The 109,605-nt window shown below is 38.9% G+C and overlaps 6 protein-coding genes across 6 annotated transcripts; 2 read left to right on the top strand and 4 right to left on the bottom strand.

Moving 5' to 3' along the window:
- Positions 1-40,416: 40,416 nt before the first annotated feature.
- On the top strand, positions 40,417-51,978 carry LOC129765319 (ecto-NOX disulfide-thiol exchanger 2). The gene is made up of 5 exons (XM_055765496.1): positions 40,417-40,577; positions 40,672-41,847; positions 42,995-43,101; positions 51,079-51,180; positions 51,243-51,978. The coding sequence occupies exons 1-5, from the start codon at positions 40,529-40,531 to the stop codon at positions 51,882-51,884; spliced, it is 2,076 nt and encodes a 691-aa protein (XP_055621471.1). The 5' UTR covers positions 40,417-40,528; the 3' UTR covers positions 51,885-51,978.
- LOC129765320 (dynein intermediate chain 3, ciliary-like) lies at positions 51,908-64,231 on the bottom strand. Its single transcript, XM_055765497.1, has 4 exons — positions 63,567-64,231; positions 53,362-53,611; positions 52,527-53,269; positions 51,908-52,467 (listed from the first exon to the last, which is right to left on the bottom strand). The coding sequence occupies exons 1-4, from the start codon at positions 63,948-63,950 to the stop codon at positions 52,024-52,026; spliced, it is 1,821 nt and encodes a 606-aa protein (XP_055621472.1). The 5' UTR covers positions 63,951-64,231; the 3' UTR covers positions 51,908-52,023.
- An 11,724-nt stretch (positions 64,232-75,955) lies between these two features.
- On the bottom strand, positions 75,956-78,514 carry LOC129770134 (dynein intermediate chain 3, ciliary-like). Its single transcript, XM_055772778.1, has 5 exons — positions 77,015-78,514; positions 76,543-76,956; positions 76,350-76,479; positions 76,195-76,278; positions 75,956-76,134 (listed from the first exon to the last, which is right to left on the bottom strand). The coding sequence occupies exons 1-5, from the start codon at positions 78,086-78,088 to the stop codon at positions 76,067-76,069; spliced, it is 1,770 nt and encodes a 589-aa protein (XP_055628753.1). The 5' UTR covers positions 78,089-78,514; the 3' UTR covers positions 75,956-76,066.
- Positions 78,515-81,061: 2,547 nt separating this feature from the next.
- LOC129766138 (uncharacterized) lies at positions 81,062-81,892 on the bottom strand. Its single transcript, XM_055766604.1, has one exon. The coding sequence runs from the start codon at positions 81,812-81,814 to the stop codon at positions 81,062-81,064; it is 753 nt and encodes a 250-aa protein (XP_055622579.1). The 5' UTR covers positions 81,815-81,892.
- Positions 81,893-100,117: 18,225 nt separating this feature from the next.
- LOC129770137 (protein hold'em) lies at positions 100,118-101,916 on the bottom strand. Its single transcript, XM_055772786.1, has 3 exons — positions 100,963-101,916; positions 100,750-100,903; positions 100,118-100,693 (listed from the first exon to the last, which is right to left on the bottom strand). The coding sequence occupies exons 1-3, from the start codon at positions 101,843-101,845 to the stop codon at positions 100,324-100,326; spliced, it is 1,407 nt and encodes a 468-aa protein (XP_055628761.1). The 5' UTR covers positions 101,846-101,916; the 3' UTR covers positions 100,118-100,323.
- A 4,061-nt stretch (positions 101,917-105,977) lies between these two features.
- LOC129770138 (2-(3-amino-3-carboxypropyl)histidine synthase subunit 1) lies at positions 105,978-108,952 on the top strand. The gene is made up of 3 exons (XM_055772787.1): positions 105,978-107,709; positions 107,764-108,542; positions 108,604-108,952. The coding sequence occupies exons 1-3, from the start codon at positions 107,469-107,471 to the stop codon at positions 108,931-108,933; spliced, it is 1,350 nt and encodes a 449-aa protein (XP_055628762.1). The 5' UTR covers positions 105,978-107,468; the 3' UTR covers positions 108,934-108,952.
- The last annotated feature ends 653 nt before the right edge of the window (positions 108,953-109,605 follow it).

The following is a 109,605-nucleotide window of genomic DNA, read 5'->3' as shown; positions in this document are numbered from 1 at the left end:
GGAGAGATCGGCATTGCAAATACATGAAAGTCGGGGGTATTTTTGTTCCGACTGAAATGTGTTTCCCTAACACAGATTTCAAATACATAGAGTGTGGGGAAATTGGCATTCCAAATACATGTAAGTCGGGGGCTTTTTTGTTCCGACTGAAATGTGTTTCCCTAACACAGACTTCAAATCCATGGAGCGTGGGGAAATCGGCATTGCAAATACATGAAAGTTGGGGGTATTTTTGTTCCGACTGAAATGTGTTTTACCAACACAGATTTTAGAACCAAGGTGTCTGAGGAAATTGACATTGCAAATTCATGCGAGTCGGGGGCATTTTTGTTCCGACTAAAATGTGTTTGCCTAACACAGACTTCAAAACCAAGATGTCTGGGGAAATCGGCTCTGCAAATAAATGCAAACTGCGAGTACTTTTGTACTCGCTTGTCTTTGTCCAAACAAGAATATGTTTCCTTAACAAGGTCTTTCGGAGGTACTTCTGCACTCGCATGTTTTTTGCACTCCGAAAAGTGTTTTCCTAACACGGATTACAAAAGCGGGTACGAACACCACGCTTTGGCTCGGTTATTCAAGATTGTATTGAAGGATATGCATTCATATCTTCTGCTCACTGAATTCCTAGGCATACCATTCGATGATTAGGCAAGATGTTGATAACCAATTGCTGCGATGACGCCTATTGATTAAACAATATGCGTTCGACGTATATGTCAAAATCGAAACTGAGTGCCTGAAGTTCATCAAATCAAGCAAATTCGCGGTTCGAGAAGTAAGTACACTTGAAAGATGCAAACTTCAGAAGGAAACGTTCGAGAAGTACGTACACTTGAGAGATGCAAACTTCAGAGGGAAACGTAAAATGAAATAATCGCTTGATAATTCTTCCGTTCACATATTTTGGCCTAATCATCATACCAAACGTAAAAGGATTGTCATTAAATTTACTCGTAACGAAGAACATAATCTATCACAATGGATGAATTGACCTTACATGGAGTTATACAATCTTTTTACTCATAAAGCAAATATATTGAATTCAATTGAATTCGAGAATTGTTTCATTCAATCAAAAATTCAATCAATACAAACAAATGATTAGTACGATAAGGTAGTCCCACGTGAACCTAGCGGTTATATCATAGACATAATCAGGGTTGCCAACTATAATTTTAAAAAATCAGGGAGAATGAAAATAAAAATCAGGATAAATCAGAATAGCTCGTATTGGGTTGTATGAAAAGTTAATGTCGATTTTTGGGAAAACAAAAACATAATTTTCAATCAAAATAATTTAATTTTGTATCCATAGTTCTGTTTCACAATCTTCCACCATCTTTCACACAGCTTGAATATTCTATCCTCTCAGAACATGTTTGCTTCCTCGTCGAATACTGCTGCGAGCCATGCATTTGAGGAACAGGTTGCTTGGTAGTAGCTGATTAGACAGAATCCATTCCAAATCTCACCAGAAACAGAGTATATCTGCCTTCGGGCGAAGACCGGGTATGTAAAAAAAAAAATAATAAGCCTGGTATAAATCCTCGCATAAGCGGAAATGCTAGTGTTTCACCTGACTTTTTGATCGTTTATATTTTTTCCGAAAAACCTACAGCATCACTACAGTGCATAGTTGCAGAGAAATCAATATTCAAATTTTCATTGAATTCATCATCCATGCTTTGGAATGAATCATTACTCGACAAATGAGAAAAGCATATCAGTGGAAGCGTAGCAGTGGAAGACTTGTTGAATTCTTCCTAATTTTTATGATATTTAGTACTGTTATAGATATATTTACAATAGTCCCATCATTAAAGTTGATTCTGCTGTGAAACAGATTAACAAATTATATATAAAATCTTTTTATATTGACTATGGATTCAAAAATTGTCTCTTGAGTAATTTAGGAAAACCACGAAACAATTGAGGGTAGATATAAAAAAGTTAAGTACAGATTTGCGTCTAGAGAATTTAACTTAATGTATGATATATACAAGTGCGATCCGAAGAACTATCATGAAAGAAAACTTTGACATGGAAACCAGTATATTTATTACGAATAATGTTAAGAGTACAAAAATCAGGAAAAATCAGGATCATTTCAGAAAAATCAGGATAAAATGAGTGTTCGTCAGGATATCAGGGAGCGTGCTAAAAAGTCTGGGATATCCTGAAAAATCAGGAAGGTTGGCATCTCTGGATATAACTCACCCATTTTATTTTAAACTAATCGTTTTTAAATAATCGTTTATAAAAAAAAAATATTCCAAATTGGTTTTGATATTATGTCGAACTTTTCTTCGAATACCACTTATCATTTTTTGGACACTCTGTTAGCTAACCTAAGTGGCTTTATCTCTATCGCATCCCGAGTCACCTTTTCACTTTCTTCAACTTCTGTTTGACAATTGTGTCGCCTAGTTGCAAAACCGGTCAAATCCACAAGTTTGAGAAATTCGTTTTTTGGGTTTTTTTAGACCTTGAATACATTTTCCACTTATTGGTAGTGAGAAACAGCACCAATATCAATAAATTCCCTATAAAACACGCGTTTGAAAATCATGATGTGTTGCAAACAGATGGCATGATGCTACAGAAAATCGTCTTTCCTGTTTAATTTTTATTTTTGGAGTTGGCCGGTTTTGCAACTAGGCGACACAATTGCCCAATATTTCTCAATTGGGCGGAATTGCAGGCAGTTGTGTAAACTGAGGTCCTTTTCGAAGAAATCCATCTCGTTGTCTCGATTCTACTGTAGTAGTTCTCCGCTGTAGTTGCAGCTTACCAAATCAGGCCATAACTTTACAGGTCCACTGTGAGCATACTGGTACGGAAGAAAACGTTCTTAAGACACTCCTGCCTGTACATTTTGGAATCCTTAGTCTTGTTTGTAACGGAACCATAGCTGCAAATACCTTGCCAGATCATAAGCTTCCTTGTTAATTTATCGGTGGAAATGAATCGTTCATCTTCATCTTCATGAATCTTCATGGGGTAGAGGAAGTGGGGGTAATACGGACATGTTAAGAAAATCTTCAATTATATCTTTGGAAACTCATGTTCCCCAAAACTTAAACGCAGTTTCGTGCAATTCAATATACCGTTTTTTTCGAATTAATCCGCCAAATGTTTTACAGAAAAATGTTTTTCAATGTTTTTTTTACTGAAATTAAAACAGACTGAAAAGTAGAACATTTTTTGTCAATGCGGGTATAATGGACATATAGTGGGGGGGAATATAGACAGGTTTGTAATACACGAAGCGTAAAGGATTGTCGCTCGCAAAGGAATAATTTCGCTCTCTCTTTGATCGTTTGTTCGTCCAGCAACAATATAGAACAAACAGAGAAAGCGAGCAAACAAAGAGTTGAAAACTCTTTCCATCATGTATTGGATGTGATATCAACACATCACTGTCCATTTCGCACCACCTACACATTTTTTTTAAATTTTCCACTCACAAATGATTTTACTGTGCCGTACATGTTTAATACCGCTTCTCTGATAACTCACAAACTGAAATCTAATCATCAGTAAATTGAATTTTGATATTAAACCACTCAAAATACTTAATTTCGAAGCAGATAAAATTACATCCACACGCGGAATCATGTTTGATTTTCAGTTTTTGTTTACCTTTTCAACTTTTGATCAGTATTCATTGTCTTAAGGTGGTTCAAATATTATAAGATAACATGTAGAACGGATTCTTGTTAACATAAATTTCAAATTCAAAATGTAACTATACAAACCAACCACCTGTCCATATTACCCCCACTGTCCGTATTACCCGCAGTACATATGAGGTGGAGTAATAGGCAAAATATATTCGGATTGGTGAACAGAATATGGCGTTGTCATTATTTGCATTCAATATAAAGTGAATATGGAAGAAAGAAAGCAATGTTAAAAATACTCACGGTTTCATGATGTTATGAGCAAAATTGCTCATAAAATCTTGCAATTGATTCTTTTTTGAAGGATGACAATTTTATTGTGACTTATTTCCATCATTGAAGCGGTAGGAAGGACCAAAGAATAGTCGTATTCGTAACATCTGATGATGAGACCACTTTTGCGGCGTCAATCATAGTAACCCACGAGATTTCAAACAAATTTAGAGAGTGCTATCAGTTGAACTTCTGAAGTTATGGCAACTGCGCTCCATGGTTTGTGCATACTGAGAACCAGTGTTGCCACATTTTAATCTGTACCAGATGGGTTAAAAATCTTTCTCATCTGTACGTTTTTTGCCAAAAATCTGTATCATCGAGAATATTCGTTATAGAGAACAAACCAATAAATAGCGTTCATCGTATCGTTGCTGAGCCGATTTCGAAGCTTATTTTCATTCTGATCATATTCAGAAAAAAATCGCTCGACAGTCGAGGAGTGAAGAATAGTGAGAACGTTACATACACGACATCGAAGCGCCAAAATGCGAACGGACCGTCAATTCTTTTTAGCCATCCAATTTTTGTCCACCAACCCTGCACAAACTCGTTTTCTGAAACTGTGATTATATTACGGAGTAATTTTATCTTTGGATTACGGAATATTTTGGCGAAGCAGCTTATTTATGTCCTACACAAAGGTTGCTAAGTTGCTAAGTTGTGTTAATTTCAACATAAGAAGACGGAACCTACGAAATCACGACTTTCTTCGCCTTCCAACTGCGCGCACCAATTATGCCCATCATGAGTCTGTGTCTAGCATGGTTCGGATATTCAATCGTTATTTTGAAAACATAGATATCAATCAAAAGTCGTTTCAGTTGTAATTCAGGTTAAGGCAACTAGTTAATATCATTCAGTATAATCGTGCCCCGTCGAAAATTTCTGGACAAACCTGAAGCGGAAGGTCTACTTCAACAATTCATGGCGAAAACATAAGAAGAATTAGTAAATTAAACTAAGAAGGAACTGAAAAACATGCCAACAAGTGTGTTTTCGACAGCCATGACCAGAGATGCCAACCTTCCTGATTTTTCAGGATTTCCCAGACTTTTTGGCACGCTCCCTGATATCCTGACAAACACTCAATTTTCCCTGATTTTTATAAAATGATCCTGATTTTCCCTGATTTTTTTCTTTTTGCTTTTTGCATTTTTTACTTTTTATTTTTTGGTCAGAAAAAAAAATCCATATAAATATACTGGGAGTTTTGCTGGTTGTATATGAAAACTGTCATAATAGTCTACATAAAAAAGCTCTACGATCCGCGCTTATATAATTTTTACTTTTTCTTTCGATTATACTTTTCGCATTTTCGAAGGTACAATGTCGACATTTTTTGAATTTTGAAGTTAACGTGAAAGAAATATAATCTATAAGAATCATATGCCCGAAGGTTCTTGCAATTCAATCTCAATAAAACGAAGATTAGAAACAGAATTGGAACGAAAACGATGAAAGGAATATTAGCGACCAAAAATTATGTACAGTTAAATAAAAACGATACAGGTTTCATTACATGTTCGCAGCAAATAACATCCAATTTACAAGAATTTTAGAAGTAAGAATGTGTAAGCATCTTTTTTATTAAACTGTAATTATTATTAAAAAGTGTTTTATTTCTTGAAGAAAATATATTAAATTGTTTGTAAAGCAAGAAGTTGTAAGAATGATCCGTGAGACACGACAAATGAATTAGCAGGTACACTACATATGTTTAAAATCTCCGTTCATGTGCATCAGTTGAAACATGGTTACGTAAATCGTTACGACTTGTGCGTTTCATCTATGCATCGATTTTTTTTAAGCAAATCGTGGCGGGTGATGAAAACAGGTCATTTTAAATAATCAGACTGACCCGGTCTTCACCTGAAAAACAATTATGATCTGGTTCAGGTGGTATTGAAGAGGAATTCTGTATTGTGAGTTTCTACCAAGCAACCAGTCGATACATTCCCACAAATACTGCTCCCAACTGAACAAATTAGCTTCCATAATTAAATAATGTTTAGAATTGTTAGGCTACCTGAAAGATTTCAGCACTTCCTGAATTGTTTGCAAAACAACACTGTGCATATAAAATTCAAAAAATAATACTTTTGTTTTCTCAAAAATGGGTACGAACTTTCCGGACAACCCAATATGAGCTATCCTGATTTTCCCTGATTTTTTTTTTCATTCTCCCTGATTTTTCAAAAAAATAGTTGGCAACCCTGGCCATGACGAAAGTTCCGGCCCTCTGCCGGAAGGCCACCCGACAGGGCGTCGAAAAATTTTCCAAAAAAAAAAAATTAAAATAACAAATATTACGGTATTTTCAACATTGTTACAACTATACAAGAGCTCACTTCGGTTTTGGTTATTCCGGGACTACAGTGATTTCATTTTATTAATCAATATATCAATATCTAGTAAATAGATAACAAACCAAGATTAGGTAAATTTTTCGATTTCGAAAAGTTTCTAAGTCACACTTTTTTGATTTAAAATTTCATAATTTTTTATACGCCATGTGAAACATGGTCAATAAAATTATGTTTAATGGGAAATTTGTCCCATTAAATTATCTTTTTTTTTAGTTTTTTTTTGAGGTCACTCGAAAATTTTCCATTTTTAAAGCGTTATTAAAATAAGCTTTTGAAGAAGTCATTATCAAAAAGAATTGAATCACTCTAAAAATATTGTATTCACATATGGAAAAATTATGGATTTTTGTCTAATATTTCGTATCCGGCTGGATAGTGAGTAACCATACGGTATTCTACCAGATAGCAAATATTGGCCTGATAGGCCGAATAACGAATAGTTACCGGATATTCGGTTCACAAGTTTGATTGATTGCACTATGCGACATAGCTTAGATTACACTTATCGTATGACAGTAAACGGTTGAAAACAGCTGCAAGAACTAAAATCATATCTTTGGTTCGACAACGATAATAACAATAAATCTTTATTACTCGCCATTGGAGCTGTTACAAATAGCGGTCCGAATGCAATTGATTTTTTTTTTCATTTTTAAATTGGTCATCTGTGACTCATTTCTGTCAGAAATAATGTTCACTTGTTGCAATCGTCGTGCGCGTACTCTTTAACTCGAGCTCCTTTATTTCCGAAATTCCAAATAATTTCTTTCGTTTTATTGTTTACCGAAAACGAACCGATAAAAATTTATTAGGCAAAATTACACTCTTAATTCGATCGTTTTATACTTGTGCTACCTCTCTGGATGTTAAACAAGTAAATTGACGTGGATCTTCTTCTGTTCCCTTCTTTCTCCGAAGGACTGGGTGGAATCAATGGCACACCAATCGAAACAGGAGTGATCGGCAATCGAATCTTGGCAATTAATTTTTGGGACTTATTGGAATAAATAGCATCCTGGGCTACAGGTTTTGGTTTTCAATTTTGGGTTTTCTCAGTTTAGTGACATTTTCTACGATGTAGTACATTTTAAGATAATCGTGAAGCACAAAACCATGAATTTAATTAATAAATTGCATTTATGTGCTTGATGTTTCAATAAGAAATTGAGAATAAACAATTTCCGCCGTTTTCTTGAAAGCATGAAAGGTTGTCGCATTTGGCTCTCACGAACATTCATAGGGACGATTTCTGTAACTCATGGAATCAATTACATACTGTTGATCAGGCAATTTATTGTCACACAAACATTTACCGGTGTTACCAACTAAAATGCTAAACTACACACGGCTGCGAATTGAGAAAATGGATTGGAATATTTTTAAATAAATTCTAGGAGATGTCTTCAGCACACTCGTTAAGCACCATAAATATATTACCTGATGTTTAATAATTTATTAAATCGAGTGGCGAAAACGATTGAGTTCTTCGCACTCTCCGCACTACATGAACCTGGGAGCCAGACTTGGAATGCGATGATGGAAATGCAATTGATGAGGCATACCAGCTGACTAATCGGTCGTCTGGATCGAAACCATCTCAACACCGAGATTACCAAACAACACATCAGTCAACATCATCGGCGTCATGAACAGAGCTTTCGGCGGTTTGATAATCAGCATACGCTGCATTTCTTTCATTGAGCTTTCTGGCAGGCGAACTAATATATTTCAATAATTTCTCTTTATTTTTCATTAATATGTTATATTATTAAGAAAAGTATCTATATACAGCCATTCCATGCCAAACCGATATAGTGGTTCTCAGATTTCCGTGAAAATTTATACTTTTGTTCTTTATTGCAAAACATTTGACCCGTATTTTTTTGTTTTTTCATTAGGGTGACCATTTTCATTTTAGGGTTGTCCGAAAAATCAAGTTTTTCCTCTTTTTTTTCAAAAATGCCTTTTTTCAAAAATTCATAACTTTTGAACTAATAGACTGATTCAGATGATCGACATATCAAATTAAAGCCAATTGCCTTTTCTGAAAAAATACTATACCTGCAGAAAATTCGAAATCTGTTCTCGTTATTATTGATTGTATTCGTTTTTTATTGTTTTCATAGTCTCAAAACCAATAGCGCTATATTTTTCTCTGGAAATCTGAGGATTTTTCACATAACTTGTCGAAGCCAGAGAGTCGTATCAATTAATTGACCCATCCTTCTTTTTTCGAGCAGGCCGAATTTATTTCCGTTGTTAAATGACAGATGGCATTTCGTCCCCTTCATAAAGCTTTCATCCCACACATGTGCAAGTAACCTCAATTCGCATCGCCGGCGAGCTGGAAACTTTTTGGATGAACACAATTAATTATTGAAATCATTCTAATCACATCATTACTCATCATTACTTATTTTTGATCAATATTTTTGAACATGTGGTTGAAGGAGACGAAACAAACAATAGCGTGCGCTAGATGGATTCTTATATGCGTTGTTTGATGATTCGATTCGGTCAGGACAGCTTCATTCTATGATGTCTTGTGCTGTACCAACAATCCTACATATACGCAAAGGTAGAGAGCGAACGACTGCGATTTCTATGACACAAACAACAGAAGCGGTTTTATGAAGAATACATTCACTTGCCCGACGCTATCATGAGTAATGAGCAACACCGACACAGCCTTTGTTGTTGCCAGTCTAAAAAATGACATTGGCATGACAGCACGTGTGTTCGAACAAAAGAAATGAAGTAATGATTTTCATTCAAATTTTGGCAATTTAACATTGCTTTTGGGTTTGCTAATCGGATAGAGAGTAATTTGATTCACGATCCACGAAATCCACAGATAAATCATTTTGATGTTTATTTTGCGTCAAGGCAAATCTTTTATCACTTTTCATGGCAGATGAACAAAGTACAAAGCGTTTTTCATAAAGATTAATGACACGATCAAAAACGTAGGGTGATATCCAATATATCAACGATGAAAATCTGATAATGGTGGATGATCATTCAAAAATATTAACGCAGACATTGACATTCCAAACCGTTTAGTGGTACCATATCCGCCTCAGCCGAGCAAACATTCAATGCTCATATTAATGTTAAGCTCTGCAGTTCGATGAAGAGCAATAAATACATTTGCAAGTCTGTGAAAAATGTGTTTTCATCTATGCATCGATTTTTTTTAAGCAAATCGTGGCGGGTGATGAAAACAGGTCATTTTAAATAATCAGACTGACCCGGTCTTCACCTGAAAAACAATTATGATCTGGTTCAGGTGGTATTGAAGAGGAATTCTGTATTGTGAGTTTCTACCAAGCAACCAGTCGATACATTCCCACAAATACTGCTCCCAACTGAACAAATTAGCTTCCATAATTAAATAATGTTTAGAATTGTTAGGCTACCTGAAAGATTTCAGCACTTCCTGAATTGTTTGCAAAACAACACTGTGCATATAAAATTCAAAAAATAATACTTTTGTTTTCTCAAAAATGGGTACGAACTTTCCGGACAACCCAATATGAGCTATCCTGATTTTCCCTGATTTTTTTTTTCATTCTCCCTGATTTTTCAAAAAAATAGTTGGCAACCCTGGCCATGACGAAAGTTCCGGCCCTCTGCCGGAAGGCCACCCGACAGGGCGTCGAAAAATTTTCCAAAAAAAAAAAATTAAAATAACAAATATTACGGTATTTTCAACATTGTTACAACTATACAAGAGCTCACTTCGGTTTTGGTTATTCCGGGACTACAGTGATTTCATTTTATTAATCAATATATCAATATCTAGTAAATAGATAACAAACCAAGATTAGGTAAATTTTTCGATTTCGAAAAGTTTCTAAGTCACACTTTTTTGATTTAAAATTTCATAATTTTTTATACGCCATGTGAAACATGGTCAATAAAATTATGTTTAATGGGAAATTTGTCCCATTAAATTATCTTTTTTTTTAGTTTTTTTTTGAGGTCACTCGAAAATTTTCCATTTTTAAAGCGTTATTAAAATAAGCTTTTGAAGAAGTCATTATCAAAAAGAATTGAATCACTCTAAAAATATTGTATTCACATATGGAAAAATTATGGATTTTTGTCTAATATTTCGTATCCGGCTGGATAGTGAGTAACCATACGGTATTCTACCAGATAGCAAATATTGGCCTGATAGGCCGAATAACGAATAGTTACCGGATATTCGGTTCACAAGTTTGATTGATTGCACTATGCGACATAGCTTAGATTACACTTATCGTATGACAGTAAACGGTTGAAAACAGCTGCAAGAACTAAAATCATATCTTTGGTTCGACAACGATAATAACAATAAATCTTTATTACTCGCCATTGGAGCTGTTACAAATAGCGGTCCGAATGCAATTGATTTTTTTTTTCATTTTTAAATTGGTCATCTGTGACTCATTTCTGTCAGAAATAATGTTCACTTGTTGCAATCGTCGTGCGCGTACTCTTTAACTCGAGCTCCTTTATTTCCGAAATTCCAAATAATTTCTTTCGTTTTATTGTTTACCGAAAACGAACCGATAAAAATTTATTAGGCAAAATTACACTCTTAATTCGATCGTTTTATACTTGTGCTACCTCTCTGGATGTTAAACAAGTAAATTGACGTGGATCTTCTTCTGTTCCCTTCTTTCTCCGAAGGACTGGGTGGAATCAATGGCACACCAATCGAAACAGGAGTGATCGGCAATCGAATCTTGGCAATTAATTTTTGGGACTTATTGGAATAAATAGCATCCTGGGCTACAGGTTTTGGTTTTCAATTTTGGGTTTTCTCAGTTTAGTGACATTTTCTACGATGTAGTACATTTTAAGATAATCGTGAAGCACAAAACCATGAATTTAATTAATAAATTGCATTTATGTGCTTGATGTTTCAATAAGAAATTGAGAATAAACAATTTCCGCCGTTTTCTTGAAAGCATGAAAGGTTGTCGCATTTGGCTCTCACGAACATTCATAGGGACGATTTCTGTAACTCATGGAATCAATTACATACTGTTGATCAGGCAATTTATTGTCACACAAACATTTACCGGTGTTACCAACTAAAATGCTAAACTACACACGGCTGCGAATTGAGAAAATGGATTGGAATATTTTTAAATAAATTCTAGGAGATGTCTTCAGCACACTCGTTAAGCACCATAAATATATTACCTGATGTTTAATAATTTATTAAATCGAGTGGCGAAAACGATTGAGTTCTTCGCACTCTCCGCACTACATGAACCTGGGAGCCAGACTTGGAATGCGATGATGGAAATGCAATTGATGAGGCATACCAGCTGACTAATCGGTCGTCTGGATCGAAACCATCTCAACACCGAGATTACCAAACAACACATCAGTCAACATCATCGGCGTCATGAACAGAGCTTTCGGCGGTTTGATAATCAGCATACGCTGCATTTCTTTCATTGAGCTTTCTGGCAGGCGAACTAATATATTTCAATAATTTCTCTTTATTTTTCATTAATATGTTATATTATTAAGAAAAGTATCTATATACAGCCATTCCATGCCAAACCGATATAGTGGTTCTCAGATTTCCGTGAAAATTTATACTTTTGTTCTTTATTGCAAAACATTTGACCCGTATTTTTTTGTTTTTTCATTAGGGTGACCATTTTCATTTTAGGGTTGTCCGAAAAATCAAGTTTTTCCTCTTTTTTTTCAAAAATGCCTTTTTTCAAAAATTCATAACTTTTGAACTAATAGACTGATTCAGATGATCGACATATCAAATTAAAGCCAATTGCCTTTTCTGAAAAAATACTATACCTGCAGAAAATTCGAAATCTGTTCTCGTTATTATTGATTGTATTCGTTTTTTATTGTTTTCATAGTCTCAAAACCAATAGCGCTATATTTTTCTCTGGAAATCTGAGGATTTTTCACATAACTTGTCGAAGCCAGAGAGTCGTATCAATTAATTGACCCATCCTTCTTTTTTCGAGCAGGCCGAATTTATTTCCGTTGTTAAATGACAGATGGCATTTCGTCCCCTTCATAAAGCTTTCATCCCACACATGTGCAAGTAACCTCAATTCGCATCGCCGGCGAGCTGGAAACTTTTTGGATGAACACAATTAATTATTGAAATCATTCTAATCACATCATTACTCATCATTACTTATTTTTGATCAATATTTTTGAACATGTGGTTGAAGGAGACGAAACAAACAATAGCGTGCGCTAGATGGATTCTTATATGCGTTGTTTGATGATTCGATTCGGTCAGGACAGCTTCATTCTATGATGTCTTGTGCTGTACCAACAATCCTACATATACGCAAAGGTAGAGAGCGAACGACTGCGATTTCTATGACACAAACAACAGAAGCGGTTTTATGAAGAATACATTCACTTGCCCGACGCTATCATGAGTAATGAGCAACACCGACACAGCCTTTGTTGTTGCCAGTCTAAAAAATGACATTGGCATGACAGCACGTGTGTTCGAACAAAAGAAATGAAGTAATGATTTTCATTCAAATTTTGGCAATTTAACATTGCTTTTGGGTTTGCTAATCGGATAGAGAGTAATTTGATTCACGATCCACGAAATCCACAGATAAATCATTTTGATGTTTATTTTGCGTCAAGGCAAATCTTTTATCACTTTTCATGGCAGATGAACAAAGTACAAAGCGTTTTTCATAAAGATTAATGACACGATCAAAAACGTAGGGTGATATCCAATATATCAACGATGAAAATCTGATAATGGTGGATGATCATTCAAAAATATTAACGCAGACATTGACATTCCAAACCGTTTAGTGGTACCATATCCGCCTCAGCCGAGCAAACATTCAATGCTCATATTAATGTTAAGCTCTGCAGTTCGATGAAGAGCAATAAATACATTTGCAAGTCTGTGAAAAAAGGAAGTAATATGGATGTGTTTCGAATTCAGAATATTGATGTGAATACGAGGAATGGCTATTAAATAACGAGACTGGTTACGGAAAAGGGCTATATTTTAAAAATTACGGTACAATATACTCCCCTCGGCTGCTCACACACCTTTCCATACATTTTTTCCATTGTTCGAAGCAGTGCTGAAACTCTTCTTTTGTGATGGCGTTCAAAAGCCGCGTCGCTTTTTCCTTCGCCTCTTCTACGGGCTGAAATCGGGTACCTTTCAACACGGATTTGATCTTGGGGAATAGAAAAAAGTCGCATCTGGCGAGTACGGGGCATGTTCGAGCACTGGAATGCCATTATCGGCTAAAAATTGCTTCACCGACAGCGCGTTATGGGCAGGTGCGTTGTTGTTCGTGTTTTTCGTCACACATGATTTCCGACGCGCACTATAAACCATGTTCCATTCAAACCACTGCTGCTCGCAAACTACTATAGTGACAAAAACGTGTTTTCGTAAGCTTAGAGCAGACACTTCAAGCTACCGAACGCACTATTCGTTTTCCCCCCACCCCTTTAGAGCACCCTCCAGGCACGCAGTCTCGTTATTTAATAGCCATACCTCGTACTCCTCGATTGAATCACAACGATGAAATAATGAGCTACCAAATTAACAAGTTCATCAGCTCCATTGAATTGTCTGGCGTATTCTTGGTTTCCAATTCATGAAGGGGCCATAACACTGATAAATTAAGCCGTCCATATTAAAAACGACTACATTTTTTTTGGATAGCGGTTCAATAAAATTAATGCTGATTTTATTAATTTCATTTTTCCATTTCATGACAAAAATATACTACTTTTTTCGCTTTACATTTGACATTAAATAGATTAAGCATGTCAGTTAAGATAATAAAATATATTGAACTAAAACAAATGTGTTCTTGTATAATTTTAGTCTAAAGCGCTCCATTTCTCGATATATAATAGATTCCGTCTCCACATATCCGTTTGATCTTCATCGAACTTCATCATCGTGATCAATGAACCGTCATCACACTCGAGTTCGGGAAGATCATTTTTCCACGGTCCAGTGCAATACACGGTTGAACCTTCACGTATCTGCCCGATATCCACGTGAAATCTATCCGTCATCGATCAAACTCGATTAATTTTATAGACAGTTCAAAAAGGTGGAGGCGATCTGGCGTAGTAGTAACATCCGTACCTCTCAGGTCACGAGCTCCCGACATTCTTCCAAAAAATGGAAGTAACGTGACGAACCAGCCAAAAGTGTCGAAAGTACTATAATACAGAAAAAAGATCGTTAGAACATTCAAACACACTTACAATACATAAGCGATGTTATTCAACACCCAAATTATTCACTAGAAATAATTTATATCGCAGAACGGCGTTTGCCGGGTCAGCTAGTTTTTTTCAATATTTTTTTCTGGAAAGTTGAGTTTTTTTTACACATTATTTCCGAAAATCAGATATGTGTTATTTTTTTATTTTTGAGTTATTATTTTGCAAATTTAACATATTTTAAGTCTTCGTTCAATATTCCTATGTGACTAGACTAGATCCAATGTACTGGAAAAAAGGTTATGAAAATGGTAGAGTTAGTTTCGAGCGGCATATCATGCGCTGCCATAACTATTTCTCAAATAGTGACGTCAGTCGTTGTGTTTATCTTTGATTGCCCACCGCATCCTTATGAAAATGCTATTTTCAGGATACACAAGAACATCTTGTTGGATTGATGGACTTGCTATCAAAGAATGAGAAGAATTTTCAGCCCAGAAATTGATGGACAGTGAAGCAGCATCGACATTATATCAAAATTCAGCTTCATCTAATTTTAGTGATAATGTGATGACATGAATATTGAATTCGACTATGAGTACACCGTCGATGAAGCGAAAACTTTCCTCTAAAGAACAGAACAAAATTCGTAGCTCTTTACATCATCAAAATAAGTCAGCGGGAAAGAACATGTCAGCCGTGTAATAATTGGTAGTCAGCAAAACACAACCTGGATGGTATCAACCATCTCTTTTTTCATATTTACGAGCTAGAGCTAACAACTCTGCCATCTAACGAAGCTAAATTGACAAATGAGTGTTTTGCCGTTCACTTTACTCCATTCTGAAAAAACACATACATAAACTTGTTTATAATTCCTTCACATTTGTTTTAAACTAAATATCGTAATATTCATTAAATTCACCATTTCTTATTTCAATACAAATCCAACGCTATTTATTTTTATTGGCAACATTGAAAAAATCGGCTTTGTTTACAAAATTTATCGAAATCAGCCAATCAGAAATCAGAACGACTGACATAAATTTGGTCCGTATCTGACAGAAATTTGATCCGTAAAAGATCCCCTGTTGTCTGATCTTATCTTAGATAAAACCAAACATTTGAATGATTTCATGAGAATTTTGGCTCAAATTATCATGCAACCGTGAGTACTTTAAACATTGTTTTGTTTCTTCCATATACAGGTCGGACTCGATTATATATAGACTCGATTATATACAGACTCGATTATTTTTGATTCGATTATATACAATTTTGGACTCGATTATATACAGTTTGGAAAAAAACATTTTTTTATATTTCAAATATGACTTATTCCAAGAAGAAATGTAACCTTTCAACGTTAAGGTTAAGTTTAAGTGGCTATAACATGTACAGCGGGGTAAAAATCGTGAATTTTGAAGATTTTGCTTGAATTTTCACTAGGAATTGTATACATCGATATTGCAGCCAAATTAAGAAAGATAGAAGTTAGGTATCAAAGAACAAATTGTAGAGCGGTCAAAGAGCTTCAATTTAATTGATAAAAACAACGTAGTTTGAAATAAATTTTTAGGATAAAATTAATAATAACACATTAAAAATAATTAACTTTCAAGTTTTTCATTTCCAAAATGTTCTTAAAATCCACTAATTTAGTTGTTCCACTACTATATCTTATACTAAATTTTCTCACCTTTCAAATGAAAGCATCAGAATCGTCTTCCGTAGCCTACTTTTTAATGTAGAGCCAGTTTGAGCCAACAGAGTCCAAAACAAAAAAAAAGTTCTATAACTCTGTCATTCATAAGATACCCTGAACAATCTGTTCACGTGGGCCCTCAAGCTGGGTATTGAATTCTCTACGGAGAAAACTGAAATGGTCGTTTTTTCTAGGAAGCACGAACCCGCCCAATTCCAGCTTCACCTATCCGGCAAAACGATCCAACACTCTATGTTTTTCAAATAAAGGGTGTGTCACATCAAATTGCATCACGGAAAAAACGCTGTAGAAATTTATTTTTTAGGAATTATATCTTCAGCTTTCGCTTATAATCAGATAAGAGTGTATAGATCACGTTGGCCATGCTTCACTGTCAATTTTTCGTAAATTTGGAAAAATGTCGTCGAACGAAAAAGAGCGTCGTGAATTAATCCTGTGCACTCATTTCGAGAATCCGGAGTTGTCACATCGGGACATCGGTAAGATGCTGGGAATCGTCCAATCCACGGTCAGCAGAGTACTAAAACGATACTTCGAGAACCTAACCATCGACCGGAAGGTGAAGAACGGCAAAAATGGATGCTCCGTCAGTGAAAAAGATCACAAGCGCGTAGTTAAGCAGTTTAGACGTGATCCGAGAAGTTCGGTCCGGGATGCCGCCAATAAGCTGAATTTGTCAAGTTCATCCGTCCAGTGGACCAATCAGCGGGAGGGCCTGCGTACATACAAGGTTCAGAAGGCTCCTAACCGCGACGAAAGGCAAAACACGCGAGCCCGGAAGCTGTACACCGAAATGCTGACGAAGCCGCATTGCCTGGTAATGGACGACGAAACCTACGTCAAAGCGGACTTTCGTCAGCTGCCGGGCCTGTTGTTCTTCTCCGCAGAGGACAAATTCAGCGTTCCGGAGGAGATTCGCAAGCAGAAACTATCCAAGTTTGCCAAAAAGTACATGGTGTGGCAAGCGATCTGCTCATGCGGAAAGCGGAGCGCTCCCTTCGTGATGACCGGCACGGTAAACGGGCAGGTTTACCTTAAGGAGTGCCTACAGAAGCGCTTACTACCACTATTTAAGCAGCACGAGGGCCCGACCATCTTCTAGCCGGATCTCGCTTCGTGCCACTATTCAAAGGACGTGTTGGAGTGGTACGAAGCCAACGGGGTCACCTTCGTGCCAAAGGAAATGAACCCGCCCAACGCGTCGAAAATATTGGACGAATATGAAGCAGGCCCTCCGGAAGAACCCAAAAGTTATCAAATCGGAGGCGGACTTCAAGAGAAAATGGATTTCTGTTCAAAAAAAACTACAACATGACGTTGTACAGAACCTTATGGACGAGTTTTTATTTTACTGTCTAAAATTTTCAAAAGGATCGGTCTACTGGGCGAATTTCTACAGCGTTTTTTCCGTGATGCAATTTGATGTGACACACCCTTTATTTTGATTCTAAGTGTACCTGGGGGAGACACATTGCGTATTTGAAACAGAAATGCCAGCAAAGAATCAATTTTCTCCAAACAATTACCGGAACATGGTGGGGTGCCCATCCAGGAGACCTCATTCAGTTGTACAAAACAACGATATTATCAGTGTTAGAGTATGGCAGTTTTTGCTTCCGATCAGCTGCCAGGATTCATATTCTCAAGCTGGAGAGAATACAATATCGTTGCTTGCGTATAGCCATGGGGTGTTTGCATTCGTCACATGCGATGAGTCTCGAAGTTTTGGCAGGAGTACCCCCGCTTACTCTTCGGTTCACAAAATTATCCTACAGATTTCTCATCCGTTGCAAGATCATGAATCCATTGGTGATTGATAACTTCGAAAATCTACTCCAACTGACTCCTCAGTCAAGTTTTATGTCTTTATACCATGAGTACCTTACCCACGACGTGCACCCTTCACCAGGCATCTCCAACCAAGTTTGCTTCCCATACTTTTGCAATTCTTCTGTCATTTTGTATCTGTCCATGCGACAAAAAATCCATGGAATCCCAGATCATCTACGCTCCGAATCTATTCCGCCGATATTTTTGGCAGAATATGGGAAAGTTAGATCTGATAAAATGTTCTTTACTGACGGTTCATGCATAAACGGGTCCACTGGCTTCGGCATCTTCAATGAAGATTCCAGTGCCTCTTTCAAACTCAAAGATCCTTGTTCCGTGTATGTCGCTGAACTGGGTGCGATATACTACGCACTATGGATCATTGAAACATTGCCCATCGACCATTATTTTATTTTTTCAGAAAGTCTCAGCTCAATAGAGGCAATCCGCTCAATGAAAGTTGATAAACGCTCATCTTATTTCCTAACAAAAATAAGACATCTATTGAGTGTTTTGGTCGAAAAATTATTCAAGATTACCTTAGCATGGGTTCCCTCTCATTGCTCGATTTCGGGGAATGAGAAGGCGGACTCGCTAGCTAAGGTGGGTGCTTCAGAAGGCACACTTTTTGAAAGGCAAATTGCTTATAATGAATTTTTCCACATTCCTCGTCAGTATACGCTCGTACGTTGGCAGCGCATGTGGAGTGGTGATGAGTTCGGTCGTTGGTTACACACGATTATCCCTAAGGTCTCGACGAGTGCATGGTTCAAGGGAATGAATGTAGGTCGTGATTTCATTCGCGTGATATCTCGGCTTATGTCCAATCACTACAACCTAAACGCGCATCTCTATCGCATTGGGCTCGCAGCAAACAATCTTTGTGATTGTGGCGATGGCTACCACGACATCGAGCATGTTGTCTGGTCGTGTATCCGGTTCCATGCTGCTCGCTCTCAGCTCTCTAGAGCACTGAGAGCACAAGGCAGACAATCGGATATCCCCGTCCGGGATATCTTAGGTTGCCGTGATACTGATCTTCTGCTTCATCTATACCTGTTCCTCAGAAACGCTGATGTCAACGTTTAATGATGTTTCCTTCGTTATGTCCCCGTTTCATATCCCTCCTATCCAAACGATAAAATTTTACTTAGTCGCGGCAATACATACACACACTCTTTACAGATACACGGGCCAAAGGTTGTGCAGTCCACTGATCATTCAACAAGAGCCAAAGGTTGTACCGCTCATGACAACTCTACACGAGCTGATGATTGCGCCGGCTAGTGACCATTCTATCCTGGATTCCTCGAGTCGAGAAGACGCACCACGCTAGATATGGGGTACAGACTAGGGGGGCGTTGCTGATTAATGGTCAGCTGCATCCCAATAGGAAGTATCCCGTGTCGGGCACACGTACAGAGCATCGAAGACTGCAACATACCAATTATGAGAACACTTGTAATACTAACCTCGAGCCAACCGCGAGTAATCGGTTACATATTACTAACATAGTTGTAAGCAAACATTGTCGAAATATTGAACTCCCGGCCCCGTTAGGCTGACGCCATATGAGCCTTAATAAAAATATATATTTTGGATAAAAAAAAACTCTGACATTGTTGAAATTCGAACATATGTGTAGAAGGATTTTTTCATCAAATATGATCGTCTATCACTTTCTGAGAGAATTTGGATAAATTTATTTTTTTTCATGTGAGAAAGGAGTTTTCTGACTTTAAGGGTATGAATCAAAAATCAAATTCCTCTTTTTTTTAAAAAAAAAAAAGAAAAATAATGCAAAAAAAACAATAAAGGTTCTCAAATGGGGATCAACATAGGGTAGGAGCCTGCCTGTTGGTCTCAAATGTTCCTATCTCACGCCTCCACGAAGATCATATGACGACATTTTTAGATCGGGCGTGAACTGGAAACACACACCTGGTCTTGGCTCCGAGAACGGGTGTCGAAAGTGGCTAAGTGAGGGGGTGCGAGCGAGTCAGAGCGCTATATCTCTCCCGGGGAAGGCCTCCCGGGTCATGGAGGCCTTGCCAACCCGCTGTCTCCCGGGCAAAGGAGATACACCCAGAAAATGGAGCTACGTTCACGAAGAATACTTAGAATGCGATCGCCCGAGGAGGGTCCCCGAACTGGAGCTGGTCCTGGAACGGGAGTAAGAGCGAGCGGCCAGCGGCTGGAGGGCGAGGTGCAAGAGCGGGCCACCAGCCGGGTTCAACCCGAAGAGCTACCGCCACACGGAAACAGCAGCCATCGACATCACCAACGAAACGCTGCGCCTACGAGGCGTGTTGCGACTGTCAGACGACAGTCGTCCACACTGGTGGGTACTACTAGGCGACGGATCATGTGGACACACGAAATGAACGAATTCGTGATCCGCGCCTATTACATCTGCACTGCTTTGGAGACGGACATGAGCGGTCGCCCTCGAATACTAACAATGTTCGAGGAAGCGTATCCAGAGTTCGTCGGGAGGCTTGACCAAAACGCGATGAACGCGAGGCGTAGAGCGATTGTACGCAACAATATGCTCTCCCAAACGCAAGTCGACGACCAGTGGAGGCCACAGTACAACAACCCCCTGAGCCGGAAGACCCACAGCCAGATCAACAACTACTACGCGATCTGGTCTTCCATTACGACGAGGCGATCTCACAGTTCCGCGACACGGACCCTTTGTCGCGCCCCAGGATCCCGAAGTTGCAGCATTCCCGCAGGCTGACAAGTGCAGTAAAGCTCATGAACGAGCACGTTCTTCCGCTGCACTTGGTTGATGCTGAGAACATGGAGGAGCTGCAACTGAAAGTTTACTGTGCTGCTGTGGCGACCGCCAAAAGTTTAGGATACCGTATTAGGCCAAGAGGCAGACTGCTCCAACATCTCCGTGAAAGGCGTGAGCTTCCATGGCGAAGGAGATTGGAGCAACGGATCCTAAACAAGCGCGCCGCAATTGGAAGACTGATGGCGTACAAAAGAGGCAGCAGATCGGCGAAATTATGTCGCCAAGTTGCTGTGATCGTGCGACCTACTGAACTTCGCCAGCTGGGAGCTCACCAGCTGACGGAAAAACTCGACACACTGGTACAGCAATTGAGCGTCCTTACAAAACGGCTGAAACGTTACTCTGACTCTGCAAAGCGCCAGGAACAAAATCGGATGTTCAGAGATAACGAGAAAGCGTTCTACGACCACATTAGCGACGAGAAGCCCGACTACCGCGAAGGTTTGCCAGATATTAGCGATGTGACGAACTTCTGGGCTGGTATCTGGGAGACCCCAGTAGAACATCGCGACGGGCAAATGTGGTTAAGACGGGAGGAGGAGAGTTGTGGTGAAATTGGAGAGATGCCAGCTATCATCGTCGGAGAGAACGATGTCCGCGAAGCCTCGCGGTACCTGAGGAACTGGGCAGCACCGGGCCCCGATGGTGTTCAGAACTTCTGGCACAAGAAGCTGACCGTCGCACATCCAAAGATAGCTGAGTGCTTCAACAAGGTGCTACGTGACCCACACAACCTTCCTGAATTCGCCACCCGTGGCGTCACCTTCCTCCTCCCGAAAGACAGCAACACATTGAACCCATCAAAGTACAGACCGATAACGTGCCTATCGAGTCTGTACAAAATACTGAGCAGCATAATTACCGCCAAAGTTTCTGCTCACTGCGAACAGCATCACATCATCGCAGAAGAGCAGAAAGGATGCAGGAAAAATACGCATGGCTGCAAAGACCAGGCCATCATCGACGCAGCCATAGTCGGCCAGGCGGTTTATAACCAGCGGAACCTAAGCATGGCCTATATCGATTACAGGAAGGCTTATGACTCCATACCTCACTCGTTTCTCGTCCGGGTATTGGAGCTCTACAAAATTGATCCCGTCGTCGTTAGGTTCCTGCAGCATGCGATGAAGCAGTGGAGTTCGTCTCTGCACCTCAGTGATGGGGAAAATGTGTTGCAGTCTAGAACGCTGCAGATAAAGAGGGGGATATTCCAAGGCGACTCTTTCAGCCCGCTTTGGTTTTGTCTGGCACTGAACCCCCTCAGTAGGACGCTCAATAGAAACGGTCATGGCTATAAAATAAGGTATGGCGACGGCGCCCACGAAGAAGTGACCCATACCTTCTACATGGATGATCTCAAGGTCTACGCTGATTCACGTCAGCGTCTAGGTGTAGCTATCCGGGTTGTCGAAGACATAAGCAGGGACATCTGCATGGAGTTCGGCCTCGACAAGTGCCGCTGTGTCCATCTGCTGAAAGGGCAGCTTACCGAATCCGGAGGTTACGAGGTCTATGACGGCGAGTTCATAAGAGACATGGTTCGTGGCGAATCCTATAAATATCTTGGATTCCGACAGCTCACCGGGATTCGCCACTCCGACATCAAGACGGAGCTGCGAGACAAGTTCTTGAGTCGAGTGAACTGTGTCCTGAGGACTTTCCTCAACGCGGGGAACAAGGTACGCGCGATCAACACATTCGCGGTTCCCCTGCTGACCTTCAGTTTTGGTGTAGTCAAATGGAGCAAAACTGACCTAGAGGACCTTGAGAGGAGGATGAGGAAAGCATTTAAAGAGGCCGGAATGCACCATCCTCAATCGGCACTGGAGAGAGTTTCACTGCCACGCAAAGAAGGGGGACTTGGAATAGTCGACATATCTGCACTGTGTGTTGCCCAGGTACGACAACTGCGCGAGTACTTCGCAGAACGCGCCAACCAAAACGCGCTATACCGGGCTGTCTGCGCCGCCGACAGAGGATACAGCGCTCTGCACTTGGCGCAAGCGGAGTACCAACTCAACTGCAATCTGCAGACAGTGGAGGAGAAGATTGCAGCTTGGAAGCAGAAGGCAGTGCATGGTGCCCACCCCCATCAACTGGACCGGCCACACGTCGACAAGGCCGCATCTAATCTGTGGCTAACGCGTGGTGAACTCTCTTCAGTAGTAGAAGCCGACATGATAGCCATCCAGGACAGGATAATGCCGACGAGAAACTGCAGGCGGTACGTCTGGCATCAAGACGTTGATGACATTTGCCGGATGTGCCATCAACCAGGTGAAAACATAGAGCACATTATGGGAGGCTGTCCCGTTTTGGCCAACGCAGCCTACACCGAGCGCCACAACAACGTGGCCCGTATTGTTCATCGACAACTGGCGCTCCAATGTGCTCTACTGGAAGACAACGTACCAAACTACCGGTACCTGCCTGCACCTGTCCTGGAAAATGACCGTTTCAAGCTGTACTGGGATCGCACTGTTCTGACCGACCTCTCGATCCACCACAACCGGCCAGATATAATGGTTTACGACAAGAGCGACCGCAAAGTCACCATCATCGATGTCGCTATTCCACTGAACCAGAATCTGGAGGAGACCCACGGTCGCAAAATCTGCAAGTACCGACCATTGGCCGTGGAGCTCAAGGAACTGTGGGGGCTAAGGGAGGTCCCAAGAATTGTTCCAGTCGTTCTCTCTGGAACTGGAATTGTCCCGAAGACACTTCTGGAAGCGCTAAAGGTGTTGAATATGGAGAAGGAATTGGCCGGCATCCAAAAGTCGGTCATCCTTAGCACCTGCGCGATTGTCCGACAATTTCTCGGTCAGGACTGAAACAGCACGAGCATGCAGATACGTGCATTCCGCAGAGCCTAGTCCCCCTTTGGCATTCAGAAGCCCGGGGGCAGGTGAAAATTCTGGCTAGGTTCGCCTAGTTAAGAAGTGAGATAAGTCTGCCAATAAAAAAATTTTTTTGACTCGATCATATACAGGATTCGATTATATACAGTGAAAAGAATTCAGAAACTGTATATAATCGAGTCTGCCCTGTACATTCCATATTGAGTGCAAATAATTACGCACGATATTTTGCTTACCAATACAGATATACTTCGCCTACTGCTCCACCTCGATATGTATCTCATTGGACTAGACCTATGTGACTAGAATGCAACCTTCCCCGAAGTGTGATATTTTTACAAAGAAGGTTAGCTTATTGGCTTCAATGTAATATACCGGTCATCTAAATCAGTTCAGTAGTTCAAATGTTATGATTTTTTGCAATAAGTTATTATTGGACAAAAGAAGAAAGATGATTTTTCGGACTACCGGTTAACTTTGAAAAATCATATCTCAAAAACGAAAACAATAATAACGAAAATAAAATCCATTTTCTTTTGCGAGTTCAATATTTTTGAATCAAAGATTTATGAAATGCAAACTATGAAAATGGCGCCCCAAATAGTACTTTTTTCCGATTTTTTCACTTGTTTTGGGATTGTGAATGGATGAAAATTCTTTTGCGAGTTCAATATTTTTTAATCAAAAATTTATGAAATGCAAACTATGGAAATGGCGCCTTAAAAAGTACTTTTTTTCGATTTTTGAGATTGTGATATTTCGTGAACATTACTCACTTATACCAATGTTCACTTTGAGCGGTTGAGTCCACTTTAGAAGGCTGGAAATGTCATTATACAAGCTTCGCTTGTTCTCTAGTCAAATATTTGTCTTGCGTGCGTTAGCTGGAAGCGTCAGTAAAATTCGGCGAACGGCGGACCACCAATACAATATGTTTTTTAAGTGACCCATAATAGGTAGTAGTTTGATTTTAAGTAGCGAGAATAATGATTTCTTCTCAAAAACTAATTATTTATGTTAACAATAGGCTCTTTTATTTTTTTAAAAAATTTTATAATTTTAAACATATTTTATCCTGAATGTTTGTTTTGTATCTGATAAAGCGCTGAACACATTATGTTGTATATTTTCGTAATGTTTTTCATAGTTTTGTCCAAATATACTCAAATTTATTTGCAAACAAGCTGCCAAATAGTAATCTGTCAAAAGAGAGCGATCTTTTGTTTCGATTGTATTCATAGTAGAAAATATTGTTTTAGGGTATATAAGAATATCCGAAAAGCAAACTAGATTCCAACAAGTTCAGTGAATATATCTTTGAAATTGGAATGCTTTCGAAAACAAAAGCTTCATCTCAGATTTCATTTTCAATCAATGCTTTTTAATATAATAGATATTTCTTCTATAATGATTGCATCATTGAATTATGTCGTCTATTTTTGAAATATCTTCAAATATTCTGTCGAACTCATTTAGTGACGAAGAAATTTAATCTGCATAACGATCATATTCATGTGTTTTAATCTGTTGATTTTGTCGCAATATTTTCGAATTTCCTTGAATTTCGTCTCCTAAATTGTGCTTCTAAAAGTGTTTTCATTTTTTTTTCCTTGATGTTTCAATTTTAATTCATTCTGCTCCGTTTGGATGACACAACGAAAAATGAGATCATGCACCTACTTATAATCATTTATTGAGGATGTGATTTCGTGGCAGTTGCTATTAATTCTTTTTTAAAAAAACTTGGCACCTTAGGGTGTACTAATAATAAAAATAATTGATTCACAATTCTCTTGTCATGAATTTGCGTTTCTGCAAATTGATTTCTATACGTAGTTAACTATTTGAACTAACTACATTAACTATTTTGAGTGACAAATTCCTCACATCATCGGATTTCTATATTTTTGCGCGCAGTATTTGCTGATGGATACAATAGTAATTGAAAATAATTTGGAATATTATCATCAATTTTGCAATGATTCATAAATCCATTATGATTTCCAACCGGGTAAGGAGCTCCATCAGTCGTAATCGATACCAATTTTTTCTTGGAAATAATGTTTTAGTGATGAAGGACTTGAACGAGTTGTAAGCTTCATATATATATACAACTCGTTCAAGCCCTTCATCACTGAAACATGATTTCCAAGGAAAAATTGGTATCGATTACGACTGATGGAGCTCCTTACCCGGTTGGAAATCATGTCGTTTGTCCATCCATTGATAAAAAATTGTTAAAAGCACTTCTTTATTAGACATGTCCTGCAAACACATCCTTATGGATAAACATAAATGTGCGGTATCAGTTCATTCATCGAGTTGTAACTTTAGCTTCTGTTCTATTATAATTGTGTTTCTTGGCAGCGACTTTTTTTAATCAAAGTAATTATTTCAGATTTATTGTTAAAATTTTCAAACAATAATTCACTTGCTGAAACAAATCTCCTTCCACCGTCTTCTTATGCTATAATAAAATTTCATGTAAAGGGTGTGTCACATCAAATTGCATCACGGAAAAAACGCTGTAGAAATTTAATTTTCAGGAATTATATCTTCAGCTTTCGCTTATAATCAGATAAGAGTGTATGGATCACGTTGGCCATGCTTCACTGTCAATTTTTCGTAAATTTGGAAAAATGTCGTCGAACGAAAAAGAGCGTCGTGAATTAATCCTGTGCACTCATTTCGAGAATCCGGAGTTGTCGCATCGGGACATCGGTAAGATGCTGGGAATCGTCCAATCCACGGTCAGCAGAGTACTAAAACGATACTTCGAGAACCTAACCATCGACCGGAAGGTGAAGAACGGCAAAAATGGATGCTCAGTCAGTGAAAAAGATCACAAGCGCGTAGTTAAGCAGTTTAGACGTGATCCGAGAAGTTCGGTCCGGGATGTCGCCAATAAACTGAATTTGTCAAGTTCATTCGTCTAGCGGACCAAGCAGCGGGAGGGCCTGCGTACATACAAGGTTCAGAAGGCTCCTAACCGCGACGAAAGGCAAAACATGGTGGGGAAGACGCGAGCCCGGAAGCTGTACACCGAAATACTGACGAAGCCGCATTGCCTGGTAATGGACGACGAAACCTACGTCAAAGCGGACTTTCGTCAGCTGCCGGGCCTGTTGTTCTTCTCCGCAGAGGACAAATTCAGCGTTACGGAGGAGATTCACAAGCAGAAACTATCCAAGTTTGCCAAAAAGTACATGGTGTGGCAAGCGATCTGCTCTTGCGGAAAGCGGAGCGCCCCCTTCGTAATGACCGGCACGGTAAACGGGCAGATTTACCTTAAGGAGTGCCTACAGAAGCGCTTACTACCACTATTGAAGCAGCACGAGGGCCCGACCATCTTCTGGCCGGATCTCGCTTCGTGCCACTATTCAAAGGACGTGTTGGAGTGGTACGAAGCCAACGGGGTCACCTTCGTGCCAAAGGAAATGAACGCACCGGAGCTTCGCCCAATAGAGAAATATTGGGCGATTATTAAGCAGGCCCTCCGGAAGAACCCAAAAGTTGTCAAATCGGAGGCGGACTTCAAAAGAAAATGGATTTCTGTTCAAAAAAAACTACAACCTGACGTTGTACAGAACCTTATGGACGGGGTAAAGAGGAAGGTGCGAGCATACGGGCTTGGGCTCGAAGTATGAATAAAAAGAAAATGCCAAAAGTTGTTTAATAGTTTTTATTTTACTGTCTAAAATTTTCAAAAGGATCGGTCTACTGGGCGAATTTCTACAGCGATTTTTCCGTGATACAATTTGATGTGACACACCCTTTATTTCAAATAATGCAATTTGTGGCTGTTTTCGACTTCGAATTCGATCTCGAGAAAGCTCGAGAAATCAAACTCTGCAAAACATTCCTTTCGAGTCAACGATTCCCTCTTTTTTATTTTAATACTAGCTGACCCGGCGAACTTCGTCCCACCAAATATTTTGTTTTTGATATGAATTATCCGTTACATGGAATACATTTTGATACAGAAAAGTAAATATTCATTCATTATTTTTTTATTTTTCACCTGATAATAATTAAGAGGATTTTTCGATGTTTGATTTCCAGCCGATTTCCATTTCATGAAAAATCGCTGTTTAGAAGCTCATAAGAAATCGAAAAAATGAGATATCAAAATAACGACTATGTAACGCTTTGGATAATTCATTTTTACGCGCTGATAAAAAAATCAGCCAAATCGGTTGAGTAGATCCTGAAATATCGATACCACCGGTTTAAAAACATGGTTTCGAGAAAAACACGTTCAAAAATTCGTACAGCAATACTATATCCTTTGAGGAGACCTCATACTATTGGCTGCAACTTATGAACTAAATCAAATACCGATACTGAAAAATCCTTTTAGGACAACATTTCTGGGGGCATAAGCTTACGAAAAATGCAAAAACAAAAAATCCAGTTTTGCGGCTTTCCAGACCGGGGTCCCCCCTTAAACAATAACTGTGAAACAACGCATAGCATGGAGGGGCGCCAAGGCAAGCGTGGCGAAAAATTAAAGGGGTATTGGTGTAATGTCATGTAATGTAATGTAAAATCATAACTTTTGAACTACTGGACTGATTTAGACGATCAATAATTAAAATTGAAGCCCCTTCCTAAAAATGATTTTGTTTTCGTAATTATTCATTGTATTTGTTTTTATGGTTTACATGGTCTCGGGATATTTTTCCTTTGAAGCTTTTTTACATTACATATCCAAAAATTAGAGAGGCGTTGTTTCTGTTCTTGAGTCTTGTTTAAAAACTCTTGTTTGAAAAAATATCAAACATGGAAAGAAAATGGATTTTGTTTTCGTAATAATTGATTATAATGAAAAGAAACACAACTTTCTGAATAACTCGAGAAATCTAGCAAATCGAACCAAACTTGGCAAGTGAAGTTTTCAGGGGGCAAGAAATGTCCCTATGGTGATTTGACACTTCTCCCCCAAAATTGGAATGTGAGGAATTCAGAGCACAAGAAATCTTTCTCTGATGATTTGACACCCCTCCCTCCTTTGGAAGGGGGAGGGCCGTCCAATAAAATATCACACATATTTCAACCAAACATGGAAATGGAAAAATTCCGGAAAACTCTGAAGGAAAATGGGAAAATACCGAAAATTAAATTTACATATGCTCTACAATTACATCATGATAAGCGCTGTTAGTCCATTTGATGTTTGCGATAACTAAACTGATCTTTGTTAGAAAGTGGAAATGTATTTTCAGGTAAAAACCGCACTCCTATATCTTCTATCTATATAAATAAAAATGGAATCGTAAAATGTGTTGGCAAGCGCAAAATTTGAGAAAGGAATCGTTCGATTCGAGCTGTCTTTATTTTATTATATTTTCTGTATCAAACATGTATTCCATGTAACGGAGAAACATGTTATTTGTGATTGAAGAATCTTGAAGGAGAATTGTTTATTTTTTACTAAGCTCATTTTAGCAATTCAGCTGTAACAGAGCCGAATTTATCGTGTACATTTTTTCTCATGTTGCATAAATTACGAGAATAACGAGAACTGTGTCAGAAAATAATTTCATATTACAATCACGAGTTTTGGTAGAACTAGGGAGTTTATAGTAAAAGGAAATTTGAAAAGGGGTGAATTAGAAGATCAATAAACGAAGAGCTCTGCGAGTAGATCCAGAAACGTTCGCTTAGTAAGAAATCGTGAATGTTTAAAAAAAATCAAAACAGAAAAATCATTTTGGGCGGGACGAAGTTTGCCCCGTTAGCTAGTAATACATATATTTGATACATCGACAAATTTGATAGCAAAGGGTTGATACTTTATAAGGTCGGTGGAAACTAGGCAACGAATCGACCCCAACTTCAAAGAACATAATCCTTACATGAGGAATAACACATATTTACCTTTGCAAAATTTTTAACTATAGAAACAGTTGAAATATTTGGTGGCAATATAGTTTAACCCTTTAACGGGTACTAGCAACTATATCAACAACAACAAATATTCTTTTCGCTGCACTTGGAATGTTATTTCAATATTTTACTTAGCCAAAATATTCTAAAGGTATCTGGCAATACTCCAATTTTTTTTGAGCTGCTAAAAATGTACGTCTTTAATTTGGGAGTCATTTTTATGTATCAAAACCTTGATTTAAGAGCGCCGGCAGAAAATTCTGTTTAAATTCGTTGAAAATGCAGCAAGTTAAATTTTTTTCAATGTAAACGTACTATTTAAGATCTATTGTGTATGTTTTTGTAGTTTTTCCAATAATATTAAATAAAACAGGTTTTTTCGCTGCACTAGAAATATTGTAAATCGCTAAAATAATCGTTATACTGCACTAGAAATATTATTTTGATTTTTGCATAACTAAAGGCACAATGAAGTGAAGTATTTTTGGGGTTAACGGGCCGTGGCAACTATATTGCCACCAATTTTTCCAACTGTTTCAATAGTTAATTTTTTTTCAAATGTAAATGTTTGTTATCCCTCATGTAAGGAGTATGTTTTCTGAAGTTGGAGTTGATTCGTTGCCTAGTTTGCACGGCCCGTTAAAGGGTTAACCCCAAAAAGCGACAAACAGTTTGCCGCTGCCGTGGAAATTCACTTTATTGCGTCTTTGGTTATGCAAATATGAAAACAATATTTCTAGTGCAGCGAAAAAACTGTTTTTTTCTATATAGAGTTTCAAAGCAAAAAAATTAAGTTTGAATTTTTCATCAAATACACAATTCATTTTATCAAAAAAAAAAATGCATGATTTTACACAGTAAATCCTAAATAGTACGTTTATAGCAAAAACTTATCAACTTGTTGCATTTTCAACGAATTTAAACTGAATTTTCTGCCGGCACCTTAAACCTCAACTATCGATTTTTATAGTGAATTTAAATTGGAGCATTTTTGCAGCAGAGTTAATAACGACAGAAAAAGTTGATGAAGAGAGAATCGATCTTCACTTACATCCCTTTCCATCTGAGCCCCTGAGCAATAAGCGTTTGAAGTTGGACAATTTTCGCAATGCGATCGATTTTCGACTTTCTATCTTCTTCTTGGATGGCACTAACGTTCCAGTGGAACTTTTGCCTTCTCAACGTAGCATTACTTGCGTCATTTTTATTAGTAATACTTGGTTGAGATTTCTATGCCGAATAACACGCCTTAAATGCACTCTGGAGTGGCAAGCTCTGGAATACGCGTGATCACAGTGCAACCCGGAAGAATTTTCTTTGATGAAAAATCCCCCGGCCAGAACGGGAATCCTCGGCATGATAGTGTGGGACGCTAACCACTCGGCCACGGGAGCACATTCGACTTTCTATTTGCATCCCCAATATGTTCCCGAAGACGTAATCCTACGTCAAAAATTGAAATAAAACAACAATTTAAAAAGCGTGCACTCGGATTCGAGTTGACGACATTGTACTTCGAAATTGGAAGGCGACATTGACAGTAATGGATTTTGATAATGGAATGATCACACTTTACAATAGAAATTATGAATGAAAACTAACTTACAATCAAATTAGTTCAGTAATTTTCTACCGGAGGGGAGAATTGTCCAAGGGAATATTGCACATTTACTTCGCTTTGAAGATGACAATGATTAGCAAAAATTGCCACAGAAACTTTTTTGGATACTCCAAAATTTCAAAAACTTTCGTTAGTAGACGAAACAGTACAGGAAATTGTATAGCATTTTTCAAGACTTTCTACAACAAGTTAAACTTGAAACATATTTTCTTTATATCAAAGAACTAGATTTGGACATGGTTTGAAATCCCTTCAATTTCAGAACAAGCTCATCGATCTACCAATGCTCGTTTCTTATCCTGATATGCGGAATAAGCATTGCGAGTTTTGTTGTCTTTGCGTAGTATTTATGTGAATCTGGATTTCCTACAATTCTGCGGATGGAAACAAAATACCGTAACAGAGTGAATATCGAAGGTGACATGAGGTGTGCTTTTCGTCAACGCGTTCAAGAACTACGATTTTGACGGAAATCGTTCAGGCGCAGGTGCCATTCTGACTTGACAGATTTTATATACCTTTTTTGTAATCAGATACAAGTATAAAATCAAATTTGTTGTGAATATAACTTGCAGTCCGTTTGTATTCTATCATTATTTTACTGATATGCTACAGGCTTTCTTACAAAAGACTGATAGGGGGGAAGGACTAGGATTAATTTGGGGGGAATGGAGCAAAAAATAGGTTGAAAACCACTGAATTAGGGACTGTCCACATAGCACGTGGACAACTTTGTGGAGGGAGGGGGTGGTTGGTGTTACGAAAATTGACAACCACGACGAGAGGGGAGAGGGTATAGATAATGTCCACGTCCATGTCCAGGTTAAAAAAATATTTTGAAAAAAAACAGCATTTATATCTGCATTCAACAATACATGAAAACTATTTTGCATTTGAGAAATATTTATACGCATTTATCAATAAAAGTGTTGAGTTGTCTGATAGTGCTGCCTAGCCGAACTTCCATATTTTTCCATGTCGTTGAACTTATTAACCCTTTAACGGGTACTAGCAACTATATCAACAACAACAAATATTCTTTTCGCTGCACTTGGAATGTTATTTCAATATTTTACTTAGCCAAAATATTCTAAAGGTATCTGGCAATACTCCAATTTTTTTTGAGCTGCTAAAAATGTACGTCTTTAATTTGGGAGTCATTTTTATGTATCAAAACCTTGATTTAAGAGCGCCGGCAGAAAATTCTGTTTAAATTCGTTGAAAATGCAGCAAGTTAAATTTTTTTCACTGTAAACGTACTATTTAAGATCTATTGTGTATGTTTTTGTAGTTTTTCCAATAATATTAAATAAAACAGGTTTTTTCGCTGCACTAGAAATATTGTAAATCGCTAAAATAATCGTTATACTGCACTAGAAATATTATTTTGATTTTTGCATAACTAAAGGCACAATGAAGTGAAGTATTTTTGGGGTTAACGGGCCGTGGCAACTATATTGCCACCAATTTTTCCAACTGTTTCAATAGTTAATTTTTTTTCAAATGTAAATGTTTGTTATCCCTCATGTAAGGAGTATGTTTTCTGAAGTTGGAGTTGATTCGTTGCCTAGTTTGCACGGCCCGTTAAAGGGTTAACCCCAAAAAGCGGCAAACAGTTTGCCGCTGCCGTGGAAATTCACTTTATTGCGTCTTTGGTTATGCAAATATGAAAACAATATTTCTAGTACAGCGAAAAAACTGTTTTTTTCTATATAGAGTTTCAAAGCAAAAAAATTAAGTTTGAATTTTTCATCAAATACACAATTCATTTTATCAAAAAAAAAAATGCATGATTTTACACAGTAAATCCTAAATAGTACGTTTATAGCAAAAACTTATCAACTTGTTGCATTTTCAACGAATTTAAACTGAATTTTCTGCCGGCACCTTAAACCTCAACTATCGATTTTTATAGTGAATTTAAATTGGAGCATTTTTGCAGCAGAGTTAATAACGACAGAAAAAGTTGATGAAGAGAGAATCGATCTTCACTTACATCCCTTTCCATCTGAGCCCCTGAGCAATAAGCGTTTGAAGTTGGACAATTTTCGCAATGCGATCGATTTTCGACTTTCTATCTTCTTCTTGGATGGCACTAACGTTCCAGTGGAACTTTTGCCTTCTCAACGTAGCATTACTTGCGTCATTTTTATTAGTAATACTTGGTTGAGATTTCTATGCCGAATAACACGCCTTAAATGCACTCTGGAGTGGCAAGCTCTGGAATACGCGTGATCACAGTGCAACCCGGAAGAATTTTCTTTGATGAAAAATCCCCCGGCCAGAACGGGAATCCTCGGCATGATAGTGTGGGACGCTAACCACTCGGCCACGGGAGCACATTCGACTTTCTATTTGCATCCCCAATATGTTCCCGAAGACGTAATCCTACGTCAAAAATTGAAATAAAACAACAATTTAAAAAGCGTGCACTCGGATTCGAGTTGACGACATTGTACTTCGAAATTGGAAGGCGACATTGACAGTAATGGATTTTGATAATGGAATGATCACACTTTACAATAGAAATTATGAATGAAAACTAACTTACAATCAAATTAGTTCAGTAATTTTCTACCGGAGGGGAGAATTGTCCAAGGGAATATTGCACATTTACTTCGCTTTGAAGATGACAATGATTAGCAAAAATTGCCACAGAAACTTTTTTGGATACTCCAAAATTTCAAAAACTTTCGTTAGTAGACGAAACAGTACAGGAAATTGTATAGCATTTTTCAAGACTTTCTACAACAAGTTAAACTTGAAACATATTTTCTTTATATCAAAGAACTAGATTTGGACATGGTTTGAAATCCCTTCAATTTCAGAACAAGCTCATCGATCTACCAATGCTCGTTTCTTATCCTGATATGCGGAATAAGCATTGCGAGTTTTGTTGTCTTTGCGTAGTATTTATGTGAATCTGGATTTCCTACAATTCTGCGGATGGAAACAAAATACCGTAACAGAGTGAATATCGAAGGTGACATGAGGTGTGCTTTTCGTCAACGCGTTCAAGAACTACGATTTTGACGGAAATCGTTCAGGCGCAGGTGCCATTCTGACTTGACAGATTTTATATACCTTTTTTGTAATCAGATACAAGTATAAAATCAAATTTGTTGTGAATATAACTTGCAGTCCGTTTGTATTCTATCATTATTTTACTGATATGCTACAGGCTTTCTTACAAAAGACTGATAGGGGGGAAGGACTAGGATTAATTTGGGGGGAATGGAGCAAAAAATAGGTTGAAAACCACTGAATTAGGGACTGTCCACATAGCACGTGGACAACTTTGTGGAGGGAGGGGGTGGTTGGTGTTACGAAAATTGACAACCACGACGAGAGGGGAGAGGGTATAGATAATGTCCACGTCCATGTCCAGGTTAAAAAAATATTTTGAAAAAAAACAGCATTTATATCTGCATTCAACAATACATGAAAACTATTTTGTATTTGAGAAATATTTATACGCATTTATCAATAAAAGTGTTGAGTTGTCTGATAGTGCTGCCTAGCCGAACTTCCATATTTTTCCATGTCGTTGAACTTATTTTTTGAATGAGTAAGTAAATTGGAAAAAACTTTTTATTAGGTAGGTTAAAAAATACAAACATGATGCCGATTTTGCCAAAAATCATTCACTGTTTGCGCATCATAAAATTTGTTCAAAAAATTGTTACTAATCATGAAAAAATCGGTAGAAATTGTTCGTTTGAAGGCAACGTAACTTTAATGTAACTTTCAAAATAATGACATCATAATCTTTTTTGATTACAAGAAATAAATATTCGCTCGAGAAATCGAATACTAAAAGATAATTTAGTGCGCTACACATACAGCGTCACCATCACCGTCCCGTCAACTATTCATTTAATTCCTTTACGGTGACGGAACGTTGTATGTGTAGCGCACTTTATTCGAATGAATCGAGTATTCAAAAATGGTCCCACGATTATTCGATAATCGAATAAACGAAAAATTTAGACATCTCTAGCTGTGCGCCGCAAAGTTCTGGATTATGATGCCAGATACATGGAAAAGAGACGAAATGGCTGGAAAATATTGCCTAATTTCCAGGAACGGAATTCGATTAAAAATTATAATGATTATGAATTATGAATTCGACTATTATATGATAGACATGTCGTATACAGGACAAAAAAATTCGAGAATCAGAGTGCGCAGTCGGAAATTTTGTGATTTTTCACATGCTGTAACTTCGTGAAAAATCAACGCATATCGATTAAATGTACATCATTTTGAAGCTACAACTTTCAGGTATTAGAATATTTTACGCACGTATTTTTATCGGATGGTGTAGTGGGCAACAATATCGGGAAGAAATGAAAAATCGATTTTGCTTTGTTTTTTTTCAAGAACATTCTGGACTAACACAGATTTTTCCCAACCAACTCAACAGCAAATCCAATCAGCCTTGTCAATGAGCTTTCATTTGGTTCCAAGGACGTTCCTGTAGGACCCTCCTACACATAGAATTTCAGTTTGAATGAAAAACAACCAACGCACCGCAAATCGCAAATCGGCAGTTTTGAAAACTCCAATGAATTCTGCACAAGGATAATTTGTTACTTCGACGAAAAAAAAATTATTAAAATTTTTTGCATCGATTTCAAAAAAGTGCCAAAAACAGGATTTTTATAGTGCTTTACAAGATCCACTGTAATTCTGCAAATATCGCAGAAAGTTCTAATGTTTGCCTGAACATTTTTAGCCTAGTGTATTCCCTAAACATCTGTGAACGTTTCGTATTGATACGTTCAGCCTTTTTTTCTACCCGATTTCTCAAAGTTTTGAGTAAATTAGAGGAGCATTTCATCGCAAATCGTACCAGAAGTACAAATTCCTACGCGACTCTTAGAACGAACGATTCGTAGCTTTCGTTTTCATGCGTTTGTAGGTACAAATATGGTAAGGAATGATGATTCTCACACATATTCATACGCATATCCACACATACACGCACTCTTCACCCACAAACTCAAAGCAATACTGTAGAAAAGTTTACATATTTTTGGTTTTTATTAGGTGTTTTTATGTGTTATTTTATGCACTTTTCGCACATAGTTGCTTTAAAATGAATTCATTACCCAAAAAAGTTATACACAATTGAATGAAACTGGTCGTGCTAGCTAATAAACCAAGCTATCATTTGATGCCAAAATAGTACCATATGATTGCGACATGTTTATATTCAAAACAACGGAAAGATATCCATATCAATTTTATATAGCCCTGCTGTCTTGTTTCGGGATTTAACTTTTCTTCGATGGTTCCCAAAAACAGAATTCCACTAAAACCCTTGATTTGATTGATTGAATTTCTTGAAAATTTGAACAGCTCAGCTTGCTTTAGTCGGTTTATGATAGAAAATTCCGAGATTATATTCACAAGTGATGTTTTTATTTGATGGAAATGTAACGTAAGAGTAATTCCAAATGAAATCGACAAATGACAAAACATGAGTATTTTTGATTCGTATGAAAGTGTGTATTCCGTTTGGGTTAGAGGAAATATGAGTTTTCCACAGCAATTGGGAATTTTTTGACTCAAGCGTAACTTTTGAAAAGGGCGTATCGATTTTAGTAAGGGAAATCTTTGATGATTTATATCTCAAAAACTATGAGTCGTACCGAAATAGTGTCTTAGAAAGAGTTATAGAGTATTGATGGTTGAATATGAAAAAAATGTACACTGAGAAAAAAAAATTAGTACTCTTTTTTCTATTTACAAAATAAAAATTCAATTTGCAATATCCAAAATACATATTTTTTTTTTTTTTTTAATTTTATTTAAAAAATGGGCAAAAGATGATAAACCTATTTTTGACGAACTTTGTGGAACATCGAATTTTTAGGAATTTTCGAAACTTCGAATTTTTGTTAACAATCATTTTTAGCCACAACAACAAAAAACAATAAAGGTTATTATGTACCTCTTTCTGAATGCAGCCATTCTCGAAATATTTTTTAAAAAATTTCTAATTTATTGTCTTTTTTATAGTAAATAATCCCTTTTAACATGTTTGCCGTGTTATACCGTCATGTTCATGAAATTTTATGAATTTGCTTAAAATTTCCTACACCTTTTCCAAATACATCATCATGGTTCATTTTTTGACTCAAGCGTAACTTTTGAAAAGGGCGTATCGATTTGAGTAAGAGAAATCTTTGATAATTTGTATCTCAAAAAATATGAGTCGTACCGAAATAGTGTGCTAGAAAGAGTTATAGAGTATTTTGGCTTAATTTGAAAAAAATATACACTGAGAAGAAAAATTAGTACTCTTTTTTTATTTACAAAATAAAATTTTAATTTGCGATATCAAAAAATATGTATTTTTTTATATTTTTTCAATTTTTCATACAAAATTGAAGTCATGTAGAAAATTTAAAAAATGGGCCCAAGATGGTAAAACTATTTTTGACGAAATTTGTGGAACATCGAATTTTTAGGAATTTTCGGAACTTCGAATTTTTGTATGTTAGCAATCATTCTTAGCCACAAATTATGAATTCTGATGTGATTTAAAACAAAAAAGGTTATTATCAATCTCCTTCTAAATGTAACCATTCTCGAGATATGTAAAAAAATATTTCTAATTTATAATCTTTTTTATAGTAAATAATCTCTTTTAATATGTTTGTCGTGTTATATCGTCATGTTCATGAAATTTTATGAATTTTCTTATAATTTCCAACAATTTTTTGATTGATTGAAGTTTGTATTAAGATAAAAAAGATTTTTTAGTTTCGCTACGTTTTGTATTAACCCACATGTCTTCGAATTTTTCGTAACGTAACTCCTAAACATATGTCTTTACCATAACGATAAACTTGGAAAAGTTGTTGGAAATTATAAGCGAATTCATAAAATCTCATGAACATGATGATATAACACGTCAAACATATTTAAAGGGCCTATTTATCATAAAAAATACAATAAATTAGAAATATTTTTTTTTAAATATCTCGAGAATAGCTGCATTTAGAATGAGATTGATAAAGATCTTTTTTGTTTTAAATCATATCAGTATTCATAATTTGTGGCTAAAAATTATTGTTAACATACAAAAGTTCGAAGTTTCGAAAATTCATAAAAATTCGATGTTCCACAAAGTTCGTCAAAAATAGTTTTACCCACTTGAGCCCATTTTTTAAATTTTCTACATGACTTCTATTTTATATGAAAAAATTGAAAAAAATATAAAAAAATACATATTTTTTGATATCGCAAATTAAAATTTTATTTTGTAAATAAAAAAAAGAGTACTAATTTTTCTTCTCAGTGTATACCTTTTTTTGAATTAAGGCAACAATACTCTATAACTCTTTCTAACACACTATTTCGGTACAACTCATATTTTTTGATATATAAATTATGAAAGATTTCTCTAACTCAAATCGATACGCCATTTTCAAAAGTTACGCTTGAGTCAAAAAATTCCCAATTGCTGTGAAAAACTTATATTTCCTCCAACCCAAGCGGAATACACACTTTCATTGGAATCAAAAATACAAGTTTTCGAAATCTGCATTTTCAGGACGATTTCATTTGGAATTGCTGGTAATATAACGTGATAAGTTAAAAAGAATTTCGAAAAAAAACAGACAGCAATACCGCATCTTCACAGATTGGGGTACAAATCAAAGAATTGGGAACAATTATTCTGCTACTATATTGCTAATATTAATGAAACTAACATTTTCCTCAACATTGAAACAAAGGATAGAAACAAAGTTAAATTAGAATTGAGGTGCAACTCATCAATTTTCTCGATTTTTTCCCAAAAAATGAAGAAATGTCCATAAAGACAACAGGGGAAGGGGTATGAAAAATATCCACGCTAGTCCACGGTGGGGTGGGGGGGACAATCTAAAATCGTGCTTTTTCTATCCGTGAGGTATGTGGACAGCCGCTTAGCAGTGAAAAAATTTCATACGGAAATTAAGTCTGAAGAAAAAATCTTCATAATGATAAGTTTTGGTGGAGAGGACGGAAAATAAAAACAACAGGTTAAGTTAGAATTAGGACTACGTGTCCAAAATAATAAAATAATGTGAAGTAAAATTTGTAAACAAAACACTACGCTAGTGTCGAAGCTCGCTCGTGATCAGTCTGTCTCTTTCACGCTACAAGCAAATAATTCCCCTTCTGCTTTCTTCCGAACTGTTTTCATATACCGCTCCCCTACCAACTTAGTGACGAAACGGCCTCACCTAGTACCCTAGACCCGTCTTGGTCGCACCAGACGTCAACACCAAGATGGTGGAGTTAACAGGTGGCTCGTAATTTACACTATTTAGAAAATACGTATGAGGAATGGCACGACGAAAAGTTTGGATTTGTTTATGTTATTACTTACGTTGATATGGTTACATTTGATTTCGTCGAAGGTATTTGAAGCAGTATAATAAATAAACAGTTGTCGTTGAAAATACTAACCTAGTTACCTTTATGAATATGCTTCCGCCAGCAGGCTCGGCTAATGTGATATGATTCATTCAGGGAATGCTTTGATCGTGGTACCGCCACTGGCGCATAATTTGCAGCTTTATTTGTTGTGCTGGTTCATAACGGCAATCAACCGTGCCGGCGAAACTGTAGTCAATGTTTAATGTTGTTTGGATACCATCTATGTAAATAAATTCAAACTTACGGGATACGTCCGAACGCCAATTCTGACATTACGTTTTACCTTCCACTTCACTTTCCTTGGTCAACACCAAGATAATTATACGCCAGTGACGGTACCACGATCAAAGCATTCCTTGAATCACATAAGCCGAGCCAGCTGGCGGAAGCATATGCATAAAGGTTACTAGGTTACAATTTTCAACGACAACTGTTTATTTATTATACTGCTTCAAATACCTTCGACGAAATCAAATGTAACCATATCAACGTAAGTAATAATATAAACAAATCCAAACTTTTCGTCTTGCCATTCCTCATACGTCTTTTCTAAATAGTGTAAATTACGAGCCACCTGTTAACTCCACAATCTTGGTCAACACTATGCATTTGTCATCGCGAATGGATGTCAAAATAAACAACATTTGTTTGATATCCTACCCCTCATTTAGCCCGGACACAAACCGTGCTGAACGCCCTGGAATCGCTGAATTCATCAAAAGTGAAAATTTTCACGGTGCTGTGTTTACGTAAAATCGAGTGCAGAAAGTGTTTTGTGTTTTTAGCAGATTGAACATAATTTTTGCATTTAAAAGTAATGTCATTCGCATTGAATTCTCTATCCGGCAATACAATAGCCACAATGCGTGAGTAAACTGCGTCCAGATTCGCAGATAAAATCTTCCGAAGTTCATTGAGCGTGAATCGATTTTTCATTGCTATTTTTGTTTTTCATTGCAGATCCTATAATGGGGAGTATTGCTAATGGAAACTTCATCGCGCAGTCCATCGCTTCATCGACGGGTGGACCGTCTTCACTAATGAATAACAGCACACTGGAATATGGACGCAAGCAATGCCAGTCTCTGTCTGGTGCTGCTCCGATGGATTTGGAATCCGCTTCCGAACGAGATTCTTCTAAGGAAGGGAATTCTGGCGAGAAGAAAGATAATATGTTACAGAAGAGTGGCCAAATGGGAATGGATAATGGAGGACAAATCCTATTCAATCAATTGATTCCACAACCCCAGGGTTTTATGATGATGACCCCAGGTATGGTCAACATGATGGATGGATCATCTCTGATTGGGATGCAGACATTTCCCATGATGGCGGCTCAGCAGATTGGGGCCAGTGTGGATATGTCCCAACAAGCGTTAGGAATGGTTAGATCGGACGAAGGAAACAAAGAAATAATTTACTGCAAATCGTGCACTATGTTTCCACCCAACCCAACCGCTCAGCCGCCGAAAACAATCGATCGTCCACCGGGATGCAGGACGGTGTTTGTTGGTGGTTTACCCAATTCCATAACGGAAGAAATCATAAGAGAAATATTCGAGCGATGCGGGGAGATTACAACACTTCGTTACTCGAAGAAGAATTTTTGTCACATACGTTTTGTATACGAAGCATCGGTTGATTCCGCTATTTATTTATCTGGTTACCGTGTGAAATTAAATAATGGGGGGTTCAATTATCCCACGCCGGAACAGAAAGATCCGGCCACGCTGGGTACACTACACGTAGATTTCGCGCACGCTCGCGATGATCAGTATGATTACGAATGCCGACAGCGTAAACTGCAACGTGAAAGACGTCATCGGGAGCGGGTTGATGAGGATCGCCTTCGGCCGTTATCTCCCCAACCGGTCATACACTATACTGATCACGAAGCTACATCGGTTGCGGAGAAATTGAAAACCGATGAAACTTTCACTAAAGCCGTTCTAACATTGATTACTTGGCTTGAACGAGGTGATTGTAGTAAGAAGAATGCAAACACCTTTTACACCATGATTCAGAGCACCAATTCGCACGTTCGCCGGCTGCTTAACGAGAAAGGAATCAATGATGAGGAGCTGTGCCGAGCGAAAGAGTTCTACCGCAAGCAGATGCAGAGTATGCTAGGACAATGTAAGTTAATGGTTCTTTCTTGCATATTTACTGTAGAGTTTACGTGTTAGAAATAGCCGCAGCATTGGCCAGGGACAAAATTCTCCTTTTTTCTTCCCACACAAGAACTGTTTACATCATATTCACGAGTAAGTTGGTTAAATTGATTTAGTATCCTACATGAAAACAATTTGTGGCAATCTGGGCAAGGCATGTCAAGTGATTTTCCTGCTGTGTATATTGAACAAAAAGTTGAATCATGTTTCCAGTGGAATGGACTTAAACCTGAAATTTCTCTTTACAATGTAAATGTAGTTGAATCCTTTAAAATTCACGTCTGAGTTCTCTTTCATATTCACCCTCAATTCGAAAAGACTTTTGGAAGATCACTTGACTAATTTCAATCATCCCACTCATTCAATCCTGTCCCTTCCATATCATCAGGGTACCTAGTTATGGGCCAACGGTACTGGCAGGAAATATTTCAAAATGTTGAACGTGGGTATAGTTGTTAGTGGAAATGAAAACCTCGCATTCCTAGTAATTTTGGAAGGTATTGTATTTTCAAAATTAATTTCTTTCTCACACCAATGTAACTAGTGACTATCCGGAATGAGGGTGATTTTGAAGCACTTAAATTTGAGATCAATTTTGTAATCTCCGAAGGTATGTAGTTGATTTTATGGTACTGGGGAAGTAGCTCAAATCTGGAGGAAATGTGTCTATTTCTGATGACTGCAAGAGATGAGCGCCTGTGCGTGCAGTGGTAAGATACCCGGTAATGAATGTGTAAAAATCTGTTCTTCACTATTCTACATTCATCTTCTGTCAACCTCAAAAATGTTGACTTTACATCCCTAAAACATAAACTCCTCTCAAACATTGGTATATCCTCGCGAAAGGGAAATTTAATTACGGCTAAGAGGTATATATTCTACGGTGGCTTACATCATAATTGGTACTGTATATATAAACGCGTTGCTACATTTAGCTTTTGTATGATTATCTGTTTGAAGAAAAAAAAAGACTGCGTACCATGAACTAGATTAAAACACGATATGGATAATCTCCCCCTCCTTTCCTATAGAACCAAGAAACATACAGCAATACTGGAAGATGCTCTATCATTATTATTACTGTTATTATTTTCCACTTCACTCCAATTCAGTCAATCAGATTGAAAAAGTATTCAATGCGGCCAGTCACAAGAAGGTTTGGGATCATTTTTCTAAAGCCCAAAGAAAGAACATCGATGCCTGGAAGAAGCAATCGCTGGTATGTATGCAAAATCCTTACCTACATTTCCGCCATCCAGTCGCGCTAGTCTTTGCTTCTGGTTCGTCATTATTTTTTTGGTTTTGTTTTGTTGATCGTATTTTCGTATTTGATGTTAGAGCTTGTTCTTTGCCAAAAAAACCGCACGAAACTAACAGCTTCCATCATTAGGTTACTTTTTCTACAATGTTTGCCTACTGATATATCTGCAAAAATGAGAGTCAGATTTTCGAGTTCATTTCACATGTTGGTGTGATATAAAAATAAAGTCAGATTTCATATTAACTAGAAATTTTATGCTTTTATTATATCGTTGAAAACTCGTCGTGAGCCTACAGTCGGATTTCACCAAGAACCTACTGATCCCCTCATTGGAGCTATCAGTCTATTCTCTGTGTTGGCACTGTTGTTCGCAAATCCGCCTCAGTCTTATTCCACCTCAAAATAGTTTCTCTGCTAACTCATTGAATGCTACCGTTATCTTCCGATTCTTTTTTTTTATTTGAATGTGTTGCCAGATGTTATGAAACCTAATAGGGTCAATATTTCTATTTTGAATTTTAACAGCACTTCCATCCGACCTCATCGGACGGTCGTAATTTCATATTGAACGTTTCATTATTCGAATACGATTTGTGTTGTTTCACAACCGCTTAGAAATTGTGTCTTACCGAAGAATATGATTCGGACATTGCCTGAGAAGGAAAACCTGTACAATTAATTGGACCGGCCATATATTCTAATATCGATCACTCCATTTTCATTCGAAATCCAATAGCGACGGCGGAGAACTATCTTTCAGAAATCAGAGAAAATAAACGATAAAACTTCTCTAAAATCATGCGGATCGGTGATTTATTTTGTTATTCACTCCGCGTACTCTGTATCGAACTTCAATCGTCGGAGAGTTATCTTCATTCTATTAGCTTCATGATCATTCGCAGACGAAATTCCCAAATCAACACATTCGTGGAAGTCGCAAAACTCTTCAGGCAGGTGCTGCCATACAAATGAAACACAAATTTCTGCATAACTCGAAAACTAATCAAGCAAATGGAGCCGAATTCGGCATGTAAAGGTTCTAGGGGCACGAAACATTCCTATGGTAAATAGACACTCCTCCCCTCTCTCTGAAGGAGAGGGGGCTGATAGTGTGATAAAACGCACTCCTATATATTCTTCTATCAATATAAATAAAAATGGATCACCGAATGTGTTGATAAGAGCAAAACTCGAGAAAGGAATTGCCCGATTTAGGGCTGTCTTTATTCTATCTATTATTTGCAAGTGGTTGAAAAATCTTGAACGAGAATTGTGTCTGAAAATAATCTGATATTATAATAACGAGTTTTGGTAGAAGTACTAAGAATTTTATAGTCAAAGGTAATTTTAAAGGGTAGATTAGTAAATCAATCAATGAACAGTTCTGCGATTGGACCCATGAACGTGCGCTTAGTAAAAAAACGTGAATGTGATAACGCAAAATAAATTTTCGGCGGGACGATGTTTGCCGGGCCAGCTAGTGATATATAAAAAAAAGTTAATTTACTAGTTTGACTCTTTGTAGGTATTTCAGACCTACCGACTGTCAACTGAGCCAATAGTATGGAGTTTCGGCAATTCTAATTTTTTTTTATAAAAAATGATTTCTAATAGGAGTACCGGTAAGTTTTTTGTTTTTTTTTTCAAAAATTAATGCTTTATTTTGCAAAAATGGTTACGAATTTATTATTCAAAGTATTGCCCATCGCTAGTTACAACAATAATCGGCCGGTTTGTCGGCTAACCACGAATCGATCCAATTTTTGACTTCATCAAAACGGGATAAGTGCTGGTCAACCAGGCCATGTTGCATCGATCGAAAAAGGTAGTAATCGGACGGAGTAATGTCTGGAGAATACGGTTGGTGGGATAAGAGATTTTAGCGTTTCCCAGTATGTTTTGACCGGTTTCGCGACATGCGACCGAGCATTGTCGTACTACAATGTATAACAATGTATAACAATGTATAACAATTGTATAACTTTATCGTGTCTTTGCTCTATTGTGGCCGTTTTTCGTCATATGAATCAAAGTTAATAGAACGGCCACGGGAGCAGATTGCAAGATAAAGCATTTCGTTAAAATCGTAACAGTTTCATGAAATTGATACGAATTAGAATGAAAAAAATTATAGGAGGTTGTGTCCAAGATACGACCGCATTGTTAACGTAGAACTACGCTGTTATTTTATATAAGTCGCTTGTTTATACCTTCGGATATTATTCTATAATGCTGTGAAATTTTAGAAACAACTGCTTAGTAGAATAATCTCTGAAATGAGTTTTTCATTGTAGAATCAGTTGATAATTGATTGATGATTCATTCTTGCCCTCGCAAAACAATACACTAGCTGATCGTATGTCGCAATTTATTTCATGTCAATGCATTGAAAATTTACCTCGAAGCCTTTTTCGAAATTGACATAGACTCGGCTACAGTCGATTATATACATGTTGCACCAGCACCATTATTTCATATCTCATAACCAAGGATGCAAAATTTCGAAAAAACATGTTGAAATCGAAAAGCAATTTTTATCAGTGCAAAATATCTCCACCGACATTCTTCACTTCTTTCTATCGCGGTGCCGCTGTGCCTATGACCGCTGGCTCACCATCTCGTTTGTTTTGATATAGTTTTCGTTCCATCAACAGAAATATCAGTTCATTCTCGATGTCAGTGAATGCTCAAGCCGAAAATATCACCTTTCATTGCGTCCTGGTGAAATTTTCGTTGGTCATACACCCATAAACTCAGCACTCAAATGTGCCGTTGCCCATCGATGTGTGTGCAATAAGCGGCACAAAAATGGGACCGGGGCTAGAAACATACTAGGAAAACACACACGAACACGCGTTTAAAAGTCTGACGCGGTGTCAGTGAGATGATATTTCCTGGAATTTTGTTCCCTTCCACTGTTAGCTGATCGAAGATGCGTATGAAAATTTCGGGCGTAAATTCTCAGTGAGACAGTGGAACGAATGAGTGTGGGGAATAATGCAAAAACCAAATGTTCCACGTGACGGAGTGTCGGTTGCATGGAATTAAGTTTAGTTCATTTGTCATGAACTGCAGGGGAATTGGTGGTTGATTTTGATGTTGTCTCAATATCTTGCGCTGTCAGTAAAGTGAGTGTGAGATTTTGCAACTCTGCTCATAACTACATCAATATATCTTTGGCACCGCATGTAAACAACAACAATGACAACACTTGCAAGTATCAAATATCATGCTACATGTTATTTAGTATTGCCTCAAAGGAATCGCACCTCTAGATATCGTTCGTACAAACTAAGTGTAAACCAAGCACCAAACAAGCGTTCACCATAGCATGCATACAGAACCATACATTGGTGGCTTGAAACTACTAGCAATATAAACATTTCTCATCATTTTGCGCTATTCTCAAAAGAAACGCTTCTGTTAATATTACTGGCATCGAAAAGAGTTGCATTACTTTCTTATGCTAGAGATAAGCGCAGCTGTCCCCCTTAGTGGAGGAAGTTTTGCTACTGGCAAGCAAAACCTAATCATATACAAAATTCCAGAACATTTACTTTTCTTGATGGTTGTTATTAAATCTTTTTGTTAATAACAACCTCGAAAACAGTAGCAATGCTTCATTATGATCAATATTAGCGCAAATGCAATCCTAGTTGAAGGCAGTTTTGCGACTGGCACGCGAACCCAAATAACTTATAACATTCCAGTAAGATATTCAAGATGCTTAGTATTCTCAAATAATTTTTTGGTGCACAACCTTAACGTCTGCTTCGCCATAACGTCAGTTTAATGCATTGTCCATTCTCAAAGGCTCAAACGATGCCCTTATGAAGAATAAACAATGTTAACTGCTTGGAAAAAGACCGAATTATGTCACACAGCTTGTACTCTGCTGTAACACCCATCGATGCGAATTCGCTGATGAGTTTGTCAAGACCGACCGCCTTCACCACCAGCGGATTGAGCTTGATTTTGGTTGCTGCATGGGCGTTTACATTTTCGACCTACGCGCCGAAATCGCCTACTTCGCTGTTGTTCGGTGCGGTGTCACATTCGCGAAGGCTCGGTTCAGTGCGAGCGCTTTTCACTGCACCAACACCGCGTGCATCATTAGATGACGCTTAACTCGAAATTTTATTGCCCCTGGCAATGCGTTCGTTTTTTGCAGGGCTCGAGCCAGCCTTCATCTTCTTCTTGCTCATCGCACACTACGCGAAGCGTCCAATTTATGATGCGGAAAGAAGAACACACGATACGAATAACGCGAAAAACGAACAGAAAAATTAAACGACGATTTCCAAGTTGGATTACCACTGGTGGGGTCCGATCTTAGATGGAAGCGCAGCGAAAGCAAAGTGAACTGGATTACTCAACAGTCCGATGCCGAATGAAAGTTTGCCTCAGCGAGATCCACTGTTTATACTCTAGGCAAGTATTCCCCTTCATTCTTCTTCTTTTCCTTTGTTCACGGAGACTTTAAATCCTACGATTTCCCCTCCGTTGGTCGTCGATAAGTTGCTCGCTATTGATAGCTCTGTTCGGGAAAGCACTCAAATGGACAGAACAAATGTATGGGAAAATAGAAACACTTGAAGTTTTCATGAATTCAACCATTTACTAACAAGGGGTTTCTAATGTATGGCATATTAAACAAATCTTAAAATAGTTATTAACGTTAACTTTATTTCATAAAAACGTGACCTGTTTTCTGATTTGACACCCTTAATGAAAGACGTAGTTCTACGTCAAAAGACTCGTTGAAGACTTTTTCAAGATAACTTTGAATAAGTAAATCTTTTTTTTTAAATCTTACGACACTTCTCGGTCGTCTTTTGACTCAATCAAAAATCACAAACAATTCATTTAATGGAAAATATCGACAGACGTCCATAAATTTCATTGTTAATGCTAACTAAATGTCTTAGGAACTACAAAGTACTAGTAGAGAATTTGACTACTAGTTTACATCTGGAATTTTTCTGAAAATTTTCTGGAAAATCAGGGAATATCAGGGATTTTTTTTCTGACATTGAGTCGGCACCCTTTCCATGGTATGGTTTCCTTCTACGTTCTCATATGTTTTTTTTTGCGACGAACAAGGTGAGTCGATGCATATTACGAATGATTCTACATTTGTCGATGGTAAGCACTTTCAGAATAAAAAAAGATGAGATTGGAAGGTTCTATTATCGAAAGCAATTGTCCTCAAATTCCTACGTCAAGTTTACGGCCGTGCCTCTAGGCTCAGACCTTTCTACTCTTTTTGCGTTTAAAAAAAACAGAATGATGACGTCCAAGACACTGTAGGACTATGTTACTAATGCCGGCGAGAACGAATATTATAGAAAATTAAGAAACAAGTAATCTTTAGAAAAAGTATTTGGCAGCCTCACAGCTTGTTTAGACCCTCGGTGGCGACTTCCCTAGGATCCTCAGTTTTATGTCCACGTTAGGGAAACACATTGCGAGTTGCAAAAATGCAAGCGAGTACAAATGTATTCGTAGCTTGCATGTATCGGCAATGAAGATTTTCCCAGGTTTCTTGATTTTACGTCTGTGTTAGGGAAACACATTCGGGTGTGCAGGTGCATACGAGTATAGGTTTCGCCGGATTACATGCATCGGCTAAAAAATAGCAAAATAGAAGAGCAGAGTGCTTTGGTTGGCATCGAGAACATGCCACAAACATAACTAATTGGATTTCCGAGCTGGTGCAAGTTTTTATACAGATTTAGTTATTCCAATAGTTTTCTTTCAGAGCTCGTTTTGAGTTATTGAATCAAGTTTTTTGATCGATAAGACATTCTTAGACATTTTATCTTACGAATGGAGTAATTATCATACCACTTCGTTCAGTCGGCAAAGAAGTATGGCCACTCAAAACCTTGCATCTCCATCGTAACGCTCTCGTTTTCGAAACTTTGTGCTTACACTCCAGTACAGAAAAGAAAGACGTAGTCCTACATCACCATTTCTTTATGCTAAATAGTATTGTTCATACCCTTTTCTCTACTTTTCGTATCTACATTTTGTTGCTCAGCACAGCATTTACATCCATCGCACAAGGCTCCGTTTACCTGTCCTGCATTGACACCCGTACCGTAAAATCGATGAGGAGACACTAACCAAGAGATGCCCCTGTCTGCTGCTTGGACAAGAACAGTTGGGCATGATTCCCGTCAATGCATTGTTTGCCTTTGTAATCTTTTTACAAGCGTAGTCGACGTGGCTGTTGAAATTCTGTCGATCATCCACCAGCACTTCCAGGTATTTTAGATCTCGCTTCAAGGTTATCGAATGGCGGTTTCTGCCCGTTGCACCACCCTTCAGCTACTGACATTCAACATTTCCGTTTTGATATGGGTTATCTACGATTTCACACTTTGCATCCAACATCCGATCATATCGACTCGGTCGCAAGATTTCAACCCATCCCAAGGATTCTCCTGTCATAAGGATAACAATGTCATCCGCGAAGCCAGTGCAGATTCAGATTTATTACGTCCTCGTACATACATTTTTTGTGTACGGCCTATGCGTGTCTCGTAGACCTGCACCCGCTTCTCAAAATAGCTTCACTAAATTCTGCCCAGATAGTCTGGGACTCTCATCATGTGGTCTACGCTTCTGTTTGGATGCGTTTGACCACTATGCGAATAGCATCTACCGTAGATCCCCCTTTCCGAAATCCGAATTGTTTATCAGATAAGCCATGAGTTCTCTCCGTGCATTACATTAGCCGGTTGAGAATAATTCTCTCCAGAAGCGTCTAGCAAGCATATTGATCTATACGATGCTGGATCATCTGACGTCTTCCCTGGTATGTGTAATAGTAACAGTTTTTGTACCTTCCATCGATTCGGAAAGAAGCACTCGTTTAGACACTTCTGCACAGCTGTCTAAGCATCCGAAAGACGCGCTCTCGAAGAAAACTCTGTTTCGCGACCTTTATTATAAACAAACAAAAACACACTTAACTCACAAAGAGGACTCAGCTGTTTGTGTCTCTCTAGCGCGTGTGCCGGAAAACGTCACATGAATTCACAATCACGTTAGTGTTTCAAAGAATATCTGCTGCTGTCTGGGTTTAGAGGAGAGGAGCGAATATCATACTTACATTCCTTCGCTTCCCCTGGTGACTGCAAGGACATGGCCGACGTCGTTGTCCACTATTCAAAGCTTGAATCAACAAAACTTGCACAGTCTACCCAAACAAAAACTCAAGTTCAAACTATTATCAGCTGCTGCCATTGTTGATCATACCCCGGACTCAACGTTAATTTCTATGGACTTTTTTTAGTCAATATTGTCATGAAACAAAACTACTCACATTTTTGCAGATATTAGATCCCAATCAGAACAAAATAACCTCACCTAACTATCCTATAGCTTCTATCGTGGGTTGTTGTTTCCAGACTCTTCACATGCATGCAATATATCAACTTCAACTATTTCTTGAACAAACATAAAGTGTCTTTCTAAATAAAATAAGGTATAAATTAAGAAAATAAATAGAGTTATAATAAAGGACTATTCCAAGGTAAGTAATACGAGTAATAACGAGTGAACCCTCGCTGCAAACTAGTACAAACGCTAGCAAAAATGGGGAAAACAATCAATACACAAACGCATCAAATGTCTATCACAATTCGGACACACTATCGTCGTAACGCGTTTGTGAATCGAACGGCTCCTAATTTTTTGCTAGCGGTCCAAGGAAGAACTCGCGTACGGAACGTTGATAAGACAGGAATCCAATAAGAACAGTAAATTAATTCTTGAAAGCAATATTTTTATATTATCTTCTCAGCAATGATGATTAGCTCTAAAGTATATTAATCAAACACGAACAAGTGGATTCAATGTTCCTAACTTGTCTGAATTGTTTCTCCACTTTCTTCGATGATATAAAAATGCACGTTTATGGAACAGGAGATCAGAAGTGTTCAGTTGGATGACTTTATGGACGATGAAATGGATCTATCCGAGGATGAAGGATCCTCTAGAAAAAAGTCCCGATGGGACGTACGGAAGGTGATCATGTCAAATCACTAAATTCTGATTCATTATTTCACGCAATTGAATTCCTTTTATAGGAACGAAACGATAGCTCATCGGAAGTTGATTTCCAATCAACCCGTTCGGAGCTAGAGGTCAAGACCATGCAAATTCAAGTTCTTCAAGAGACTATTCGAAATCTACAAACGCAACTGCTGGAAAATAAATCCAAAGAAATCGAACGACAGAACAAGATGGAGAGTTTGGAAGACAAACTAAAAGAAGCAAACGTGAAACAACTTCTTTTGAAAACGAAAATCGCCAATACACAATCAAAGCTCTCTCTGTGCGCAACGAACACTTCATCCTCCAAAGGTGACTCAGAGTTGGACGAATGCGAACTGTCGGAAACCGAGCAGAAACAATGTGCAATGTCATCGTCGACAACGATTCCAGTACAATCGGCCAAAACTCCTCCCCCGGCAGCGATCGACCCAAGCGAAGCGAAGGTGATCACTTTGGTGTCCACGTTTCTTGTGGTACATCCGCACGGAGCCAGCATAGATTACATCTGGTCATATGTTAGCCGATATGTGCCGGAGCTAAAAGTGAAACTCGTAGAAGACATGCTGCACCGTTACCAGGATCTCTTCCGGGAAGAGGTCAGCGGGATTGGGGCAAAGATAGAAAGAAAATGGAAGTTTTTCGGCTTTGAGTGCAAAGAGTCTGAAAAATCTTAAGAGAATCAATAAGTATATGTCAATAATTATACACAATCTAAATTAAGATATGAGTTCCGTTGTTTTATACAAATACATTTTTGAATAATTCGTTTCCATTATTGTCTCAATTTGAAGACATATCACTTCCAAAACATCTTCACTTGTTTTCCTTCTTCATACTAACTTTTTTGCCCGGTTTCAGCAAATTAACACCAGCATCTCTCATCCGGATACCCTTCAAGGTGCTCTTCAAACTCTTCCGGCCGTGTATTTTCGTCCAGAATTGGTGCTGGGCGTCTACGACCAACTCCTCTTCTTCATCCTCGATGGAATTTTCTTTTTCCATGCGCATCTGGCGACGGATTCTTTCCCGCTCCAATTCCTTCTCTCTGAGTTTCATTTCCTTGATCTTAGCTTCAAGTAACCGTTGTCGGCGCATCTCACGCTCTAACATTCCGGACAGTGCTGGTTTATCATTGGCTGAACTGAAGGTCAAGTTGTCGGATATCTCTGTCAAATATATAGCCCCAGCGTTGGTGCCATTAGCTATGAGTTTTCCATTCTTGTGAACGCGCAAAGAAAGCAGTGGGAAATCTGAAAGCTGTTTCGGAATATTCAGAATGTAGTACTTGGTTTCGGTAATTTGTTACGGATATTTACCTTTATGCGAAGCACTGGACCATCAAGGCGATGTATTACATCCCACGCATCCATCACTCCATCCATTCTACAAATGAAGACCAGAGAACAACGTGTTGGGCTCCACACTCCACAAGTTAATTGAACTCCGTATTCCTTGGTCCATACAATTGGACTATCACGGCAATCCTCGGTCCATATCTTAGTTTGCCAATCCCCAACGCTGATGTAATTCTTGATAAACAGTGGATTCCGTTCAACAGAATAAACCGGTCCGGTGTGAGCTCGGGTTAGAGCTTGAATCTTATCCGCTGGCGTTTTATACTTCCGGCTGCAACTGTAAATTATACCATTCTCCGTACCAACAGTGTACTTATTCGGCATGGTTTGTTCGAACTCAACTGCACAGACACCGAAGCACCGCGTTGGGTCTTCCTTTTTCCCATCCTTTGGAGCTAGGTTCAAGAAGTCGTACGGTTCGTTTAGATTTCGCATATCCCACCAAAGAATTCTTCCATCCGTTGATCCTGACAGAAACTCGTTTGATGTTTTTGTGCCTGTCCAAAGGACCTTAGTGACAACGTCTTTGTGGCTGGCCTCCCGAAGTGTTAACTCAACCGGTTCGGCTGCTACTCGTATGTCCCAGATAGCCACCTGCCCCGAGAATAATCCCCCGGCAATCTGACAGCCATCCTTGAAGTTGTATTCCATGCATCGTGCCTGATAGGGAGGAACCAGTGTCTGCAGCGGTATGTTTGGATTTTCTGAAATGTTATTTTTACGAAAAATTTTGTAAATAGAAACAAACTTGTAGGTCGTTCGGAAACCAAACGAAATAATGATGTTGTAACCTCACCTATATCCCATATATACGAATCCGTAACCGTTTTGTTCATCTCTCCAATATTGCAATGAGTTGAGGTGAAGTGGTTTCCTTCCTCGGACCAACTGATATAGCTGCAGGAACGTCTCACGTCTAGATAATCCTTATAAACGTGTACGGTTTTTGAGCTGAACTGTTCAATTAACTCGTGCTGTTCGATGTCCTCAAAGTAGTTCTGGTAGATATCACACGCGCTGTTCTGAAGTATTGCATGCTCCATAGTCTGGAGATAAAAAAGATTTGAAAGAATGTTAACAAGTTTCCTGCAAACTTAAATAGTTTATCCCATTTTGACGTAGGACAACGTCTTTCATTTCTACACAGGGGTGTAAAATCAAAGTTTCGAAAACGAAAGCGTTACGCCGGAGACCGAGATTTTGAGCGTTAATAACTCCTAAACAACCGAACGAAATGGTATGATAAACACTTCATTCGAAAGGTAAAATGTCTACGCGTTATATACTTGTTACTTTTTCATCCAAAAACTTGTTTCAATAGCCTTTAAATTGCTTTCAAAACAGGCTATTGAAATCACCAATCGGTATATAAGCGAGCGCCGCTCGGAAATCCCACTCAGTTATAATTGAACAGCGATTGGAGCATGTAGTCGCTGTTGTGGTGAACCTAACTTCGTTTATCTTGAAAGCGCTGATGAACGGGGTCACCAAGAGCCTGTTTGTGCGCCTTAGGCCAGAGAGGAATCCATCAGGAGGAGAGTGATGCCACGGTTCCGCTTGAAACATCGGAGCAGCCGCCACTCACACATACGCGCGCGGAACCCTCGTTGTTATCATCGTTGCTGAAAAATAATCTACCAGTTCCCCTGGGAATTGAAAAATACATTCATGCGAAAGAGTTTATTTGAATGTTTTCTATACATACAACACTGCAACCAAAAACATTTGGTTTTATGATTTTTCAATCAATCTCAATTAGCAGGAAAGCTTCTGAATATTATTTTTCCCCATCAGTAGAAAATTTTCGTATCCAATATTGGATGCATAACATGAAAAACGGAAAATGTTTCACATCGCGAAAATCATGTAATTTTCGAGCGATTATTTGCTTCCTACTCAAATAATGCTGCGACCAAATACATTTCGTTTTGGATTTTTCAATCAAGTGCGATCAACGTAAGACCACGTCTTTTTGGCAATTTATTAGAGGTGCTATGAATCTTTAGGAATTCCCGCTCTACACGCACTGGCAAACGACGTTTACTCAACACTTTCTCAAACGAGAAATGGGTGTTGTGAGAAAGGATTAGCGAACGCAAAAACGACAAACGGGAGAAAGAGATGTTTGGAGATTGAAGGAAATTGGCAGAAAACATCTTTCGAAAAATGTGATTCATACCACTTCGTTTTGCCAGAAAGAGATTATTGATGCTCAAAGGAGGAATCGAGGACGCAAATTAGAGTCGACTATCGATTGCGGCATTCGTACACAAATAATTTTACAATGCAGTTTCATCAAAGTGATTTCTACGATATTGGGATATATTCACTGCATCATGTCATATATTTCATATTCTTCATTATAAAATCCATATCCATGGCACCTATCGGTATCGAATTATCATCGACACCACGAATTTCGCTAAATGCTCCTTTCTGCTCGGCCTGTAAAAAACTTTTCTAAACTCTAAACCATCAAATGTGGAGCCCAGAAAAGGGCCGTTGATTATATGCTAAGCTAATATAGCACGCTCTCCTCGGATACGATGGGCCAGCTGGATGTCCTTGGGCATGATGTGACGCGTTTTGCATGGATAGCACACAAATTGGGTTCTTCGAATAGGCCTCCTGCAGCGTCATAACCGCGGAACTTTGGAAGCGCAAGTCGGTTTTGAAGTCCTGAGCAATTCCACGAACCAAATGCTGCAAAGGTAGCTTGCGGATCAGCAATTCGCTCGACTTCTGATAGCGACGAATTTCACGTAAAGTTCCCGGTCGATACCGATGTGGCTTCTTCGCGCTTCCTGCGGCTGATTTATTTATTTATTTATTTATTTAAATCTGATTCATCTGACATCTGTGGTCTTAATGAATAAATATATAATAATATAGTACAATTATTTATACAATCGACGAACTAGTTAATCTGTTTTTAAAGCGGCTGGATGTCTCGCCGAAATCAAATAGATCCTCCACCAATGTGAAAGTTCGAATCATCGACGATAACGGTTCGTTGTATCCGAATAAAGTACGATGAAATCTGTTCTGTAGCAAAGATCGCTGTCGGAGAGGTCGTTGAGCAGCACGAAGGTCCAGTAATGAACGTAGCCGAGGAGAATCAACTTCCCCATTGAACAGCTTTGATACGAAAATTGCCTGTTGTATTCTGCGTCTTCTCTCAAGCGTGTCCAGGCTTAAAAGTCTGCATCGATCCGGGTAAGCAGGAAGATTCAATGGATCGCGCCTAGGTAGATGACGCAAGGCCAACCGGATGAATCTTCGCTGTACACGCTCAATCCTCAAATTCCAGAAAATCACATTTGGAGTCCAAACAACGGCTGCAGTTTCGAGAATTGGTCGTACTAAAGCGCAATATAAGGACTTCAAGCAGTATGGGTCAGTGAAATCCTTCGCAATCTTCGAAATAAATCCGAGCTGTCGGTTTGCCTTAGCAATGATTGAGGTGTAATGAGCGTTGAAGTTCAATTTCTGATCCAGCACTACTCCGAGGTCAGTAACTTTTTCAACTCTTTCAAGCAAAGCACCGTCGATGCAGTAATCAAACTGTAACGGACTTTTGGAACGATGGAACGTCATGACGGAGCACTTCGGTACGCTGATAATCAGTTTGTTTAGATGGCACCAGTCAACAAACACATTCAGCAAATGTTGCAAGCGTTGGCAGTCTTCAGCTAAACGGATCATGCAGAATATTTGCAAATCATCAGCCTAAATTAATTTGCAGTTCAACCCTAATTTCGCAGCAATGTCATTAAAAAATAATATGAACAACAAAGAGCCTAAGTTGCTTCCTTGAGGGACTCCAGAAGAATTGCAGAAGCACGAGGAAACGCAGCCATGAATTTTAACGCGCAGTTTTCTTTCCGTCAGGTATGATCTCATCCACGACACGAGTTTTGCAGATGATCCGAGACGTGATAGTTTAGCCAATAGTATGTTGTGGTCGATCCTATCGAAAGCCGCCTTCAGATCGGTATAGATGACATCGACTTGAGCCTTGCCCTCCATAGCAGTAATGCAGGTGTTGGTGAAGTTCAACAGATTCGTGGTGACCGACCTGCCGGGCATAAAGCCGTGCTGATCGGTAGAGATGTAACGCTTGGATTGAGTAAGAATAACTTCACTGACGATGATCTCAAATAGCTTGGACGCAGCCGACAAACTTGTTATTCCACGATAGTTCCTGACGTTTCGTTTATCACCGTTTTTGAAGACAGGAAACATGAAAGACTCCTTCCAAATTTCAGGAAATACTCCATCATTGAGTGATCGGGTAAAGATGACAGAAAGTGGCTCGGCTAGATCAGCAGCGCAGCGGCAGAACAATACCGATGGTATGCCGTCAGGACCCGGCGAAAGCGAACTTTTCAATTTTTTTGCAGCGGAGATCACCATGGCAGGAGTGACCACGAACGTCGTCAAACTTATGACGTCCGAAGGAACACCTAAGGAGACAAACTTAACTTGAGCTTCACTGGCTGGTATATGGTCAAACACGGATGTAAAGAACTTGGCGAAAAGCTCACAGCATTCAGTATGAGTATTCGCTTCGACGTCGTTACAGAGCACGTTGCTTGGGAGGGTTGAGTTTTTCCTCTTACTGTTGACGAATTTCCAAAAGTTTCTCGGATTTTGTCGCAGATTGGTTTGCATTCTCAAGACGTGGGCCTTGTACAAAGTTGAATTCAGCTTACGATACGCATTATTTGCATGTTGAAACCTGAGTTTTCTGTCAGACGATTGTAGAACACGATGTTTTCGCTGACAGGCGTTTTTTCGCGTTTCAGCTGTCGAAGTAAAGCCGTACTCCAAGAAGGCGAAACTGGACGTCTTCTGTGGGGTACATTCTCCCGCAACCAACGTTGAATGGTAAAACAGAAATCGGAGGCCATTTCATTAACATTTTGACAGGCATTCAGGTATGTCCAGTCAAGAGTGGGGAGGTAATAACCAAGTGCATCGTAGTCGATTTTTCCAAAATCGGGGGTGTATTCATCGGCAACAGGATACCCGTCACTGTACTGGCACGTACGAGGTACTGGTAGAGATATTTCCAATAGTGGATGATGCGTATCCACGGGTAACAGTGCAACCACAGCTGTATTGACGATTACATTACAGCCATTTGAGCAAAAAACAAGATCAAGAGTTCGATCAAGTTGATTGCGGTGCCAATTGACTTGACTTAAATTCAAAAAGTCCATTCCATCGATCAGAGCAGCACTTGACGCAGATACCGTCGAAGCTCCTGCTGGTAAAACTTCGCCGCCAGCACTCTGCAACCACTGTAGGCGAGGTTGGTTGTAATCACCACAAAGTAGCACCTGATCTACACATGTAGCATTGTCACAAAGATCACGAACAGAGGCCACATGTTCATCTATCAACTCCACGTCGCGACTACGATCAGGTGGGATGTACACAGCACCGATTGCTAATCGTTTACTTCCGATGACAATGACGGCAAACACCTGTTCCAATCTTTCCCCGTGAGGCGTGTGGATTTGCGTACAAGAATAGCGATGGTGAATCGCTATTAATACGCCACCGAAGCTCGTTTTATTGCTGTTTATACAACTACGGTCACAACGAAAAACCTTAAATGTCGATCCAAAGATTTGCAGAGAATCGATACAATCGTTTAATCCAGTCTCTGTTAATATGATGACGTCGTAGTTACAGTCCGTAACCGCCAAAAGCAAATCGTCGATTTTAGTCCTAACACCTCGGACATTTTGGTAGTACAGCCAAACACAATCGACAGGGGCAGCAACGGGTTGTGGTGGCAACCATACATTGGTTGCATCGCTAGAACCAGTGGACGGATGAGAATCTGAAGAACTAAAAACACTGTCGTACTTGCCGAGAACAGCGTGGTGGAAGACCCCTTCTCTGACCCCACTCACAGGGCCAGGACGACTGCTGAGCGATGGCTGGAGGATCTCGACTGTGGCAGGGGGATTAGGGGCTTCCATGAAGCCGGTTTCGTAGCGTCCTGGAGATGAAGTTTGTTGTGCAGAGGATTCATTATGGTGTTGTGGAGAACCAGAGGTAATAAAGCTGTAATATGAAGGTTTTTCAGCGTATTTGGTGCTCGTAATAGGAGGGTACTTGCCAGAGAGCGCAAGTTGGAAGACCCCGTCTCCAGAACTGATCACAGGGCCAGGACGACTTGGAAGCTGGTGGTTGAGGTTGTGATGCAGCATGACTATGCCAGACGGATAAGGGTCTTCCATAGTGCCAGAAATGGTGCGTCCTGTGTTCTTTTCTGATGCTATGTCGAACCCAGACGAGATGAGATAGAGCCGTTTTTTTGGTTGAATTCAAAAGCACGGACAGTGACTCCTTCAGGCCAGTACCAAGGATCGCCGACCACATTAGATAAATCTTTACTGACTGTCACTTTAAACGAGACGAATGAAAGGTCATCCAGACTTTTCCCACGAGGAACGAGCTTGGTGACTTTGATCAACGAAGTATCCACATTTGCAATTTCATGAATGTGTTGCTTTACGTCACATTCTTTCTGATCAGGAGTAAACGGAGTTATGTAGAAAGCGATCATATCGTCGGACGGTCCAGCTTTAGCGACACTTGAAGTACCACTATTACTTCGTGCAACATTGTTACCATTTTGAGTTTTGCCATCGTGCAAAATATTCTGACCGAAAATGACAGAATTGGTTTGATTACCGTTACGTTCAGATCGAGCGAGGGACGATTTATTCGAGTTAAGCGCAGCCGGTGTAGATGCAGTCGCGTGAGATTTGGTGCTGGACTGCTGGTTCGATAAAATATGCACTCGCCTGTTACCCACAACGAGTTTTTCAGATTGTTGTCCTACTGAATTATTGACTTCGTCTAAAACCTCGAAAAAGGATGACTCATCACAGGATCTCGACCGATTGATAGGATCTATGGTATCATCGAGATTCAACTGATCGATGTTCTGATGAAAAGTCGATTTTTCTAGCGTTTGGTTGTTTAGCTTGCCTTGCTGTTTGGAACCATAGAGCGTTTTGTTAATGGTTCGAAGATTATCGCCATAATTGCCCAAGCGCGTATCCATGGAGTCAGTACGTATGAGCAACTCTCGTAAGGCTTTGATAATTATTTTCTCACGATTAAACACAGAAGGGTTGAAGTCCAGTCGGCAAGAATCGCAAAACCAGAGCGGTTATACCATAAATATAACCCACTTCCTGTTTTTTCGATATACTTTAACACTTTAACGGACCGTGATTACTAGGCATGTATTCAACTCAAACTACAACACAATGACATGTTTACATGCTAAAATACACAAAAAAAAATTTCAATACGCAGAACAGTTAAAAACATTGAAAAAATTGGTGGCAATATAGTCGCCTCTGCCCGTCTAGCGGTAAACACTTGATGGTAAGCATGCTTCTTTTATATTCGAACTTTTGATGCTGGTTACAACAAAGACAGCTCACAAAACTCATAGTTAGATTCAGCAGGTCCTATACTGTATTGAAAACTTCAACAAATTGACTGTTTTTCAATGATTTTTCGGGAAATTTGCTCTTGTTGCTCTAAATTGGGAGTTTTTACACAAAAATGGCTCCAAAATTAATAGTTTTCGATTTTTTCGCGCTCAAAAAAATCATGCACGTTGCAAGATATCAGAACTAGTTACCGCATAAGGCTAGACGTGATAATTTATTGTTAAAAGAGAAAAAAGTAAAATGGTTGGTGGCAATATAGTTGCCACTAACCGTAAAAGGGTTAATTCAAAACTCGATAAAGGTATCATAAGACCACAACGGAACGGATAAAAAAATTAACCATAAAATAACATTGATCTATGGACAGAGACGAATACAACAAAATAAAGACAGCTCAAATCGGACGATTCCTTTCTCGGGTTTTTCGCTTACCAACACATTTGGCCTTCCATTTTATTGATATAGATAGAACTATAGGAGTGCGTTATTTCGGCTGAAAATTCATTTCCACTTTCGAACAAAATTAATTTTGTTAGCGCAAATATCGAATGGACTAATAACGCTTATCATGATGTAATTGTAGAACATATGGGAATTAAATTTTCCGAATTCTCCGGCCTTCCTTCAAAGTTTTCCAAAAAATTTCTGATTCGAATACAACAAAATAAAAACGATTCAATCGGACCACACTTTTTTTCCCACTGCGTTCATTTTTTTTTTCTTTTTCCCCATATTTTGAACTTTTGTGGGATGCCCCATTTTTTCTACTACGTTTCAAGCCTATCTTCTGCTTATTGATGAAAAAGTAGACTGAAAGCTAGAGCGAGATAAACATACACAGATCAAACATTATTGGACTCCAGAATAGCATTATCAAGGTGTTGAGTCTGGAGTTGTTAGAGCAACGCAATTGCAGACCAAATGTTCCAAAGTTTCGTTTTCGGTATTACAGAAGCGACAACTATTGTCTTGTGGTAAACCTATATTTTTGTGATGGTATTTACTCGGACAGTGTCCTATTATATGATCAGTGAATGTGCTGAAGTCTTTCTTATTAAGACTCAGCAATTGTTGAATTATTTTGATAGTTGGCGTAATAATTTTTTTCGATTGGTTAAGCCATCCAGTAGGCCGTCACAGTTGACTTTCGCATTGCTCCAGTTGTAGCAACGCATGCCAGTCGTTGGAGTTTGTCTAGCTTTTAAATAGCTATTGTCTCCTTAGTCTTTGACCACCATACTAATGAGGCATAGGTTATCCTTATTCGCACAATGGCAGTGTAGACCCACATAATCATTTTTGGTTTAATGTCCCTATCATTTAAGAACATGCTCATAGGGCAATATTGGCCTTATTGATGATCAAATCTAAGTGTGGGTTCCAGTTCAGTTTATCATCTAGGATTACGCCAAGATATTTCACTGAAACGCTGCATTTTATTTCCCCTCTTCCAAGATGTAGAGACTGTAGATGCAGTTTCTTCTTTTTGGTGAAAGGAACAATTGACCATCGGCATCCTGCTCGATATCACGTCGTCGAACTTGCCACGTACCAGTATGACTAGATCGTCAGCAAAACTCATGATTCCGAAACCTTTCGCATCCAAGCTTCCCAGAAGGATACAAACCACTAGTGACCAAAGGAGAGGTGATAGAGCCCCTTCTTGTTCCCCCTTTTGTTGTAATCACAGATATCGACGACCTGCCCGGCTCCGATGTGATTTACCTATTTGTGAGCATGCCTTGGATCCATTCGACTATACAGCCATCGAAATGTCTTCTTCTCATAGCCTGTGCCATTGATAGATAAGAAGGAGTATCTAAAGCATCTTCGATATCAAAAAATGCACATAATGCAGTTTCTTGCGACGAAAGAGATTTTTCAATTTTTGACACAAGCGTGTGTAATGCTGTGACTGTGGATTTGCCTGATCGGTAAGCAAACTGGTATTTAAATAAAGGATATTTGGACAAGAATGCCGACTTTATGTCCTAGCTTTTGGAATGAAGACAACTTTAACGATTCTCCATGTGGTAGGGATGTGCTCTAGTATCAGACTTGCTTTAAAAATTTCGATTATAGATGGAATTAGCTTTGATTCTCCTTTTTGAATCAGGGCTGGAAAAATCCCATTTCGCCTGCGGATTTATATGATTGAAAGGATCTCACTAATCCAGCAACTACATTAGCTAGGAATGGTGTCAGAATGAACAGATGTAGATCCCGGGAAGTCGCTACTATGTCCCGCTTAATGAACTCTGTTATAAGAAAGCATTTAATATTTGCATTTGCTAAGACAGCAGTTTTTGGAGAGTCATGCTTGTCATCTTACATGACTTACATGAACCTGTTTGAGCACTGAGTGTTCTTCCTTTGTGGACCCAAGGCTCTTGAGTTAGAGCTAAATACATAACGTCTTTGGTAAATCTCCTAGACAGCACACTCGACGCTGCCTTAGCGTGATGAAGGTTTATTTGCAGAACCTTAGTGTTCTGCATTGGTTCTGACCGTTCGTTTGGTACGTGTGGGAAAGTTTCTAAACCTAGGAACCTAGGACCTGCCAGATCGTCAAGCTTCCCGGATTTAAAAGATTCACCGCGTAGAATCTTCTCTTTATCGAAATTCCTGATGACATCTCTTTGAACTTTATGTGGAGCAACGAATTTGGCACCACTATTCCCAGAAAACCTCAGATTTCCATGGTTTTTGCAGTTTAGAGATTCCGGGCTGCCGGAACCCGAAATGATTTATTTGTTGGGATTATTCATAAAAGTCCCACGATTTGCGCGGTAAAGAAAGTACACTGCATCAAAATCCGCTTAATGCAGTAAAGACACAAAGTACAGTGGAGGGCGTTCTGGTACTCCGCAGGCTCCGTTAGTGGCAAGGTATTTAATTTAACTTTTTCGAGGCATACATAACTATTATGAATAGAATAAACTCAGCATATGCAAATATGGGAAATTTTCTCATTGGTGTGAAATCACTAAAGTTGGCCGCAATTCTACTCTATGTGAATAAAATCACCAGAAAAGAGTGTGACGACTCATTATCTCTTCCTTTCACTCGTACTCATAAATGTTTTGGTGTGTAGTTGCAAAAGATGTAAATAAAACCAAAAATTGTATTTTTTTATAGAATCTGAAGAATTATCAATTGAAAATTCGCCTAATCTGCAATGCCACCAGGAAATAGAATGCTATACTTTTGCGTTCAAATTTCAGTGTCATAATAATGGCGAATAGTTATAACTGCAATTGTACTGCAAACTTCGAGTCAGTCAACGTTCAAAAGCAAACCTGCGCCTAAATCATATACTGCTCGGGAAGCATTCAATGCAGATAGACAATAGACAGAAACGGCGCTATCTGTGTTGCAATGCTCAAACGTTTATGTGGGTGTTGGAACCATCCAATTGAGGATGCAAAACGGTTGTACGGAAACTGTCAGTCACTCAGCCAAGGCTAACCCCAAAAATATAGAATTTCGAGAATCGATAATTCAAACTAACCTTGGTCAATCCTTTCATCTGATACAGATAGGTCTCACTTTTTTCCTGTTTCCTCCGATATCTAGCCGTAACCTCCTCATCGTGTGTGTCGATATCCTTTGGCCATCCACCCTCGTAATGCGTTATTCCTGCGGAAATCAAACTTTTGTGCATTGTCGATACGGGAGTGTTTAGAATCCATGGTGTGCTCTGAATGCCTTTCTCGACCGGATTGATAACATCAAAGTGTTTCAGCATAGATTTATCAGTTTCAATAGAAACTTGTACATTATTTTCTTCTTCGAATTGAACTGGCTTCCGTAGCGTTTTGGTTTCGGTCATTACCATGTAACGCGTCCAGTTCTGCTGCATTTGAGTGCTGCTGATATTGGTGTCGATCTTCATTTTGATAGATTATAATTCACGTGTAGATCTAGACGATTTTCACTTAGGTCAAGGCGCCCGTCGAGCTGGTCTGGAGATAGTCTAGCCTGCTTTTACGACGGTTACAGCCTAATTTCCGTCACGCACGCAAGCTTTCCGCAAATCAGACGACAACAATCCAAAAATATAACGACGCGTGTGTATCGAAACCAAGCCCTCGTGGCACGATACAACTAGTAACAAACGCGCCCCGCGTACACGTCACAAGAGCAGTTGGGAGAACTTTCCCGCAACTTTCGTTCACAACGTTGTGAAGGAAAATGCCGATAGGGACGAAAGTATATAGGAAGGAAACTGCTCAGTTTGGTCGTGAGTTGTTGAATCGATTGAAACTCAGTGCCATGGCTACTATTCATAAGTAGCATGGCTAGTGAATGAACAGAAACATGTGCGAATTGCCCAACTGAATAGTTGGAATCGCGCTCTACGCAGGGACAGTTCGGTTTTTATTTTGGGAATTATTTTCTTATCGGACCGTGAATTGCGCGAATATACGCATCACTTTTTTTCGTATCCAAACACATTCGTTTCGGAACAGGTAATCCATTTACATAAATAAAAATGATTTAGTGCCCGCATGTCACTGTTTCACTCGAGAACGGATCAACGAATTTGATAAGTGTTTTTAGGTTTGATACATTCTGATCTGCGTCAGATTGTTATACCTAAAAAATTAAAAATACATTAGATTTTTTGCCTACTGACTACTGCTGTTATCAACCTACTGACATGTTATTATCTATTCAGAATATTCATCCGATTTATTCAAGTGCTGTTGGATATACAATATTCTCTGTTTCTCCGCGTGTGAGCAGCTTCCTTCATGTGCCTTGTTCATGATCATTGTAGTATGAATGAAGTCATTGATTGTACGTCAATTTTCGGTTCTAAATTGTATATGTCTCAAATCATCTATCGTATGCACCATATTTAGCATTATGTGCCTTTCCTTATTTCACAAACATTGAGGAAAAAATAAAAGGCCATTTCTAAATGACATAAGGCATATTCGAAAGGCTTTAACCGACGCGTCAATTTTAAAAATGACCTTAAACGCGCATTTCAATAGCTAACAAACGAAGTGTGTTGAAGCTGGAGAAAACAATTTTGAATGATAAACTATTAAGTTAAATTTAGCTTGAAAGTTCAGTTTCACTTCCATTACAAGCCTCGAAACTTTATTTATTGTGTTGCTGTGTTTGTTGGTAATGGCAATGTATGACCTTGATGTTATATCGACACTTATCCATTTACAATATCTAGCATTTTTTGAATAACGTATACATAAGAAAAAAAGGACAAATTTCGAATGGCTATGAATAAAAAACTACAAAACTTAATTCAATGAATCAAATCTTCATTAAATCCTACGTTTATTGGGCCTTGTACAAAAATGTATCAACGCCCTTATCAGCTGATTTGCAGCAGTCTTGGCGAAGATTGTGAAACAACTGAGTCCGATACTTTGTTCGTACTGGCAATTTTTCCCCAGTACGCGAAGAAATTGGACATCGTGAGGCACTTCGTGTCCGCCGGATAAAGCCGATCTGGCATTTAAAACATTTTGTCGTCAGAAGAACGGCGAAATCGTCAAAAGGAAGCCTTGCTCTGTTCGTCCGACAGTGCTGAGCAACAATAAAGTGCAACAGTAGCTGGAGGGAGACCGAGAGCAAGGTAGCCTCATCGTTCCGCGCCTTGTGCCGAGAGGTCGGTGCAACCGGCTAAACTATGAACAAGTACATGGCTAAAATGGACATTTTTATGCGAAAGCGTCAGTCTAGGCCGGCCGTGTCTGAGCAGCAGAGCGGCTGACAACAAATCACTGGAGGAGATGGCTGAAGATAGACGTTGTACCGAAGACCGCAAACCCTCCCAAAGTCCCCCAGCTGCGACCGATAGAAAATTTCTTGGCGAATCACAAACGGAGGATCTACACCAATAATTTTATGGTCAACCAGAGGCTACTTGTTTTTTTCATCGCCATCCGAAATTTGCTTATTTTTTTAATGCATACATTATTGCCTTTTTCTTTTAATTTGTTTTAATAATGATTTTTTCCATGAAGCAGAGATAATATTGTAATTCAATGTAGTTTATGATCGAAATTTATTGAAAACTTCGGTCGGAAAGTTTACAAACAGATCCATCTCCCGGCTAATCATCCACGTATCGACATGTCGTGGTGTTTTTGTCGCATGGCTGATAGCAGCAGCCAATTATCCGAAGTCGGCTATGTCATTCTTTTCAATCACCTATTTGCTATTATATATGCGATCTTAAGATCATGTTCTCAATATAAGTCTTCCGAAGAAATATTAATGGTTTCATGTAGCCAGCTATGCTTTCCCAAATCTACTTTTCCTTTTCTACTTTTGGGTTCAGTTCTCTGAATGAGCCATACGAACTTCGCAAGGGTGCAATCAATGTTATGGAATATCTAATCTACAGGGTCTTTCAGATGAATCGCTCACGCAAAAAAAAATCGAATAGCTCCTTATAAATTTTGTTTTCGCTCCATCGATTATCATCGATTACCATTACACTGCATTCTACACTTTGGAACGATAATATTCGGCTACTCGATGGTTTTTAGTGTCAAGATGTACAATTTACGAACATATATTTTCAGTGAAATCATATTACTCGAGCAACCGAAGCCTTAATGAAACTTTGTCCTGTTATGATAAGAATTTCAACATTTCTAGTCGTCGATTACTTCCTCTGGGGTACGTGAAGGACCGTTGCTATGTTATTAAGCCACAAAATTTGGAGCAACCTAAAAAGAAAAGAAGGATTTTCAACTTTTTTTTAAAGTTGAGCATGAAGAATTTGTTCACCGTTTAAAACGCGTTATCGAAAAAAGGGATGGTAACATCGAAAATGTCCTAAAATAAGCTTTATTTTCGTTTTTTAAAAATAAAGCCGGTCCACTTTTGTAGAAATTATTAAAATTTGTTGCGTGAGCGTTTAATCTGAAAGACCCTGTACATCTCCTGACGATAAAATTATTACGATCCATCAATGTTGCCGACAGCAATTTAAACTTAAGCTTAAGCCTTACAATTCTCACAACCCGTTTCAAGTTCAGTTCACAAACGGTATTTCCAGGGCCAACATTTGGAGTAATTCAAGTGAACCTAAAGGTCTCTGAACAATTCTAATTCTAGTTGCGATCAACGCGCGCAAAATTGCACGGAAACACAGCGGATGGTCATCCACAAAATGTCCAAGACAGGCAGCAACCAACGCGAAATCGCAGAGTACTTGGGACGATCCAAAACCTTCGTGTTTAATGCCCCCCAAGATCGCAAAACATCCGAAAGGACTGGACGCCCAAGGAAAACGACCGCGAAGGATGACTCTGCCATTAAGCGAACTTCTAAGAAAGATCCTTTCAAGGCCTTGAAAAAAATCCGGGGCGAACTGAACTTACGTACGTAAGTTCCTTGACAGTTCAACGGCGGCTGGTGGAGCCGCGAAAGACCACTTCGATTGGATCAGTCCGGAGAAGGAAAAGCAACTCATACCGTTAACTCTTTTCACGGAATGAGTTTTCTAGGTATTATTTTTCTTACTATGAATTTTAAAACCAGTCTTAATTTTTGCCGCGTCATTTTAGTTATTGAGTATGCTTAAAACGCATTTTTTAATAAATAACTATTGTTTTAACTACAGATGTTATAATTTTTTTTTAACAATGCAAATAAATTATTATGAATGGATTGAAGCACTGGATTGGATTATTTTTCTCAAAGTCTTGTCACTTTCTTTTTTTGCTTGAGCAGTGGTCTTAACCGTGGTCTTATCCGACAATGTACATGCGCTTGGAGTCTCACATTTGATGAAGAGAGCGGCAGTGTGCGAATTGTATACCACAGAGACACTCATTCTCGTGGAGTTATTTTGTGCTGCAATTTGTACACAGGACTAGTAAAAAAGTAATTTACTCATCTGGTGAGTCGGTTCATATAAGGCAATCAATCTGATGCTGTTCCAGAAGCCAGTAACTTCTTCTGAAGGCACTCGTTTTGATAAATTTCCTGGTTAATGGTTTCAAAAATTACGAAAGCATCACTTTTCGATACGTACCTGCAGATTGCTTACCAAACGCGTAACTTTTCTCAGAAACTTCGGCCTGTTTTTTCCTTATTTCGTAGTTTTCTGAAGCACTCTGCCGATCATTTGAACGGTTCCATCCAGCGGTACGTTCCAAATTCTCGTATAATTTCATTAATCGTATGTTTTCCATCGGATTTCGGTTCGCGTTTCGGTCGAGTACAAATTGTGATTTCAAACTTCACAAACCAGTCCTCTTCTTTCTTTCTGAATTGCGAAACTTCTGCAATTTTCACCGCCTCTCTCGAAACAACGTCGGGCTTCATTTTGAAATGAGCCAACACTTTCGAGCTTTTCTGCTGCTTCCGTGTTTTTTGTTTCCTCGTGGTGAGACATTCTCTAACCGTGGTTTAGGGATAGTTAAACTTTTCAGCAAATCGAAGAGCAAATAGTCCGAGATTTGTATGCGTTCTGATTCGTTCGTTCAATGTTTATTTTCATTCTGATTTTAATGTTTCAATAATACGTTAGGTTCTTGTTCGCATTGATCGTGTTTCCGCGTTGCCGATAGCATCAGCGGCGACGTAGTCTTCCTACAACTCCTACAACATCCTACATCCAACATCGAAGGAGCTATCGAGAAATGAATTAACTCTTTAGTTTTATGTTTTCTTAGTAGAGTAAAACCTGTCAATAAAAAGTACAAAACTTGAGCAAGAATAAAATTGGAAAAGCGTGAAGGACACATGAGACAGCTGTGGACAGAGCTTTAGAACAATAATTTATTTATCAATTTCGTTTGTTGTTAATTCGCCAACCGTCGGAAATCAACTAACGGGTATTTCAATAGGGACGCTACAAAAGTCGACCAATAGGGACAGCAAACGACGCCATATTTTTTCCCGCCCTCTTTACATTTCTCTTCAGTAAGGTTTGTCATTTCATAATGGAAAGATATACGATCCAACGACGAGTCGAGATTATTAAAATTCACTACCGAATTTCTGAGTCAATGGCCTCAACTTTAAGAGCACTACGTCCAATTTATGGTCGTCATAATCGTCCTCTCAGATCAACAATTGTGGAAAAAATTTAATCCACAGGTACAGTACAAAATGTCCCCGTGCCAGTGAGACAAAGAAGTGCCCGTAGTGTCGAGAATATTGCTGCCGCTAGCGCATCGTCGTTCTCAAGCGTTGGGCATCTCTGTGACATCGTTGTGGTGAATTTTGCGAAAAGATCTTGGCCTGCATCCTTACAAGATCAAATTGACGCCGCTCAACCACCAGAAGCGTCGTATGTTCGTGAATTGAGCTTGAAAATGATCCAGATTTCCATCGAAAAATCAGCGATGAGGCTCATTTCTGGCTGAATGGCTTCATCATTAAGCGAAATATGCGTTATTGGTCAGGCAGCAATCCACACGTACTCCATGAATTACCATTGCATCCCGAAAAAATTACGGTTTGGTGCAGTTTATGGTCCGGCGGCGTCATTGGGCCGTACTTCTTCCGCGATGATCAAGACCGGCACGTTACTGTGAATGGAAATCTCTACCGCTCAATGATAACCGAATATTTTGGGCCCGATTTGGATGATAAGGACCCGGACAATATAATATGTGGTTTCAACAAGACGGCGCCACAAGCTACACAGCGAAATTAACTATCGATTTATTGAAAACTAAGTTTGGCGAGGGTGTTATCTCACGAAATTGCCCAGTCTATTGGACACCTCGGTCGTGTGATTTGACGCCGTTAGACTATTCCCTGTGGGGTTACGTCAAGTCTATGATCTATGCCAACAAGCCAGCGACGATTGATGAACTTCGTACGAATATCGAACGTGAAGTTGCAGCAGTATCGGCCGATTTACGCTTGAAAACCGTCGAAAATTGGGTTCAGCGTCTGGACTTCCACAAGCGTGCCCGTGGTGGCCATACAAAAGAAATCGAGTTTCATGCATAATGGCATCAAATGTAGTTTCACGTGAATAAACAATTTCATTGATATCCAAAACCGTTTTTGTTTTATTCAAAAAAAAAAAACGTTTGTAGTGCTCTTATTGAAAAACCCGATATATGCGATAAAATGAGTATTGGTAGTATTATTCAAAAACCTGTCTCACCTAATGAAATAGAGGTTTAATTGAGATAAGTTGTTAGAAGAACATGTCATTCAAAGAATTGTTTTGATCCCAATTATAAATAATAATGGGCTCACAAGCAGATATTAAGAGATACTAACAGTTCGGCTGAAAAGTTTATAAGGTAACACAGTAAAACTATTTTTTTTTGCAAAATTCAATTTCATTATTCAACATCATTGCCTTCGAGGGCGATACAGCGATTATAGCGATCTTGCAACTTTTCGATATCATTTTTATAGTACTCTTTCGGTTTTTCCAAAATAGGCCTCAGTTTCGGTAATCACTTCATCATCATCATAAATTTCTTTCCAGCGAGCATTCTCTTCAGGTCTGCGAACAGAAAATAGTCTCGGGGGCCAGATCTGGAAAATACGGCGGATGCGTAAGCAATTCGAAGCCTAATTCATGCAATTTTGCCATCGTTTTCATTGATTTGTGATTTTTCCATTTTTTCACAATAACAAAAGTTGTTTCACTCTCACTGTTGTAACTCACGAACCAATCGAGGGATTGCTGTCAAATTTTGACACGTATCCATTGAAAAATGGTGCATTGTGATAGTCAAGTAGAGGTGCCATCTAGACGTCAACCTTATGAACTTTTCATCCAAACTGTTAAATAACTCTTTCAAATGGAGTAACATTTGTTGGATTTACGACAACGTATAAACAAGTGGTTCAATCCAACATGAAAAGTCAGGTTTGCAAGTATATTTCGAATACAAATTATAGGAAAATTAACTGCCAGAATTTCTCAACATCACCAAGATATTAGAGGAAAACGACCAGAATGCAGTCAAAATAAGATGTTTTTCTAGAACTACAATGCCAACTTGTTCGAAAAGCAAAAACAGCCTTACTCTCCAAAGTGAAATTTGTTTAACAGAAAACAAGAAGACAAAGATACTTTTTCATCCATCTAGACCAGTGGTGGCCATCCTGCGGCCCGCAGCCTGATTTGAGAAAAAAATCATATGAGCGAAGTTGAGAACATAATTGAAAATTCTTCCATACAATTGAATAAAAATAACTTTGTAAGTGATTCTTGTTAATCGTTTGTATCCATGCTGATCATTTTCTGTTTTCTTTTCCGTTTTTCCGAGCTAATTTAACCTCTAACAATTGTTCTCCTTAGTACTCAACGGACTTTTTCACGTTTTTGGTTCTGTTCCGCTCACACTCGCATAAATTCGTGCAAGTAACGGCAGTAAAACCGGATTTATACCTTGTCAGTTACTAGGTTGCGAGTGAACGTCAAACGATCCGAAGAATTAGGAACGTACTCATACCATGAAATTTGGCGTTTGATTTGTATGTATGGAGTAAACGGGTGAGTAGCCAAAAAAGTTTGAAGTATTTAGATCGGTTGCGAGTAATTTCATACATGCAAATCAAATGTCAAATTTCATGGCATATGTACGTTCGTAATTTTTCAGATCGTTTGGCGTTTACTCGCAACGTATAAATCCGGCTTAAACGATGGAAACATTTTCAAGAGTCTTATTAGAGACAACCCGTGCACCCGTGGCCGAGTGGTTAGCGTCTCACATTATCATGCCGGGTGTTCGGGTTCGATTCCCGTTCTGGCCGGGGGAGTTTTCGTCAAAGAAATTTCCTTGGATTTGCACTGTGATCACGCGTATTCTAGAGCTTGCCACTCAGAATGCATTCAAGGCGTGTTATTTGGCATAGAAATCTCAACTAAGTACTAATAAAAATGACGCAAGTAATACTACGTTGAGACGGCGAAGTTCCTCTAGAAACGTTAGTGCCATTAAAGAAGAAGAAGAAGATATCAATCGAATCGGAACTTTTCTAAGATTTGCTTGATATGCTATACATTACAATCCCATAGTCTGTATGTGGTTTAAATTGATGAAAATTGGAAGCATTCCCATTTCCCCATACATTTGTTCTGTCCATTTGTGTGCTTTCCCGAACATAGCTGTCAATAACGGGCAACTTCTGCAGCCGCTAGAATAGAAACAGCGAAGGGGAATAGCGGAAAGACAATAATTGTGTGTGTTTCTTGTTTTCGTTGCGCGAAACATAGAATTTGTTCATCTCCTGTGAATATGAATAGCACATCTTCGATACTTTTAGTTGCCATTCGTATTTGCTCGATGTTTCATAAACGGTCATTCTCGCGATGTTTCATTTTTATCGCTGCAACTGTGTGCATCTGTTAGACGCGTGTTTGATGCTTGTTGAATGGCGATGCACGGAATATGCCTCTCGTTAAATAATCAGTGCAATGCGTGCATTGATATAAAAAAATACATTGCGACATATGACCAATTAGTGTATTGTACTCGCAAAGGCAAGAAAGAATTGTTGCTTCTTGAAATGATTTTACAATACCACGCAAGCCATTAAACCTTTTCAGGGTCCCCGGAACTTTTTACTAAAGAGTTATTTATGAAATTTCGACATATTTGCAAATAATATCCGAAATAATGAACCAACAAATTAAAACAAAACAGATTGCGTAGTCCGTAGACGTTCTAAGCGGTCGTGTCTCGGATACAACCCCTCGATTTGTTTTTTTTATCGCCGTGGCTGAATCCACAAATATTTGTAAGCAATTGTTTCAATTATGAAAGAAATGAAATCAAAGTCAAGGAACAAAATTACTGACAGTCATTTGGAAAACACGCTTCGCATCGCTATCTTTCACTCAGAGGTATTCAATCATGACACCGTATTCACATTATCAAGTATAGCCATAATTCTGTCAGTCAAATCGCGACTGCTCTCAACAGAGAAATTTGAAGCGAAGAAAAGTGGTAACCAGGGCCCGAAATCTTCGAAGGTTAAAAATGAGGACCGACTCTACTCTCAGCAGCTTCGCTTCGACTAGAACTGCTTCGGCAGTCGCAGCCAACAAAAAGTGACTTGACTAAAAAATTTAATTGACTAGCGTTGACTAGCGAGGATGACTGCTGAACTAGTCCAGCCAGTGGTTATTTTAACTGACTCGACTAATGAATACAAATATGCCTCTTCATTCAACTGACTTCAATCCACACTTCCATTTTCCACTGACACTAATTCATATCCGTGTACGCAATATTATTTTTACGTCCATATAAAGAGGAACGAAAGCATGATTTCTGATTCAAAAAAGAAGTTACCCCATAAATAGACGGTTTATTTTCTACCCATCGTGAACTCAAACCAACGAACTTAACCATTTATCAAGTATGCTATAAAGGTCCTCGCGTTAGTATTAGTTAGTGTAAGGCGTGCAAAATAGCGCACACACACTGCACGTTATTTTAAACGTGTAAGTAATTTTCGTGTACAATACAAAAGAATCTAGTTCACCTGTAGCGTATGTCAAACCACGTTGAACTCAAACATCACTGACTATCCTCAGTTGGCTATGACTATGCAGAGCCCTGGTGGTAACACTGCAGTCATGTAGTTCGATGTCCCCCTTCACTCTCACCAAGTTTCGTTACCCCATCAGTACTTGTTCGGTTTCCTAACAACGATAAAGCTCGATCTGTACGAGAAGCGTGTGGCAACTGTCACGTTATTTTAGAGCGGGAAAACGGCAAAACAGATCTACGAGCTGCTCAAACCGTTCTCTATCAATGAACGATTCGCGTTCCGTACACTACAACAGTACAAAGAAACAGCTGATGTGGGCGATAAGCCCAAAAGGGACGTACGCTGCACAATGTTATCTATGTTGTTCATGAACGCGTTCAATGCAATCCTCTTCGGAAACAAAAGCGCTCATCAGTGGAAATGAATTGGATAAATTAATTGGTACGTACATCGATGTGTGAGTCACTTATTGACCATCCAATTATTCTGGATACTTTTATACCTTCAATATAAGTTTTGGGTTTTTATCTCATTTTGTTCTCGAGTTATAAATTTTGCAGGTATAGAACTGAACGCTTTCTACTTTAAAATAAGAAGTGAATCAATGAAAGTACCAAATCAATACGTATAGTTTACATTTTATTATGAAAAGTAGTGAGAAAAATCATTGCGGTCCGCGGCTATAACGAAAATCCGAATGCGGCCCGCACCATGTCTATGCCTGGCCACCACTGATCTAGACTATTTAAACTTAACAATAGGCTTTCCAATGTATCGAATCCCTCCAACAAACCGATTTGCACTCTTTTCATTAGGTTTTCTTATCTAAATAATCCACACAAGATCATCACAGTGAATAAAATTTATGGTTCGCTCTACAATGAGATACATCTTTGACTAGCGTTCTGTTCAGATTTCATAAATAACAAGGGATTGATAGATGAGTTATTAGTTTATTAGTGATATTGATTTTGTTACACAAGCGCAAGCATAACTATCGTATGAAGAACCAGCATTAAGAACCTACAAACACTTTGCAAAAGTAATACTTTCATCAGCCATCCGGTGTACATTTGTTTGATTCCGAACGTCTGTCAGAAATTTTCAAGTTGCAATATTCATTCAAAAATCGAAAATATACAGGGTTTTCCATTTCGGGCTTCCGAAAGTATACAGCCCTGCGCTGACAACCGTTTGACATAGCTGTCAACCAAAGCGTCATATCTTTAGTTGAATGTCTGCCATTTTACAATATGGATCGTTTTAGCATCGCACAACGTGTTAATTTTGTTAAATTATAATATAAAAATGATGAAAAACCGGCAAATGTTTTTCGAGCATTATAGATGGATTTTGGTCGTCATGGACGGCCTACAGAGCACACAATCGCTAATGTAGTGCGTAAATTCGAACAAACTGGATCCGTAGCGGATATTGTGAAACCTGTGCATCATCGTAATGTGCGTTCGGCCGAAAATATTTCTGCTGTTGCTGCCAGTGTGGAGGGTGACCCGAATGTTTCGATTCCACGGCGTGCTCAGCAATTGGGCTTGTCAAACAAATCATTGTGGCGAATTTTGCATTTGGACTTGCACCTACATCCATATAAAGTCCAACTGGTACAAAAATTAGAGCGTGGTGATCATGAAATGCGGCGGGCATACGTCGATTGGGTGAACGAACAACAGCAGCAAAATGCTGAATTTACGCATCAAATTTTCTTCAGCGATGAGGCATATTTCGAGCTCGGTGGCTATGTGAACACCCAAAATTTCCGTATATGGGGATCAGAAAATCCACACGTGATTGTTGAGAGGCCATTGCATCCGCCAAAAGTCACTGTTTGATGCGCATTATGGTGGAGTCATCGGGCCGTATTTCTTTGAAAATGAGGACGGTGAGACGGTAATTGTGAATGGTGAGCGCTATGGCCGCATGTTAACCGATTTTTTTTTGCCACAAATTGAAGATATGGATACGGATGACATGTGGTTTCAGCAGGACGGCGCCACGTGCCACACAACTCGACCGAACATGGCCATATTGCGAACGAAATTTGAGGGACGCATAATTTCACGTTTTGGTGATGTCAATTGGACGTCCAGATCATGCGATTTGAACCCGCTAGACTTTTTTTGTGGGGTTATGCGAAAGACCGTGTCTGTGCTAACTCTTCGCAAACTCTTGAATCCTTGAAAGACAACATTCGTGAAGTTATGACCGAGATACCGCCCCATATGTGCCGAAAAGTAATCGAAAATTACCTGTTCCGGATCAAGGTGTTCGAGGAAGCCCTAGGTGGACATGTTGTATTTCACACATAATGGCATAAACCAAACTATAATTTGAAACAGAAGTTTCATCGAAATCCGAATTATTCTAAATGTGTTTTATTTCAAAGTTGGAAAACCCTGTATGTTGTGTTGATGGATAATTTATTTAAAGGCAATATATTAGATGACAATGCTAATTGTTCGCATTTTTAATCGACCCATGTAAATGAGCTACATTCTAGCTTGTTGAAGAAAGAGACATTCCTTATTCTTTAAATTCATCATCTGAAACGTCATCTTTTACTTGTTCCGCAATTTTCCGAGCATCATATTCTGCAATTAAAAGTTAAAAATCACTTTTGCGCTACCATCATCAACCGTGCCTTTAATTACCTTGGTCATATTCTTCGGGGGATCTTGCTTTTCTCTCCTTCTCCAGGACTTGGAAATATTCTTGCTCAGCAGCATCACACGCAGCTGTAAGATGAACATTTTAAGTAATAGTGCTATGGCAAAGAGCCTCTGAGAAATTTTGAGGTAAAACGTACATTTACACTGGAACAATTTAGGTTTCTCTTCGACAACGTCTTCTTGTCGATGTAACGTACGCACTTTGAGTTTCATCTCCCTCGATTTAGCTTCCAGAATCTTTTCCCTACGATTTTCACGTTCTAACATCTAGAGGTAAAAATTGATTTTTTACAGAAATTCAAGATACTTAGCTCCATATTTGAAACATACCGCCGTTAGCAATGGTTTGTCATTTTTGATCGAGGTCATGTTATCGGACATTTCCAACAAAAAAGTGGCTCCTTTGCTGCTACCCGCTCCCACCAAATATCCCGTTTCATGAGCCCGCAAACATTTCAAACTTTCGTCACACACCTTGATGCTCAGAATCGGCTCACTCTGCTGTTGCAGCAAATCCCACGCATCGAGAACACCATCAACGCGGCTTACATAAAATATAGAGTACCGTGTGGGATTCCATACACCATCCGTTAACATGACATTATGATGCTTCGTCCAAATGATTGAACTCTCTCGGCAATCTTCCGACCAAATGCGCGCAATCCAATCTCCTATCGTGAGGAAGTTTTTAACGAATGCCGGATTACGTGTGAGAGAGTAGATTGGTCCAGTGTGACATTGGAGCTGAAAATATGAATGATGATACTTCAATGCTATACTACATCGAAATCAAAACTATTACCCTGAACACGATTTTCTCCTGTGGTGATTTACCCTTCCTATTGCAAGAGAACAACATTCCTTGTTCGGTTCCACACATAAATCTTGTTGGTATCGAAGTTTCATACTCCAAACAGCTAACTCCGTAGGAACGGGATAAGTCCTGCTCATCCGATTTGATAGGATCCATTAGAAGAGTATCAATTGGCTGCGAAAGTTTCCTCGTATCCCACCACATGACCTGGCTGTCAGATGATCCGGAAAAGAACTCGGTGCCACTTTTTGAATTTATCCATAAAGCAGAATTAACCGGCGCTCGGTGAGAAAACTCGCGCGCGCTTATCATAACTGGCGCCTTTTCGTTCCTCGTATCCCATGCGGCCACCTGTCCGTTATACATACCACTAACGAGAGTACTGGGATCTTTTTGATTGTATTCCAAGCAAACCATAGAACTGTGCGGAGTAAATCTCAGCAGTGGAGCGTTTGGATTCTCCGTTTCCCAAATATACGAACATACGGCCTTCCCGGTTGTTTCGTGAAAATTCATATTACAATGTGACACAGCTATCTTCGAACCTCCATCTGGCGACCAGGATAAATGGGTCACCGGTTGCTTGTAGATCGATGGATCTCTGTAAACATTCAAAGTCCTCGAATTGCTTTTCTCCATCAAAGGGGCCGGCTCCAAACCCTCGAAGTAACTCTCGTAAATATTCACCGCATTGTTCTGATAGATATAGTGCTCCATAGGCTTTGTAAGTGCTGTTAGCTGAGTCACATAGTTTTCATCCTTCTCAATCTTTCTACGGTATCGAACAGTCTGCTCGGGATCCAGATAGTTCACATCCTTCGGCCACCCACCTTCCGAGTGCAGTATTCCACGATTCTCGTATTCCGCACTCTCGGTATTTATTTCACTCAAGGCCATTTGACGGCTGTACTGTGTTCCAAGGTGAACAGGATCACGGAGAATGTAATCCTTGAAGTATTCATGATTGGCTGGTTCCGAGAACTCGACTTTGTTCTTGTCCGAAAACAGACATTGGCGGCCGAAGTCACGACGTTCCTTGTTATACGCGTACTCAATATCCATCTTTGATGCAGATGTTTCTTTCCAAAAATTTTCCGAATTCAATACTCGAAAATTGTACTCCAGAGAAAATTTCCTTTTCTTCTTGTCAAGGTTGTTTACTTCTATTCAACTAGCTGCCAACGTAACGTAGTAACCGAAGAAACAATCAATTATACTTGTTGATTCAGTGGGCTCGTGATGGGACAGAATTGCGCCTGTCCAACAAAACGTGTTACTTGCTCAACAGATGGGGCAAAATGCGTTTACTTCGGTATATAAGTGATCAACAGGTGAGATTGTCGTTTCTTTGAATTATCTTTACATACATTTCTTTCATTTGAATGCTAACCAATATAACGTGACGGGAGTTCCGATTTCGATTCCTGATAAGACCGAAACCTTTCTTGCGCCACACAGAATTCCTACTTGCACTGATTCATACGTAGTTTTCTTGAATTTCAAATTTGCAATAAGGACTTCTCATTATGGGCGGGATATTTTCCGTCAAAAAAAGTTCTTTCGACTTGAGCTTGCAGAATAGAATTAAAAAAATATCCGATAGGTGGATCACGGGCACATCTCAACAACGGGAACTACTTTTGATGGGACATATTGGTTTTTGATTTCACAATGAGGCTATACATTTACTAGTACGATAGATAGGGCAATATAGTCCCCCTAAGAACGAAAGTCAAAAACCATGTAGGAACATTCATAAATTATGCTACATGTTATAACTTTATGACTTGAATCTTTATTGATCGATGTACATTGTATGAATATGCTTTAAAAAAGATTTATGTGGAAAATTTGCTTTTTAAAATGTGTTTCATTTCCGTCGATCGTAAACACTATGGGGCAAAATGGGTCACCATGCGGGGCAATATGATCATGTTAGTTGATTCAATCATTTAAGCATGTTTTCGCTAGTAAATAACGTAACATGTTCTTAAAACGAAAGTTTATTCTTTTTTTGCAACTATCACGTATATTCCATTGGATTTCATTCAGTTTGCATTTTGAAAAAAAATCAATGCGATCAAAGTAATTAGACTACAATTTTACGTTACTCAAAGAACAACAGAGAACAGAGAACATCTGTGCAGTTATGTACCTACGAGGGGCATCTATAGCATTGGTTCCATCAATCCCCTCCCGTAGAGGAACTGAATTGTGCCCCACAGTAACAACATAGGGTGTCCTGTGGATAATTCTATAATCGTTATCCCGTACTCAGCACTCAGCGCTCAGCTGAAGTTATAGCATTTTTTTTTTCTGCAGCTGTTGAATGAAGATGATAATTTTCGACATTGTATTTCTGCTGTACGTCCTCCAGTAAATCGTAGAATTTACCGACTGCAATACGATTAAATCCTTGTGCCCTGGCGGCGGAGGTTGCTTCTGTTGTCCGAAGTAAAAGTTATGAGTGGCGCTTTCGAAAACCAGCCAACTCATTCATTCCGGCTAATTGCTTTTGGCTATAGGAAGGGTGAGAAATATCATTTCTTTCTCTTGTCGTAACACCTAGAACCGTTGGTCCATAGCAAGAATATAATCTACAAGCTCGTTCTCTTGTTCCGTCGTAAAAACATTACCAAATAATAATAATCCAAGCAGCTGGAACTGCAAAAGATTTGCACAGTGTAAATAACGTTTAAGTGTTTCTTGCGGGACATAATGCACTAAGGCTGCATTTTGCACTAACGTTCAACTCTTCACTGCTATTGCTCGCGTTCAGCTGGTCTGTGACCACTTTTTACTATCGGATGTTCTGGTATAATTCCGCACCATGATTTCACATCTAGCTATTTTCAACTATGTTTACAAATTTTAACAGCTGTATTTACAGGTTATGTTGAAAAAATAGCTGATCATACGGCCCCAAGCAGGTATGCACATTCTGTCCCGTACATTTACGCTCAAGAAAAAAGAACTGACCTTCTACATGAAACGGCAAAGCAATAAATCATTGGAAATGTTGAGAAATAATACTAGTACGAACTGTTATAAAGAGCAGAGTCATAAATATAAAGTGGCTCTCAGATATTCGTGAAAAGCTATTAGAGGCGAATGAACTGAAAAGTTTAAAACCTCTATAATTCATCACGTTCGTTCGTTCGTGAAAAGCGGTAATTTTGTTCTTTACCGCAAAAAATTAGACTCGTATTTTTCTATTTTTTCATTAGGGTGACCATTTTCATTTCAGGGTGATCCAAAAAATCAACTTTTCCCCTTTTTTCCAAAAATTATTTTTTTCAAAAATTCATAATTTTTGAAGAGCTGGACCGATTTCGATAATCGATATATCAAGTTGAAGGCAATGAGATGATCTACTCCACTTGTTGAAATACTCCACTTACGTAAAAATTGGATTCTAGTTGCATAGATGTAGTATAGTCGCATAGGAATATTGAATGGAAACTGAAAACGTGTTAACTTTGAAAAATCATTACTCATAGTCAAAAAAGACACCTCTCTGATATTCGGATATATTGCGTGAAAAACCCTCAATTTTCAAGGAAAAAAAATGGTGCCCTTGGTCCCGAAACCATGTAAACAATGAAAAACAATTACAACCAATAATTACGAAAACAAAATTCAATTTTTTTTCCCATGTGTAATATTTTTTCAACAAGAATAGTTCATTACCTTTAATTTGATATGTTGATCATCGGAATCGGTTCAGTACTTTGAAAGTTATGAATTTTTGTCAATGTCAATTTTGTAAAAAAGGGGAAAAAGTTGATTTTTCGGACCACCCTAAAATGGAAATGGGCACACTAATATTAAAAAATAGCAAAATACAGGTTTACTATTTGCGATCAGGAACAAAACTACCGCTTTTCACGGAAATCTGAGAACCACTATATCGGTTTGGCATAGAATGGTTGATATACTCTATTTTACACAAATAACTATCATACTAAAATATTATATTAAATTATCTTCGATATTTATTTATTATTCTTATGAGTTTTTACAATACGTTATTTCTTAAACTGTGTTATGCTTTTTCCTTCGAATATTAATTTGTTGTGAAAACGAAGCGCTGATATCATTCAGCTCTTTATCGAGTTTCTGCATATCAAAAGACTTCAATCGAATCTGTTCGTTGCGACGGAACTGCTTCTTCTCCGACGGTTTCATATGAGGTGGTGCCTTTCGAATCACCTTAGCTTGGGAGATATACTCCAATGGATTGTATGCAGGTACGTTGGAGTCATCCCAGCATTCATCATCGTCGAGCAAGGTACCGCTCTTCGTTACCGGAGGATCATTATGGTAAATCAATTCGGGAGTCGAATCTAGCTTCGTGGATATGTCGGACTCACTCCAGCTCTTGTCATTGTCGAGCAACGTTTTACCCTTCGCAACCGGTGAATCATTGCTGCGATTCAATTTATCCCAACACTCATCTTTTTCGAGCGAGATTTTCCCCTTTATAACTGGCGGATCATTGTTATAAATCAATTCAGGTTCCGCATCTCTATACTTTCCTTTTTTACTCTCGACAGTGCTTGAAACACAATATTTGTACAACTCAAAGTGGGCTCTATCGTTACAGATAATGGTATGCAGCTGGATTTCCTGTTTGGGAACCAAGTGTGTGGAATTAAACGGACATTTATCCATTTTAGTGGATGGATGATTTCTGCGACATTTGTAGAGATGCCTGCTCATTGCCAATGGTCTTATTCGGTGAGAACGGTTGTACGGACACGCCATTAATTCTTCTCCTCCAGACATTTTGACTATACTTTCGGAGAATTTAGCAAACTTTCTGCTATGGAACCGATTAATGAATTATTGTTTCGAAGAATTGAAGCTTGGTTAAATACCAATCGTGAAGGGTAATAAATTGTCATTTTTTAATTTTTGCTACCTCTGAATTGAAGTTGGGTAATTCAGAGACTAAATAAAACTACCGATCGGGTATACCTGCCGCCGTAGGTATACAATGAGAGAAAACTGGAAAGCTAAAAATTAGTGTAACACAAAACATTTTATTTCTATACCCGTTATCTGTGGTAAGCTTTTATCAAACATGCTAACTCTACTAGTTTTACATTGATTAGGGTGAAAAGCAACAAATTTCATTTTTCTAATTTATTTACAGTGATTCCTAATCCCATTAAGAACTTCTCAATTTTTCGCCATTGCACTCAATTTATGGCTGCAGTTATCCAACCTTGGGATACACCAACTCTTGTCAAGTCCTTCACCACCTTGTCCATCATCATTTTTTAAATATGGTTCTTTTTCAAAGTTTTCCCTATAGTATAGAGATGATGGAGTCTTTTCTATATGACGAGTCGAGTAATTCGGCTTCAATTACTCTTGAGGCGAGCGAAATATCATATTCCGGGAGACGACTGCCATTGAAATGTTCCGACAGACATGTGTATCCGGACTGGGAAGACTGTCATTTCTATAAATATAAAAATGCGTTTCCTTCATGAAGATAATCCCGTAAAGTAAAATAATATGCTAAAGTTTGAAATTCACGGCAATGCCACTACAATCAAAAGAAGCAAAAGTTCCACAGGAAACGTTAGTGCCATCCAAGAAGAAGTCTTAATGAATGTAACCTAGCCTAATGATGTGGAGGTTGCAACTAGCTAAGAATTTTCTGTCTGAATAGACATATTAAAAATAAACAGAAGTGGTACACCGTTGAACACTCTCATTAGAATGGATTCACTTTCCTGTGCGCTTGCTTTAAGATACTTGAGAACATCATCGATTAGCTACTGTTTCAGGTGAAAAACTATAATATGGATTTCACCCTGGCCAATCAGTCACAAAAAAAAATTATGCTCATATCGCTATGAAACAGAGTAACCAGATCGACGCCTTAACGCGGCATATGATCATGTCGACAAAGGAATCAAGCTGGGAACAAATTGGGAATGTTGGTATCAGAGAAATCGTTCGTCGGATTGATCGATCCTATCAAGTAGTGCTATTATTATTTGGCGAATCCTATACGGTGTATACGGTGATAAGGAAAGAGGTCCACGTAAATCGAAGCTCTCTGACCGGGATAAGCGGGAAATAGATAGTACAGCTTCGAATATCTCAAAATCGCTTATGCAATTAAAGCAATATTTCAATTTAAATGTTACTCGGGTGACAATTCGTCAAGTGTTGGTAAAAAATTCTCACATAAAGAAGGCTTAAAAGGTTAAAGCTCCTCATCTTACACCATCTCACATCGGAAGAGATCTAAGTTTTGCCAAAGCTCACATTAACCGACAGTGGGACATGGTATGTTGTAACAAAGAATGTTTCCAAAAGAATACATTTTGCTATATACCATAACGAAAAGTTCTTCAATGTAGAGGACGTTCTATCAACACTGACGAAAAAAAGTTCAATTTGGATGGTTCTGATGGTCTCAACGGATACTGATGTGATTTATGGAAGAAGGAACAGTATTTTTGAACCATGAATTTTGGTGGAGGCTCGTGCATAATTTGAGCGGGATTCTGTGCAACCGGAAAGCTCAAGATAGCTTTCACATCATTCAATGGCTACATACATGTTCTGGAATCCTCTCTTCTGCCGTTTTTGCGTGGATATCGTCCCAAAAATGTTGCATTCCAGCAAAACAATGCTACTATTTATACCAGCAAGGAAACTAAGCAATGGATTAAGGACCAAAAACTAATTTTTTTTTTGGACTGGCCAGCTCGCTCTCCAGACTTGAATCCTGTTGAAAATCTTAGGGGGATCCTTGTACGTACGCAGAATCTACACTGAGGGAAAACTGTACTCCACGATTGAAGAGCTCAAGGTCGGAATTTCGGAAACATGGAAAAATAAATATAATAAAAATAAAAAATTGAATTTGGTAAATAGTATTCCAACATGAATATTCCAGGATATTAGCCGAAATTACAAGATTTCCAATTATTGACATGTGAATCAGCCATAGTTCTGATTTTTTCATTGATTATACTTATAAATTTTGAAATGGTCTTATAGAGACTGGACAGCTGAAATTATCATATTATCACAATAAATAAAAAAATATAGGAGGTTGTGTCCAAGATACGACCGCATTGTTGACGTAGAACTACACTGTTATTTAATATAAGTCGCTTGTTTATACCTTCGGATATTATTCTATGATGTTGTGAAATTTTAGAAACAACTGCTTAGTAGAATAATCTCTGAAATGGATTTTTCATTGTAGAATCAGTTGACGATAATTGATTGATAATTCAATCATGCCCTCGCAAAACAATACACTAGCTGATCGTATGTCGCAATTTATTTCATACCTCGAACGCTATTCTGGTGACCTTTTTCGCAATTGAAATAGACTCGATTATATACATGTTGCACCAGCACCATTATTCCACATCTCATAATTACATCAATATATCTTTGGCATCGCATGGAAACCACAACAATGACAACACTTGCAAGTATCAAATATCATGCTACATGTTATTTAGTATTGCCTCAAAGGAATCGCACCTCTAGGCATCTTTCGTACAACGTAAACCAAGCGCCAAACAAGCGTTCGCCATAGCATGCATACAGAGCCATACATTGGTGGCTTGAAACTACTAGTAATATAAATACTTCTCATCATTTTACGCTATTCTCAAAAGAAACGCTTCTGTTAATATTACTGGCATCGAAAAAAGTTACGTTACTTTCTCATGCTCGAGAGAAGCGCAGCTGTCACCCTTAGTGGAGGAAGTTTTGCTACTGGCAAGCGAAACCTAATCACATACAAAATTCCAGAACGTCATTCACTTTTTTGGTGACTAAACAAGTGAAATAAACTCTGTTTGTTAATAAGAACCTTTTCGAGTAGTAGCAGTAGCAATGCTTCATTATGGTCAATATTAGCGTCCAATTTATGACGCGGAAAAAAACACACGATACGAATAACGCGAAAAACAGAAAAACAGAAACAGAAAAATCAAACGACGATATCCAAGTTGGATTACCACTGGTGGGATCCAATCTTAGATCGAAGCGCCGCGAAAGCAAAGTGAACTGGATTGCTCAACAGTCCGATGCCGAATGAAAGTTTGTCTTACTTACTTACTTAAATTCTTTTTATTTCTTAATTTGGTTTACATTATAATATAATACTACATTTCAAGTGATCAACCTAGGGTTCTACATCTTTAAATTGCAATGTCAAGTTCTGTAAAGATTTTCATCATACACATTATCCGTTTGTTTCATATTCCTATTGTAAAATCATGCCTAAACTTTTCTAGTTTTTTGTTACCTTTTTTTTATACCTAAATCTAACTTATAAGATACCCTCCCCAAATTATTTACATTGTCCCAACTTAAACTACTTATCTAACTGGAAATAAATATATCTACCCTAATCCCAAAGCCGTTACCTTGAAAGGTAACGACTAGAAAGTCAGGTAGCATAATCATACAAATTTTGTATTATTCCGTGTATTGAGAGAGCGCAACTCTGTTCAAATTTCATACAATTACTATTGATAATTTCATCCAAGGTTTTAATCCCCGCCAGCTGATGTATCTCCGAATTTCGCGTTCTGGGTGGAGAGTTTAGAATCATACGAAGAATTTTGTTTTGTATGCGTTGAAGTTTTAATTTGTGTGTTGGAGCACAGCACTCCCAAACGGGCATCGCATATGCGATAACTGAAAATATTATTTGTTTGTATACTGCAAGTTTATTCGTTAGAGATAATCGAGAGTATCTATTGATCAGGGGATACAATGACCTGATTAAAATGTTGCATCTTGTGTCTGTTTTGTCAATGTGTGCTCTGAAGATAAGCTTTCGATCGAAAGTTAGACCCAGATACACTACTTCTGAAGACCATTCAATGCTATTGCCATTAAGACTGACTGTCATATTTTGAGGAGGAACAAGCTTTGGAGTGTTCTTGTGGGGAAACAATATGACTTGTGTCTTTGCTGCATTTATGCATATTTTCCAATTATTGAAATATCCAGACAAAGAGTCTACCCCCTTTGAAGTTTAGATCTTAGTTCTGTGATACTTCTGCCCTTGTAAATGATGGCAGTGTCATCTGCAAATAGTGACAGTTTCCCATCAGATGGGAGTGCGGGAATATCTGAAGTGTAGATATTGAAAAGAATTGGTCCCAAGATGGATCCTTGAGGAACACCTGCGTTCACAATGAATTTCTCTGATGAAATATTGTTTATAGAAACATTGAACGCTCTATCAGAAAGATAATTTTTAATAATTTTTATCAATTATGTAGGAAAACCAAAGTTCTGAAGCTTGTAAATGAGACCATTATGCCAAACATTATCAAATGCTTTATCAACATCAAGAAGTACCATGGCATATGATATTGAAACTGACTTGTTTCGTCTGATTATATTGTATACTCTACGAAGCTGGTGAATTGTAGAGTGGCCTTTTCGGAATTCAAACTGCTCATCCAAAAATATATTGTGCTCATCTGCAAAAGCAAGAATGCGCGTTAATATAATTTTTTCGAATACTTTCGAGAATGCTGGGAGAAGGCTAATTGGTCGATAGCTCTTTGAAGAAGAAGGATCTTTTCCGGGTTTTAGTATCGGGATCACTTTTGCCAACTTCCAACTCGAGGGGAAGTAGCCAAGTGATAGACATCTGTTGAAGACAGAAGTCATAATTTCATATAAGTTGCTACTAAGATGTTTCAACTCAATGTTAAATATACTGTCGAAGCCGGGGGCCTTCATATACTTCAACGAGCGTATAGCCGAGATAACCTCTGCAGTCGAGATGATTTCATTCTCTTGATGTACAGAATGAATATTGTCAATAGCCCTTACAGTATCATTCGCTGAAGCTTCAAATGGACTTGTAATGTTCTGGCCAAGAATTGTGTGAACTAGCGAAATGATTGCCAATTGCATTAGCCTTTTCGACAGGTGTTATCAATCGTTCTGAATTGTCAGGTTGAAGAAGAGGAGGAATATGATTAGACTTGGTCTTGAGAATTTAAGCGAGCCTCCAAAATGGCTTGGAGTTATTCGGAAGTTTACTAATATCTTTTGCGAATTTTTTGTTACGAATATCAATCATTCTGGCCTGGATAACCTTGGTTAACTGATTATACTGTCGTTTCCTCTCTCGAATACCAGTACGTTGGTACTGCCTTCGATAGAGGTTCCGAAGCCTAATCACATGTTTAGTAATGGAATCAATTTGAACAGAGCCACTCACCTGAATCGTTTCTGGGATGTGGTTTTGGCGTGCCTGAATAACTGCAGTTTGAATAGAGCTGACTGTTGCTTCGATATCTTCGGGAGATTCAAGAGGCTGATCGAGATCAATGTTGTTGTCAATAAGCTGCTGGAATTCCACCCAACTCGCACGATGATAGTCCCGTCTACATTGTGGCCTCCTGACTACGACATTCACTCCCAATTCAACCATCACTGGGAAGTGATCCGAACTCAACTCGTTAAGGGCAATAGGATCACCGATGTGGCGATCCATGTTGGTAATGAAGAAATCAATTATGGAATGTACTCCAGAACGAGAAATACGAGTGGGGGTCGCTGGACTAGGAATCCTGTAGTGCCCACACTGTAGATCATCATTTAGAGTCACTCCATTTTGATTCCTCCTTTGGTTTCCCCAGGACTGATGTCGAGCATTAATGTCCCCGCCGATGACGTATTTCGACTGCCTTCGTGTTAGCTTGATGATATCGTTTTTAAGAAGCAACGCTGAGCCATCTCTGATTGGCGTCTGTTTGGGATAGTAGACCGCAATCACGATGATAGGCCCAATCGATGTTGTGATTTCCGCCCCAATAGCTTCGATGATGTTGAGTTTCAGGCACGGCAAGAGTAGATATCTGATGTTATTTCTGATGGCTATGGCAACACCTCCTCCACCAGAACCAGCACGATCCATTCTCAATAGACGATTATTCGGGACTCAAATATTAATATTCGGTTTAAGATGCGTCTCAGTAACGATAGCTACGTCGATGCTGTTTGTCACCAGGAAGTCAGTGAACTCGATGAGCTTACTCTTAAGAGAGCAGGCATTCCAATTAATTAGCCTTAGAGATGACCGATCCATGGTTATAATAAAAATGTAGCATGACTTGTACTTGTTCCTGTTGGTTGCGACAACTTCTAGTCTATCGATCTAGTTCAAGAAACAGGGTTGCAAGTTCTTGCATGCTATAAAGCTCCTCAGTAGAAGAGGAACGAGGTGAAGGTTTTGGTGTAGGTGGTAAACCAATAGCTGCAACCTTACTATAGCTCGGTTGCTCCTTTTTTGGCTCTTCGCTAGAAGAGGCCGTTTGGGGGCGACCTGTAGGAAGTGGTAGAGGAGGAAGAACAGGAATCGTGCGAGAAACCATTGGAGGGAACTCTTTGTCAGTAAGTTCTGGAACCTTCTTCCTATTCTGTGTTTTATCAGTAGCTTGCTTCCAGATACGTTTAAAATCCGCACGTTTTGTGCAGCTACGGCTGGTGGCTTGGTGACTTTCGCCACAGTTAACGCATTTGCGAGGTTCTTTTTCTGGAAGGCTGCAAGTGCTTGTTAGGTGGTCAGCAGCACACTTGCCACAACGAGTTTTCATGTGACAGTTTCTTGTTCCGTGTCCGAAACCAAGGCAATTTGAACATTGCGTTACATCCCGATGTTGAGGTTTGTATCGGTCCCATTGTACCGAGATGTTGAAGATCTCACTGATTTCTCTTAGGCGAGTTATGTTGGCTGATCCTTTCTTGAAGTGGATCAGGTACAAAACATTGGAATACCCATTGTCTGGTGTTTTATGCCGAGTCATCCGATATACAACCAACGGCTGAATATTGTATGATTGTTCCAGATCTTTTTTAATATCCTCCAACTCAATAGCAGGAAGACCTCGCAACACCACCTTAAATGGTTTTTCAGACGACGTATCGTGAGTGTAAATCTCATGATTTTTTGATTTCAGGTATGATCCAATTATTTTATATTGCTCCAGGTTGGGACTAGTGATTTTAATCCCGATGCTGCATATTTTAAAAACTGGCTTCAATTTCAGCGCCAGCAGTTCAGACCTCAAAGTTCCTATATCTCTCGATGTTGTAAAATAAGGTGGTCCTTTCACCTTTTTCTCTACATTTACTTTCTCGGTAGTTGGTTCCTCCTCGGTATGGCCATCCAATAAAGCATAGCGGTTTCTTTCTAATATTGGCTCCTTGCCGGTGTCCGATCGATGTCGTTTGTTGGTGCCATGTGGTATGCCTGGGTCGGTTGACCGGGTTTTCCCCATTGTAGTAGTCCTCAAGGGCAGACAGGTAGTTGATGAATCGCAGGTAGACAATCTGAAAAGAGAAATAAATAGCTTTTTAAAAATCAGGTAATGAATGGAGCTCCAAACACGTCCGTCTCTGTCGACGGTCGGAGTGCAATGTGAATGAATGAAAGTTTGTCTCAGCGAGATCCACTGTTTATACTCTAGGCAAGTATTCCCCTTCATTCTTCTACTTTTCCTTTGCTCACGGAGACTTTAAATCCTACGATTTCCCCTCCGTTGGTCGTCGATAAGTTGCTCGTTATTGACAGCTCTGTTCGGGAAAGCACACAAATGGATAGGATAGAAATGTATGGGAAAATAGAAACGCTTAAAGTTTTCATGAATTTTAACCAATCACAAACCAAGGGATTCTGATGTTTGGCATATTAAACAAATCTTACGGAATTTCTGATTCCTTTAGTATGTAAATCGCCAAAATCCGTTCGCGGCAAAAATAGTTATTAACGTTAACTTTATTTCATAAAAACGTGACCTGTTTTCTGATTTTGCACCCTTAATGAAAGACGCAGTTCTACGTCAAAAACATCTCTTTTGAACGAAATTAACGTTAAATATACTTTATTCTAAGCATTCAACAATGTATGAATGTATCTTGTTGAAATTCTAACTGTTTGTTTTGCACCGGAATATAATCAGGGTGGTCTTATAGAAGTTGGACAGAGTGTATAAAGAGATGAATATAATTACTGTTTGACTGCTCATATAAATAGATAGCTTGTAGATAATAGGGTCGGATTTCATAGCAAACAATTACGTATGTTCTTTAAATCGATATCCGATTCCACGAAAACCGCAATTAAAATAATTGTAGCTACAATTGGTGACCCCGAATTCGCACAAAATGTCATTGAACAAGAAGGAAGATGAGAACGACCAAGAGAAGTGTAAAATCGATTCTATTAGCTTACCTCTACTGAATCCGCCGGTAATGGCATTGAACAAAGAATCTGGATTTTAATCGCATTAATTTTATTGCATATGGACAGGGCTGATGTTTTTCTTGCATCGATATCGAACTTGCCGTAGAAAAATTCAAGAATCCCATCCTGTACTAACTTACTGCGAACGTCCTGAAACAGCGATTGCCCTTCAAATAGCCCTTGGGAAATGGACAGCTCCGATTATGTAAACGTGAAAAAAGTTAAGGCTAAGAGTGTCGGTTTAAAAGCTCCTTTCCAGAAAGCCATTGTTCGTACAGGGCTCTCAACGATGTTTTTTATTAGCAGTACGTCACAAACACGCAAACACGCAGGTTTTCCTATTTACACGGTTTTTTTACGAGGTACATACGTACCCGCGTAAAAAAAACCGGGTGTAGAAAAAATCTATAATTTCTCATTAACACAAGATAAATCATAACAAAACAGCTCATTAACAATAATTGAAAACAAAGTTTGATTACTGAAATGCTCAAAAATGCTCTGAAAATTTCAGGAGATTCATCACAAGATAGTTTTTCATACTTTCAGGGGTTGTCCACATACCACGTGGACAACTATAGGGTGGGATAGGGGTACGAAAATATCCACGTTCATCCATAGTGAGGAGGGAAATTGAAAATGTCGTCGTGGACACGTATAATTTATATAGAAAAAACGGTTAAATCTATATTCAAAAATAAAATATCTTTTCTGGATTTTAATGAATTTTGGAACTTTACGCTCAGCCTGAGCACTTCGTATTTATCAACGAAAGGGTCGATGGCGCCAGTGGTTGAGTGGTTAGCGTAACAGCCTCACAATCCGATCGGCCTGGGTTCAATCCCAGCTGGCGTCGTTGGAATTTTCTGAGGCGAAAAATCTCTGGTTACGTCTTCCTTCGGAGGGGAAGTAAAAGAAGTTGGCCCGGCTCATGTGTTGTTGAGTCTGATAGGTAGGAACAGGTGGAGTCGCCTCCCTGATGTCGGTGATTGGCACTGAAGTGGCGGAAATAGGCCGACGATAAATAAGCGAAGATAAAAAAAAAAAAAAAAAAAAAACGAAAGGGTCAAATTGCTTAACCTTCCTTTCTTAACTCGCGCATAGGTCTGACAGACCGAGAGTAAAAGAGGTGGCTGAATTAAATGACTATTAAAACTGAATGAAGTTAAAGAAAAAATATGTTTTTGAGTTTTTATCCAATTATATTTTTTTTAATTTTTTTAAGTACCAATAACGCCTAAAAATACACAATAACAATATCACAGAGACCCCACAGTTTGTGAGTATACGAGTTACATTTTTGCACACGAGTAGAGTAGTGCGGGGCGAAAGTGCGTATTAGCCTTTTTGAAGCAAACGAGCATAAAAATTCGACAACAGTGCATTCGTTTGAAGCTTTATTACATCAGCAGCTCAAACATATAAACATGATTCATTTCATGAAAGTGGCAAAAGGTTATGAGGTAGAAAGAGTTTTACGATGTTTTGATCATTTTTTTTTCAATTTTGGGGATGACGATTTACTTACCTAAAATAACTGAAAAGTTCAAAACTACACTGTCAAGGAAACCTTCATTCTATAGTAGATGATACTGCGTATTCGTTTTTATGAAAAAGTTCAAGGAGTTTTTTTTTTAAATTCGATTAGCTTAACAATTGTTTGTGGGGTAAAAGTGCACAGTGGCTGTGGGGCAAAAGTTCGCATCAGCGTTTTGCTCTCAAAAAAAAAAAATTAAATGTTTTCAACCAAATTTTTAACGGAACCCACAAGAAGAAAACTGATTTAAAGAAATGCTCAAATGGCCCGACAGAGGCTTCGGTATTCCTGAATCAGATCTGAGGATAAGGCTCATATCAGTAAGTGATTTATGATTTGAATCTTCTTTTATTGACATTTCTACTTCTGCTGGGATGTGCCAGCGAGAATCTAGGGCGGTTCAGACAAGTATTTACGAGTGAGCAGTCTGAGGATCTGGCGGACCACTACAGAGCACTGGACAAATCTTCCTATGGTATGACTCTCAAAGATTTACGGCGCGTGGCGTTTGATTCTGCGGAAGCCAATAACCTCCAGCACAAATTCAACCAAGTTGCAAAGCTGGCAGGAAGAGATTGGGCTTCTAGCTTCATGAGGAACCATCGTCTGTTTCTTCGAACCCCACAACAGCGCAACGAAGCAACAGCGCTCCAAGACAAAGCGTCGGAATCCTCAGAACCGAAATCCAAGATGAGAAAGAAAAATAAACAATTGCTTAAAAATAATTCAAAATGGATTTCAAACGCCAGGTCATGCTGGACATATTGTCAGTCTCCTCCCTCCCAAAAATGTCTGCAAAAATCAAGTTTAAGTAATGCATCGACACATGATAAATAGAAATAACTGTTAACCCACGTTTTATACATCAGACGTAAAAATGTTGAAATGATTGATTGTGTTGAATTATAGAGACTTTAAACTTTTGCAGTCCTGAAGTAGGCCCTTGTGAACAAACTCCTTCTTCGTCTGTCTTGAGAAAAACACTTCATTGTCATTGCTCGTCAGCAAACCGTGACCGCTTCCACAAACATCAAACAACGTTCTCGTAAAAATGTTCAATAAAATTCACAATTAAACATAAAAAATGTTGACAAAAATCCATGCAAATCCAGATTTTTGATTTTTCAACATCCAGTTTTACTATTCAATACATCTGGCTTAACCCTTTATAAGGCCGTGGAAACTAGGCAAGGAATCGACTTAAACTTAACAGAACATAATCCTTACATGAGGAAGAACACGCTATCTTCGATAAAAAATAAACTATTGAAACAGCTGAAAAAATTGGTGGCAATATAGTTGCCACTGTCTGTTAACCCCAAAAACACTGCTTGCCGCTGCATTGTAAGCTCATTTTATTGTGCCTTCGGTTATACAAACATTAAAATAACATCTCTAGTGCAGCGAAAAAAAATTTTTTTTTGGGTGGACAAAGAAAAAATATTAAATTGGATTTTTTCATTAAATACACCATTTTTTATTGAAGAAACTGTATGAACTAAATAGAACGCTTACAGTGAAAAACTTTAACTTGTTGCTAGTTCAACGAATTTAAACCGAATTTTTTGCCGGCGGTCTTAAATCGTTTTTTTTACATAAAAATGACTTCCAAAGTAATATCACTTTTTTTAGCAGCCCTAAAACAATTGGAATATTGCCAGATGCTTTTAGAAGTCTTTAGTTAAGCAAAACATTGAAAAAATATGCCAAGTGCAGAAAAAAATGTCTGTGGGTGGCAATACAGTTGGTGCGGCCTTATTACAGGTTAATGAACCGCAAAGTCTATGAATTAGTAAGACTTTTGTATGAATAAGACAAAAACTAGAAATAGATTTGTGTTTAAATTTTTTTTATATTGGGGTCTGAGGTATCACTTGATTCTGGAAAAGGTATCTATTGCCCAGAACAGTTTGAGAACCCCTGATTTAGAGGATTATAAGAAAACCATTTTCTGATTTATTTTGTTGTTTTGATAAGGCATTAACAACCCATCAATAAAAAAATAAATACAAAATAAAAATATATTTTTTTTCGTTTGCTTTTTTTTATTCATTCGTTTATTTTTACAGGCTCAGTAACATAAATTTGAAGGAGCCAAATTCTAAACTATAATTCTACTAGCATATATTAACATGTTTCCTTAATTCTATGGTTAATAAAATAGGAAACCGATTACTCGCGGTCGACTCGAGTTTAGAAGGGACATTTTCATTAGGAAAAGGATGGGATGTAAGGAGATATGTGTTCACACTCACACTCACATTCACATTCACATTCTCATTCACACTCAATTCTTAAAACTATCCTTACATCTAATATGTATTTACAATTTAACTTATTCTAATGTTAGAAGGAAGGGAACCGATAGCTTGCGAAGGACCAAAAGGAGGGGAAAGGATGTATGAATAATCACACTCGAAGATCGATAGCTTTAAGGAAAACATATATTAGGGACATGTAATCAAGGTCTAACCTAGCCAACACATCTCTCACCGGTACATTGGGCTGCTTTCCTCGAGCCCGAAGGGAATTTTCTAAATTCGATCTGGCGACAAGATACAACTCGCACGACCAAACAACGTGTCATGGCCACACAACGCAGAGATTGCTGTCGGCAAGATTAAAACGAAACAGTAGCGCGTTCAACGAACAGTGATTGGACATGAGTCGGGAGAAGGTGCGAATAAAGTCCCGACTCAAGTCCAGACTTTTGAACCATGGTTTGAGGCTAACCTTAGGGATAATCGTTTGGAGCTACCGACCCAATTCATCTTCGTTCCATTTGAGTTGCCAGTTAGCGATGGTATTTTTGCGGACTAAAGAATAAAATTCATTGAAGGCGATTTGACGCTGATAAATATCGCCTTCAACTGCACCTACCTTTGCTAATGAGTCAGCCCTCTCATTACCCGGAATTTAGCACTGTGAAGGGACCCTGACAAAGGTAATGACATAACAGCGTCTGGTTAAAGCACTCAAAACTTCTCGTATTCTCTCAAGGAAGTACGGCGAGTGCTTTTCCGGCCTCACTGAACGGATAGCTTCGACAGAGCTAAGACTATCCGTAACAATGTAATAGTGATCAACAGGTCGTAAGGCGACGCTGTCCAGCGCCCAGTATATCGCTGCTAATTCAGCAATATCTACTGAGCAAGGATACTGAAGATTGTGTGAGGTGCTAAAAAATACGTTGAACACTCCAAATCCTGTGGACTCATTCATAGAGGACCCATCAGTATTGTACATATTATCACAATTGACACGCCCATACTTTGCACTGAAGATCGTTGGAACGTTCGATACAACATTATAAGATCTTCGGGATGGGCTCCCCACCAGGTGCCAGTAATTGTACGGAGAAAGTTTATTCTTTGTTGGCATTTTTTACTCAGATACCTAATATGGGCCCCAAGTACATTTGGAGTCGAACCAGACCCCAAGATACTTGAATGACATAGCATGAGTGATCGGTTTACCCAAAAGTTGAAGCTTTGGTTTTGCTGGTCTATGCTTCCTAGAAAAACCCACCATCTCCGTTTTCTCCGTGGAGAATTCGATCCCTAGCCCAATGGCCCAGGTTGAAAAATTGTTCAATTTGAATTTCTGAAGAAAGCAACGCAAGACAATCATTCGTCTCCTTGCCCCTGCGGAACCCATATTGTGTATCTGAGAGTAAGCCATTCGTTTCAACCCATCGATCAAGGCTTCAAACAAGATCATTTTCTCCAACAATTTCCGTATACAAGACAGCTTTGCTATTGGGCGGTACGAATTGAAGTCGGACGCGGGCTTTCCGGGTTTTTGAGCTATAACTCGTACTTGTCTCAAAAAAACGATTGAATAAATTCAACAAGCGATGTTTCGCCACATCAGGGAGGTTTTTCAATAAGTTGAACTTGATTCGATCCGATCGTGGAGCAGAATTGTTACAAGATAGGAGAGCAAGAGAGAATTCTACCATCGAAAACTCGGAATCAAGATCGCACCTATCTTGTGGTATACCTCGAACAATTTTTTTGCACAGGAGCGGAATCAGGAAAAACCTTCCGTGCAAAATTAAAAATCCATCGATGTGAATATTCTTCGCTTTCGTTCGTTGAAGAGCGATTTCTCATGTTTCGAGCAACTTTCCTTAATTTTTTCATTGACGTTTCTCATAACAAACTTCCCACGAAATTTCGCCAATAAGCACGTTTTTTCCCTTTGATAAAATTTTTGAACTGATTCTCAAGGCTAAATACGTTTGAAAATTTTCAGGGGTTCCACATTTCCGAAAAGCTTTAAATGCATTCGATTTTTCTACATAAAGCTTGGAACATTGGCTATCCCACCATAGATTGGGAGGCCTTCGGCGAATGGTGGAACTGGGATGGGTTTCGTTTGAGCGCGAACCGCGCTGTCATAGATCAAACGAGAAAGAAAGTTGTACTCCTCAAATGGAGGTAAACCATCTCTGGAATTGATGGCTAGAGCAATCGCGTCTGCATATTTTTCCAGTCAATGTGTCTTGTGAGCCATGTTTATAGATTCAGAAGAATGCGACCCAATGTTGATGGAAATTTTGATTGGCAAGGGATCACTACCGTTGGGGTCCTGGATTACATTCCACTTGCAATCTAACGATAGTGAATTCGAGCAAAGCGAGAGGTCAAGAGCACTTGGATTAGCAGGAGGTTTAGGTACACGTGTTGTTTCCCCAGTGTTCAAAACGGTCATATTGAAGCTGTTACAAAGGTCATATATCAACAATGAATGATTGTCGTCGTACTGTTCTCCCCAGGCAATTCCGTGAGAGTTGAAGTCTCCCATGATCAATCGTGGCTCAGGAAGAAGTGAGCACATGTCAACAAGTTGCTTGCGGCTAACCGCAGCTCTCGGAGGTCAATACAAGCTGACAATACAGAGGTCTTTGCCTCTGATGTTTGCATGACAAGCAACAGCTTCAATCCCTCCAATAGATGGAAGGTCAATTCGAAAAAATGAGTGGCACTTATTGATCCCCAATAGCACCCCTCCGTATCTGTCATCACGGTCCAAGCGTATAATATTGTAATCGTGGAAAGGGATATCATCTCGCGAAGAAAGCCAAGTTTCCGACAGAGCAAAAACATCACAATTGAACTTATGAATTAAAAATTTGAATGTATCCAATTTAGGGATAAGACTACGACAATTCCACTGTAAAACAGTGATATCTCCGACCTCTCTATTTAAATTAGACATCAAGAGAGATAATCATTGCAAGGAGGGGCCATGTTTGCATCAATTGTTGCAAAATTGTCTTTCAGACTGGAAGCATTGAGATGACAATGGTTCTGATGGAGTCGGAAACATTAAAACACGTGAAGATTTGATCCATCAGGTCAGACAACTTTATAAATCCCGATTGGGAAGTTGAACTGGACGGAAAAACAGGGACAGTTGAGGTTTTTGATGTCCCCTCGAGTGCTGGGTCGTTCGAAGATGAACTATTCCCACGGAAGCCAGGAGGAACCTGATTTTGCTTGTCCGTTGCACTCGATTTTTTTGGCAAGCTAACAGGGGATATCACCGGAGGGACTGGTGATTGAATTTAGGGAGTGGTCACATTTTTGCGCGGGGGATTCCCTTGAGAAATAAACGGTGTGCCCCCGTTAGCTGTGTCCGCTTCCATTTCGTCAACTGGTACTGGAAAACAACTGGCGTGGAAAAGATATCATGTGAGGAGACTGGATGTTGTTGTTGTTGGGCCTGTGGAGAAGCGCCCTTTAAAATTTCCGCAAAAGTGCGTTTCGAGCGTTCACAAGCTGAGAGCACATGTGGGGTCCCCCGGAATTTGGACACTTATGCTCAGTCGCACTGCAGGATTTGCCCACATGTTGCTCTCCACAAGTGGCACAGCGCTCCTTGTTGGCGCAGTAATCTGCTGTGTGACCAACTGTCTCGCATTTGTTGCAAGTCATGGGCTTTGGCACGAAGAGTCGCAGTGGTAGCCTCAATTTGTCCACCATAACGTAGTCAGGGAGGGCGGAACCAGCAAAAGTTACTCGAAACACTTTTCCTAATTGATGGCAGTCCAAAATTTTAACTTTCATCAAAGGGAGCTTCTTAAATCTGCCATCTCCCTCTTTTATTAATGCGCTCGTCAGACCCGTTTCGGTAATCACCCCCGAAATCTCTACGTTATGGCAGGGAACATAGGCGCGATATTCTAGTATGAACTTATTGTCGACAACAATCTCATTAGCTTGCTTCCGATCAGATACGACAACACGCAGTTTGTTCGGTCTAACCTTGCTAATTTCGAACACGGAGAAATAATTTTTTGTCAGCTTTCATAATCTGAATGACGTTGAGCGATTTCCCGTTGGGTTTGGACCGGAAGAAAACAACCCATGGGCCAGATCCAGGTGCATCTTCTGGATAGACCTTGACACGGGGAGAGGAAACAACTGAGGTGGAGGACATGGTCGGTTATTGAGCGGGATCGGGAACAGTAGGGCTGGGAGGCAAGTTTGGGAGATGAGCGGAAGCGGGAAATTGAGGGGACGAAGAGGAAAAGTTTGCCAATTATCTTGAGGGGGTTGGTTGAGGTTGATTAACTCTTCCTCTGAAAAGACATCTTCTGAGGGGGGAACGCGTTTAAGTGACTTCCCAGTCCCCGTTGTAGTTAGTGAGGAGGAAACGTCAGTAGTTTCAATGTCCATTTCAAGAGGACCGCCGTCTGCCATTACGGCAGATATACAATTATACGGACTGCAGATATACAATTATACAATTATACGGTTATTTTGTTAAAAATACAGACACCTATACAGATTTTTTCAGAAAATTTTACAGAATGAAATGTGGCAACCCTGGTACCTAAATCAGCGAAATTTTTCGAGTGGCCAATGCCGCCGAATTCAGGAAAGGTATTGACATTCTGTAAATTGGATTGTCCACGGATATCAAGATTCGTGCTTTTTCTGTCCACGTAGTATGTGGGCAACAGGATTTTCTGCCGGTCTATTTTCAATTTAAAAGCTCCTAAATAGTCTGACTTGAACCTCGAGCCCAAAAAGGTTAATTTATTATTATTTATTTTGGCTTAACGTCTTTACAACATGGCCTGATTCACATTTTTTTTCAACTAACTCGATTCGTGGCTATCTCTCACCAATTCCGCGGGCACCCCGTGTTCACCATGTCATGCTCTACTTGGTCTAACCACCTGGCTCGTTGCGCTCCTCGTCGTCTCGTATCAGCCGGATTCCCGATGACCACTATTTTTGCAGGATAGTTGTCCGAAATTCTTGCAACATGTCCTGCCCAGCGTATCCTTCCAGCTTTGATCACTTTTTGGATACTGAGTTCGCTGGTGAATTGCGTGAACTCGTGGTTGATCCTTCGCCTCCATACGCCGTCCTCCTGTACACCGCCGAAGATGGTTCTTAACACCCGTCGTTCAAAGACTCCGAGTGCTCGCAGGTCCTCTTCGAGTATTGTCCAAGTTTCGTGCCCGTAGAGGATAACCGGTCTTATTAGCGTTCTATACAGGGATCATTTCGCTCGACTGCTAAGTCTGTTTGACCTTAAGTGTGTGTGGAGACCATAGTAGGTACGACTTCCATTTATGCGTCTCCGGATCTCGAGGCTGGTATCATTGTCAGACGTTACCGTTGAGTCAAGGTAGACAAATTGGTCCACTACCTCACCGTCGACGATCATTACACTACTACCTAATCGGGTCCTGTCGTGCTCGGATCCGGAAGCCAGCATGTATTTGGTTTTAGACGCATTGATTTTCAGTCCAATTCTCTCTGCTTCGTACTTAAGTTTGATGTAATGTTCAGCTACCGTCTCAAATGTTTTGCCGACAATGTCTACGTCATCAGCGAAGCAGATGAATTGACTGGATCTATTGAAAATCGTATCACGTACCACACCCTCTAGCGCAATGTTGAATAGTAGGCAAGAGAGACCGGCTTGTCAAAGCCCCCTGCGGGACTCGAATGAATCAGATAATCCACCCAATCCACCAAGGTTGATAATCATCTCACAAGTAATTGACTTCCCAATCCACCGTCTGAAAATGCTCTCATGTGAGGTTTTTGTTTAACTAGTAAGTGTGTGTGCCTTCTCTCCGATTATCATCACTGAAGAAAATAATTGATTGATGTTCTTTGCTTTTTTAAACTCGTAGTACTACTCGACCAGTATCAAAAAGTGACGAGACCTTAGTTAAGAACACTAATGTATCGACTAGTTCAATGAACTAGATAAGAAAAACTTATTCTTATAACCTGAAAACTCATTTACTGGGCGAGGAATTGTTTATATTCGGTTTTATTTGCTTCAATTCATAATCCAAAGTTAAACACATGTAAATTATTCATAAATTGTGTTAAATAACGCACGACAATTCAATGTAACTCATTACTGACAATTCAAAAACAAAAAAAAATATTAGGTTCTACGATTAGTTCAGTAACAAATTAACAAAATCAATTAACTGAACGATCGAGATAATTAATAAACTTTAATTTTGGATTCCACCTCTTGAGGTTTCGCGATGACGCACTCAACGATGGAAACCATCGTTTGAAAACGAATGGGCGACTTTCGTTTAATGACAAATTTCAAAGCACAGCGCTCCAACAGGAAGCGCCACTTGAGTTTACCCTTCTGTAGATCGCTCATTTTCAGAAACGCTTCTACTTTACAGTTAAGCGTGTTCTCAGCAGCCTGGCTAGTTAATCTACAGTTCGACAAAGTTCCGGTGTGATCGGTCATGTCAACCGGTATATCGAAATACACACTGATGTTGTATGGGTTATGCAAACACTCCGTCCGATTGCATCTTTCCTCCGATTGACGAAGCATTGTTTTGCAGTTTAGACTACGAAAAAAAAAAACATTAGCTATTCTGTAAAGCTTTTTAGAAGCCATTCCTACCACTTGCGACTTGTTATTCTCGAATAACCATCCAGATCAAATTTAGTAATAACCGCGTAGCATAAAGCAGCAAATTGTTCCTGATCGTCTTTAAGATCACCTTCAGCTCGATCCAGGATTTGCTGTATGGTCATCACAGAATTGATTGTGTTCGCTGAAAGATAAAAATACATTTCATGTTTTGTCAACACAATATATAACAGTAAACTCAACGATCAATAGCGTTAGATGTAAGAGAGCTTGTCATATCAGAATCCTGGCCCGTAGCTTTCATAGCATGGACGAGTAAGTGATCCCCTTCCTCGATAGCGGGATCTTCGGTAACAATTGTTTTCGAGTTCATCCCAAGGCAAATTGCCTTATAATATTGATTATACTCAATTCTAACATCCGTTATTAGTAGAACCGTTGTAAGAGGAATCCATTTTTCAATCCTTTCAACGTATTCGTGGTTCCAAAATTTCATCGACATCCCAGCATGGCTGGCGTCCATTACGATTACTTCTCTCAGATATTTGATTTTTCCTGTTTTAGCAATAACAATCTGCTTCCTGGCTCTTATATTTTGAACCACCACCAAAACATTTACACTCCGTCCGCTAATACTTTGTCCTCCTGATGCAATGTCCGCCAGAGGATAAGTTTCAGCTGCCGGAACTGGAGCAACGGCCAATAATCTCTTGAACTGATCGATGTCATGTCCCTCATACAGTTTGATTCTGCTTCCGTCCTGCTCGGCGAATGATAGGCTGAACGCAGACGTAGTTGTTGGTTTGAACTGCTCCGATTTGTCGTGCCCTACTGGACCTACTTTTGCCTTCGTAATTGTCACTACATCACCAATATGAAACTGGCTATCATATGAATCGATAATGAACTGTGAACCCCAAATCGTACTGTTTATTGTGTCACGTTCGCTGTCACGGATCGTCAGGGTTATCACTCCTCTTGCGGAGCCCGAATCATTTCCAGAACTAAACGAAGCGCTATCGAAAAACTTCGGATCGCTTTTTGCTATTATAACACCAACTATGATGAAGTTACGAGAATCGTGACTTATTTGGTTTATACGTTTTGTTACAATTACGTCGGTCATTGTATTTTGGAATGTAACCGAATTCAAATTGACCACGTGTATGAAAATTTTTGAATTGTATTCCTAATGCGGCATGGTTTGTGTCTTTGGATATGTTGTTCTCATTGTTCTCAATTCGCAATGACAGATGTATGTACAGTGTTGACGTCTGGTATTCTCTATTGAATTAAAAATCCCGAAAACAGTATTAAATCGCTAAAGTTTAAATGAAAATTTTCATTTGGTGATATTTAATTACTTGAAATAAATAGTGTTGGCCCTGATGTAAACTGTTATATCTTTAAATTTTCCGTCATTTCTACTTAAATTTATCACTATGATATAAAATCAACTTCAAATGCAATTGTTTATAAGATTTTTTCCTCACTTGCAGAGAAAAGTGATTTTAACTTACATAGAATACTAATTAGATTCAGAAAAGTTAATTTTAATTTATATTTTTTGTTTAAAAGTGTCTTCATTTCACCTGAAAATCCATTATTGTTACCAGACTTCCTGTGCGCGCGCTTTATTTTCGGAAGACGAGTTTCAATTTTCTCTTTCACACAACTCTTCCATGTGCAAGCGATGAGATTGGGCTTTAGCACACGGGCTTGGGATTGGCTCTTGCTCTTTTATTTCGTAAAATATTGAGGTGTGTTCAGACTTCCTGTGCGCGCTCCTAAATTTCGAGAGACGAGTATTGATTTTCTTCTCCTCACAACCCCCTCATGTGCAAGCGATGAACCCAGATCTAGTACACGAGCATGGGTTTGCCTCCTTCTCTTCTCTTTCGTAAAATATTGAGATGCGCTCAAGCATACCTCGTTGCACCTCAACATGAGCGATGTGTATCGCTCGCGAGACTTTCTCGTGTACCTGCCTCAAAGTGACATTTGGTGCTGTCGGGGGCAGTTGTGCTTCTGGTGTTAAAATTTTAATCTTCGTAATATGGCACGTAGACCAATTAGTAATGAAGAACTGTTTCACATAAATATCACTGCTAAAGTCATCCAATCAATTCATTCATTCGTTGCGAACAGCTCGCAATTATTGTGTGAGATACACAACACATGTGCATCGTTCGCATCGAAACGCGATGAGGCATTCCTAAACGCATCACAAAATTTTACGTAAGAGAATAGAAAGAGCCAATCCCAAGCTCGCGTGCTGAAGCCCGGTCTCATCGCTTGCACATGGAAGAGTTGGGAGGGAGAAAAAAGCGATACTCGTCTCTCGAAATTTAAGCGCGCACAGGGAATCTGCTCGCTCGGTTGCCTTCTGCCCAGCTCATTTGTTGCAGACAGCTTCCAATTACTTTGTGAGATGTGAAACTGGATAACGCAAAGCACACTGTCTGTTTCGCGTGCTGTGCGAGATCTCGAGAAGTCTAATTGTTACTGTCGCTTACCAATTTCGAAATACGAAGTTCAATATTGTCAACACGAATCTGGTATAATTAATGTATTATCAAAGATAGAAAGATTTTCATCACTTGTGAGAACCAAGGAAAGTGGAGTAGCAGGTGAAACAAATTTCCTGTTTATTATCGTATCGTATACTTAATACTGATAATGGTCGTACTATTCAGAAAAAATAAAAAACTAATTTCCGATTTTTTTTATTTTTTATTCTCAACTTCGACCTCAAAAATACATATAACCAAAATTTCATCCTCTTATTTTTATCCTTTTTTTTCAAATGCAATTTTAGTATTTTTGTATCAACAATATCAAAATATTTTAAACGTCGTTTGTTTTTCAAACAGAATGAATTTATTTTGAGTTATTGAAAGACAAATGGTGCTACGTCTTTTTCATCGATCTTTCATCCACACATGTGCAAGTAAAATCAATTCTCCTAAAGCCAAGTGCATCGTCGGTGAACTAGAAGCCATTTTGAATGATCACAATGAATTATTGAAATCATTGGAATCACACTTAAAAAATAACACAGTTTTTTGAATGACAAGCTCTTCAATATTTGTGACCACAGTATATGTCAGAAGAAATTTCTTTGATGAAAAATACTCGGGCCGCCCCGAAGAGACAATACGGATTAAACATTATACAACGGGATCTCGCTATAAGTACTTCATTCATAATGAACATCATAACTCATTTTAAAGTGATATACATGAACGTGTGTTTGGAGGAGACGAAACGAACAAGATTTTCAGTGATTTTTTTTGTGAGTCGTATGATGATTCGACGCGGTCAGGACAACGTCATTCTACGATGTCGTGAGCAATTCCAACAATCCATGATCGACACATACGCAAATGTGAAAACGAGCGACTGGGATACCTACGGTACAATCAACAGAAGCGGCTTGAAGAAGAATGCGAGACATGAGCAACACCAAATTGGCGGGTATTTCAGCTCCATTGAAGTTGTCTGGCGTATCGTTGGTTTCTCAATTCATGAACGGGACCCAGCAGTTGAAGATTAAGCCGTTCATCTTGATAATGAAAAACACGGAATTTTTACCAACGAGATAGCAATTGAACGAAATCAATATTGATTTTCTTTATCTCATTTTTCTCTTTTACGACGAAAATACATCACTTTACATTTAACTTTTAAGAGATCAAACACGTCAGTTATGCGAATAAAATACATTGCATGAGGAATTGAATTATTTTTGGTTGGCGGTCAACGAACGTTTCACATCTGCTTATCGAATGACGATGTGCACCGTCATTTCCGACAGTATAAACATCAAACACAATTTCGTTCAAATCGTTTCATCGTTTCATATCGATCATATTCGATCAGTTTTGAAGATCGTTAAAACATTTAAATCCACTTACAACACATTAGTTATTTTTAATGTAACAACCAAGATTTTCACTATTAATAATTTATATGGCAGAACAACGTTTGCCGGGTCAGCTATTAAAGCTATACAAAATTCAATGAAATTCAATGACAGTAAATCTATAAAATAAAAATGGAGCGCCAAATGTTTTGGTAGGTGAAAAACTCGAGGAAGGAATAGTCTTATTTGAGCCGTACTTATTTTGTTGTATTACTTGATTAACCGTTTGAGTGCAGAGTAAATTTTGTTAGCATATGCCGAAAATGCGGATGAATTTGGGTATATTTAAAAAAATACTAAAGAGCTTAGATAACTGATTAGGTCACAAAAGTTGTATTAATAGAAAAAAAAACAGATTAAAAGTGAGGTTTATAAAATTTACTAACATAAACTCCCTTATCGATACATAAATTATTGGGTTGGGAAAAAAGAAATGTCGTATATTGTCAATATATGGCAATATTTGAACATATCTTGTGTTGTACTTGTCGCAACGGGTCAAACTATACAGCTATTTAAAAATGACAATCTGTGCTACAAGTTTTTACAGCGTTGTGATTGTCCTTTTCAGTCTCAAGTTATAGCGCGTCAAAGATGGAGGCCACAAAGCAAGATTTTCGCCATATTTTACGTTTTTACATTTGCAGAAGATTGGATTCCAAAAAAAGCTGGATATATGGGTGCCAAACAAGTTGAGTCAAAACAATCTTTTAGACCGAATCAACGTCTGTGATGTACTGCTGAAACGGAACGAACTCGACCCATTTTTGAAGAAGGTGGTGACTGGTGATGAAAAGTGGATCACGTACGACAACCTAAAGAAAAAAAAGTCGTGGTCGAAGCGCGATGAGCCGGCCCAAACCATCGCCAAGCCCGGATTGACGGCCAGGAAGGTTTTGCTGTGCGTTTGGTGGGATTGGAAGGGAATCATCCACTATGAGCTGCTCAACTATGGCCGGACCCTCAACTCGGTTCTCTATTGTGAGCAGCTTGACCGTTTGAAGCAGGCGATTGACCAGAAGCGGCCAGAAATGATCAATAGGAATGGTGGTGTTTTCCACCAGGACAACGCTCGGCATCACACATCTTTGATGACCCGCCAGAAGCTACGGAAGCTCGAATGGGATGTCCTATTGCACCCACCGTATAGTCCGGACCTGGCTCCAAGTGATTATCATCTCTTCCGGTCCTTGCAAAACGCTCTTGGTGATACTAAGTTGGCCTCAAAAGAGGCTTGCGAAAACTGGCTGTCTGAGTTTTTTTGCAAATAAGGAGGGGGGGGGGGTTATAAGGGGGGGATAATGAAATTGCCTTCTAAATGGCAACAAGTTTGCGAACAAAACGGCGCATATTTGACTTAAATTGGATAATTTTAAGTATGTTAAATAAAGCGTCAGATTTTGATAAGAAATACGACATTTCTTTTTCCCCGACCTTATATATTTTTTTTAAATAATGAAAAATAATATTTAAACCAGAGATCGAAATCCTCGCTCGGATGCACAATAAATATTCAATCAATCAATCTAGTTTTCGATTAACCGTGTATTGTTGATATTTTCGTCTCTTCGTTTTCACCGAAAATTCTTTTTCAGAGAGAAAGAGATGTGGAAAATATCGTTCTCGGAAGTTCAACGAGAATGGTTTTTCGTCTCTCATTTGGTACTGAAAATATGGAGCGAAAATCATATTTAACTTCACCAACGTTAATCTGTTAGGACAGCGTCCAAACGATTTGCATTTGGACAGCGTCTGAATTGTACAATTATTAATCCATCTCATGTTCACTTCACGATGAAACCCAATATTGCCGCATATTTTCATGCAATGTTTTCAGCTGTACTGAAGAAGTGAAAAACCATTATCGGCATCAAGGAGTCACTGAAAACGAAACCATTTTTCGGCAATCATAACTCACCGAAAAATAAAAATCGGCTTTGCGTTTCTCGCGAGAATCGAAGTGAGCGTATAACATTCTCTCGCCTCTCATATTCTCAGCTATTTTTCCCTGTGGGTGAAAACGGATGTTTTTCGTCTCAAATCGGCGAGCATTTCGATCTCTGATTTAAACAATTTCATTCAAAAATATGGTTTGCTGCACAAAGCGCGTGAAGTCCTCTTTAAAAAATTTCCCCGAAAGACGAAATCCTACGTTAGGTTGTACTAAATACGTTAGGTCAAAAATAATAACATAGATCAAGAAGATCGCTATCGAGCTCCCCACACTTTTCGCATACAACAAGAGGAGCGCTATTGCGCTCCCCCGTATTCAAATGGTTAAAATCGGTTGATTGAAAAATCGGATTTTTTCAGAAATTTTCCTGAATTTCGAATAGGAAGGTCGAAAAATTCGGAAAATTGAATTCCTATGTATTATACAATAACATCATGATACAATAACATCATGATTCTTCACATCTGGCATCCCTGTACCATACACAAAATAGAATAGTATACCCACCTTTCATAACACTTGATTTTGCGAGTTTCTGTTTTGATCACATTTTTGTTTCCTTCACTTCACCTTTCTAAAATCTTCATAACTCACGTGTAGTCAGTCACGTATTCCATTTGGTATATTGTTTTTCGACCGGATAATATACACAGTTTACGTTTTATCCTACATCTTAACGAGTGACTGCTTCCAGTAGTTGAAAAAAAAGAGTTGAAAAGAATTTCATCATGACCTTCAGCTGAGGTTGGTTTCTTTCTGTCGGCCTTGTGAGATATGTTACATTCTTCATCAGGATCTTGAACGAACCACTGTAATCTCTAAATCGTGGTTTAATATTGTTAGTTAAATAAGTAGAAGGAAACAAAAACCATGGCAGCTATTGAGGTTGAGATAGCACCGGAGGTGAAAATTGTTAAGGCTAAACCCGTCAGGAAGGTATTCAAAGGGGCCACTAGAGTGGTGAACAAAATACCCCAAGCGCTGTTGGACGATGTAGAACTCAATGCTGCCATTGGAGTGCTTCCCACTAACTACAATTTTGAGATTCACAAATCGATCTGGCGCATCCGGGAGATGAAGGCAAAGAGAGTGGCTTTACAGATGCCAGAAGGTTAGTATGCGATGGGTTCGAACACTGCGTTCAGAAATTGTATGTTATTTTCAGGCCTCCTAATGTTTTCACTCGTGATCAGTGATATAATTGAGCGTTTCACTGAAGCAGACACAATTATAATGGGTGATGTTACGTACGGAGCATGTTGTGTAGATGATTACACTGCCAAAGCGTTAGGTGCTGATCTGTTGATACACTATGGTCACAGTTGTCTTGTTCCCGTGGATCAAACCGCCGGCATTAAAGTGTTGTATGTTTTTGTAGACATCAAAATAGACGTGTTGCATTTCATTGAGAGCGTGAAACTCAATTTTCCAAAAAACCGTAAATTGGCTCTGGTTAGCACTATCCAATTTGTTGCAACCCTCCACCTCGCGGCTAAAGAGTTACGAGAGGCCGAATATGACGTTGTAATTCCTCAATCCAAACCACTGAGTCCAGGGGAAATCCTTGGCTGTACGGCACCTCGGATAGAAAATGATCGAGTGGTCATCTATTTGGGAGACGGCCGGTTTCATTTGGAGGCGGCAATGATTTCGAATCCTTCACTAGAAGCCTACAAATATGATCCTTATGAGAAGAAATTCACTCGGGAGCATTACGATCATGCTGCGATGCGAAGGAACCGAAAGAAGGCAATCGATGATAGTCGTGATGCTAAAAAATTCGGACTCATTTTGGGAACATTGGGACGGCAAGGATCTACAAAGGTTATGGAGCACTTACAAAGGAGACTAAAACACCACAAGCGACAGGCTGTTATCATATTACTGTCGGAAATATTCCCGAATAAACTGGAACTTTTCAAGGATGTTGACGCGTTCGTGCAGGTGAGCTTAACGTTGTATTGATTTGTTCCACACTTTTTTCAATTTCATATATCATCTTCAGGTTGCTTGTCCGCGTCTTTCTATCGATTGGGGAACAGCGTTCGCGAAGCCCCTGTTGACACCATATGAGCTTTCTGTAGCACTTGGTGATGCCCAATGGAAGCTGGACAGTGGATGCGATAGGCCTGTGGATCAAGGGTCCCTCTCGAATGGAGATACGTTGATACAAGCTCAGGAGGCTTATCCAATGGATTTTTACGCACACAAAAGTCTCGGTGAATGGACTCCCAATCACAAACCCTTGGACATTTGTGAGAATTCTCTGAGTGGTGGATGCTGCGGAAAATGTACAGAGGAGAAAAAGGATCAAAAACGGATCTCGAATAAATGATCCATGACATATACCTTAATAGCGTAAGATTACGTTGCTTTAACAGAAAGAAAAACTAAATAAACCGACTAAGAGATAATTATTTTGTTTATAGTTTTCCCTGTTTCCGTTAGTCACGATTTGTCTGAATATTTCACATCATCTGTTCAATTGTGGGATTTTGGATTACGTCCAATGCTATTTTGGTGCGCAATTTATGGTCTAGGAAGGGAAAATTAAAATCTCAAATTAACACCTTCATCGAAGCGCAGGAATGCTTCAACTGTACCGTATGACCTCATATTCCGAACAGACTCAAATTCATTCCACTTCCAACACTTCATTTCTAAATGAAAATTTACTGAACTAGAGGGTAGCTTCGATATAATCTACATTTCACTTTCAAAATTGTACGTTGTACCGAATTGTACGTTACATCAAAGCATAATAAAGAACTCAGAAATGTAGCTTATATTACTTTATTGTATTGCTGTTTGGGTAAGGTTAATGATAAATTCAACTAGAAGACGAAGTCAGCCTTTCTCATGATGTTTCCCTTCGTAATGTTGATTAAAGCTTGATTTGTTTAGAATCTGGAATCACAAAGCAGTTGTATTTCGGGATTGGTTGAAGGTCCAAAACATGTTTTAGTATCAAAACACAGATAAATTATTGTTCCTCCAGAAAAACATA

Source organism: Toxorhynchites rutilus, chromosome 2 (genome assembly GCF_029784135.1).
Source record: "Toxorhynchites rutilus septentrionalis strain SRP chromosome 2, ASM2978413v1, whole genome shotgun sequence".
NCBI lineage: Eukaryota > Metazoa > Arthropoda > Insecta > Diptera > Culicidae > Toxorhynchites > Toxorhynchites rutilus.
The sequence above is the reverse complement of the archived record's forward strand: the minus strand, read 5'-3'. Positions and strand labels throughout refer to the sequence as shown.

Excerpts from the sequence above, each read along its gene's own strand:
- LOC129765319 (XM_055765496.1), top strand. The coding sequence starts at position 40,529 with ATGTCATTCGCATTGAATTCTCTATCCGGCAATACAATAGCCACAATG. Across the intron at positions 40,578-40,671 it reads CAATACAATAGCCACAATGC|ATCCTATAATGGGGAGTATT; the intron begins GTGAGTAAACTG and ends TTTTCATTGCAG. Across the intron at positions 41,848-42,994 it reads GCAGAGTATGCTAGGACAAT|TCAATCAGATTGAAAAAGTA; the intron begins GTAAGTTAATGG and ends ACTCCAATTCAG.
- LOC129765320 (XM_055765497.1), bottom strand. The coding sequence starts at position 63,950 with ATGAAGATCGACACCAATATCAGCAGCACTCAAATGCAGCAGAACTGG. Across the intron at positions 53,612-63,566 it reads AGATGAAAGGATTGACCAAG|ACTATGGAGCATGCAATACT; the intron begins GTTAGTTTGAAT and ends TTTTATCTCCAG. Across the intron at positions 53,270-53,361 it reads TTCGTATATATGGGATATAG|AAAATCCAAACATACCGCTG; the intron begins GTGAGGTTACAA and ends ATAACATTTCAG.
- LOC129770134 (XM_055772778.1), bottom strand. The coding sequence starts at position 78,088 with ATGGATATTGAGTACGCGTATAACAAGGAACGTCGTGACTTCGGCCGC. Across the intron at positions 76,480-76,542 it reads ACAAACCATTGCTAACGGCG|ATGTTAGAACGTGAAAATCG; the intron begins GTATGTTTCAAA and ends TTTTACCTCTAG. Across the intron at positions 76,135-76,194 it reads CCCCGAAGAATATGACCAAG|AATATGATGCTCGGAAAATT; the intron begins GTAATTAAAGGC and ends TTTTAATTGCAG.
- LOC129766138 (XM_055766604.1), bottom strand. The coding sequence starts at position 81,814 with ATGTCTGGAGGAGAAGAATTAATGGCGTGTCCGTACAACCGTTCTCAC.
- LOC129770137 (XM_055772786.1), bottom strand. The coding sequence starts at position 101,845 with ATGACCGACGTAATTGTAACAAAACGTATAAACCAAATAAGTCACGAT. Across the intron at positions 100,904-100,962 it reads TACATCTAACGCTATTGATC|CGAACACAATCAATTCTGTG; the intron begins GTTGAGTTTACT and ends TTTATCTTTCAG. Across the intron at positions 100,694-100,749 it reads AGAATAACAAGTCGCAAGTG|TCTAAACTGCAAAACAATGC; the intron begins GTAGGAATGGCT and ends TTTTTTTCGTAG.
- LOC129770138 (XM_055772787.1), top strand. The coding sequence starts at position 107,469 with ATGGCAGCTATTGAGGTTGAGATAGCACCGGAGGTGAAAATTGTTAAG. Across the intron at positions 107,710-107,763 it reads GGCTTTACAGATGCCAGAAG|GCCTCCTAATGTTTTCACTC; the intron begins GTTAGTATGCGA and ends TGTTATTTTCAG. Across the intron at positions 108,543-108,603 it reads ATGTTGACGCGTTCGTGCAG|GTTGCTTGTCCGCGTCTTTC; the intron begins GTGAGCTTAACG and ends TATCATCTTCAG.